The 144,179-nt window shown below is 36.9% G+C and overlaps 6 protein-coding genes and 1 pseudogene across 9 annotated transcripts; 1 reads left to right on the forward strand and 6 right to left on the reverse strand.

The window, feature by feature from the left end:
- Nucleotides 1-2,301: 2,301 nt before the first annotated feature.
- On the reverse strand, nt 2,302-4,950 carry LOC122035259 (wall-associated receptor kinase 2-like). The gene is made up of 3 exons (XM_042594674.1): nt 4,011-4,950; nt 3,708-3,902; nt 2,302-3,461 (listed from the first exon to the last, which is right to left on the reverse strand). The coding sequence occupies exons 1-3, from the start codon at nt 4,948-4,950 to the stop codon at nt 2,302-2,304; spliced, it is 2,295 nt and encodes a 764-aa protein (XP_042450608.1).
- An 8,266-nt stretch (nt 4,951-13,216) lies between these two features.
- LOC122035260 (putative wall-associated receptor kinase-like 16) lies at nt 13,217-16,724 on the reverse strand. The gene is made up of 3 exons (XM_042594675.1): nt 15,674-16,724; nt 15,405-15,575; nt 13,217-14,714 (listed from the first exon to the last, which is right to left on the reverse strand). The coding sequence occupies exons 1-3, from the start codon at nt 16,611-16,613 to the stop codon at nt 13,531-13,533; spliced, it is 2,295 nt and encodes a 764-aa protein (XP_042450609.1). The 5' UTR covers nt 16,614-16,724; the 3' UTR covers nt 13,217-13,530.
- A 5,376-nt stretch (nt 16,725-22,100) lies between these two features.
- On the reverse strand, nt 22,101-24,654 carry LOC122035261 (putative wall-associated receptor kinase-like 16). The gene is made up of 3 exons (XM_042594676.1): nt 23,697-24,654; nt 23,456-23,614; nt 22,101-23,326 (listed from the first exon to the last, which is right to left on the reverse strand). The coding sequence occupies exons 1-3, from the start codon at nt 24,631-24,633 to the stop codon at nt 22,101-22,103; spliced, it is 2,322 nt and encodes a 773-aa protein (XP_042450610.1). The 5' UTR covers nt 24,634-24,654.
- A 3,754-nt stretch (nt 24,655-28,408) lies between these two features.
- Nucleotides 28,409-56,966, reverse strand: LOC122035074 (stromal processing peptidase, chloroplastic-like). 2 transcript variants are annotated; one of them, XM_042594451.1, is made up of 25 exons: nt 56,701-56,966; nt 55,407-55,620; nt 52,400-52,635; nt 51,886-52,084; nt 50,066-50,113; nt 49,741-49,848; nt 49,467-49,655; nt 49,080-49,379; nt 47,941-48,042; nt 41,786-41,920; nt 41,024-41,248; nt 40,670-40,873; nt 39,363-39,533; nt 37,045-37,194; nt 36,350-36,487; nt 35,940-36,167; nt 35,623-35,772; nt 34,794-34,917; nt 33,794-33,929; nt 32,383-32,503; nt 32,207-32,287; nt 31,699-31,800; nt 29,543-29,696; nt 28,995-29,120; nt 28,409-28,510 (listed from the first exon to the last, which is right to left on the reverse strand). In XM_042594451.1, the coding sequence occupies exons 1-24, from the start codon at nt 56,913-56,915 to the stop codon at nt 29,032-29,034; spliced, it is 3,819 nt and encodes a 1,272-aa protein (XP_042450385.1). In that variant the 5' UTR covers nt 56,916-56,966; the 3' UTR covers nt 28,409-28,510; nt 28,995-29,031. The 2 variants fall into 2 exon arrangements, with proteins under 2 accessions (XP_042450385.1, XP_042450384.1); XM_042594450.1 differs by having other exon boundaries at nt 28,409-28,525.
- On the reverse strand, nt 38,756-38,934 carry LOC122035458 (annotated as a pseudogene).
- An 11,009-nt stretch (nt 56,967-67,975) lies between the features above and the next one.
- On the reverse strand, nt 67,976-73,277 carry LOC122035262 (stromal processing peptidase, chloroplastic-like). The gene is made up of 5 exons (XM_042594677.1): nt 72,996-73,277; nt 71,702-71,915; nt 68,695-68,930; nt 68,181-68,379; nt 67,976-68,032 (listed from the first exon to the last, which is right to left on the reverse strand). Exons 1-5 carry the CDS (start codon nt 73,208-73,210, stop codon nt 67,976-67,978), a joined length of 921 nt encoding a protein of 306 aa, XP_042450611.1. The 5' UTR covers nt 73,211-73,277.
- A 30,421-nt stretch (nt 73,278-103,698) lies between these two features.
- Nucleotides 103,699-107,419, forward strand: LOC122034671. 3 transcript variants are annotated; one of them, XM_042593992.1, is made up of 9 exons: nt 103,699-103,814; nt 104,451-104,504; nt 104,697-104,756; nt 104,826-105,169; nt 105,799-105,925; nt 106,367-106,468; nt 106,543-106,957; nt 107,058-107,090; nt 107,168-107,419. In XM_042593992.1, coding segments are annotated over exons 3-8 (993 nt in total). In that variant the 5' UTR covers nt 103,699-103,814; nt 104,451-104,504; nt 104,697-104,753; the 3' UTR covers nt 107,060-107,090; nt 107,168-107,419. The 3 variants fall into 3 exon arrangements, with proteins under 3 accessions (XP_042449926.1, XP_042449927.1, XP_042449925.1); XM_042593993.1 differs by having other exon boundaries at nt 107,058-107,084; XM_042593991.1 differs by having other exon boundaries at nt 107,058-107,419.
- The last annotated feature ends 36,760 nt before the right edge of the window (nt 107,420-144,179 follow it).

The following is a 144,179-nucleotide window of genomic DNA, read 5'->3' on the forward strand; positions in this document are numbered from 1 at the left end:
ACCAAAGTTCAATTAGCAAGCACCCAAGATGAGTTAGCATCAATGAAATCAAGACAAGATAAGTTTGAACAAACTCTTAACCGATTGGCACCTGGAGCATTAGATTCCTTGATCCATGATTCATCTTCTGTTCCACCTCCTCCTCCTCATTCTTAGACTTTGATGTTGTGGATTTTTGGATATGAACATGATGTTGCGAAGTTTATTTCTTGTAGATTATGATGTTGTGGATTTGTGGATAACTTAATGTTTTGAACTTGTTACTTGTTTTTACTTTATTTGATTGTTACTTGTGTACTTAATTTGTTGTGTTACTTGATGTTAGACATTGACGTTGAGTACTTGCATCTCTTGTTTGTGAATGTTACTAGATTTGTGAACTTATACTTTGATGAAGTATGAGTTGTTTGTGAGTTTATTTGTGAATTTGTTGTTAGAGTTAGTATTTGTATAAGTTTGTGAATATTGTTCTTAGAGTTATGATTATTATATTGTAAATATTGTTGTTAGAGTTGTGATGATTGTATGAGTTTGTAAATGTGTATAATTTTTTTTTAAATATTTTTTTTTAAAAAAAACGAAGGTTAGCGACGAATTTTTTGAAATTCGTCGCTAACAACTCGAACATATCGAACCTTATCGTAAACGTTTGCGATGAAATGAAATGGGTTTAGCGACGAAACATATTGTTAGCGACGAAGTTAAGAAAATTGTTGCTAATTTGTTAGTGACGAAAAGGTTCGACTTCGTCGCTAATAACTAAACATATTGATGTTTCCCGTAGCCGTTTGCGGCGAAATGAAATGTGTTAGCGACGCATTACGATGACATTAGCGACGAAATAAGGGAAATCATAGCTAACATGTTTGCGATGAAAAAATTGGACTCGTCGCAAACAAATTTCTTAGCGACGAGTAATATTCATTCATCGCCATAAGATTAGCGTCGATTAAAATTCTTTAGCGACTATTTAATGATGTCGTTAATATATTGGCGACGAAATATAAAAATATCGTCGCTAATAATTGTTTACGACAAGCTTATAACGACAATCCTAGCGACGAAAAGTTATCGTCGTAAACATCGGTTAGCCTGATGCTAGCATTGTTTTCCAACTGATCTATTAATTCAGCACCATTTCATGGCCATCAGTTCAATTACGGTGCAGTAGAAGGGTGACAAGTTGTTACTTAAGCATTCGCGGTTCGATTCCTAGTTATGACATATTTATCGAGATTTTTCCTCTAAATGAAACGTTCAATCACGGAATGCTGAATTTTTGAATCACCCGCGCACGACCCCTTTCCAATTTATCCTAGTAATCCATAGACGGGTGACAAGTTGTTACTTAAGCATTCGCGGTTTGATTCCTTATTATGACGTATTTATCGAGATTTTTCCTCTAAATGAAACGTTTAATCACGGAATGCTGAATTTTTGAATCGCCCGCGCATGAGCCCTTTCCAATTTATCCTAGTAATCCATAGAAGGGTGACAAGTTGTTACTTAAGCATTCGCAGTTTGATTCCTAGTTATGACGTATTTATCGAGATTTTTCCTCTAAATGAAACGTTCAACCACGGAATGTTGAATTTTTTAATCGCCCGCGCACGAGCCCTTTCCAATTTATACTAGTAATCCATAGAAAACTTTCGTGAAGCCAGACTGATTGCCTCAAATTCGATGTTACCTATATATCATTTTTTTTTTTTATTGAACTAGGGGCCACACTTGGGACAGACAAATTTGCTCACACCAAACCAATTTATTTTAAGATTTAAATGAGAAAGCAAGAAAAAAACGCATTATTTTTACAAAGATAACAGAAATAACCTTAAACACAATTTAACATTCAAGAGTGACTTAAAGTGAAGATAATTCTATACAATACTCATATGAAACTAAGGGGGCGTTTGGTTGATGGATTTGGAAATGAGGGAATGGAATGATAGTAAAAGATAATGTTTGGATTGTGGGTTTGGGAATGACAATTTAAGAATGATTTCTATATTTATGGGAATCAATCAAACCCATATAACTAGATGGATTTAATTCTCATTCCCATTCTCATTCCATCTTACTATCAAACTCATACCCATATTCATTCCTATCATTTAACCAAACGCCACCTAAATTACTTAGAAAACTAGACAATAAAATCATAACTACCGAGGATTAACAACTAGAAAACACACAAATAAGGGGATTAGAAAAGTAGGTAAAAAAACATACAAAGAAAGTAGCAACACCACTTGAGCCCATCTCTCCAACTTGATGTTGAAGTCAGCCTTGCATATTGCTTCATCCAGTGAATATGGTCTCTGTACTAAAATTAGAATAGGAACCAGCATTGTTAACATTTGATGACTCACTGAGCAAGTTTTCCATTTCCAAAACGTCTTGTTGTACCACGAATGGATGTTGCTTATGAGTTCTCAATCTGTAAAGCTCTTCGGCCACTTCCTTCATGGTTGGCCTATCCTCTCCATTTAACTTTACACATTGCTTAATAAGTTTGGTAAGCTCTTGAATAAATTCCATATTAGCTTCCAATTTCACTTGATTGTCTAAGATCTCTGAAACTCTTTTTTGATTCTCGAACATAGCAAAAGTCGACACCAAACTCCTTTGTTCTTCAGATTCTTCAAAATTAATGGCCTTCTTACCTGTAAATAGTTCCAAGAGAAGCACACCAAAACTATAGACATCACTTTTATAGGTCAAAGCATATGTCATCAGGCACTCTGGATCAATATAACCATGAGTGAATTGCAATAATGTAGCAAATTGTTTCTCCCCCTTGGGAATCATCTTTGAAGCTCCAAAGTCTGAAATTTTTACTGTGTTATCCATATCTAAAAGTATATTAGAGGGTTTCACGTCTCCATGAATGATTTGAGGTGACACTTTTGAGTGCAAGTAATCCAAAGCATCAGCAGACTGATAAGCAATTTGTAGTCGAGTATCCAAGGAAACTAGCGCTCGGTTCTCATTTTTATGAATTAAATCAGACAAGGTTCCATTTGGGACAAACTCATAGACCAACAATGGCATCTCCATCTCCAAACAACAACCCAAGAGCTTTACTATGTTGACATGGTTAACATCTGATAAAATAAGTGTCTCTATTCCGAATTGTTTCTTCAAATCCTCGTTGATAATCTTAGGTTTCTTAATGGCAACAACATCTTGGTTTTCCAAAACTCCTTTATACACAACTCCATTTCCTCCTCTCCCAATAATGTTTTTATCATCAAAATGATTTGTTGCTTTCTCTAATTCTTTGCTTCCAAATATCTTAAATTTGTTGTGGCCTTTTTCTAGCTTCATCTTTTCCTCTAATTCGTGACCTCCATGTTGTTTGAAATATTTTCTTTTCATCTCTTCGAGTTTTCTTCTTTGATAGACTATAGAAAGACACATACTGCAAAGTAACAAAATGACTACACCACTGCAACCACCTGCAAATTCATACATACATGTCATCTTTATGTTATGAATTTTTTTTTGGGTTAATTTTTGACAATTTAATTGCTATAAATGCAAGTGCACATGGGATGTCCGTGTTCGCCTAAGTATTCCTAATCATGCAAACCTTTTCATACGCCAATAATATGTTAATGAATCGAATAACATATTTAAAGATCTTCCGATCGAGGTAAATGCCATTATATTCTTGGTGGGTTCAAGAGAAGATTAATTGTTACCTACAGCCACCTTCACTGTTAAGGGAAGTTTATTATTGCCACCAATAAGTGTCTGATTTTGTGCTGCGGAGCATTTTCCATTGTAAGCGTCACCGTCTGTGCCTTCGGGGCAGTGACAACTGTAATTACCGGGCAGGTTCTGGCAGTGGGCGCCATGTGAGCATGGATTTGGTTGCAGATTGCATTCATTGATGTCTAAAATTCAAGTACAAAAGTAACAATATTAGACACCATTGCCGGCAGAAAGGCAAAACATAATTGAACGCCGCATAATAATTAAATTGATTGGCATAGACGACTGACCTTGGCATCCGTCTCCGTTGGAGAGGTAAGGATTGCCTTGGTATCCCTCGGAACAGTTGCAGAGATAACCAGGACCATTGGTGGAGTTGACGCACACGCTGTTATTGCTGATGCAGGCATAAGAGGTGGTTTGGTTGCGCTTAGCTACTACCTCACACGTCTCATTTCCAATGGCCCAGTCCATCACTACTGGCACCCTACCATTGCTATTCATTTGCATCAATTGGTCCGTGGTGATGTAAGATGTTTGGAAATGGAACCACTCGGCCTCCAATAAGGCGGCGTAGCTGCAGTTGTCAAATCTCCAAGTACCCGAGTTGTTGAAAGTCGTAGGAAAGGAGACGTAATAGTATTTGAGATTCTTGGGTATGGAAGTCTGGCAGCAACCGAGTCCGGAGCAGGAGCCATCGGTGCCGATGCTCTGTTCATCCCGGCACATGGACACACAGCCACTGGCGTAGCTATTGTTCCCATGGTAGTCTTGTATGTAGGCAAGGGTATCGCAGCCGATGGCAGTGAACTTGTTGCGGAGATTAGAGAACCTGTATGGGGTGTCTCTCATATCCAGCCACCAGTCTCTGTAAGTGACATTGTTGTAAGTTGAATTGTAGCAGGCCGAGGATATGTGGTTGAGCATGCGCACTTGGCCCATCACCAACGAAATATTGAGGACCTCAACATTGTAATAGAATGGCTTCTTGAGGCCACCGTCCATGGTGTTGCACGTTAGATTGAAACCTCCTCCCAAGGAACAGTTAGCACCGATGGCGGTTTCGGTACTGTTTAAGAAACAATCTTCCCCGGAACAGTTAGCGATGACGGCGCCGATGCCGAAGGGGTAAGGGATCTCCATGTCGCCGCATTTCTTTAAGCATCTGCCATCAGGCACAGCAGATGCAACTGCAAGTAGTAATAGCATTTGGGAGAGGAGCAGAGACATGGGGAGTGTAAGTGTTGCTGCACCTGAATGCATAGCTTAGCTTCTAATTAGCTGATCGATTATAAGAGTTGTAGATCGCTTTTTAATCAGGGGGCCAATCAATCGACTCGCTGATGTGATACGTAGATAAGTCCAAGTCAACGTAGCTTCCTGCACCGAATATATACAATTCATTTTAAAAAAATTTCAACTCATCCTTTTAATTATATTGTTTCAGAAACTACACAGAGATATTTTCTAGTTGATGATGGGAATGAATAATATTAATCCTAATTAATTTGTGATGATAATCGTCAGGGTTCGATAATTGAGCATTTGTGGAGATCCGATCCATTTAAATCTGGTTTGAACATTAAAAATTCAGAAATATTTATGAATATTTCAATAAATTCAAGAAGTGAAGTATAAATGTTACAAATGCTGATCCTCAAAATTAAATCTTTTATATATCCTTGCATATTTATTAATTTAAAATTTTAATATCCTTATGAATGTCCTTATGATTAGTCACTATACTAGTCGTTGTTGGCGTAGAATTTAGAATTGGTCTAACTAATCTTATTACATTGCTTGTGGCTCATATGACTGCAACCCCTCATCTATCTCTTCTTACTCTTTGTGTTTGCAACTACGTACTAACTAGATTGACCTAGTCACCTAGGATGAGTGCATCACCTTTTGCCACTAGATTGACCTTATCACATTTGCACCTTAATCATTGTCACACCAACGGTCTATCTCAGTTATCATCACTCTCTATCCCAGATCCATCAATCAATTAACTATCCTTACTCAGTACAACCTTGCCGCTCACCCAACTTAGCCACAGCACCACCTGACCGCACCGCACCACGGAGAGGCAAACAAGAGACTTCACCTGGTTCCAGATGGAAACAGTTATGGCATTCTTTTGGCTAAGCAAAATGAAATCTATTGCACACTAGTTTTGATTTCTTTCATAAAAATTTTTAACACAACAGATGTATTCTTTCACTTACAGAAAAATTGTATAGAATTTTCACTTAAAGTAAAATAGTATAAAATACTTTTGGAGAAACACTTTACGTAGGATATCTTTACCTTGCATATTCAATTATCAATGCAACCTCTCAAGCATTTGATGAGCATCTGATGGAACAGGATGCAAGATCTCCTCTCCACTTTGTGTGCAGTATCCATGGCTTCGGTTTGAACTTTATCAAGTTGTTTTAACTGGTCTGCCTGTTGTAGGCCTTTCTTCTCCCCTCACGCTCAAGCATTGCACTGCGAGATCTCCAATCCTTTAGATCAGCTCTGCTTCTTCTTCACTTGTCACTTGATTGTGCAAGGTTTCCTCAAGTCGATCCTCCCTCATGGCTAAAATGAAACCCTAGATGTAAGACTCATTTCTTTTTCATATTCTTCAATATAAATTGCATTTTTTTTTGACGTGCCCGTGATTCTAAGAGTACCATGAACATCAATTTACTATATTTTACGTGTCTTATCCCCATAAAAGATTGGAGGTGAAGCTAAAGAGTGTGAATATTCAACAGCATCAGTAGAATCAGCAGTAGCGTTTAAGTGCACATTCAAAAGAGCTTTATCTATGTTCTAGATTACAATTAGAATGTGTAATCTCATTTTTTTGAAAAGTATAGGAATAATGGTTATGTTGCAAGTTTGACTATTACTAAGGCTGCGTTTGGTAGGGTGTAATCTGCCTTGTAATGTAATCCAGATTACATTACAGGGCTGATTATTTTGTTTGGTTTCATTTTTAACTTGTAATGTAATGTAATCTGGATTACAAAATGTAATGAAGTTTTGTAATATGGATTACAAAGCAAACACATTGTAATCCGATTACATAACGAGGTCACCTTTTAACAAAAATTTGAATGTCAAATATACCCTTAGTCTGTCGCCGTCCATCTTCGCACGCCGCCACTGCCACCGCCCACCACCGCCCCCCGGCGACCGACGACCGCCGGCGACTGGCGGCGGCCGGCGACCGGCGACCGGCGGCGGCCAACGGCTGGCGGCCGACGGCTGGCGACAGCGGCCGACGGCCGGCGACAGCGGCCGACGGCCGGCGACAGCGGCCGACGGCCGACGACAGCGGCCGCCGTAAGCTCCGACAGAAATGTAGCGCCCGCCAGTTGAAGTCGTAGGATATTTTTGTAATTTTATAATAATACGAATTACATTCCTTTTAAAAATAATGGACACCAAACAAAAGAATGTAATCACCTTTGTAATCAAAGATTACATACATTTCATTACCAAACGTAGTAATGTAATCAAGATTACATTACATTACTTTACAAATTTGATTACATTACAAGCTCAATTACATTACGCCCAACCAAACGTAGCCTAAGAGTCTTGCATTAGATATAAATATAGAGTCAATATTTACAACAAAGCACTATATTTTTAGAAAAAGATAATTTAATAAAAAAGAATATGATGAAGTTTCACTATCATTAGAAGAGTCTTTTAGAATTGATTATTTTATTGTTGTTGTGGACATGACAATTGCTTCTTTAAATTATAAATTTGAACAAATGAAAACCTTTGAAAATATATTTGGTTTTTTATTTGATTAAAAACATTAAGAACTCTGGATGATGATGAATTAAGAAAATATTGTGTCAATTTAAAATCTACTTTAACTCATGATAACTCATGAGATGTTGAGTTAGATGATTTATTTACTAAATTAAAAATATTACAAACGACTTTCCAAATATGATAATGTCTGCAATTGATATTTTTGAATTTGTTCAAAGTGTAGATTATTATCCAAATGCTGCAATTGCTTATAGAATTTTGTTCATTATGCCTGTTATAGTAACATCAATTGAAAAGAGTTTTTTAAAATTAAAATTATTAAAAGCATATATGAGATCGCCAATGTCTCAAGAAAAATTAAATGGATTGTCAATTTTATATATTGAGAAAGACATCTTGAAAAATCTTGAAACTGATAATATTACAGAAGATTTTGTAAATAGAGATGTTAGAAGAAGTCATTGTAAATCAATTATATATTATTAGAAATTTATTTGGGATCTCATTTTATTATTTCGCCCAAGGCCTCCTGAGTCAAAGGACCGGGGCTATGTGATCCAAGATTCTAACACCTCCTGAGTCGAAGCATCCACCCATCACTTTTTTATTTCTTATTCATCACCAGGTTATTTAGAATACTTTGGGAAGCAGTTATCTACATATTTGCAGGAGCATCAATGAAACAACTAAGAAAAATAAATCAATAAAATCAAAGCCAAAAATAAACTAAAGAAATAACTAGAACATGGTTTTTCTTAAAATTGGAAGGTTGAGATGGCTATTCCAGAAGGAACAAAGAAACATAGTTAAAGTGTTAAAAGCGATCTTCCAGAAAGAATGAAACATTGAACAAGAGTGTACCTGGAATTTATAACCTCAGCTAGCAAACCCAAGGCAATGCTGAAGAATAGGGGATGACTTCGAAGACCTTGTTCAACATTCTCTTCAATGGCTTCCTCTTCCAGAAGAATTCTTCCAAGCTTAAAGATGAATCTCACCTAGATCTACATGCCTATTTTCATTTTCTTTAAAGATACTTTACTCTCACTCAATCAAATATTTCAAGTAAATAACTTGTTCCTAAATTTGATAATCTTCTGGACACAATCAATTTTTTTTTATTAGTACTGCTCATTAAATAATTTGTAAACATATTTGTTCACCTTACATTATTGTCATCAAGAAACCTTTTGAAAGAATGCAGACTTCAATGAGTACATTGGAGCTTGTTGAACTGACTGTCCCCAGATAATCAAAACTGCAGACTTCAATGTCTTCCTCAGTGAAATCTCCAACGATACTAACCTACAAGAACAACAGATGGTCAGAACAGTACTGTAATGCAAGTATCCAACAATATTTACTGGTTTATGCCTTATTAATAACCTAACAAAGATAAGATTAAAAGGATAAAAAGTTCAGTACAAAAAGAAATCAGTTATAAAGGACAAAATAATGAGAAAAAATTGTCCACCTCCATATTGTCTGCAACAAATTGATTCATTTTTAACTGATTGAAGTGTCAAATTTCCTAACGACTCTGGACTTGGCTCAACAAATATCTCTCATCAGCATTTAGCATTCCAAGCATAAGTTTGCAAGTAGTTGAACGTTCCAAGCTCTTCGGGATTGAACGATAATAGGATAAATACAACTGCTTTGCTCTATCAAATGCATCTTCTAGCCGAACACTGTGCTGAAAGACAGTCACAATAAGAAACATATAAGCTTTAACTTGATCTAGTATAAATTTAACTATGAATGTACAGCACAGGAAATTAATCTCTACAGCCTACAGGGATAAACTTGAAAATGGATTCGGAACAAAATAGTTACCTCGAGTACCATGTGAAGAAGTTGGAAAGCTGCACGCATTTCATCATCTCTCAAAGTAATACAGAATTCCATTGCAGTGAACTACTCGGTGGACTCTAGCGAGCAATTGATTAACACAGAAAAGTTCTACTTGGAGAAGAGAAGAAGAATCAACATTCCAAAGCAGCTCAAGAAAGTCTGGATTTACACTGAACCAACTTGACTCATATGTAAGTATGACCTATGTATGTCCAATACCGAACTAGTCGGGACAAAAATTTTCCAACTGGAACAACTAAAATTTTACCATATGAATAATTTTTTTACTTGATGTTAATATGTAATGGTTGAATTAATTGTTGATTTAAAACAGTCATTATTGATGACCAAGCGGCCGGAGGCAATGAATAATCATTACTTGGTCATTCAATGTAGCAAAAGCATATAAAAAAAATGATAAACCTAGTTCACCTTATTGACTGGCCCTGGGGTGACCGGTCTGGTCCCACGAAATTTTCCTACCGGCCACCAGCGTAAATCAGGAAGCGCACTCTGCAGGCATCCCAAGAGTCTGGCATTCTTTACTTGTGTCCCATTTGGAATACAAATTCATGTAAATACGACATACCTAGAGATCAAACCATGAGTGTCTGGATGACAACCTGGATGTCCTACTGCGGCACCAAAGCCCTGGGGACACAGTGAAAGGATATATGTGGTAAAAAAAAGATGATTCACTCCCCCTTGCGCCCCCCGCCAACCCGTCCTTAGGCCAATACGGAGGAGGTAAATCACGGGGGGTTCCTAGCCATTAGTGCAGGTGGCTAAGTTATAGGGAGGGAATGCTCGGACACACCGAGTTTCGACCCCGAGACCTCACCTTATACTTTAACCATCGCACCGTCCCAAGGGGGCACATAGAAAGCACATAGCTCTTATAAGAGGAGGTCATGACCTTGAGAACAGGGAGAATAATAGAAAAAAGAGAATCCTCCACCTTTGTTTCTCATCTTTCTTCTTTGTCGTGCACTCACTTGCCAACTCTATTGGTGATAGCGTTCGAGTATTCTCTCAGTTCACCAAGAACAATTAGTACTTGATTGTCAACATGGTTTTACCATTATATCCTGAGAAACAAATGTCCATCGTAACCTTGACGCACTGTCGGAGGATGACGAATCTATTTTAAGAAAACGGTGTCAAACTCAGGCCTCAGTATCAGCCTCGTGTTTCGGCATCATCTCAGCCTCATGTCTTAGCGTCATCTCGACCTCGTGTCTATGTATCTCAGTGTTGGTCTTGACAGGAATCTCTAGTCGCAGTAGATGTCTCAGGTCACGGTAGACGTCTCTAGTCTCGGCATATATCTCTGGTCACGACAGACATCTCTGGTCATAGTAGACATCTTTGGTCTCGGTAGTGTTGGGTTTTTCATGCCGCGAAAATCACTTTTTCGCGTCGCGGAAACCCCGAAACCCCGTCACCGGATCCGTTCGAAGTAAAATAAAATAAAATTTGAGTACGAGTTTACTAAAGCCGAGATCTACACTAGGAGAAGAGTCTTTACCCTTGATGCGCGCCCTTTGCGAATCCGGCTCGTCCAAGGTGCCGGATCTCAAGATTGTCAAAGTAGACAATCCTCTACACGTATCCACACGAAAAAATCAATGGAGGGAGAGCCTTAGAGTGTGCTAGCACTCCTAGAGGGTCTCGGCCAAGGAGGAGGAGAGGGAGAGCAAGAATATGCAAGGAGGAAGATGATAGAATCAATTGGCTTGAATGAAAAATCAATCTCATTCACTCACAAAAGTGGTCAGCCACATGTGTAACTCCTTCTCATTTAATGTGGCCGGCCACATTAAATTGAAAGGGGATTTGTAACCTCCATGAGGTGGCACACACATGTGCTAGCCTTGATGATGTGGCACATCATCATTGGTTCTCCTAATGTCAACTCACAAATGAGGTGGCAAATGGTCAAGTCAAACTTGACCTTTCATCTTCTTTCTCTCAAGTCAAGTCAAACTTGACCAAATCTCTCTCATGGTTGATCTAATCTAACCATTTGATTCAAACCAACTTAATATAATGAATCTAATTCATTTAATTCAATTGATTCAATGAGTCATAATATAAATTAGACTCATTGAACACATGAATTAACTTGAGTCCAACTCAATTAGCTCAATTAGGATTACTCTTAATCCAATTTGATTCATCACATGAATCTAATCCTCTTGGTTCATCATATGAACCTAATCTCCATCTAATTGTCCTTTGTGTGTGTCCCTATAGGTTCTTGTAACATTGACAATGCCCCTAAACCCATTTAGGAGCATAAGTAATGAGCGGTATCTAGCAACACATCATTACTACCCAAGTTACAAGAATGTTGAGATCCAACATCACCTTGTGACTACTAATTGTGACTCCTCACAATATATGACATTGTCCTTCTATCTTAGACATCTAGATTGATCAATGTGAGACATAGACCGTGTCATCCTCTAATCAATCTAAATCTTGAACTTCAAGTAGACTCACTAAATCAAATGAGCTCAATATCTCATATTGACTCATTTGAGAATGGTCATGCACTTCATGGTCTCACTCTATCAAGAATATCGATGTCTCTCCCGTCATATAGGAGGGATAGATCTCATCTACATCACTCACATCCCTCCGCATAATTTGTTACATACCCAATAATCGTCTTTATAGTCCACCCAGTTACGGGTGACGTTTGACGAAACCAAAGTATATAACTCCTTATGTAGGGAACCATGGTGACTTCAGGTCTAAGGACTAGTAGTCATACTAATAGCCACATGAGAAAGTATATGACACTCATATAACGATCCATGATATTTTCTTATGGCGGGTCATTCAGTATACATTCTCCAATGCATACTCATGTGTCAACTTGATATCTCTATATCTATGACTTGTGAGATCAAGTCATCGAGTTGACCTACATGCTAGTCTTATTGTATTAACATTGTCTCTGAATATTAATACTCGACTAGGAATGATTAAGAGTAGTGTTCCCTATATCATCTCACTATCGATTCAACCAATCGATTGATATAGGTAAGAATCTTCTACTCAAGGACGCTATTATACTTAGTTTATTTGGCAACAATACAAGTAAGTATAATAACCAAAAACAAATGCCTTTATTTATATAAGAATATGATACAACAAGTCCATAATACAATTATCAAATGATTGGCTCTAGGGCTCTAACTAACAGGTAGACATCTCTGTCCCAGGTCTCGGCCAAGTCTTCCCGACAGTCCAGCCTTCCAAATAGTTCATCTTTTCTTGCTTGACAACTTGAGATTATTAGGTCATCTCAATAGGTCTGATGGTGATTTTAGTTTGCAATTTTAATTTCAATGTATCCCCTATCTCAGGCATGCAATCTTCATCGTGAAAGATTGCCCAACATGCATTTCACTCCTCCCGTGATTGGTTGGATATCTAGATATGATATTGTTATGTTAATAAGTGGGTCATTTCTTTTTCATAGTATATTGTTCAGTTTATTGTTTATTACAGTAATAGAACTATCAATCCCCATTAATCTAGCAACTTTCTTTAAGCAACAATTAATTCTATACAAAGCGCATAAGCTGTCTTCATCAGCATCCATCTATTTGTCATCGAAATATATACATATATATCAAAGTAGCATGAATTTCCCAAAAAACAAACTCAATCAGGATCATCAAAAAATGCATCCCAAGACAGAGCCACTGCAAGTTCACACTAATAAAAAAATATAAAACCAGTTAGTTCTGATGACATACAAACAATTTGATGTTTAAATTAGAATTTAAGTCAAACAGAGACAACTACAAATTATCATTAATTCTGAAAATTGCCATGTCCATGCACAATAACTTTTTAAAGGGGAAAACAATCAATTCCAGTTTTACAACAAAGAAGAGGAGAGACATGGTATGCAAAGTTTACAACAAATTATCATCAATTCCACTCTTGAAGCTGAATGGGATGCAAAGTTTGCAGAGCTAAAATGTATTATGACAACCAAGGTTGCATACAAACTGATGAGGAAGGAGGATGAAACTCTGCGTGTGGTATCTCTTGTTTTCAAAAAAAAAAAAACACTTACGAAGGCTAGAACATTAAGCAAACAAAACACACATAATCAACATAGCAACACCATTTGAGACCAAGTCCCTATTACAGCCAGCCTTGTATATTGCTCCGTCTTGTTAGTCTTCTCTCTATATTGAAAATAGTATTGGAATTAGCACGATTATCATTTGGCAACCCACTGAGCAAGCTCTCCATTTCTTCAACATTGTGTTGTACTATGAACGGGTGTTTCTTAAGAGTTCTTAATCCATTTAGCTCCTCAGCCACTTCCTTCATAGTTGGTCTATCTTCTCCCTTCGACTTTAAACATTCCTTAATAAGTGCGGTAAGTTCTTGAATAAATTCGATATTACCTTCCAATTTCACTTGATTGTCTAAGATATCTGAAACCCTATTCTGCTTCTCCAACATAGTAAAAGTCGACACCAAACTCTTTTGTTCTTCAGATTCTTCAAAACTAATAACCTTCTTACCTGTAAATAGCTCCAAGAGAACCACACCAAAGCTATAAACATCACTTTTATAGGTCAATTCATATGTCATCAAGCACTCTGGATCAATATAACCATGAGTGAATTGCAATAATGTAGCAAATTGTTTCTCCCCCTTGGGAATCATCTTTGAAGCTCCAAAGTCTGAAATTTTTGCTGTGTAATCCATATCTAAAAGTATATTAGAGGGTTTCACATCTCCATGAATGATTTGCGGTGAAGCTTTTGAATGCAAGTAGTCCAGAGCATCAGCCGACTCATAAGCAATTCGCAGTCGAGTATCCAAGGAAGTTGGAGCTTGATTCTCATTTTCATGAATTAAATGAAACAATGTTCCATTCGAGACAAACTCATAGACCAATAATGGCATCTCAGTCTCCAAACAACAACCCAAGAGATTGACTATGTTGACATGGTTAACATATGATAAAATAAGTGTCTCTGTTCCAAACTGTTTTTTTAAATCCTCATTGATAATCTTAGGCTTCTTTATGGCAACAACAACTTGGTTTTCCAAAACCCCTTTATATACAACTCCATTTCCTCCTCTCCCAATAATATTTTTGTCGTCAAAATGATTTGTTGCCTTCTCTAATTCTTTGCTTTCAAATATCTTAAATTTGTTGAGGCCTCTTTGTAACTTCATCTTTTCCTCTAATTCATAGCCTCCGTGTTGTTTGAAATATTTTCTTTTCATCTCTTCAATTTGACTTCTTTGATAGACTACATAAAGACACATAATACATAGTAACAAAATGATTACACCACTGCCACCACCTGCAAGGTTCATACATACATGTCATCTTTATGTTCTGAGTTTATGTTTAATTTTGATGATTTAATTTAATTGCTATAATAAATTTAAGGCTAACTACATGGGGTGTCTGTGTTTAGGGGTGTCAATTCGGATGGGTCAGGTCGGGTTGAGTTTTTTTTTTTAACCCAACCCGAACCCGACCCGAACCCGAGTTCAACCCAAAACACCTCAACCCGAACCCGAACCCGACCAACCCAATCAACCCGAACCCGACCCATATAACCCGAAAATCCGATTCAAAACGACTTTTTTGGGCTATTTTCCCTATAATTCTTTACTTTTATCTCAATACTCCATCATTATCATACAAACATGATATTAATATACATAAAAATATCTAAATTTTTAAAATAAAATTTGATTTAACCCCAAAAAAACCCACAAAATCCTATATTTAAGCCAACCCGGGTCAACCCAGGTCAACCCGAACCCAACCCGACCCAACCCGAAAATTTTTTACTCTCTAACCCGAACCCGACCCGAACCCGAAAATGCTCAATCTGAATCTGATTTTTTTTTAGTCAACTCGGGTTGGGTCGTCGGATCGGGTTCATTTTTAACACCCCTACCTGTGTTCACCTAACTATGCCCTCTATATATAATCATGGAAACCTTTTAATATGTTGGTGGGTTTGAGAGAAGCTTCTTACCTATAGCTACCTTCACAGCTAAGGATAATTTCTGAGACTCTGCTGTGATGCATACTCCATTGTAAGCGTTTCCTTGCGTGCCTTCGGGGCACTCGCATCTATAATCACCTGGAAGGTTGTGGCAGATGCCATCGGAGCATGGATTTGATTGCTGATCGCACTCATTGATGTCTAAAATGTATTGAAGGGCAAAAACTACGGTGTTAGGAATCATCGCATTTACAAAGGCAAAACATATATAATTGAAAGCAGCTAGCTAGCTAGAATACCTTGGCATCCGTCGGAGACGTAAGGATTGCCTTGGTATCCCTCGGAACAATTGCAGAGATAACCAGGGCCATTGGAGGAGTCGACACAGTCGCTGTATTTGCTGATGCAGGCATAAGAGGTTGGGTTGCGCTTAGCTACTTCACAGGTCTCGTTTCGAATGGCCCAGTCCAAGACGACCGGCACCCTGCCATCACTAATTTGCATGAATTGGTTCGTGGTGATGTAAGATGTTTGGAAATGGAACCACTCGGCCTCCAACAAGGCGGCGTAGCTGCATCTGCTAAATCTCCAAGTATTCGAGTTGTTGAAACATGATTGTCCAAAGCTGACTTCATAGTATCTGAGATTCTTGGGTATGGTAGTCTGGCAGCAACCCATGCCGGAGCAGGAGTCATTGACGATGCTCTGTTCATACAGGCACATGGACACACAGCCTCTCTGCTGGAAGCCATTGCTCTCATCGAGGGCGAGAATGTAGGCAAGGGTGTTGCATCCGATGACAGTGAACTTGTTGTGCAGATCTGACAACCTATATGGGGTGTTTTCCAGATCCGACCACCAGCTGTAGGTGTAAGTGAAATTGTTGTAATTTGAATTGTAGCACGCCGAGGATATGTTGTTGAGCATGCGCACTTGGCCCGTCACCAACGAAATATTGAGGACCTCAACATTATTGCCATAGAATGGTTTCCTGAGGCCACTTTCGATGGTGTTGCAGGTTAGATTGAAACCTCCTCCCAAGGAACAGTTAGCGCCGATGCCAGTTTCCGTACTGTTGCAGATATAATCTATTTGGCCGTCCCTGGAACAGTTAGCGCCGATGCCGAAGGGGTAAGGGATCTCCACGACGCCGCATTTCGTTGGGCATCTGCCGTCAGGCACAGCAGATACGACTGCAGGTAGCAGCAGCAGTAGCATTCGGGAGAAGAGCAGAGACATGGGGATTAATTGCTACTGCAGCTAGCTGAATCCCTAGCTTCTAATTAACTGATCGTTAAGCCAACACTACCCTGACTCCTCACTATATCACAAGCTTAATAAACTAAACTGCACGCATAGACGTAAATACTATCATCCTGTACATGTAATAGCGTTGGCCAATCATATTTCCATCCGTAATTTACCTTCTTCGTGTTGACTTTGGGATAGATTGGTGGGGTATTGGGAGTGAGCGTATTCTTCTTTTGCCACAAAGTTGTACAATCATGTTTATCCCAACAAAGTTATCCAAGATGGTAAGTGATGATGACGTTTGCAGTTGAGAACGCGAGATCGAATCATGGGGATATTAGAACATAAATCTCCGGACTTTATGTCACGCCTCAGGTAGTCTCTACCAAAAGAAATTTCGACAGCATCTCTCCTGTACGGGTGACAATCTAACACTTTACTACAAAGCCCTCTGTGCCACATATACCTCGGCCAACACGGCCGAAATAATAATAATAAAATACAACAAGCAATCCACGCAGTTTATATATTTCAGCCTCTGGCTGATACAACCACGCAGTTTATATTGGAAAACCACCTACTCCACTACAACGACGGAAAACGTAAACTTATGATAGAAAATCCAACACAACGAAAAACAAAGGCAATAAGCCAAAACTTGCTAAAAGTCCACGAGTACAGTTATACATCACAAGTATATAAAAGGTAAAACACATAAACCCATTGTCTAAAATGAAAATTCGTCGCGATAAGTAGTGGGGGACTAGCGACTGGAACCTCCTGACGGCATCAATCTGAAATGATAATATCAACGGGGTGAGTCAACTCCTCAACGGATACCAAATTGGCATGCATAGTAAACTACAACTAATAGTAATAAATATGCGTACAGTCTCCTTAGATAATCTACAATGCAAAACTGAAAGAGAAAGGAGAAGATGTACTCACTAGGACCTCCTATCAGCATAGGTCGTCAGACCGAAAATAACATGTCCATGTATGCATGTTAATCATATGCATCCATCCAATATGCAGCAAATAAAGTGCGACAAACATAAGCAATAAATGTATCATGCATATAATGTCAATGACATGTCCTGGTCACCCCTGACGCAAGTCAGCCATCTCACACACGATGGTGAGATCAAGTGGGTAGGACTGTGACAACTGTGCACTCTACCGTCACTGCTCCTGATAAGTGACCGAGTAGACAAAATGCTGTTGGAGTACACCTATTCTCCTACCCCAAATTATAAATGGGGGAACTCAATGCTCTCATCTCTCTGAGCCAGTCCAAAGGAGGGATCCCTGATGTGCTATCACGCTGCAGTCACACTACCCATGAGCGGACCAGCGGAGCACTGACAGGGCAACCTGCTGCAACACACCCTGTCTGAATAAAAACCACTAACTCATGAGTGGTTGTGTGTGCAGATCCATGTAACTGGCGATGCGCTCAACAATAATGGAGCTGTCAATCGCTCAGCATGCAATCATGCGAGATGATGCATGACACTAAACATGAAAAATCCTGACCATATCTACCTCCAAAAATATATACCAAACTGTGTGGATCAAATAATCAGATCTAGGTACACAGGTCAGATATGGTAAATGATTAGTCCGGTATATCTAATGACATGGTATGTCACTACCTCTATAACATAAATAATAAACAGAAGCATGAATGTTAAACAGGTAACAAACAAAACATGCTCGAAAACAAATAGTGACATATCGATGCAGATATAAACATAATTATTACTACTTGTTAAAATCTACTAAGCATATCAACATGACATTATTCACTAGGAACCGTAATTATTCCAAATTCCCAACATACACATTTACTTCATGAATAATACTAACCATTCCACAATCCAATAGTTTAACTAAACATAGATCAATGTCAAACACTCACCCAAGATATAGGGATTCCTCAGTTGGTCGATGTTGGAGGTACACGTTGCGATACCACTGTCTAACATGGTTAAATGCCCAAAAATTAGCAATCCATCACTGCATCACCTATTTTAGAGGCTAGGGTTAACGCTTACCTCAGATTTGGCAGCTAAGAAGGTTTTCCCTTGCTGCCGGAACAAAGATCCGACGGTGGGATAGTGATGGTTCCAGGAAGGAGCTACAACTTCCCTCGGATCTGGTCGGAAGTGACGAGATCACTGCCCAACTCAGTTTGGTTGTCCAATTCAGCAACCCAACACCTACAACATCTAGGTCAAGCTGCTATAGTAGTTGGTGAAGAAGGGATCGAAGATGGGAACTCGACACTAACATCTGTAGAAGAGATAGCGTCGTGGATACCGACTATAATCGGAACCCAGTGCTGGAACCCTAGACGCAATCTCGGCAAAACTAGGCCTCCGATCTCCTTCTCTTGGCCAGAGATGACTGGTGCGGGGTGGTGATTCAGCGAGCTAGGGCACAGAGGGTAAAAACGACGGCTGTAGCGGTGTCGGCGTTGCTCCGTGCGGGGAGAGGGTGACACCTAGGGCACTTTCGCTCAGTCGTGGCTATCGGTGGCGATGGAGACTTGGCACCGGCACGATCGAGCGACAACGGCGTCAACTGAGGCGCAGCAGGAAGGAGGAAATCTGGTGAAGGGAAGAGAGATTGGGTAGAGGCGAAGGAGAGGTGTCCGACTTCCCTTTGGCCACGGCTTTTTGTTCACGGAGGGGAAGAGAAGGCGTCGCGGCGACGGTTTGGGGAAGCCGAAAGGGCCAGTGTCGCGACAGGGAGAGGGCGTCGGGAGAGATTAGGGCATGCGGTGGGGGAGAGGAAAGAAAACGGAAATAGAAAAAGAAAAAGAATAATAAGAAAAATCAAACATCTCCTCGCTTAAATGGAATAGCCTAAATAGTTTTTCCCGTGGCTCCATAATTGATCCCCTTGAATTCGTCATACGAGTTCCGAAAATTTTCTAAAATTTTTGAAAATTTTCTTATAATTATTCGTCCTTTTTCGATATTTTACACTCGATGTACTCATCCCATCTACTACTTATCTGGGGCGAGAGATTTTTTTTTGTTTTTTTTTTTTTTTTCAGTTTTACAAGCAAGTTTGAATAGTTGTAGCAGTATTAATGATGTTTGAAATGTGGATCGCTCATCGAGTTGTGACGGCTTTAATTAGGGGCCCAATAAATTAACTCATTGATGTGATATGTAGATAAGTCCAATCAACGTAGCTTCCTGCACCGAATAGGTGAATATTACACAAGAAACATGACATAGAATAGTTGATTATCGAAATAAATAATATTAATCTTAATTAATTTGGGATGATAATACTTAGCGCTCGATAATGGAGCATTTGTGGATATCCGATCTATTTAAATCTGGTTTGAATCTTCGCAAGTACACTAATTGACCCTTTGACATTGTCCCTTTGCACCTTATAAATCATTATCACATCATTGATCAACTAATTAACTATTCTTACATGATCAACCTTGCCGCTCACCCAACTTAGCCACGGTGCATCGTAGGGATGGCAATGGGTCGGGTTCCAATCGAATTCTATATCCTCCGTCCCCATACCCATCGGGTATAGGATCTCCGATGAGTATACTCATACTCATTAAATGATCGAATATCTTTTATAGTTATAATTTTTCTTCTTTTTATCCAACTATTATCATTCAACAAAAATATCTTAAAATTAATAACCTATTAAAAAAATATATATAATTAAAAAAATAGATTAAACATCTATATAGTCTCCTCTTAATACCAACAAAAATAGTAAGTTGATTTTAGAAAAAAAAAATCTTTAATATATGTATATATATTATTTAATCGAGTATTCAGGTCGGGTATCGGGTATTGATAGTTCCTTCATACCCTCCTCCATTTGGGTCGGATATCGAATCCTCCATCAGGTCCGAATGAAATTGTCATCCCTAGCGCCTCGCGAGCGACCGACCCTCGCTGCCTTACAGACCACACGGGTTTTTTCTTGCTGAGCAAGAAATAATAAAATTTAGGGTTGTGTTGCGCATAGGAGAATTTCCTTCGAATTGTTACAGAAGAGGGAAGCTAGACAAAAAAAAAAAAAAAGTTTAAGTTAAGGAAAATTAATAAATTAATTAAATAAGTTTAATAGAATTAATATATTTAATCAATTAATTAATTTGTTAATATAATTATATTTATTAAAAATATTATATGGTCTAATACAATTTTTTATTTTTAAAATTAAAATTTTTAAATAAGTATCATTATAAATATTTATAATTATATTTAAAAATAAATATTGATAAAAAAAACATAATATTATGTTAGGTGAAATTTGTCACCCTAGTGATCACGACTATTCCACACTATTATAAGAGATATTGGGAGAAAGTAAATAAAGAAATTGAAATTAATCAAAAGTAATTTTTTTAAATTTTATTGAGACTCAATCTTTTACTCAATTATATAAATTTATCATATGATAATCAATTCAGATCTAATTACTGAATGATATAGACATATAGTTTAGTAATACTGATCGATATATAGGCTAATAATCATCCTCATGATCATATTATAATGCATAGACAAAAACGTATTGATGTCAGGACAATCAAGTTTGACAAGTAGTCCATGAATTATTGGTGTCCAATTTCTATCCGGTAGAATTCTCGACGTGCCATCGGTGACTTTATTAATATAGTCAACTTCATATGCGTCATTGCTTATGCATACTCTCTTTTAATATTATTCAAATGCATGACTTGGCAACGAGACAAGAAATTATGTCAAAATAATTTCTTAAATCTTTAAAACTCAACTCTATAAATAATGGATATTTATTATTATTTCATAGATAATAATAAATATGAGATTATAGATTCTATATATAAAAAGTCTATATCCAACAACTAAATCCAATAAAATTAAGTTAGATCATTTTAAAATGTTCAGATTATATTCATGTACAACTTACAAATAAATCCATCTAATAGAGATAATTATATTCAACAATCTTTCACTTGAGTTATATGTTAGTTGTATATAAAATGCAAGTAAAATTTTAATTGATATCAAATTTTATAAGTACAAGATATCCCTGCAAACAATTTGTTTCATTAACTTCATTAGTATAAGACTAAAGAGGTCATAGCTACTGTATATGATCGTAACAAGCCCAATAATAATCACAATACCAATGTCATTAATGACATAGATCAAGATCTAAATTATGTAGAGCGAAAATTATATGAAATGTGATCAATATATATCAATTTTCAACTGGTCCTAAGATGACCTCCAAAGAAATCAGATCATATTTGTAAAATACTTTATATTAAACTGCAATAGCAAATCATGATCCAAAAAAATATATAGATACAAAATAAAATGTACATTACACAATATGCATAGATCAATGTCTATAAAATTACTTATGCAAAGTTCAAGATGATAATAAAAAGAGGCAAATTGCACATGCTTGCATATACATAAAAACAAATTAACGAGGGTAATTTTGTGACCACATAAGTTCCTTCTCAAAGCTATAATTCCTAGAATTTCCTTGACTTATTTCATCCACCAATTGTGAGGAAGAGTGAGATGACATACTGAGTAAACATTCAGCATCTTCATTCCCTTCTAGAATACAAACTCTTTTCTTTTTCATTCTAACCTTTCTCATGCTTTGCAATTTATATTCAACTTCTTTCATTGTAGGCCTTTTAGCACCTTTCAAATTTAGGCATATTTCTATCAGACTACTGATTTCAAGAAACTCTTGCTTTGTTCCTTCTTGCAAAACACGATCTTCTATAAGATCAAGCAACACATTCTCTCTTGTTGCTTGAAGGAAATTCATGGCTAGATTTTGTTGTAACCCATTTTTGGTTGAGAAGATGGGCTTCTTTCCGGTTAAAAGTTCAAGAAGGATAATTCCAAAACTATAAACATCACTTTTCTCTGTCAACTGACTAGTTTGATAATACTCTGGATCAATATACCCAAAGGTACCATGTATAGCAGTAACTATGTGGGTTTGATCAAGAGGAATAAATCTTGATGCTCCAAAGTCTGATATCTTCGCCTTAAAAGTATCATCTAAAAGAATATTTGATGACTTGACATCCCTATGGAAGATAGACATAGAAGCAGCTGAGTGTAGATAGGCAAGTGCTCCTGCAGATTCTAAAGCAATCCTGAGACGATCATCCCATGATAATTTAGATTCATCTTGTGAAACATGCAGATGATCAGAAAGGGTCCCGTTAGAGATAAATTCATAAATCAGTAAAGGAACTTCAGTTTCTAAACAACATCCAAGAAGCTTAACTATATTCCTATGATTCAATTGAGAAAGAATCGCAACCTCATTTATAAATTGGTCAATCTCACTCGTCTTAACTATTTTTGATTTTTTTATAGCAATAACTCGTTGATCTGATAGAATTCCTTTGTAAACTGTTCCATGTCCTCCCCTTCCAAGTACTCGAGCTTCATCAAAATTATTTGTTGCCTTTTCTATGTCTTCCAGAGAAAATATGTTTGTTCTCTCTTCAACATGATCACTCGTGGAGATTAATTGTTGAAGTAGCAAGCCATGATTTCTTAGAAAATTCCTTTTTTTGATTTTCTGTTGATTTCTTTGCTTCCATTTTTTGCCTACGATGACCAATGTTATGCAGGAGAGCAAGAGACTCGTTCCAATGCTGGCACCAAGGATGACACCTGCACAAAATTGATTTTGTTGCTTTTTATTTTAATTGATTTGCCGATATAATTTTACATAAATATCGATCATAAAATAATATTTCTTACATATATAAAATCTACTTAGAACTAGGGATAGGGATGTACCAAGAAAAAGAGAATTTCTTTTCTGAGATTCTGGGATGCATGTTCCATTGTAAGCGTCACCGTGCGTGCCTTCGGGGCAGTGACAACTGTAATTACCGGGCAGGTTCTGGCAGATTCCATCTGAGCATGGATTTGATTGTTGATTGCACTCATCGACGTCTAAAATTGAAGGGCAAAAGATACATTACCATTAAGCAAAGCAGAATAATTAAATTGATTGGTATAGACGTGTACGACGGACCTTGGCATCCGTTGGATACGTATGGATTGCCTCGGTATCCTGTCGAACAGTTGCAAAGATAGCCAGGCCCATTGGAGGAGTCGACACACACGCTGTTATTGCTGATGCAGGCATAAGAGGTAATTGGGTTGCGCTTAGTTACCTCACAGGTCTCGTTGCCAATGGCCCAGTCCATCACTACCGGCACCCTGCCATCGCCGTTAATTTGCATCAATTGGCTCGTGGTGATATAAGATGTCTGAAACTGGAACCAATCGGCCTCCAACAAGGCGGCGTAGTTGCATCTGCCAAATCTCCAAGTATTCGAGTTGTTGAAATTCCCATCGAAGCTGACACCATAGTATTGGAGATTCTTGGGTATGGAAGTCTGGCAGCAACCCATGCCGGAGCAAGAGTCATTGATGATGCTCTGTTCATCGTTGCACGCGGACACACAACCACTGAAGTAGCTATTGTTCCCATGGTGGTCTTGTATGTAGGCAAGCGTATCGCAGCCGATGGCAGTGAACTTGTTGCGGAGATTAGAGAACCTGTATGGGGTGTCTTCCATATCCAACCACCAGTTTGAATAAGTGACATTGTTGTAATTTGGATCGTAGCACGACGATGATATGCGGTTGAGCATGCGCACTTGGCCCATCACCAACGAAATATCGAGGACCTCAATTTCGTGATAGAATGGCTTCTTGAGGCCACTTTTCATGGTGTTGCAGGTTAGATTGAAACCTCCTCCCAAGGAACAGTTTGCACCGATGGCAGTTTCAGTACTGTTTAAGAAACAATCTTCCCCGGAACAGTCAGCGATTATAGCGCCGATGCCGAAGGGGTAAGGGATCTCCACGTCGCCGCATTTCGTTAGGCATCCGCCATCAGGCACAGCAGATGCAACTGCAAGTAGCAGCAGTAGTAGTAGCATTTGGGAGAGGAGCAGAGACATGGCGAGTGCTGCTGCAGTTGAATGCATATATAGCGTCTAATTAGCAGATCTATATATAAGCCAATACCATCCTCACTATATAACATGCTTACTAAACTGTACAATAGCGTTGTATATTTACTAATTAGTCACCGCTACCGTTAGACCCAATCAACTTTGTCAGACTGTTCGGCATTTTCTGTTATCTTTTGAATTGGTCTAACTAATCTATCACATTACTCGGCTCATATGATTGCAACCCCGGCCCTCATCTTGCTCTTCTCACTCTTTGTGCTTGCGACTGCTAACCAGATTGACTTTGTCGCATCGCACCTTAATCATTGTCACACCAACGGTCTAGTACTCCAATTATTATCCAATTGTATCCCTGACCGAGCATGCGAATTGATCGATCAAGTAACCATCCTCACTCAATCAGCCTTGCCGATCATCTAACTTAGCAGCAGCGCCACCTGATCAGGCTGCACTACACTCGGAGAGGCAAACAATTAATAGATTTCACCAGTATAATTAAACAGTTTGGCTTTCTTCTGGCTAAGAAGAGTAAAATCTATTGTATAGGCTAGTTTTTATTTCTTTCATAAAATTTTTCAACACGGCGTATTCTTTCAGTTATAGAATAATAGAAACAAAAAAAATTACCAGTATACACGCATAAATGTATCCTATCATACCTTCCTGTTCATGCAAAAACGTTGTACAATCATGTTTGACAAGTAGTAGTCTTATGAAAGGTGTCTCGTGGAATTTCCTACGTGCCATAAGTGTTGGGTTCGGAGCGCAGCGGAAGACATATATTGATATAGTTTTGCACAAAAATAATATAAAATATACCTCGAGTCCTCGATGGGTGTGAAAGATATCACAGATAGATAGACAGATAAGAGCCCCACGTGTGACTCCTCTAGCAGTATCCACGCGCACTAGATCACGAACTTGATACGATCCATTAGGTGCTAGTCACTTGGATCGACAAAGTCTTGGAAGCACTATCGATCTCTTTCGGTGGAAGACGACGAAGTTGACGTAGGAGAAATGGAGAGAATGAAATCCTTTTTTTGATTCTTTCCGAGGATGGCTATTTATAGCTTCCAAGGAATACGAAGAGTTAAGCTTTCAATTAATTCATTATTTATGATCTTCATTAATAAGGAAGATGAAGAGTTATAGGTTCCATAAATTTTTCATTTATAACCTTCATTATGATAACTCTTCAAATTCTTCATTAATTATCATTATGATGACTCTTCGAATTCTCCATTAATCATCATGATTATGGCTATTCGAATTCTCTCTTCTTTGTATCAAATAAATTCATATTTGATCTTGATCTCGACTAGCTTCTGATACTCTTGTTCATGTCTACGTGCTATGCGTGCGACCCTCTAGGTTTTATACACGAAGGCAGTGTAAATCCATACACAGACTAAGGTAACAGTTTTTAGTCACCCAACGCCATAAAATTAATATCAGTCATAAACTGTAAACCACTATGAACCGATTACTGTGTAATTCAATCTCTTCATCTAAATCCTACATCCCAATTAATTCGATACATTATGCATCATTACCAAATTAATTGCTTTACTTGATTTCCAAGATATAATAGACTCCTCTTGAATGATAAATCATTCCTCCCATGGCCATGGATTTTGAGTCACTAATATCTCTATCAAGCGGCCAGGATGTTAACTCCTAATCCAAGAGAGCGATGAATCCTCTATTGACTCAACACTATTCTCTCTATGTTTTGTCATACACTCAACTACCATATTAATCACAATCCGATTAAAGACTGCTTTTAACGGCGTCAAAGTACATAACTCCACGCATAGAATAAATGAAGGTCTCAAGTCAAAAGATTAGTTACACTCGTTCATAAGAGGAATAACCAATGATGCTTAATATGTGGTCTTCTCTTGAGCGGATCGTGTCCAGTGTACCTCTAAACTCAAGGCACCCCCAAGTACAACTTGGATATCCATCCCTCCGGTCTATCTCGACCTAGTCATACTCAGCGTTGATCTAGATATCCATGTCCCCTCTAGATATCTATCCGATCAAGGACTGTTTTCAGATTAATATACCCATTAATCTGTGGGACTTTATCATTAATCATATACGTACAGAAAAATAAATAATTAATGATAAATTCTTACCTTTATTAAATAATTATTATTTATCCACAAAATACATAAATAATATTTTGGTAGATAAGTACATACACTAACAATAAGTTACTGGACTGCGACAGGCTAAAGCCCCGGCCTCTTTGCCTCAGGCAAGAGTTGTAGATGAGTGTTGACGGCTTTAATTAGGAGCCCAATCAATCGGCTCACTGATGTGATACGTAGACAAGTCCAAGTCAACGTAGCTTCCTGCACCGAATATGTAAAATACATTTTTAAAAAATCTCAACTCATCCTTTTAATATATTGTTTCAGATGGGAATGAATAATATTAATCCTAATTAATTTGGGAAGATAATAGTTAGGGCTCGATAATTGAGCTAGCATTTGTGAATATCCGATCCATTTAAATCTGGTTTGAACATTAATGATTCACAAATACTTATGAGTATCTAAATAAATTCAAAAAGTATAAACATTTAATAAGTATAAATGTTACAAATGCTGATCCTTAAAATTAAATCTTTTATATATCCTTGCATATTTATTAATTTACAATTTTAATATCCTTATGAATCTCCTAATAATTGATCACTAGCTATTATTGTGGACCCAATCAATATTTTTCTCTGACTAGTCAGTCGTCTTTGTTGTCGTTGTCTTTAATTAGAATTGGTCTAACTAATCTTATTACATTGCTTGTGGCTCATATGACTGCAACCCCTCATCTTGCTCTTCTTACACCTAAATTTTTATCACCTTTTGCCACTAGATTGACCTGGTCACATTTGCACCTTAATCATTGTCACACCAACAGTCTATCTCAGTTATCATCAATCTCTATCCCAGATCCATCAATCAATTAACTATCCTTACTCAGTCAACCTTGCGCTCACCCAACTTAGCCACAGCACCACCTGACCTCACGGAGAGGCAAACAAGAGACTTCACCTGGTTCCAGATGGAAACAGTTTGACATTCTCTTGGCTAAGCAAAAAAGAAATCTATTGCACGCTAGTTTTGATTGCTTTCATAAAAATTTTCAACACAACAGATGCATCCTTTCACTTACAGTAACATAGTATAGAATTTTCTTGTTTCCATATCTCACATCATGGGCATTAAGCAATTGTACTTTTGGAGAAACACTTTCGGTACGATATCTTTACCTTAGCTTGCATATTCAATTATAATTGCATGCCTCCACGTTCACTGAAATACCTTCTCTTGGACCGGATAAGTTTTCTTCTCTGATAAATCATAATGGTTCATCCAAAAATAAGGCCTAGTGGCAGCATTTAGCTCTTTCAATGGTGGGAACCATGCTGCGCATTAGAAGTCTAACATGATAAACAAACATTATTTTATAATATGATTTTACTGGTTTATACGATTGATTTATTACATAATCTATTACCTGTATCTCTTTGAAAAGCAAGTCTAACATTTGTTCTTGATTATTTTGCTGTAATAATTTTGTTTTAAAAAATAATACAAATACTTGATACAAAAAACTATCAGTACACCCATGCTTCCTGTAGATATAATGAACTAGAAGCAGGCAGCAGTAATAGATGCAGATTGGATTTATTTTCTCATACAGATTTACAAAAGAATTATTGAAAAATGAAGCCCTTTTTAATTCAATGAGATTAATCTCCATGACCATGTCATTGTCAAACGATGATGTTTGTGGTCGCAACGCTATGGCCTGAAGGTCACAGGACTCTCATCGATCAATCTGTAATCTGTAGAATAGAAAGCTGAAAGAATAAACCAAGTCAATGTATATGACTAGTAAGTAGATATCTGAACAGGTTACAAACTACATTGATCTTATCTGACTACAATAATCTCATCTCACGTTGAGCTGTGGTCTGGAATATCTTAATCTCATACATGCTAAATGATAAAATATCAAAATGTGTACACAAGAAAATGGTTAAACTAAGATGCTTTGAGTTAAGCAAAAAATTTCACATCTCAAAATCAATAATCAAAGGCTAGAAACAAGGAAACTTAAACTACGAGTTTGTTACACTAAAGATAGGTCAGTAATATCTTGGCCATGCTAAATGGTAAAATTGAACTGCACGATCGAGAAGATGGTTGGAGTTTAAAACAACATTTTTTTTCTCAGTCGATTAATCAAATGATTAAAAAAAGGAAATCAAACTCAAAGTGTCAATTCTAAAGACCAATTTTCAAAATCTGCATATCTCAGCAGCTTACCTAACTAAGATTTCAGGTGAATACAATCCAACAAAGGCTAGGTTGTTGGTCGTGTCATTGTTGACAAACCACGCCCAGTAGGCATCATTCCATGATGGCCAGCATCTGACTCTTCTTCGCCAATGTCTGTTCATCGATAAATAGAATCAAAACAATCTGATAACAAGAAAAGCACTTGGAAATATGAAATATTGGTCCATAAGAATCGCACTAAATAGAATTACCAAGAAATAGAATTTATCCCTCTAGACAGATTATTAGCCATGAGTAAATAGTAGATCCGAGTGACATTCCATAAAACATAGGTATCAACATCTTTTGATTCTTTGTAATCAGCTACATGGATACAAACTACTATTCTTTCCACTTCTCAAATTTTGTTGATTAAATAAACTAACAGCATAGGCCACATTGAATTTTGTTAATCTATAGAAACCTTGCACCAAAACTGACTAGTTTTCCAAGCGATATGCTTAACCAATGGACAATTTGATTCTATGCACATTGATAAACACTTGCTTTAGAAATTTATGAGATACGGGTCATACCGAGCATATCATCACCACCTGCATTAGTTCCCGCAACTCCAACACAGCAAAATAAGGAAGTGTCATCAACTTTCAAATGCTCATACGCAACATATATGTCCTCGATAGTTGCATGCTCATACAATGAAGTTAAGTCTTTGATACATGATATATCCTGCTCCAATCAAATGACTAGAGAATTAAGACGAAAATGAAAGAGTAGATGAAAAACAAAGTGAACTAAATAACTCGAGAGAATTTCAAAAGACCTGAACTCACAAAGACTACCCATATTTCGTGGAGAAAAGCCTCAAGCAAAATTCATAGATCGAAAAACATGAAGTGTTCAGTAATACATGGTGATGATGAAAATCTCGATTAAATAACAATTTTCAATACTCCCCAACTAATCACATAAAAGCAGCTAATAAAATAAATGAACATGTTTAAAGTTTTTAACTATGAAGAGGTTTCAGTCCCGGATCGGAACGATATGATTTTGATATTTTTTAAATATAAAATATATTAACTAAAAAATTTATTTAAATATTTAAATAAAATAATTTACATAGACACACAATTTTGATATGTTACCCGACTCCCGTGCCCAACTGAGTGTGCGAGGCGCCCTGAAGTGATTCAAGCGCCCGAATGTATGTGAGAGTCGCATACGAGAGGCGGGAAGCATAATATTATTCTCTCTCTCTCTCTCTCTCTCTCTCTCTCTCTATATATATATATATATATATAGAGAGAGAGAGAGAGAGAGGAGTTGATTAAAATTATTAACCTAAGTTATTTAATTAAACCTAACTAAAAAAACCTTCAACCCTTGTTCTACGACGCCTCCAGGCCAGCACGACACGTCACCGGGCTTATGCAACACATCTGGACGCGTTGTCACCTTGTCAGACTCACGCGACGCATCCGCGAGGCCTCGAGGTGCACTGACACCAGAGGCGTACTTGTGCCTGTTGTGGGTCTACGGACGGAACAAAATGTTTCGCTTGTATCAGATGAAATGGCTCAAGATTTTAAACTATGATCTAATCTCTACCACCAATGAACTTGATGGATAGGGAATCAATTTTCATTATGTTTATTTGACCTTGTGAGACCGAACTAGATATAACATGCAAATGTAAGTACCATATAACTAGAGAATTTTGGACCAAAAGCTCCATGTTTAAACCAAATACACGAGTAATATTTGTGAAAAAAAAAAAGGTGAGAGAAATTGCCTCCTAATTTAGTCCCAAATGGAGTCAAAAGATGATGAATATGTTTTGTCTTGTTTTGCAAGCCATTAAAAAGACTTAATCAAGGTTATCATAATCAATATCTAACCTAGGATGATGACCTAGGATAATCAAGGTCGATAGGATGGGATCATGGGATTGAAGCCTAAGATTGTAAGGTCCTATATTTTTAATTAAAATATAGGAGAACTTTGAGAATTTGTCAATATAATATCATTAAGCATAAAAGAAAATTCTAGTGTGTGTGTGTATAACTAAAAAAAGTTCATATTTAAACAAGCACCATCTCATTCTACGAGATGATGAGATGATTATAGTTATAAAATGGAGGATGATGACAATAAAAAAATAATTTGATATAATTGAAAGTTTTTTCAGATGATATGAAATTTAAAAAAAAAAGAGTAAATATTAATATTCATAATGTCTAATTGCATGTGCAGTATACTCTATGTAGATGTGGATATTGGAATCTACAACATACGGTATGAACAGTATGCAAGGATAGGATTAAATAGTAGTTTCACAAGATTCTAGCTCAATTGAGATCGTAGTAAGGATTTGTGCTGTTTAGGCCAGTTTGTATGGTATGATTATAAGATCCTAAGGTTTTGAATGCAATCTTGACTGCAATAAACGAAATCCTAGGCAAAATTGATAGGTGTACCTCTGTGACAACAAAGACACCTTTAGCTTTAATGTTGAAGACTAGAGGTGATTTTGGGCTATGAAGTGAAGTATGAGCCTTAACAAACATATCAGTTCTTAAATGGTAGGAAACCAAAAAGAAGAAAGACAAATGGAAAAAAAAAAAAGTAAAACAAGGATGATCTTTCATATCATTCAACTTAAATCAATTCCTTAAAATGGCACACCTTCAACAAACTTGAGGGAAGTATATGCAGCATTTAACTTTACCTTCCTTGGAATAGATGGAGATTGAAGGTGGGCCATTAATCCCAACCAGTAAGCATTTGATTTAGTTTCAGCCTCATGTCTCATCAAAAGAGTCCTCTTCGCCTGCAATCAAAGTTAAGTTGAAGTTAATTATCACTACAACACCTATTCAGTCAGTCATACTACAAGAAGTACAACTGAAGTAAATTTAGCAGTCCACAGACAAACTCTTCCAATGATCAAAGTCACAAGCATATTTGTACAAGTTAAAAAAAAATAATTGAAATACAAAACCAAGCTGTGATAACAAAAAGAAAATCTGAGTTGGATGGTTATATTTGGATGGTAACAAGTGCAATTACCTGTCGGCCTTATTTCACTATTAATTTCATATGAACAACTAGACTCATATCCCATAGATAATATTTATATATATGATATTAGTTAAAATATTAATTTACAAATTCACTTTGCAGGTGACAAATGAAACTAACACCTAAAATAATAGGCTAGAAAAATGTTCACTGACCCGATCCAACTCCCTCTGGGATATCTTGTTACTGTGTAAACCTCTGAGAACAGTTTTGCAGGCATCCACAGCTTTATATACCTTAAAAAAGAAATCGCATAGCTTAATGCATCTAGCAATTTGAGTGAGCATAAAAGTTAACCAACGCTGAGGCAATTTGTGATAAAAATGCATACCTTGCTTGGAGTAGAGGTAACTGATATAACATACCATCCAAGATTCAGCCAATCGAAAAGGCTTAACTCAAATGATACATCATATGTCAGCCCAAGAGAATCCCTTACTGTTGTGAAAAGCCTGCAATCAGATAGATGTGCTAGCATATCATATTTATAATTTACAACCAAAAATCAAAAGGATAGGCTACCAGGTAAAAGGTTCCTAATCTTTTATAAGTTATAGAGGAATGACTATGAAAAGAAAAGGAATTGTGGGTTATATAATCAAGGTCTTAAACACTCATCTGATGCTGCCTACTGGGAATCACTAAATACTTGCTTCATTTCCACAACAATAGGTACAACTTCCTAAGGATCATAGTGATAATCCGCCAAAACAAACTTGATTGAACTACTTGGGCAACTCAATTATCTAAAGGCAAAAAGGAAAGGGTTGAAGCCATTAACTAAATGGACTGATCCATCATTTCCTGTATAAATAAGCCTTCAATAAAACAACCTGTGGACCAATACCCCCACCCTAGATCCAGAACCTTCAATGCACAAAGAAACAAACCAAGGCAACAGGTCCTGGGGTGGTAGGAATACCACAATAGGCTCATAGTGGAGAGGTGGAAGACTGTTTCAAATAGAGGGCAAGTGATAATCAACGTGACTTCCACAGTGATTTGAGATACTGTTCTGTGATTACATTTTCCAATAAAGCCAATTGCAGACTCATTCTAACAGCAAGTTAATTTCTATCAACTCGCATGCAAAGATAACATAGAGTAAATAGAAAATATAACAAGAAATGAAGTCAAATCTAAGCCTAGAAGATTATGATCCAAGAAGTTCTGGGGTGGTAGGAATACCACCATAGGCTCATAGTGGAGAGGTGGAAGACTGTTTCAAATAGAGGACAAGTGATAATCAACGTGTCTTCCAGAGCAATTTGAGATACTGTTATGTGATTCCATTTTCCAATGAAGCCAATTGCAGACTCATTCTAACAGCAAGTTAATTTCTATGAACCGGCATGCAAAGATAACATACAGTAAATAGAAAACATAACAAGAAATGAAGTCAAATCTAAGCCTAGAAGATTATGATCCAAGATTCTAGCACACCATGTATTCGGCAACATAAAGTTGAAGCATCCACCCATCACTTTTTTATTTCTTATTCATCACCAGGGTATTTAGAACATATTGGGAAGCATTTATCTATATACTTGCAAGAGCATCAATGAAACAACTGAGCAAAATAAATCAATAAAATCAAAGCCAAAAATAAACTAAAGAAATAACTAGAACATGGTTTTTCTTAAAATTTGAAGGTTGAGATGGCTATTCCAGGAGTAAAGAAACATAGTTAAAGTGTTAAAAGTGATTTTCCAGAAAGAATGAAACATTGAACAAGAGTGTACCTGGAATTTATAACCTCAGCTAGCAGGCCCAAGGCAATGCTGAAGAATAGGGGATGACTTCGAAGACCTTGTTCAACATTCTTTTCAATGGCTTCCTCTTCCAGGAGAATTGATTCATTTGTCTTGGGCATTTCTCCTGTATTTGAATGAGTCATCAGCTTGTGAGGTAGAAGAAATTCACATGCTATATGATTAGCAAATATCATCACTCGAGAAGCACATCAATAATTTCTAAGATATCTTTATTTCTCTTTTTCCAAGCATAAGTTCCTTACAGCAACACTGGTAAAGAATTATTATTTTTTGAGGAGAAAATGGGAGTTACTAAGTAGTCAATAGTTCAGGCCTCAGGGGAACTAGGAATTATCAAAACTAATTTTGACAAACATGCTTTTTTTAATTCTTTTCTCATTAATTTGTTTTATTAAATAAACAACTATAAAGCAAATAAAAAAATTTTGAAACATCTGTCTAACTCTTAATTTATTTTCAATAACCTTTCCCAAAGTTGCATGTTATGGCTCATTGACTAGATTGGATCAATGTGTACTGCCTTCACTCATAAATTTGCAACAATAATTTTCCTCTATTTTTAGGCAACTTAGTTGTTAAAGTTTTATTGAATAACTTAGTTGACCATATCATACCTGATTCCCTATATTCTTCCCAGCTCAAAATGAATCTCACCTAGATCTACATTTATACCTATTTTCATTTTCTTTAAATATCCTTTAATCTCACTCAATCAAATATTTCAAGCAATAACTTGTTCCTAAATTTGATAATTTTTTTAACACAATCAGATTTGTTTATGAGTGCTCATTAAATAATTTGTAAAAATATTTTTTCACCTTACGTTACTTGTATTGTCATCAAAGAAACCTTTTGAAAAACATTGGTTACTAGACATAAACCATCTCTACATTTAATGGTTCGACACAGCATTGTATGTGGGGGCATAATAATAGATAAACGTATCCAGCAATTTGACATAATTTACCATTCATATTTGATGGATTTATCAATTTGAAAAGGTCTTTTCCTTCAGCATTGAATCCCCAACGGCTTGGGGCTGGGCCTGCAATATATGCACATGCCCTCTCGTCAGTGTCTTTCAAGTGTACCTGTTAATGGGAAAAATACTTTTGAGCAACCATATTATACATCTAAACACTGAGTATTTCTCTATATCAAGAAACAATCAAATGGTTGTTATCCACAAAATTCTTAACATAAGCCAAGCAGTTCATAGGTGAAGCAAGATAGCACTGACATAAGAGAAAACAAAATAAATAGGCGATACCAAGACTCCCTACTACCAAATCCATTTTAGCCTAATCATTTTCTAGTTATTCTATATTTCTCAATCCAAAAGATGTAACCAACAAATCCAAAGTATCCTTATTCACACATAATTTGACACCATTCATGAACACAAGATCAAAATAGCTAACTCAATGACATCTAGGAAAGAGATACAGTGCAAGTAAACCAAATTTTTATTTAAACAAGGAGACCAGTATCTCCAAATCTCAAACTTGATAAATAGTTTTTCCCTATTTACTTTCCAAAATTAAAGGTACTGAATTCTCTTATTTCCAACATAAATAGTTAAGCCCTTGAGGGTTGTCGCCTACTGTAGTTGGATTTGGGTATATAGGTGCCCATTCATTTGGTGGAGATCTCTATGTAATCTCAAACTCCAGAAATTGATTGTCTTCAACTACTCTATTTTCGTTATCAAAATAAAGATGTTTGAGACTTGTCCAGACACCCTTAATATTGTTTGATAGCCAATCTCACTAAAGAGAAGGATTATGATTACATACTTGTTGGAAATGCAGGTCAGATGGGAAAGGACGGAAAGTAATTGGTTCAATATCCTGCTTAGTTTTGGAGCTTGTTGAACTGACTGTACCCAGATAATCAAGAATGCAGACTTCAATGTCTTCCTTGGTGAAATCTCCAACGATACTAACCTACAAGAACAACAGATGGTCAAAGACACTCTAATGAAAGTATCTAACAATATTTATTGGTTTATGCCTTATTAATAACCCAACAAAGATAAGATTAAAAGGATAAAAAGTTCAGTACAAAAAGAAATCAGTTATAAAGAACAAAATGATGAGAAAAAATTGTCCACCTCCATATTATCTGCAACAAACTGATTCATAACAGCATCTTTAACTGATTGAAGTGTCAAATTTTCTAACGACTCTGGACTTGGCTCAACAAATCTCTCATCGGCATTTAGCATTCCAAGCATAAGTTTGCAAGCAGTTGAACGTTCCAAGCTTTTGGGGATTGAACGATAATAGGATAAATACAACTGCTTTGCTCTATCAAATGCATCTTCTAACCAAACACTGTGCTGAAAGACAGTCACAATAAGAAACATATAAGCTTTAACTTGACCTAGTGTAAATTTAAAGTACCCTTGACTAAAATTTTCAGCAAAAATCATTGTACATAAATTTAACTATGAATGTACAGCACAGGAAATTAATCTCTACAGGGATAAACTTGAAAATGGATTTGGAACAAAATACTTACCTCAAGTACCATATGAAGAAGTTGGAAAGCTGCACGCATTCCATCATCTCTCAAAGTAAAACGGAATTCCATTGCAGTGAACTCCTCGGTGGACTCTAGCGAGCAATTGATTAAGTGATTAACACAGAAAAGTTCTACCTGGAGTAGAGAAGAAGAATCAACATGTTGCAAAGCAGCTCAAGAAACAATACATTTCACTCCCGTAATGGGTTGAATACTTAGATATTTACTCTGATATTGCTATGTTAATAAGTGGATCATTTCTTTTTCATAGTATACAGTTCAGTTTGTTGTTTATTACAGTAATAAAACTATCAATCCCCATTAATTTAGCAACTTTCTTTAAGCAACAATTAATTCTATACAAAGCACATAAGCTGTCTTTACCAGCAACCCATCTATTTGTCATCAAAGTATTGCCTGGCTTAAAAGAATATATAAGTAGCAATGAATTTCTAAAAATTTCTCAATCAGAATCATCAAAAAAATGCATCCAAGACAGAGCCACTGCAAATCCACACTAATAAAGATATAAAACCAATTAGTTATGATTGCATACAAACAATTTGAAGCTGAAACTAGATTTTAAGTCAAATAGAGACTGCAACAAATTCTCAAACCTGAAAATGCCATGTTTATGCACAATAACATTTTAAAGGGGAAAACAATCAATTCCAGTTTTACAAAGAACAAACCTGTTCCCTAGAAAAGTTACCAACACATCCACCTTCACTTAAAGTTCGAACACCTACGACAACAGCTCCTTTTGATTCAGATGTTTCAGCTGCTCTTCCACCACGCACGATGAGGCGCATGACACCACACCTAGCTTCATTTTTTGTAATCTATACAAAAAAAAAACACAGAAAAAGAAGAAAAACAAACACTAATTGATCAAAGATGAAGAAATTTCAATCAATCCAACAACCAGAAAAATTGAGCCAAATCACTTTTATCAACATCTTTTCAAAATGAATATTGGTTATGTCGTGGATCAACCATATCATTTGCATAGGATTTTTTAAATCTTGGTATAAACAAGTCAACAAAGTATAACAAGCACCCCAACTTATAACATACCTTACAAGACATTGAAATATTTTTAAATACTTGAATAAGTGTGTTGTATTAAATGAAAACATTGAAATATCCATGGTGAACATCATACTTTTCAATTGGTCAACTGATCGTTATGTGTTAGGTAAAAACCACAGTACCAGGAATCTGAACTTTAATTATGGGTTTCAAATGAGTTATCATGTGTTGATTGATCATTTAATATAATGCTTGTATACAATTACATATGCTATGTTGCTCAAACATGAATACTAGTATGAGACATGGATGTGACATCTAAAATGACTTTACACATCATGAATAGGACCAAGTGTTAGCTCAGAGTACCAGGTATCCAACATAGGTTATGAGTAGGTAGGCAAAATAAATATCAGAAGTTACACTTTATATTATACATATCTAAACCTTTAATTTGCATAACTTATATGTTCAATTGAGTAATCACTTGAAAATGAATCCAAGTTAATTTGGGTTTAAATGACTTAAACCAGTTTCATAGGGTTTTAATTTTCATTACTTAATCAACAGGTGATACATGGGGGTGGCACAGTCAACGCTGGAACCATGTAAATTTCACTTATGATAGCTAGTTTCGATTTTGGTAAATTGGTGTAATGATATTTATCATCCACGTTGACCAAGACAGAACAAAATTTTAAACTTTACCTCTATTATAGGTCATGGAGGAGCCAAAAATTGAGGAGGGGGGAAGGGGAGGGGGTTAATAATTGAAACATATTTAGGTATTAAAAGTAATAATTATATAGAGAAAATAGTTTTCCTTCAAAATCCATCAATTGTTTTGGTAAACTGGTATTTAATTTTTGTAGTTAAGCGCCACATGGGATATTATCCTAAAAGTTATTATGTTAATATAATACATAAATACGCGTAAATTAGTGCTCAGACTCATAAATTAGACTTGGTAAGGGTGCGCCTAGGGATGGCAATGGGTCGGGTTTAAACCCGGCCCCGTATTAAACCCTCCCCTTTCGGGGTGGGCTTAAACCTGGTCAAACGGGTTACAGGGCGGGTCTACACCCCCTGACCAGGTTTAGAAGCGAGTTCGAGGCAGGTTACAAGTTTCAATGAACCCGCTCCGTGTGTGTGTGTGTGTGTATAATAATGAGGAAGCCCTAACCGTATCTGTAGCTCATTTTCAATTTCCAATCTCCATTTGTGATTCTGCCCGCCGTCTCCCTTTTAGGAATGGGAATGGGTCAGGTTTAAACTCGGCCCCGTATTAAACCCACCCCGTTCGGGTTTAAAACCCGGTCAAACAGGTCCTTGGATTGGCCAAATTTAGCCCGAACCTGCCCCGTTGTCATCCCTAGGTGCATCAGGCCCATGCAATAATGCAACGCAAGGGTGACGCTCAAGAACCCCAGTAGCTTGCTGCTGTAACAAACTCTCACTCATAAAAAATTAATTTAACTTTTTATATCAGATATTAAACTGATAAGAACAAATACTACACTTGATCTTAGCCAAAAGGCCGAGAAAGATATGCTTTCTAATGTCGCCGACCCAAGGTATTTATAAAAGTTTTTCCACAAGCCTAAGGTAGGACTAAAGAGAACCATGTATTTTTAATATAAAAAAAAAACAACTCGAGAAAATTACTAATAAGTCTTAACATTATTTTCAGTGTGAAAAAAAAGGACATTAGCGTAATTTCATTTTAGGTTTCACCAAAATTAGCTCGTAAAGGGTTCAAATTCTTAATAAAATAATAAGATGAACTTAATTGGTTTCTCTTCAGTCTTCAATTGAATATAATTGCTCAATTGTTCTCAATATTGATGATCATGATATTTTTTTATTCCTAATAGACAATAGGTTCTTGTTGCTTGAAAATGGACTGCATAGTTTATGCACAGACAAGTAGATATAAAATCAAGATCACAATCACAAAACATTTCAATGGAAAAACTACCTTGTAGTTTACAGGAATCCCATTTGAAAGACGGCACTGAGTTATGCCAGTTTCATTGTCAAATATCTTAGTCAAATTCCCATCCTTTAAGATGGGAACAAAAGATGGGCTTTTTTGCACTCTCAACTCCTTCAGCAACGACTCACTTATTAGCTCTTTTGGTACATCAAGCTGCAGAGAGAAATCAACAATTAAGGAACCTATATGATTGCAGAACACATGTCGTGTATTCTGTATAAATTGAAACCATTTTTTCAAGTAGAAACTGATAATTGACCTGGATGAGAAAACCATACGTTTCAAAAAAATATACAAGGTCAACAGAAATAGCAGCTTTTGAATCATCACTTCGATTGGGCAAATTTTGCAATTTTATGTGCCATTTTCTTGTGCTCATAATTTTTGAAGGAATTAAGCATATAACCAGATCAGGACTGCTTAAATCCATCTTACATCTAAACATGTAGATGTTAGATTCACATTTACACTTTTAACATTCACACTGCTGGTGCTGCCCTTAATAATAAACACATCATTTTTAATGTTAATATACAAAATTCAAGATGTGAATTATAGTTACAGTAGCCAGAGAAGAAATTCAAAGTAAGGCTGTTAAGAATGATATAAATATGTACAAGAGATTAATGAGAAATTAAACAGCAGATATCCATTAGCATTGACCAAGGATCATATTTATCCAAAGATTACTGATCAGTTTGAGCAATTATTCATGTTCTCTTCCTTTTTGGAAGACTGCATGATCCATCATAGTTATCATAGATTCACAAATTTGAACAATGAACATAAAATTGGAAGTTTTAATAAAAAATGCAAGGAAATCGGCAATATATGCCTGGAACAATTTTAGATGCCACTTTACTTTCAAACAAAACAACGCACTATTACCAGTTTTGCGCCATTTCTACACATGCTTCTAAGAAAAGATGTACAATCTAGTCAAGAGGGAAAGACATGAAATCAAGAAATTTAACATGGGATAGTTAGACATATTCAAACATTGTGAAGATATTTCAAAAACTAGAAGTTCCCAATGAGCATAAGAAGCTTGGATTGTTGAAAGCAACATGTAACAAACTGTAATTGCTCTAACTTCAATATAATTATGATGAAAGCAACCTTATTTCAGATCACTTTCTTATAATTATCAATGAGTTTAAACTTGAGATCCTTTTCGTGGAAATAGAACTTCAAATTAGATTATGATAATAGCATTTATATTACTATGCGGAGTACAAACCATAAAAAAACTGATCAGAAACTAGATTCCATGATAGGAAAAGATATACCTCAGGTTCAGCATGTATGGGTTCCCTCAAACCTGCTATTATAGCATCATTGATTTCATGAGGATGGATTTTAAATTCTGATTCTCCCACCCCATCAATATGTACTTTGGTGGGAACACATGCAACAATAGCTGCAGGAAGTGGTGCAGTAGGTTTACCAAAGTCTGAAATGAACTGCAACACTTCTGCACCTATGGAGTTAACCTAAAAACAGAAGTGGGCTATTAGCATCTACATCAGCAACAACAATAATAACTAAGTCTTATCCCACTGATTGGGGTTGGCTACTGGCATCTAAAAAGATAAAATTTGTTTATAATGAATAACCCTTATTAACATAAACTATAATATTACTTCTTCAAGTGTAACTGTTTCAGCAACCGCAACCAAACTCTCATGTCCCAGTCTCTGGTCCATTATAGTATGACCAAGAGCATCACTCTCCATAATAAATTCCAAGTTGTCAACAGAAGGAACACTGTCAACCATTGCAGCCAATTGCTCACTATCTTTCAGCAATGCATCCATGTAACGAGTTAGTTCTCCTTTCGTGACACCAAACTCCTTCAGTCTTCGAACCTGATGGGAAAGCACAAATCATGGACCTCAATAATATCCAAAAGGTATAACACCAACTCCACTACACTTCACAATTTGTTTAACCTATGCAACCAAATGATAATAAATACTAAAGATGTTTATAACAAAGAAAAGTAAAATATACAATAAGCTCCAAGGGGTTAAGGATTGAATTATTGAGACATTTAAGACATGTCAAATGTGCAATTGCAGAAACAAAAAAAAGTTCATGCAGTGTTCGTGCAAAAAAGGGGAATTCTGATGTGAGAATAAATTGGGCCTACAAATTTTGCAGGTGGTTGGAGGAAAAGTCAGGCTAAAAGATCTATGATTCAACAGCATATAAAGCTTGAATTGGCATGGAAAAAAACAAAATACAGGATTATGATTCATCATCTAGAAACAGTTGTCAAAAAGTTATCTCAAGTTATCAAAAAGTAGTCTCAAATCAGTCATAAATTTAGAATTTCAGATACAATATTAAACCAACTAAAACTTTTTTTCAGTAGCTTTAAAAAATACATTATTCATACAAACCTCTTGAACAGCAACTTTTACAGCACTCTGCCAATTTTTAGGTTCTGCTGTCACAGTAAGAGTGGTAACAGTGCATCCCTCCCTTCCTGAATCACTATGATCCAACTCAATTGACGTAAATGGAGGATTTGAGCTCTGCAAATTTCGAGGAGCCATAAAATACTAGAAGCAATTTAAATCAAAAGTACTCACAAGTCCATTTTCAAGATTCCTACATAAAAATAACAAATATGAAATTAACATCATTCATGAAGCTCAAGTTACATCAGGAAATATCCATCAAATAGTACCGTATAGGTCAAAGTATTGTAACCCAAGCTACCCAATTGCTGAATATACTGTTAGTATTATTAATATGATATAGTTGGTATGGACACCTGGAGCTCAAGTCAAAGGGTAACTGTTTTTTTAAAGGAAAATAAAAAACTTGACTACAAAATATTTACTCAGGATAAGGAGTTTTACAACATCATGTAGGCATTACAACACTAGGGTCCCTAGATATAATTGAATGAGGTCATATTCCCTCTAACTTTAAGGCACTAGTTTCATCCAATTGCAAAAGAAGGAAGCATGTGCATGCTAAATAGTTAGAGTTCCTCAAAAATATAGTTACCCTGACACATTCCTAGAACTAACTGGAGTTATGATTCCATACCATTTTAGTGATTGTGGTTGGATTTTACCAAATAGCATGTTTAATCCGTGTAAAAAACTAGATGATGCATCACATACAACTAAACTTTTCTAGTAAATGTGTGGAGTACCTCGGATTTTGAGTTAAGGGCAAATTAAAATATTTTTCCAAGGGGGCAAATCAAGGTGTGATTAGCAATTTTAGAATGTGTTTTCAAACCGCAAGCAACCTACCTGTGCTGCGTGAGGGCATATAACTAAATATTAAATTTTGATAAAATGACTAGCATATTTTGACTAAAGTACACTAATTAATCCATCCAATTAACAACTCTACCTAGAAGAAGATATATGTCATCCACGCAATGTAAAAAATAATAATTAAACAATGTAGCACAAAAATTATTCAAAACTTATAATTTACGTTATAACAAATTTAATCCACTATTCCACAATCACAAAAATTAGAATTCTTTAGTTGAGTAAATCACTTTTTAGATATTTTTAGCTGAGAAAAATCATCATATAAGATCTTGAGTAGTAATAAACTAAACTATTTTTCTTTCTAGATGGGCTTCAAAGGCACCAACTAACCTACCTAGGAGATTGGACCCCCTAAAAACCCATATATCAAGCCTAGGTCGTTATTTAGAACATTGTGAGTAATTTTGAGAAAAAAAAAATCATCATCAATTTTTAACATTTTGAAAGATAACAAAAATTTAGGAAAGAATAGGACCAATCTACTTATTCGGATGCTCAAACTGAGATTGGAAAATCTAACTTAAACAACCTCATTAAGTGACTAATTATTGAAAAACTTGAGATTTGGAACGAGACTCAATTTTGCTTGTGCCCCAGCAAAGAAATAAAAATATCAAACATTATAATGACCCTGAAAGAAGGGGAGCCTTGACGCAACGGTAAAGTTGTTACCATATGACCAAAAGGTCACGGGTTCGAATCCTAGAAACAGCCTCTTGCAAAAGCAGGGTAAGGCTGCGTACAATGGATCCTTCCCCGGGATCCCGCATAGGTGCCTTTTTTTTTTATAATGAACCTGAAAGCACTGCCTCTGCCCCAAAGCGTAGCGCAGACAGTGGGCGCATGACATTGCTAGTGTAACAACCAAGGGTCGAATCTCGCAGGAACTCACGACCTAAAATTCACCCACCATACGTCTCCTGCCTCTGTACCTGAATTTACCTCCCTCCATACCCGTGGGGCCGGCTCTAGGGGTCCACTGAGGTGGCAGATCCACCCCTAAATGCATTGCCTCTGTAAAAGAGAAAGAGGTAGGATAATTCTATATCCTTTTTTTATTTATGTGTAAATATTTATATACATAAGATACCCTATAATTATGTCTATCAATTGCTAATTACAATCAATTACAATCCCGACACAATCCCTTCAATTAAGCTAATCAATTACAATCCCTACAATTAAGCTAATTACACGAAAGTCTACGGTCAAAGATGCTAAAGTATTCAACACTCCTCAAGCTGGAGCATATGTCAATCATATTCAGCTTATAACAAAGTTCTGAGAATTGTTTTCCTCCTAACACTTTAGTGAAGACATCAACAATTTGGTTGGATGATGATGTGAATCGAGTGGCAATTTTCTAACTCATTACGCACTCGTGAATAAAATGACAGTCAGCCTCAATATGCTTAGTCCTCTCATGAAAAACTGAGTTACCTGCAATGTGAATAGTCGCTTGGTGATCATAGGCAGTGGTTCATTGTAGGTGAATCCTAATTCTTTAAGAAAATTCTTCAACAATAACCATGGTTTAAAGTGTCGTTCCGAGACGATCGAAACGGGCGAAACATCTCGTTCCGCTTGGCGACCGGCACCGGCACTACCCCGGCACCAGACCCACGACAGTTGCGACGTGTTGCGCGACCCCATGCCCGACACCAGACCCATGATAGTTGCGACGTGTTGCGCAACCTCGTGGTCGCAGCGAAGGGGACGGTCGACCTCACAACAGCAGCAGAGGGGTTGCATAACCCTTTCCCTACCGTCACGGAAACGTTGTGCTACCCTGTGACTACTACAAAGGGGTCGCACGACTACCGTGGTCGGCCCAGAGGAGTCACGCGATCCCCGTGGCCATGGCTGAGGGGTCGCGCAACCCTGCAGCACCGCCGAAATAGCACGAGCTCACGAGTGGTGTTGGATTTCGAAATTTTTTAATTAAACTTAGATTAATTATTTTAATCAACTCCTAATTATGATGGAGATAATCTAAATAGGCTTTATTAAACTCTCATAAAAATTTTATTTATTTATTATCTATTTTCATATCTTTTCCTTTTTTAAAAGATTTTTTATATTGTTTATTTTTAAATATTTATGTTAAATATTTTTATTTTTTAATTAATATATTTTATATTTAAAAAATACCAAAACTATATCGGCACGACACGACACGATACGATACCGAAACTGTATCGTTCCGATCCAAAATCGAAACATCGACACGGGTCAAAATTTTAAACCTTGACAATAACACCTTTATAGTGTGAGTCATGGCTCTGACTCTGACTCGCTTGTAGTTGACCTAGCAACGATAGATTGTTTCTTATTTCGCCATGTTACTAGATTTCCCCCTACATAAGTGCAATATCCAGAAGTAGATCGTCTATCGATTTTTGATCCAGTCAGCATCATAATAGGCTTCAATGTGTCCATTTCTCTTAAGTGACGACCCTTTTCCTTGAGATTTCTTGATGTACCTAAGAATCTTGATCGCGGCATCCTAGTGAACTTGCTTCGGTTTTTCCATAAAACAATTGGCAATTCCAACTGCAAAGGAGATGTCTGGTCTCATTAATGTTAAGTAGATGAGTTCCCTAACAAGCTGTCTATATTTTACTTTATCCTTAAAGAATTCTCATCATCCCAAACACTTGGATTGATATCCATAGGAGCATCAACCAACTTCGTTCCTAGCAATCCAATTTCTTTGCGTAAATCTGTAGCATACTTCCGTTGACATAATGAAACTCCAGATTTATTGTGAGCAATTTCAATTCCCAAGAAAGACTTAAGACGACCCATTTCCTTAGTAACCAATATGAACAAAACAAAACCAAATATGCGAAGAGACACAGAGAAAATAGGTTTGTCAGGATGAAGACATGATAATGGGATATCCCCATGTAACACAGTAGACGACATCTTATTTATGAGGAAGCACGTTGTGAGAATAGCATCATCCCATAAATACATAGGGACATGAATATAACAGAGAAGTGTACGAGCTACATCTAAAATATGGCAGTGTTTGTGTTCAGCAGCCCCATTTTATTGGGAAGTGTATGCACAAAACGTTTGATGAATTATGTCGAGTATCACAAAATGTCGAAATAGTTTTCAAAGTGAACTCAAATGCATTATCAGTAAGAAGAGTGTACAAGTCAACAAAATATTGGATTTTTATTTCATTATAAAATGATTTTAGCACATCAGGAACCTCACTTCTATTTTTGAGTAGATATAACCACATCATATGGGAATAATCATCAACAAAAATTATAAAATACTGAAAGCACCTTTAGACGCAACTCTACAAGGTCCCCAAACATCACAATGAACAAGTTCAAAAGCAAAACATCTACGTTTATCAGTTCCAAAAGGAAAAGAAGTGCGATGGTGTTTGCCGAACTCACAGGACTCTAGAAATCGATGGACTAAACAAGAACTAAACTTTTCAGAGAGGAAGGAGATGGGTGACCTAGACGACAATGGCACTAATAAGAAGACACAGTTGCTAAGAGTGCATGGGAACATGCAGGTGTAACAGAATCTAGATAGTATAGGTTATCACGCTCATGTCCTCCACCAATCATCCTCTTCGATTGTAGGTCTGAAAAATACAATAGGATGATAAAACGATACACAACAGTTGTGAGTTTTTGTGAGACAACTTATGGAGAGTAAACTAACAGGAGATTTAGATGTGAAAAGAACATTGTGATATTTGTAGTAGGTCTGACAACACTCGTTCCGTAATCAGAGAATAAGTACCATTGGCTAAACGGACAGGAGGTAAAGTTGAGGAAACAAAAGTGGAAGAGAAAACAGACTTGTAATATGGACACAAGCACTAGAATCTAGCATCCAAGACTTATTATGAGATACAGCAAACGCACCTGTAGAGGATGAGGTGCAATGCTAGGAGAAGAGCGAAGCAAATTCTCATAATCAGTATGAGAAACAGAGGCCATATCATTGTCAAGTGATGGTGTCGACGGTTCATTAGATGCACTGTTAATCCAATCAAACTTACCAAACTTTGCCCAACACTTCGCTAAGACATGGTTGGAACGACCACATTGAACACACGAACGACCACCCCTAGTGGCATCAGTTCACCATTACGACCTTGAGAGGATTCCTGACCACATGCAGCCATAGCCGAAGTGTCGGAAGATGGGGAAGAAATGGTGTCAGGACTACCCATGGTTACACGAAGAACCTGAGATCGAGCATTTGATAACGTGAGAATGTTATCACTTGCCAACAGATTATCCCGAACCGGTCGTAGAGTGAAATCTAAACCGAATAGGAACTTTACGACCAAGAATTCTTTCCACTGATTTTTTCGAGTCTGAGCGTTACAAGAGAGAGTGCTATAGCAGAATTTCATCAACAACACCCTTAAGAGTAGCAAAGTAGTTAATAACAGACTCATCGTTTTGGCGAAGAGCGAAGAGTTTTTCATATAATTTGAAAACATGAGAAACATTCTTGTTATTCGAATACATGCCTCATAAGGCATCCCACATCTCTTTGGCAATTTTCCACAAGCATAACATTAGTGCTCATAAATTCCTCCATACTATTAAGGAGTCAAGCCATAATAGTCATTTGAAACTCAATTTGAATATTTCAAATCTTTAGGGTCGGGAGGGCCTAAAGAATATATTCCTTCTTCTTATAGGACCCGAGAATAGTTTAAACAAACGTAACCATAAGAGATAGTTGGTCCTATTCAATTTAATAATAGTAGCCAAATTATGTTTAACATCTGAAGATGTCATTATAAGAGAGTCAGAGGCAGAAACCTGAGTAGTAGTAGATTAGAGCAGTGGCAACAGTAGAGTTTCGGGTAGTGGCGGCACGAGGACCATCAGTAGCGGAAGCAAAAAAAAAAACGAGCAGATCAAAGAAGGATCAACTTGCTCTGATACCATGTAAATGAGAAACAACAACAACGACAACAACAACCAAGTCTTATCCCACTAGGTGGGGTCAGCTATATGTAAATGAGAAAGAGGTAGGATAATTCTATATCTTTTTTTATTTATGCGTATGTATTTATATACACACCTTCTAATTATGCCTATCTATTGCTAATTACAATCAATTACAATCTCAAAACAATCCCTTCAATTAAGCTAATCAATTACAATCCCTACAATTAAGCTAATTATACTAAAATCTACGATCAAAGGTGCCAAAATATTCAACAGCCTCAAGATAATATCCTTGGAAATAATTACCTTATATCGAGTGTTGACACGGAAGTGCAAAGCTGTCAAAAATATTCTTTTCATCAAGACAACTCGCAGGTCTCCATATTTGCAAACTTGGTTCACAGGAATCTAAAAGAAAAAATGTATATAAGAGACATTAGTCAATTCTGTGAGACATACCCTATTGAAATAGAACAGGTTTTCAGAAAGCTAACAAGTTAAGATGCGTATCTGAATGAAATATCATAGCATAATACACCACAACGTAACAAACATGCTTTCAATGTGGTTAAGTATAGGGATTTTATCCCATTCATGTTTGAGGTTGTTGACATAGTTTTATACTAATTGGTGAGTCCGATGTAACCCTCCTTGAGAATGATCTGATTATCCAGTTACATCTTTTATCAGTAGTGAAAGAAGCTTTCAGCTTCATTACCTTTCGCCACACACTCACAATGCATGTCCGGGAAATGGCCACATTGAAATTTCACTAATACAAACACACACATAGTACATAAAATGTTTAAAATTCAAAGGTTCCATCCAACAGAACATACCAAGATCAGCAAACATGAACAAGACAGCAACTGAAAAAGCCATATGTAAATCATGTCGATGAAATTATATGTTGGATAGCTTTCTAAGATGATTATTTTGTTGCCTCAATTAGCTTTGCTTCAAACATTGCAAAAAAAATTTACAGCCAACATAATCTGCTCAAGACATCGTATTGAATAGTAAAACATTCCCATAAGTCCATAGAATGCAATCAAAATTGGCCAACTTTCATATAAAAAAACAGCAAACAAGTTAACTGAAGATGGGTTAAAGCCAACAGCATTCTAGTTCACTATGGATGTTGTTAGATGTGGTTTTTAGAAGTTATCATACTAGAAAATGCAAAATACGCAAGAGAATGCTCTACAACAAAATAGAAGATAATAATCAACAGAACCAAGTAATGTGAACTATAGAAAGAAGTCAGACGACAGGCCTAACCTGATTTCTGATTTCCATCAAAATAACTAATTCACAGATGATCTAACTTTGAACAAGGTTTTACTCTCAAAATATTCTATAAGTTAAATAGAGAATGCATTCATGAAGCTGTTATTACATACAGAGTAACCTCATAGATCTTTTATCTAGCGGTAATGTGATACCTTGCAAAACATGTTTAATGAGAAATTCTGAACCAACTCATGCTGGAATATTTCTGGAGGCTTAGCATTGTGACCTAGTCCTGGAAGTGACCACTGATGTTCCACAGGAGGCCTGACGGACTGCTTCTCTCTTTTTGTCAACATTGGTTGATCAAACGAAATGGAAGATCTTTCATTAGAAAGACCTCCACCAAGGCCACCAGGCAGCTTCGGAACAAGAAAACTAGCCATGGCACCAAACTTACTGGGAGTATTAACATTTTCTGTTTCATTCTTTGCAAGAGTTCCTTCAAAGACAAACTATGTTACAATTCAATAGTTAGTACCAAATATATGAAGTTATAGCACATATACAACTAGGAAAGGAACTGTTTCAATTAAGCTCACCTCAATTTGAGTGACTATCTTCTGGATGTCATCAATATCACCTACTAAGTACAATGTAGCATTTGCAGGAAAATACCATCGCTCATGAAACTTTTGGATTTTCTCTGGGTCCCATTTCTTGATTTGCTCTTCCAAACCAATTGGGAATCTTTTGCTTAGTTTGTTTTCTGAATGCAAATGTTGAAGCAACTGCTAGGAGAACCCCACAGATATTAATAATTGTTGATTGTCAAACATGGAGCACATGAATGCCTACATATTGAATCCTACTCACCTGGCAATCAATACGATACTCTATTGTGTTCATCATTTGCAATTCTGAAAGAATAGCTCGCCTCTCCTTCTCAACACGGGATGGAAGAAACTTAGGGTGAAAAGCAATCTGAAGATCAAGATAAATTTGAAAATGTAATTCTTAACAGTAAGCTGTTTTCATGTAACTGACATGCCCAACATAGTGATATTATCAAAAGCACAAACATATCACAAATAATGAACAATCATCCATAATAAAGACAGATTCAAAATGATACCTTGAGTAAATACTGGTTTAAAAAAAAAGTTATTTGCTTAGGGAAAGACAACAGTTAAATTTTTACCTCATTAAGAGCATCGAGCACACTTGGAACTAAATCTGCATGAGAGTCCTGAGAGAACCAATTTATCAATTAGTAATCTCAACATCATGAAGAAAAGTGCCCACAATATTTATATTGATATATATAAGAACAAAATTAAATTTGATTTCATACTAAAGAAATATATTAATTTAAAACAATAACTATATTCTAAAATATTATATATTTGGATGTGAATAGAAAAATATGTGAAAATTTGTTAGATAACACAACATGTGAAAATATGATCATTGACAAAGATATCATGAGGTAACAGCGTCAGAGTTCTACTTCTAGATTTAGGTTTTATATCATAACCAAAATAAAACCAATGTAATTCTTGTACATCTTCGTACCACATAAGTTCCATTTAAAATTTTTCTTGCATTAGATGATATCTAAAAAAATAATATCAATTAATATGAACAGCAATTTGACACCTAAAGGCTAGAATAGAAAAAAAAAAATGGGAGTACACTAGGAGAGATGATGAAGTAAGAAAGCAAGAGTAAAGAGAAGGGGAATAGAAGGAGATGAATGGATATATAATAGTCATACCGCATTGTCTTATACCAAACAAGCATGGTTTCTCATATTTGGCAATACTGATAAAAAATCCTGAGTGGCATCAGTATCACAAAGGTCAATCCAATCTTCCCTCAAAATTGGCTCTCCTCAAAGATCAATAAAGAAGTTTAAAAAAAAAAAAAATTTAAAAACAGTAGAAATGAGTTAGAATCCACTAAAATAGATGAAAAAAGTTGCAATTAGTTGATTCTAGAGTGAAAGAAAAGAATCAATTGAATTTGACCAAATTAGGTTGATTTCAGAAAATAAAAAATAAAAAAATCTGGCATTCTAAGCTACAAGTATGAAAGAGGAGAATATTTGCCACATTCGAACTACAACTTGAATCACCTTCCCGCCAATGGAGATATGTTGAGAGTACAATGAATGATCATTCATCCTTGCTCAGTATCTCATTCATCCTTGTTGTACAATGTCAACTTAGAAAAGTTATCACTGATAAGTTTCTTTTTTGCAAAAACTCAGAAAAATTATCACTGATAAGAAAATACATGCCTCTCAAGTCTCAATCAACATTGACATCAAAATTCTCTTCTACAAACTCAATTGAATTAAAATTTGATTGATATCCTAAATAAATCCCATATAATTTTGGAAAACAAAATAAATTGTATCAGATAAAATAATCTACAATAATTTTAAAAGTGAATTTATTATTTATTATGATGATATTATTAACCTAAGAATATTAATAATCTGATATTGTTGATCTTAAGATAACGTATAAAATGTGTTGCTAATCCAATTCATTAATTCTAAATACAATGCTATTAATAATCTAATATTTAGACATTATTTGTTATCTCCTATGAAATTATTATATTTTTATTTTTAAAAATTATTTTCTTAGCAAATTCTGATTTCACTGATCAACAATTAAATACAATCAATACTTAGATTATTTAAGAATCTTATCCAATACCAATATTGATTTCCAATGTTTCACGGCTGTGCAAAGAAAGTGTCCTCTAGATGGTTTGCATATAGATATATTTAGTGAAACCAAAGTCTAAAAATTTGAACACTTAATATTGAATTCAATTTCCCCTTGAACTATCATGTTCACCTAGTTTTAGTAACAATATAGTAAGACAGAACAGACATATTAACAATTCCAGACACACAGTAAAGTTAAGCACCATGTCTGAAGGAAATGATCAAGTGAAAATCTCAGCCTTAAAATGGAATGTTAAAAATATGAACAAAAGAACTACCTTTGTAGTAGTCGGTGAATGAATGTGAAACACCGTGTGGTGGAAATCCGTATATGCATTAGATCTGGCTCCAGTTCCAAGAAGTTTTTCACGCTTTTTACTACCAAGAAATGCCACATGCTCAATCATATGTGCAATGCCTTGCTCGTCCTCTTCCTCGTCAATAGATCCAACATGAACTTCCATATGTGCCTCAAACCTGTAATATCAACATATTAGTAAGAAAAATGAACCTTAAGCCAAGTAAGTCTCAATTATTTGCTACATGGATATTGCCCTTTATTAAATTTAATATTGGAGCATATATTAGGTGGGCGTTGATGAATCACAAAGAAGGCAATGAACTAATTGTGTGTCCACTATCACATGATGTACTTAAGCAAATTCAATTGAAAACTTAGATCTACTTTTTCTTTTTTTTAATAAGATCCTCATTCAAATAATCAAGAGTACATGATGACTCAGACAAGTTGCATATACTACTCGAAATTAATTGAATTGGCTTAATAAGCACCTGTTTGCTGGAACTTTATTTGGAAGAATAATATATCGAAGACCATTTTTGAGTTGTCCTCGGTGAAGTCTTGGATGAGAAGGAAGTGGAGAATTTAGAAATCCTTCAAGTTCTGCTTTTTCAGATTCCAGATCCAAGAAACTTAAACCTGGCTTCTCAAGCACAGTATCTGACCATGTACTTGCAACATGTGGTTCCTCGGGGCCTAAAGCATGTGAAACATGTGCCAATTTCACCTGACAAGCACCAGGAAAAATAATTCACAATGTCAAACAAGTGCCAGTTCATGAAAAATTATATAACTATATAAAAAAATGAAACTTGAAGATACTATGACATTTGCTTTCTATAAAACATAGCATACGACCATTGAAAATACAGATATAATAAGTTTCTTTAAAATTAATTTATCTAATTAAAACAAATTGGATTACAATTTTATTTTATTATTCTATTTCAACTTGACTTTAGACAGAATTTTATTTTATTTCTAAAAAAACCTTTAAGGTACACCTAGTCTATATAATCTATGTTATACTGAAGAACCATGGTATTGTAAAGCCCATTAATGTCCTATTGTTCTAATCATCAGAAAAAGTACAAATTTTCCTACTTCCAGATGTTTTCTTCTCCAACAAGACTTCCAACAAGCCAGCAAACAATAAGATAAAAGTAAAAATGGACCTATCTGGAGCTTCCACAAGTTATATTGGAGATAATTTTATTTTAAGGAATTATTAGGTTGCATGTTACCTTCATTTATTATATCAGATAAAGATGTCAAATTTATTATTTATTCTAGGAAGTCCCTGAGGACAGTTCTCAATATAAATTCTTGCCCATTCAGCCACAACTCGATGGTTGAAGGTTGTCAATTATACCTTAAGAAGCTTGCTTAGTGTTCTAATTGATGAACAACTTGGCATACAAAGCACTATTTTGCTAACTATCAAATTTGATTACACCAATTTCATTAACTGATATATGTATAAATGATCATCTGAATTTGTTTATGGATATCTATCTCATCAACCTACTGATTTAATTTCTGTCACTCTTCTCAAGTATTTGACTTTCTTACAATTTTCCCTAAGCATTAGCGAGAGATAAATATTAATATCAAAATAAAAAACATTAACATGTTGATGCACATCATGGGATGGAGCATAACTTGGACTATTTGTAATACCTCAAGCAATATAAAGGAGTCTCCTTCGATGAATTTCGTGTAGCTCAACTTTATTTCATGTTATGAGAAAATGAAGTTCCAATACTTTTTTTTTTTAACTTATTGATCATGTCTGATTTTTAATATTCAGGATTTGCTACCTAACTAACAAAAACTTGAGCCTGTCTTTGTTTGTTGATTTCCTAGGGAGCACATTCCTTTAACCTTGAAACTGGTACTCCCTTCTATGGCCCAATTAATCTCACAAATGAGGACATAATCAACATGCAAACAGTGCTATCTCCGCATGAAAGCTAATAGTAGTAACCAATCCATGTTAATAATTTCCTAGATATATGTGACATTTAGACTTCATAAGATAAGATTTGCGTAATCAGCACATCATTTATCTAAAGTCCAACAACAAATGTGAAAATTAACATCGCAAAGGACTTTCCTCAATTTATTACTTCATACTTGTGTTTGTTGGTGGAAGACCTGATTGTGATTTCTAATTTATTCACTCATTGTGATCAAGTTCTTGTTTATGGAGAAAGATGCACAAAAAATAGACAACTTTAAACTAAACTGGTTAATGATTATATATGCATTTTTATTCTTTTCTACATGTTCAAACATAAAATATCTTTTTTTTATATACTTTTATTATTTTAATTACACCTAGACTAAGACAATGAGATAAGATTATTGTAAATCACTCAGCAATAACAAATTATATATTTCATATTTTTCCTTCTCTCTCACAATATAACGCCAAGATATGAAATTTGATGATAAAATTAATTGTGACACAGTTATATCTGGTGTTGCATAATACAGCATAAGAACGAATTGTAATATATACCAATTCTATGTTGATGACTTAAAATAATGAACGTCATATCATGCACAACGTTGTAGAGTATTTTCTTTTACCATAATACACAATGATTAGCCAATTAAAGTTGAATTTAATAATGATTCTATATGTGTTCTGTTTTATATATAGGGTGTATCATATGTCTTTCAGCTAGTAATTTCCCCAATTACTGATTGGAAGCAACAAAATAATTAAGTAGTGAAAGCTTAATCTCTCCATGAACAAGAGTTATTTATCAACTTATTATTTTGATGAAGAAACATTGTGCCAACTTCCCTTAAGCCATTTACTTAATCATCTTGAGTTATTGCCATCTTTTTTTTTTTCTTCTTGTAAATCCCTGCACATTGACTTCTTGATCTTAACTTAAAGAAAAAACACTGTTGTCTATTTTACCTGAATAAAATGATTATTAGGTCATTGCAACACCAATAGCAAAGAGATTTGCAAGTACAACAAGGATACACATGAAAAACATCCCAACTTGTTAATGGCATGGTCATCTTTGTTTCTTTGAATAATTTTTTTTTTTACTGTGAGTCATCCAACAATGGCTGATTTGAGATATTGTTCAATTTTCTCCAACATACCTGCTTCTCCTAAACATCTAATATAAATCCTTTTGGATACTTTACAAGGTGTAACTTAATCTGGCAATGCACCCTTAACGTAGTTTAAGATGAACTAGCAAACAAATGAGAAATTGACATGTAACATGTCCTTATACGTACGATACTACAATGTTAGTGAAGAACATCCCAAAGCTCAACCTATGCAGTAAAGCAAAGGGAAATGTTGATAGGAACCAGATGCCTATAGACACTCATCGAGTAAAATAAATAATCTTCTTCCAGCAGAAAGAATAAGCAATTTGTCTGATGAAAACATAATTCTAAAAACTATCTCACAATGCACCGAGGGAAAATATTAAAACAAATTATCATTAAAAACTAACTTACTGATCTACTCCCAAATAAATGTCTCTGAAACTGACAGGATGATGTGTCCACAAAGAAGCCTGGTGTGTATCTCTTCCAGAAATTCCCACATCTATTGTGTGCTCGGAAGCAAGATATAGGATACATGTGTCTAGGAGAAAGCTTTGTAACAGCTACTCCATGACTGCATTTTGTAGCAGCAAGTGACTTCTTCTTTTCACTAAAAAGTGAGCATCTGCATTCAAGAAACCAAATGAGTGGAAACAACCAAGCATAACCTACAGAGTTAAAGACTTGTAGGAGAATCTCAAAGTATAGAGTTAGAGACTAGGAAAGAAAGTTAAGACACAAACATGCAAGTCCACATTTAAGATATCCTACATAACAGGAAACCTATGGATTTTGCCATAGTTTTAAATTTAGCCATTGTATCTAAATGGTCAGAATTTCTGCTTGAATTGTAGCTTGGTTTGAACAAATATAGAATTTTATAACCAAGCAAACACATAAAAGCAAAAAATCACAGAATTCAAAAGGAAAGAAAACAATAAATCCTTTCAACTGAAGACTAGTCTATGAACATATACACTGTAGAAGGCAACATTTTATAAGAATACCAATAAACTATCCTTCATGTCGTTTATGAAGAAGCATGTCACTGCCAAATAAGTATCTTTCAAGTGAAGCTTATTCTGCTGCAAACAAGCATGCCAACAAACATGAACACAAAGATGAAAAGGATGCTGACAAAAAAGAGGCAATCCTCCAAGTATTTCAGCTTAAAGGCATAAGAAGGTAAATTGACGCAAAAAATTTCACATAGGCATGTCTAAACTAATTCAGATCCTTCACATGTCTTACTCCAAAATTCTGAGGAAGAAGCGTGAAGCAATATTATTCTTTCAAACACAATGACGACATGATAAGATGGGGAAATGGGCGTAAAAGGAAAATGAACTCCTCCAAATATTTATTTTTAAGAATACAGGAGGCTAAAGAACCCTAAATATTCACTCTCCTTGGCGTTTCTTATCCACTGTCCCACAGCTAGAATTGGAGACCAAAAATGGAACGCGAAACACAGAATCAAAAAAGGAAACCCCTCATAATTGTTCAAGCAACCGTTTTAAATATATAGGAGACCAAAAATCCCTAGTTTATTCACACAACCGTTTTAAATAGGCGTCTCCATAATCGTTCCTACTTAGGAATTTTAATCCCCCAATCCCACAGCTCCAATTGTCAATCGAGCTACGCAATAAAACAAAAGAAGAAGCAGCCGTTGACGCATGAGCTAAGCAAGGGAGGAAATTACGTCCGCTGGAGAGGAGAGGGGGGGAGGCGGCAAGAAGCGCGGAGACCGGATGACGAGCGTCGTCCCGCGATGGGGCGGGTTCGCAGGGTGGCCCTCGGGCAGCCACCGGAAGAGCCGACGCGGAGACGGAGGTGCGGAGCGGGGGAGAGATAAGGAGACGTCGTCGTCGCCGCCGCCGTGGTCGCCGCAGCGGATATGGGAGAGGAGGAAGCCATGGCTCTCGCTCGTGTGCCCTCCGGCCCCCGAGCGAAGGGGCGGGTCGACTTTATATCTCGCGGTCTGCCGATGGGGAAAAAATCGTGGGCCGAGTTGTGGAGTAGAATTCAAGTGGAAGAGGGCCGACGGTGTTGTGCATTCAACTAAAATAAACATAAAAAAACAAAGGGAAATAACACTTTGCCCCTCAAAAATTTTACTTTTTCAAAATAACCCAACTTTTGCTTTTATCTCACAACCTAACTAATTTAGAAAAATTCAAGAAGGCTCAACTTTTTTTTTTAAGGTTTTAATATTTTTTAAAAAATAAATAATTTTAAGAAAATATATTTTTTTAATAAAATATTATTAGAGATGTTTAATTTTATTAGTAAAATTTAAAAAGATAATTTATATATTATAAAAAATTATTTTTCACAATCTAAAATAGTGACCAACTAGGTCACATATCAATAATAGAGGTCCTAGACACAGGTCTTAGTGGTCTATGCCAGCTCAACTGTAGTTTATCATTGTGGGTATTACTTATATGGAAATTGAATCCTGATTATTTGAGAATATATTCTACCTTTTATTATCATATCAAGCCGGAGTGTGATATTATTATAGTCATCAAAAATGATTCTATAGTTCTAATGTTCCTAGGTATGCTCATTTAAGTGATATAGTGAATTGTTAAATTTTCTCTATAAATTAAACATATGTTAATAGTGACTACCTGTCTAATTCTATAATATTTTTTATTAATTCACCAGTCTAAATACATAATTAAATTCATAATATTCATTTTATTAACTATAATTCACATGTGAAATTAAATTGAGTGCCAAAAATTTTATTTATTGCATATTTAACTTAATTTAGAGTTATATTATAATTAGTAGTGTTTAATATTCTAATACAATGTCAGTAGCTTATTTCAAATAGGAGTTCAAAAGAATGTAATCTGCTCATGTGTTTTTTAGCAGACTAAAAAAAATTAATTTACATTTAAAATTATCAAATAGGAATTAAATTTGAATATGTTCAATATTTTAAGTCAAATTTAATTTGATAATATTTTATTATTTATGATCTATTTATGAACCGAACAACTCAAATTATTTGTTTCTACGTAATTTTAATTTGAATATGCTTAATTTAAGTCATTTCAAATTATAATTCGTTTATGTTCGAATCATACGTGAATTTCATTTTAAATCCACCTCGAATTTAAATTATTTTTATTTTCAAACTTTGAATTAATTTAAATATTATATATATATATATTAAATTTAAAGATCAATAACAACATTTTTATATTATTCCACTTGATTCAATTAATTTACACCCCTAATTTTAAACCATTATATAAATAATGAAGTATAATTAAAAATAAATTACCATCATGGGCACAGTTAACTAAGTGAATCCACAATTAACTTATTAATAATGTGTGATTACTCAAACTTCTATTGTAGATTATTTATATACATCAATGAAATATTTTTTATTTGTCACGTAGAATTTAATTATAAGTCATTCCTTTTATGTTGCTGGAAGTCACAAGTGGATGTTAACACCAATGTAAAAGTCACCACAACTACAATTAAAAACTCATTCGGTCCCTAATGGTAATTCATCGTATCCAAAATCTAAGAAGATAGACGAGTTGACTATGTGGCTCACGGCTCGGCTTAAAGAAGACTCCATGCGTGCCTTGAAGGCACAAAATTTATTAGTATCGAGCTGGGAAGGGGTTATTAGTATTGGCCTTCCGACGTTCAAATAATTTCTCCAGCGAAATAGAATAGTGGAAATACTGTAATTAAAGCGTGTGAATAACTGGGTTACACATACGTACCTCCATCGTGGAAGGGAACCCCCTTTTATAGAGTCATGGTAGCGCCTGTGCACACATCTCAAAGCACAAGCGTGTCTTCCCAGATGTCCTTTGAAAAGACAATTCAGAAAAGTGTCATTGACACCCTTCCTTAAACAGTCATACAACTCCCCGACGTGACAGTTTGGAAGCTTCTAAAGTATGGTTCACTTACTTTGTGTCAGCGGCACTAATTCCCAAAAGGATACGGTGAGCTAGGCAAGGTATCCCACTATTTGGCTGAGCGGAGTAGCCACTCGGCCAGAATTCACAGCACGACCGCTCAAGCCTGCTCCTTTTTCTGGTCGCCCTGCGTAGCATGCTGTCATTCGCCCCGACCGAACATTCTGTCCAGTCGGGCTGCTATTTATCTGTGCATGCTATTTGGGTGCATCTGCTCTCTTCTCTTTAATCGCCTTACTGATGGGATGTTGCCTCCCGCCCAGTCGGATAGGAGATCTGGTCGAACAATCCTTCGAGTGGCGCCTACCTCCTTTGACCTCCGGCTACTGAGTGGTGTTAATAGCCGGTCAGTCCATTATACCCGATCGGGGAAGAGCTAGGCCTCTTGTCTTGCTTGCCCGGTCGTGCATGACCCGCTCTGCGATACAATATCCACTCAGTCATATGTCATCCACTAGGCTATAGCCTTGGTCCGCTCGGCTGGATCCGCTTGGCCGTATCTTCCACGTCACCCTGTCTTTCTAACTTTGACTCTTCTTCGATGGGGTCCCTCGTCATCACCGGATCACAAGCCTCTCCCTCAAGTCTAATCGAAAGAGGCTACAAGTCCGACTAACTGGACCATTAGCGTGCTTTGTCTTCCAGGGCTTTGCTCTGCCGCTCGGCGATTGAAGGCCCGGTTTCTATGGGCATCGCTTAGCTCGCGCACATAAGTTTGGAACTGAAACCTGGTCATTCGGCACAGGAGTCTCTGACACTGGTCATGGCTAGCTAGGCACACTTATAACACAGTCATTCGGGCACGTGAGTCTTTGACACTTGACGTGAGGGCATGCCCACTTATAACACAGTCGCTCAACACATGAGTCTGGAACTCAAACCTGGTCATTCAGCACAGGAGTCTCGACATTGGGTTTGGCTAGCTAGGCACACTTATAACACACCCGCTCGGGCACGTGAGTCTTTGACACTTGGCGTGGGGGCATGCCCACTTATAACACGGTCGCTCGGCACGTGAGTCTGGAACTCAAACCTGGTCATTCGACACATGAGTCTCTGACACTAGCGAGGCTAGCTAGGCATACTTATAACATGACCGCTCTGGCACGTGAGTCTTTGACACTTGCGCGTGGGGGTATGCCCACTTATAACACGGTTGCTCGGCACATGAGTCTAGAACTAAAATTTGGCCGTTCGGCACAGGAGTCTCTGACATTGGGCATGGCTAGCTAGGCACACTTATAACACAACCGCTCGGGCACGTGAGTCTTTGACACTTGGTGTAGGGGCATACCCACTTATAACACGACTGCTCGGCACATGAATTTGGAACTCAAACCTGGTCGTTCGGCACATAAGTCTCTGGCACTGGGCGTGGCTAGCTAGGCACATTTATAACATGGTCGCTGAGGCATGTGAGTCTTTGATACTTGGTGTGGGGGCATGCCCACTTATAACATGGTCGCTCAGCACGTGAGTCTTTGACACTTGGTGCTTTCATTCAAATTTTCCTGCATTCACTGAACAAATATTCTTACAATTTACATGAACCTGGACTCTAATGCAGCTGGGATGAATCTGGACTCCCTCCTTTTTGTTATATATTAGGGACGGGGGAGCCTTGTGGCTAGCGTTGACCTCCAACTGCTAAGTCTTCCGAGCCTTGTTGGAGTTGCCCTTAGTTAGGCTCCTAACCGTTATCCTATCTCTCCCTGGACGACATTGCCTCTATTTTCTTCCTCCCATGTGAAAAGTTATGGCCGCTTGGAAGATGCATGGAAAGGCTTGTCCTCATGCCTTAACTATGATGAACGTCTAGTCGCTTCGGCCGATGTGCGGTCCTCCTTATGCTGCCTATCTACTCGGCGATGGTGGCAATGTTCGGGCGACAGAGACCGGCATCGAGTTCCCCGTTGAGTGGGTTTGTGTGGTGGAGAATTGAAACGGTAGTAGCCCCTCGTATTATAAGTCATCGTTTTGTGCAACGAGAAGAATATAGGAGTCCATTGCCGAGGCTCTTTGAACTTCTTCTGCTCGGCCTCTACATGCTGCACAACATTCGCTTGATGCTCCATATGTTGTTGCATTGTACCTGATCGGGGGTCCCTTCGGGGCGGATTGGTTTGTACCGCCCGACATTAGTTTGTAGCTGTAGACTTGGCGATCGGCTCCCTCCTCCACGCCGCTTGAGCTTCCTCCACATTGATGTATTTTGTTGCTCGTCCGAGTAGCTCATCAAAATTTTTTGGCGGCTCCATGATAAGCTAGCGGAAGAATTCTCCCTCTACGAGTCCTTGGGGAATGCGCTCTACAGAACTTCCTGGGTGGCCGATAGGACCTCCATAACAACTTGGTTGAACCTCTTGATGTAGGCCATGAGCGACTCCTTAAACCCTTGCTTGACCACGAATAGGTTCACCTCCGTCTTCTGATAGCGGCGACTACTAGCAAAATGATGCGTAAACGTCGCTTAGAAGTCCCTGAAGCCACGGATGGATTCGATCGGCAACCGCTGAAACCACCTCTATGCTGATCTTGAGAGTGTGGTGAGGAATACCCGACATTTCACTCAATCCGAGTATTGGTGGAGGGTGGATACAGTCTCGAATTTAAGTAAGTGGTCTTCGGGGTCAGTGGACCCGTTGTACTTCCCGATTGTCGACGGTTTGAAGTTCGATAGCTACTCGTCCTCATGAATTGCTTGACAGAATTGTTTGTTGGCCTGTTCGGGAGAGTCGTCGAGCTCGGGGGTCTTGCCCTTTTGATTGTCCCAAGCGGTCATGTCTGTTAGAGACACAACAATCTGTTGCCGGAGATTTTACGGTTTATTAGTATTGGTTGCTACTCGAAAAACCTAGAGGTTCCACTGTACAAAAATTTTGTACAAAGGTCTGAACCTTTTCCTAGCTACCATGTGTTCTTTTAAATTAAATTTTGGATCGCCTGCGAAACTTAACACGTTTGATCCAAAACTTAATCTATTTGTTCTTTTAGGTTTTGACTTGGATCTCCTGCGGAACTTAACACGTTTGATCCAAATCACCTAAGTTATTTAATTCCATTAAATATTAATTTCCAAAATTGGTTCCCAGTACTGACGTGGCGAGGCACATGGCCTTCTTGGATATGGGAGCAACCACCACCGACTAGACAAAACCTTTTAAGGAAAGCTAATATTTAATTTCCTAAAATAACTTTAGGTCAACCGAAAAGAACAATCAAATCACAAGGAAAAGAAAACAAAAGAATAGAAAACAAATTCGAAACTCTAGAATCGTATGCCTCTTGTATTTAGTATTATTTCCAAAAATAACTAGTATGATGCAGAAACAAAAATTACTAGTTATACCTTTTAGAAAAACCTCTTGATCTTCTACCGTATTCCTCTTCTAACCTCGGACGTTGTGTGAGCAACGATCTTCCGAGATGAGAACCACCAAGCACCTTCTTCTTCCTTGCAAGTTTCGGCCATCAAAACTTCTTCTAGGATGAAGAGGTTCGGCCACCACCACCATGCTCCAAGGGATACTAGAAACGAGGCTTGCTTTCTCTCCTTCTTCTCCTTCCTTGATCCGGCCACAAACAAAAGCTCCACCAAGAGATAAGTTTCGGCCAACAAGAGAAGAGGGGAGAAATAGGGCCGACCACCAAAACCAAAGAGGAGAGGAAAGAAAAGAATAGAGATTATTTTCTTGAAGGCTCCTCTACCTCCTCTTTTATAATCCTTGGTTTTGGCAAATAAGGAAACTTTAATAAAAAACTTCCTTAATTCCTTTGTCATGAAAAAGAAAATTTAATTAATTAAAATCAAATTCCTCTTCTTAATCAACATGGCCGGCCACACAACAAATCTCCAATCAAAGAAAATTTAATTCAATCAAGAATTAAAACCTTCCTAATTTATTTCTGGAAATTTATAAAAAAATTTCCAATAATTTAATCCCTTCATAATTGGTTTATAAAAAGAAAATTTAATAAATTAAAATCTTTCTTTTAAACATGTGGATAAAAAGAAAGTTATCTCTAAAAATTAAAATCTCTTTTAATCTACAAATGAGGAAAGATATCTTTTCTTAATCTCTTGTAGAAACTTATAAAAGAGAATATTTAATTTTTAAAACTTTCTTTTAAATCATGAACATGGTTAAAAAGGAAAGTTTTTCTTAAAATTTAAAATCCTCCTTTAATCAACAAATAAGGAAAGATTTCAAATTTTAAACTTTCTTTTAAACATGTAGATGATTTACAAATAAGGAAAGTTTTTACCAAAAATTAAAACCATCCTTTTAAACTACAAATAAGGAAAGAGATTAATCTCTTCTCTTAATCTTTTGTAGAAAACTATAAAAGGACATTTTTAATTTTTAAACTCTCTTTTAAAAACATGATATCCACATAAGAAATAATTTTAATAAAAACCTTTTTAATATTCTAGTGGCCGCCATAAGCTTGGGACCCATGCTTTGGCCGGCCCTTATGACTCATCCACTTGGTCTTGGCCGACCCTAGCTTGGGTTCCAAGCTGGCTTGGACCCATTGGATGGGTAAGAAGGTGGTATGTGGTGGATATAAATCTCTATATATAAGAGGCTACGATAGGGACGAGAGGAGAAATTGGTTTGGTCTCCGGTAAAATTAAGCATCCGTGTTGCCTAGACACACAACTTAATTTTATCAATAATAATTCATTCCACTAGAAAACTATTACCGCACCAATCCCAAATTACATTTTGGGCTCCTTCTTATTATGAGTGTGTTAGTCTCCTATGTTTAAGATGTCGAATGTCCACTAATTAAGTGAGTTAATGACAACTCATTTAATTAATATCTTAGTCCAAGAGTAGTACCACTCAACCTTATCGTCATGTCGGACTAAGTCCACCTGCCGGGTTTAACATGACAATCTTTATGAGCTCCTCTTGGGGACATTCTCAACCTAGATTACTAGGACACGGTTTCCTTCTATAATCAACAACACACTATAAGTGATATCATTTCCCAACTTATCGGGCTTATTGATTTATCGAACTAAATTTCACTCATTGATAAATTAAAGAAATAAATATCAAATATATGTGCTTGTTATTATATTAGGATTAAGAGCACACACTTCCATAATAACTGAGGTCTTTGTTCCTTTATAAAGTCATTATAAAAGAAACGACATCTAATGGTCCTACTCAATACACTCTAAGTGTACTAGTGTAATTATATAGTTAAGATAAACTAATACCTAATTACACTACGACCTTCCAATGGTTTGTTCCTTTCCATCTTGGTCGTGAGCTACTGTTTAAAATTTATAAGGTACTAATAACATGATTTTCTATGTGTGACACCACACACCATGTTATCTATAATATAAATTAATTGAACAACTACATTTATCATAAATGTAGACATTTGACCAATGTGATTCTTATTTCTAGATAAATGTTTATACCAAAAGCTAGGCTTTTAGTATACACTCAAACAATCTCCCACTTATACTAAAAGACTAAGTTGTCATATATTCTCATCCATTCCATGTCTTTCAAAAGCTCTTGCCTTAAGGACCTAGGTATCATCTATGCATCACCAGATAACTTCTCGTTATCTGATTTCTCGTATTGGGTAGTACTTGCGCTCATTGTGTTTACTTGCCTTATAGACTCATGGTTTCTTCGAGTTTGTTATCGCACCATTATTGTTACAATAAATTGTAATAATCTTTGGACAAACTAGAAATCATATCTAAATCTATCTTGAGGTTATTGAGTCATTCACCTTTTATGGCTACCTCAGAGGTTTGCCGTATACTAAACTTCATGGTGGAGTCCGAAAAACACCTATGCTTATTACTCTTCCATAGTTATGACTTACCTCCTAAAGTAAACACAAAACCCGAGGTTGACTTATTATTGTCCCTATCCGTTGGAAGTCAAAATCCATGCAACCCACAGGAACCAAATCAACTGCCTTGTAAGCTAGCATATAATCTCTAGTGCCTCTAGGTACTTGATATATGCTTCTGCGATCCAATGTCCTTGTCTGGGTTCACTGATGTCGCTAACTATGCCCTTGGCAAAATAGATTTCATCTCGTTCGCCAGTTGTCATTATCTACGTATAGTACAAAATACCACATTTCCATCACACCTTTTGTACACAAGACTTATCCGTTTACTCAATAAATCCATGGAGTCTAGATTACTTTGATAAATGGATGTTCAAGACATGAAGCTTTGCATCAGTCCATAGGCGATTGAGCTTACACAAGATGCTCTTAGCCCTTTGAAACCCTTAGTTTGCTTTATATGGATGCTCTCTTGAGACTTCTATTAAGGAATGTTGTCTTGACATCCACTTACAAATAGATAAAAGAATCAGGATAGACTTAAGCATGGCTACCGGTGAAAAGTTTCCTTTTTCATCTAGCCTTGCTTTGAAAGTTTCTACCTTCCTGTCTATCCTCTTAGACATTTTATACCCAAAGGTTTTTACCATTTGGTGGTTCTACAAGCTTCAGATTTTATTAGAATACATATATTCTAATTACATTATTCATTACTCTTTGCCAAGATATTGCATCTTTATCTTGGAATGCTTCGTCATATGTCGAGATCGTGTTCGTGTCCTCCAGGATCGAGTCAAAACTCTCCCAAAACATGAATCTTTTAGGTTGCCTAACAACCCTCCCACTACTACAAGACACTTTCAATTGTGTATCATTTGTGATCGTGTTGCAGTTCCTTGTGGTATCTCATCTTGTACAATTGGTACTAGATTAGACATGTCTTTTATTATTTCCTTAAAATAAATTTTCTTATGGGCACGTGGTTTATTATATAGTCCTTTTCTAAAAATCGATCATTGATGCTAACAATGACCTTCTGATTTTAAGACTATAAACCTACTTTCATTTCTCTAGGATAACCCACAAACAAGTGAATTCCTGTCCAACTTATCATTGTCTCTCTTTAGCATGTGATGGATCATCTGAATAAGCTTCGAAATAAACTTACGCCTATTCAAGAATTCTATATGAGTAGAGAGTTCGACTTTGGAAGGTACTATATTCACTTCCGTTTCGGTATATCCTAAAATGATTTTGGTAATATTCTAAATAACTCATCAATCTACTTATTTCCATAAGTCCTATACCTTCCTTTTCTACACCATTCCATTTGGGGTGTACCAAGTGTAGTTAGTTGGGATTGAATCCCTACTTCGATAAGTGACTCCTAAATTCTCCCAAGAGGGTACTTGCCACTACGTTCTTGCCATGATGACTTTTACTTTAACATTTCTCGCATCGACCTTGTCTTTGTTTGAACTAATCAAAGTACTTAGTCTTGCGGTACATTAAATAAATTTATTTGTATCTTGAATAGTTGTCTATAAATAGACGAAATATTCAATACTACCTCTTGTCTGGATAGTCATAGATCACATTAATCGAATGAACCAATTTCAACATATCTTCGACTATATTAGACTTAAAAAGCTTCTTGGTTATTTTTCCTTCCAAGTAAGACAAGCTGGAAAGATTTCCACTACTAATGAACATAAAAGTTCATCACTACCAATGAATCATACCTGTTAATATAACCTAGCCTTAGATGCCAAAGATATAATTGGTTCATTTCCGAAGGTTACTTTCTCTTAAAGTTAGAAGATGTGTTACTAATTTCCATTTGTTGCATCGTGAGAGTTATTGGATTTTTAAATTGCCAACCAACGTACCAGAACAGATAACTTCCCTTTTTTTCTTAATAACAACTTTGTTATTAAAAGAGGCAGAATATCAAGTTCTTTGAATAGTTTAGAAACTGAAAACTAGTTCTTTCTAAACTTGGTGTGTAAAGACAATTACACTAAACTCCATGTTTTATTCTTATCAAAAGATAAACATCTCCCACTGCAATAGCTACTATTTTTACAGTAGTGCCCATGTGGACGGTGTTTTAATTTTCATTTAGTTGCCGGGTTTCCTGAAACCCTGCAATGAATTGCGGACATGATTAATGGCATCTGTATCTACACTCCAGGTTCTGGTAGATAACACCACTAAACATGTTTCAACTAATAAATTAAATACACCTATATTGTTCTTAGTCTTAAGAAGACAGTCTACCTTAATGTCCAAGTCCTATTTCCAATCATTACAATTGGGACTACTAAGTCTTTTCTACAGTATGACTACTAGAGATTGACAAACATTTTAAATCCTAAGAATCACAAAAATATTTGGTCAAGATCAATTCCTTAAAATCCCCATGAATTTTGTATGCCACGATAGTGTGGACGTATACAAAATCAAAAGGAGATTTTTATCCATTAATTTTATTATCTCGTCAACTTTACTTTATGACGAATAAAATTAATAATTGATCTGTCTTTGATCAAATATTTGGTCAAAAACTTTTGAATTTTTAAAAATATTGATTCCTCAAACAATATTATTTAAATTCACCAACACCTCGAACACCGTGAATTTTGCATGCCACGTTAGTGCGGTATACAAATTCAACATTTGTAAAGGAAGGTTTAACCCATTAATTTTATTATCTTGTCAACTAACTTTTTGACAACAAAATTAATAATTGGTATCATTTGGTCACACAAATAATAGCGTGTACTGTATAAAATAATCTACAATAATTTTAAAAGTGAATTTATTATTTATTATGATGATATTATTAACCTAAGAATATTAATAATCTGATATTGTTGATCTTAAGATAACGTATAAAATGTGTTGCTAATCCAATTCATTAATTCTAAATACAATGCTATTAATAATCTAATATTTAGACATTATTTGTTATCTCCTATGAAATTATTATATTTTTATTTTTAAAAATTATTTTCTTAGCAAATTCTGATTTCACTGATCAACAATTAAATACAATCAATACTTAGATTATTTAAGAATCTTATCCAATACCAATATTGATTTCCAATGTTTCACGGCTGTGCAAAGAAAGTGTCCTCTAGATGGTTTGCATATAGATATATTTAGTGAAACCAAAGTCTAAAAATTTGAACACTTAATATTGAATTCAATTTCCCCTTGAACTATCATGTTCACCTAGTTTTAGTAACAATATAGTAAGACAGAACAGACATATTAACAATTCCAGACACACAGTAAAGTTAAGCACCATGTCTGAAGGAAATGATCAAGTGAAAATCTCAGCCTTAAAATGGAATGTTAAAAATATGAACAAAAGAACTACCTTTGTAGTAGTCGGTGAATGAATGTGAAACACCGTGTGGTGGAAATCCGTATATGCATTAGATCTGGCTCCAGTTCCAAGAAGTTTTTCACGCTTTTTACTACCAAGAAATGCCACATGCTCAATCATATGTGCAATGCCTTGCTCGTCCTCTTCCTCGTCAATAGATCCAACATGAACTTCCATATGTGCCTCAAACCTGTAATATCAACATATTAGTAAGAAAAATGAACCTTAAGCCAAGTAAGTCTCAATTATTTGCTACATGGATATTGCCCTTTATTAAATTTAATATTGGAGCATATATTAGGTGGGCGTTGATGAATCACAAAGAAGGCAATGAACTAATTGTGTGTCCACTATCACATGATGTACTTAAGCAAATTCAATTGAAAACTTAGATCTACTTTTTCTTTTTTTTAATAAGATCCTCATTCAAATAATCAAGAGTACATGATGACTCAGACAAGTTGCATATACTACTCGAAATTAATTGAATTGGCTTAATAAGCACCTGTTTGCTGGAACTTTATTTGGAAGAATAATATATCGAAGACCATTTTTGAGTTGTCCTCGGTGAAGTCTTGGATGAGAAGGAAGTGGAGAATTTAGAAATCCTTCAAGTTCTGCTTTTTCAGATTCCAGATCCAAGAAACTTAAACCTGGCTTCTCAAGCACAGTATCTGACCATGTACTTGCAACATGTGGTTCCTCGGGGCCTAAAGCATGTGAAACATGTGCCAATTTCACCTGACAAGCACCAGGAAAAATAATTCACAATGTCAAACAAGTGCCAGTTCATGAAAAATTATATAACTATATAAAAAAATGAAACTTGAAGATACTATGACATTTGCTTTCTATAAAACATAGCATACGACCATTGAAAATACAGATATAATAAGTTTCTTTAAAATTAATTTATCTAATTAAAACAAATTGGATTACAATTTTATTTTATTATTCTATTTCAACTTGACTTTAGACAGAATTTTATTTTATTTCTAAAAAAACCTTTAAGGTACACCTAGTCTATATAATCTATGTTATACTGAAGAACCATGGTATTGTAAAGCCCATTAATGTCCTATTGTTCTAATCATCAGAAAAAGTACAAATTTTCCTACTTCCAGATGTTTTCTTCTCCAACAAGACTTCCAACAAGCCAGCAAACAATAAGATAAAAGTAAAAATGGACCTATCTGGAGCTTCCACAAGTTATATTGGAGATAATTTTATTTTAAGGAATTATTAGGTTGCATGTTACCTTCATTTATTATATCAGATAAAGATGTCAAATTTATTATTTATTCTAGGAAGTCCCTGAGGACAGTTCTCAATATAAATTCTTGCCCATTCAGCCACAACTCGATGGTTGAAGGTTGTCAATTATACCTTAAGAAGCTTGCTTAGTGTTCTAATTGATGAACAACTTGGCATACAAAGCACTATTTTGCTAACTATCAAATTTGATTACACCAATTTCATTAACTGATATATGTATAAATGATCATCTGAATTTGTTTATGGATATCTATCTCATCAACCTACTGATTTAATTTCTGTCACTCTTCTCAAGTATTTGACTTTCTTACAATTTTCCCTAAGCATTAGCGAGAGATAAATATTAATATCAAAATAAAAAACATTAACATGTTGATGCACATCATGGGATGGAGCATAACTTGGACTATTTGTAATACCTCAAGCAATATAAAGGAGTCTCCTTCGATGAATTTCGTGTAGCTCAACTTTATTTCATGTTATGAGAAAATGAAGTTCCAATACTTTTTTTTTTTAACTTATTGATCATGTCTGATTTTTAATATTCAGGATTTGCTACCTAACTAACAAAAACTTGAGCCTGTCTTTGTTTGTTGATTTCCTAGGGAGCACATTCCTTTAACCTTGAAACTGGTACTCCCTTCTATGGCCCAATTAATCTCACAAATGAGGACATAATCAACATGCAAACAGTGCTATCTCCGCATGAAAGCTAATAGTAGTAACCAATCCATGTTAATAATTTCCTAGATATATGTGACATTTAGACTTCATAAGATAAGATTTGCGTAATCAGCACATCATTTATCTAAAGTCCAACAACAAATGTGAAAATTAACATCGCAAAGGACTTTCCTCAATTTATTACTTCATACTTGTGTTTGTTGGTGGAAGACCTGATTGTGATTTCTAATTTATTCACTCATTGTGATCAAGTTCTTGTTTATGGAGAAAGATGCACAAAAAATAGACAACTTTAAACTAAACTGGTTAATGATTATATATGCATTTTTATTCTTTTCTACATGTTCAAACATAAAATATCTTTTTTTTATATACTTTTATTATTTTAATTACACCTAGACTAAGACAATGAGATAAGATTATTGTAAATCACTCAGCAATAACAAATTATATATTTCATATTTTTCCTTCTCTCTCACAATATAACGCCAAGATATGAAATTTGATGATAAAATTAATTGTGACACAGTTATATCTGGTGTTGCATAATACAGCATAAGAACGAATTGTAATATATACCAATTCTATGTTGATGACTTAAAATAATGAACGTCATATCATGCACAACGTTGTAGAGTATTTTCTTTTACCATAATACACAATGATTAGCCAATTAAAGTTGAATTTAATAATGATTCTATATGTGTTCTGTTTTATATATAGGGTGTATCATATGTCTTTCAGCTAGTAATTTCCCCAATTACTGATTGGAAGCAACAAAATAATTAAGTAGTGAAAGCTTAATCTCTCCATGAACAAGAGTTATTTATCAACTTATTATTTTGATGAAGAAACATTGTGCCAACTTCCCTTAAGCCATTTACTTAATCATCTTGAGTTATTGCCATCTTTTTTTTTTTCTTCTTGTAAATCCCTGCACATTGACTTCTTGATCTTAACTTAAAGAAAAAACACTGTTGTCTATTTTACCTGAATAAAATGATTATTAGGTCATTGCAACACCAATAGCAAAGAGATTTGCAAGTACAACAAGGATACACATGAAAAACATCCCAACTTGTTAATGGCATGGTCATCTTTGTTTCTTTGAATAATTTTTTTTTTTACTGTGAGTCATCCAACAATGGCTGATTTGAGATATTGTTCAATTTTCTCCAACATACCTGCTTCTCCTAAACATCTAATATAAATCCTTTTGGATACTTTACAAGGTGTAACTTAATCTGGCAATGCACCCTTAACGTAGTTTAAGATGAACTAGCAAACAAATGAGAAATTGACATGTAACATGTCCTTATACGTACGATACTACAATGTTAGTGAAGAACATCCCAAAGCTCAACCTATGCAGTAAAGCAAAGGGAAATGTTGATAGGAACCAGATGCCTATAGACACTCATCGAGTAAAATAAATAATCTTCTTCCAGCAGAAAGAATAAGCAATTTGTCTGATGAAAACATAATTCTAAAAACTATCTCACAATGCACCGAGGGAAAATATTAAAACAAATTATCATTAAAAACTAACTTACTGATCTACTCCCAAATAAATGTCTCTGAAACTGACAGGATGATGTGTCCACAAAGAAGCCTGGTGTGTATCTCTTCCAGAAATTCCCACATCTATTGTGTGCTCGGAAGCAAGATATAGGATACATGTGTCTAGGAGAAAGCTTTGTAACAGCTACTCCATGACTGCATTTTGTAGCAGCAAGTGACTTCTTCTTTTCACTAAAAAGTGAGCATCTGCATTCAAGAAACCAAATGAGTGGAAACAACCAAGCATAACCTACAGAGTTAAAGACTTGTAGGAGAATCTCAAAGTATAGAGTTAGAGACTAGGAAAGAAAGTTAAGACACAAACATGCAAGTCCACATTTAAGATATCCTACATAACAGGAAACCTATGGATTTTGCCATAGTTTTAAATTTAGCCATTGTATCTAAATGGTCAGAATTTCTGCTTGAATTGTAGCTTGGTTTGAACAAATATAGAATTTTATAACCAAGCAAACACATAAAAGCAAAAAATCACAGAATTCAAAAGGAAAGAAAACAATAAATCCTTTCAACTGAAGACTAGTCTATGAACATATACACTGTAGAAGGCAACATTTTATAAGAATACCAATAAACTATCCTTCATGTCGTTTATGAAGAAGCATGTCACTGCCAAATAAGTATCTTTCAAGTGAAGCTTATTCTGCTGCAAACAAGCATGCCAACAAACATGAACACAAAGATGAAAAGGATGCTGACAAAAAAGAGGCAATCCTCCAAGTATTTCAGCTTAAAGGCATAAGAAGGTAAATTGACGCAAAAAATTTCACATAGGCATGTCTAAACTAATTCAGATCCTTCACATGTCTTACTCCAAAATTCTGAGGAAGAAGCGTGAAGCAATATTATTCTTTCAAACACAATGACGACATGATAAGATGGGGAAATGGGCGTAAAAGGAAAATGAACTCCTCCAAATATTTATTTTTAAGAATACAGGAGGCTAAAGAACCCTAAATATTCACTCTCCTTGGCGTTTCTTATCCACTGTCCCACAGCTAGAATTGGAGACCAAAAATGGAACGCGAAACACAGAATCAAAAAAGGAAACCCCTCATAATTGTTCAAGCAACCGTTTTAAATATATAGGAGACCAAAAATCCCTAGTTTATTCACACAACCGTTTTAAATAGGCGTCTCCATAATCGTTCCTACTTAGGAATTTTAATCCCCCAATCCCACAGCTCCAATTGTCAATCGAGCTACGCAATAAAACAAAAGAAGAAGCAGCCGTTGACGCATGAGCTAAGCAAGGGAGGAAATTACGTCCGCTGGAGAGGAGAGGGGGGGAGGCGGCAAGAAGCGCGGAGACCGGATGACGAGCGTCGTCCCGCGATGGGGCGGGTTCGCAGGGTGGCCCTCGGGCAGCCACCGGAAGAGCCGACGCGGAGACGGAGGTGCGGAGCGGGGGAGAGATAAGGAGACGTCGTCGTCGCCGCCGCCGTGGTCGCCGCAGCGGATATGGGAGAGGAGGAAGCCATGGCTCTCGCTCGTGTGCCCTCCGGCCCCCGAGCGAAGGGGCGGGTCGACTTTATATCTCGCGGTCTGCCGATGGGGAAAAAATCGTGGGCCGAGTTGTGGAGTAGAATTCAAGTGGAAGAGGGCCGACGGTGTTGTGCATTCAACTAAAATAAACATAAAAAAACAAAGGGAAATAACACTTTGCCCCTCAAAAATTTTACTTTTTCAAAATAACCCAACTTTTGCTTTTATCTCACAACCTAACTAATTTAGAAAAATTCAAGAAGGCTCAACTTTTTTTTTTAAGGTTTTAATATTTTTTAAAAAATAAATAATTTTAAGAAAATATATTTTTTTAATAAAATATTATTAGAGATGTTTAATTTTATTAGTAAAATTTAAAAAGATAATTTATATATTATAAAAAATTATTTTTCACAATCTAAAATAGTGACCAACTAGGTCACATATCAATAATAGAGGTCCTAGACACAGGTCTTAGTGGTCTATGCCAGCTCAACTGTAGTTTATCATTGTGGGTATTACTTATATGGAAATTGAATCCTGATTATTTGAGAATATATTCTACCTTTTATTATCATATCAAGCCGGAGTGTGATATTATTATAGTCATCAAAAATGATTCTATAGTTCTAATGTTCCTAGGTATGCTCATTTAAGTGATATAGTGAATTGTTAAATTTTCTCTATAAATTAAACATATGTTAATAGTGACTACCTGTCTAATTCTATAATATTTTTTATTAATTCACCAGTCTAAATACATAATTAAATTCATAATATTCATTTTATTAACTATAATTCACATGTGAAATTAAATTGAGTGCCAAAAATTTTATTTATTGCATATTTAACTTAATTTAGAGTTATATTATAATTAGTAGTGTTTAATATTCTAATACAATGTCAGTAGCTTATTTCAAATAGGAGTTCAAAAGAATGTAATCTGCTCATGTGTTTTTTAGCAGACTAAAAAAAATTAATTTACATTTAAAATTATCAAATAGGAATTAAATTTGAATATGTTCAATATTTTAAGTCAAATTTAATTTGATAATATTTTATTATTTATGATCTATTTATGAACCGAACAACTCAAATTATTTGTTTCTACGTAATTTTAATTTGAATATGCTTAATTTAAGTCATTTCAAATTATAATTCGTTTATGTTCGAATCATACGTGAATTTCATTTTAAATCCACCTCGAATTTAAATTATTTTTATTTTCAAACTTTGAATTAATTTAAATATTATATATATATATATTAAATTTAAAGATCAATAACAACATTTTTATATTATTCCACTTGATTCAATTAATTTACACCCCTAATTTTAAACCATTATATAAATAATGAAGTATAATTAAAAATAAATTACCATCATGGGCACAGTTAACTAAGTGAATCCACAATTAACTTATTAATAATGTGTGATTACTCAAACTTCTATTGTAGATTATTTATATACATCAATGAAATATTTTTTATTTGTCACGTAGAATTTAATTATAAGTCATTCCTTTTATGTTGCTGGAAGTCACAAGTGGATGTTAACACCAATGTAAAAGTCACCACAACTACAATTAAAAACTCATTCGGTCCCTAATGGTAATTCATCGTATCCAAAATCTAAGAAGATAGACGAGTTGACTATGTGGCTCACGGCTCGGCTTAAAGAAGACTCCATGCGTGCCTTGAAGGCACAAAATTTATTAGTATCGAGCTGGGAAGGGGTTATTAGTATTGGCCTTCCGACGTTCAAATAATTTCTCCAGCGAAATAGAATAGTGGAAATACTGTAATTAAAGCGTGTGAATAACTGGGTTACACATACGTACCTCCATCGTGGAAGGGAACCCCCTTTTATAGAGTCATGGTAGCGCCTGTGCACACATCTCAAAGCACAAGCGTGTCTTCCCAGATGTCCTTTGAAAAGACAATTCAGAAAAGTGTCATTGACACCCTTCCTTAAACAGTCATACAACTCCCCGACGTGACAGTTTGGAAGCTTCTAAAGTATGGTTCACTTACTTTGTGTCAGCGGCACTAATTCCCAAAAGGATACGGTGAGCTAGGCAAGGTATCCCACTATTTGGCTGAGCGGAGTAGCCACTCGGCCAGAATTCACAGCACGACCGCTCAAGCCTGCTCCTTTTTCTGGTCGCCCTGCGTAGCATGCTGTCATTCGCCCCGACCGAACATTCTGTCCAGTCGGGCTGCTATTTATCTGTGCATGCTATTTGGGTGCATCTGCTCTCTTCTCTTTAATCGCCTTACTGATGGGATGTTGCCTCCCGCCCAGTCGGATAGGAGATCTGGTCGAACAATCCTTCGAGTGGCGCCTACCTCCTTTGACCTCCGGCTACTGAGTGGTGTTAATAGCCGGTCAGTCCATTATACCCGATCGGGGAAGAGCTAGGCCTCTTGTCTTGCTTGCCCGGTCGTGCATGACCCGCTCTGCGATACAATATCCACTCAGTCATATGTCATCCACTAGGCTATAGCCTTGGTCCGCTCGGCTGGATCCGCTTGGCCGTATCTTCCACGTCACCCTGTCTTTCTAACTTTGACTCTTCTTCGATGGGGTCCCTCGTCATCACCGGATCACAAGCCTCTCCCTCAAGTCTAATCGAAAGAGGCTACAAGTCCGACTAACTGGACCATTAGCGTGCTTTGTCTTCCAGGGCTTTGCTCTGCCGCTCGGCGATTGAAGGCCCGGTTTCTATGGGCATCGCTTAGCTCGCGCACATAAGTTTGGAACTGAAACCTGGTCATTCGGCACAGGAGTCTCTGACACTGGTCATGGCTAGCTAGGCACACTTATAACACAGTCATTCGGGCACGTGAGTCTTTGACACTTGACGTGAGGGCATGCCCACTTATAACACAGTCGCTCAACACATGAGTCTGGAACTCAAACCTGGTCATTCAGCACAGGAGTCTCTGACACTGGGTTTGGCTAGCTAGGCACACTTATAACACAGCCGCTCGGGCACGTGAGTCTTTGACACTTGGCGTGGGGGCATGCCCACTTATAACACGGTCGCTCGGCACGTGAGTCTGGAACTCAAACCTGGTCATTCGACACATGAGTCTCTGACACTAGCGAGGCTAGCTAGGCATACTTATAACATGACCGCTCTGGCACGTGAGTCTTTGACACTTGCGCGTGGGGGTATGCCCACTTATAACACGGTTGCTCGGCACATGAGTCTAGAACTAAAATTTGGCCGTTCGGCACAGGAGTCTCTGACATTGGGCATGGCTAGCTAGGCACACTTATAACACAACCGCTCGGGCACGTGAGTCTTTGACACTTGGTGTAGGGGCATACCCACTTATAACACGACTGCTCGGCACATGAATTTGGAACTCAAACCTGGTCGTTCGGCACATAAGTCTCTGGCACTGGGCGTGGCTAGCTAGGCACATTTATAACATGGTCGCTGAGGCATGTGAGTCTTTGATACTTGGTGTGGGGGCATGCCCACTTATAACATGGTCGCTCAGCACGTGAGTCTTTGACACTTGGTGCTTTCATTCAAATTTTCCTGCATTCACTGAACAAATATTCTTACAATTTACATGAACCTGGACTCTAATGCAGCTGGGATGAATCTGGACTCCCTCCTTTTTGTTATATATTAGGGACGGGGGAGCCTTGTGGCTAGCGTTGACCTCCAACTGCTAAGTCTTCCGAGCCTTGTTGGAGTTGCCCTTAGTTAGGCTCCTAACCGTTATCCTATCTCTCCCTGGACGACATTGCCTCTATTTTCTTCCTCCCATGTGAAAAGTTATGGCCGCTTGGAAGATGCATGGAAAGGCTTGTCCTCATGCCTTAACTATGATGAACGTCTAGTCGCTTCGGCCGATGTGCGGTCCTCCTTATGCTGCCTATCTACTCGGCGATGGTGGCAATGTTCGGGCGACAGAGACCGGCATCGAGTTCCCCGTTGAGTGGGTTTGTGTGGTGGAGAATTGAAACGGTAGTAGCCCCTCGTATTATAAGTCATCGTTTTGTGCAACGAGAAGAATATAGGAGTCCATTGCCGAGGCTCTTTGAACTTCTTCTGCTCGGCCTCTACATGCTGCACAACATTCGCTTGATGCTCCATATGTTGTTGCATTGTACCTGATCGGGGGTCCCTTCGGGGCGGATTGGTTTGTACCGCCCGACATTAGTTTGTAGCTGTAGACTTGGCGATCGGCTCCCTCCTCCACGCCGCTTGAGCTTCCTCCACATTGATGTATTTTGTTGCTCGTCCGAGTAGCTCATCAAAATTTTTTGGCGGCTCCATGATAAGCTAGCGGAAGAATTCTCCCTCTACGAGTCCTTGGGGGAATGCGCTCCACAGAACTTCCTGGGTGGCCGATAGGACCTCCATAACAACTTGGTTGAACCTCTTGATGTAGGCCATGAGCGACTCCTTAAACCCTTGCTTGACCACGAATAGGTTCACCTCCGTCTTCTGATAGCGGCGACTACTAGCAAAATGATGCGTAAACGTCGCTTAGAAGTCCCTGAAGCCACGGATGGATTCGATCGGCAACCGCTGAAACCACCTCTATGCTGATCTTGAGAGTGTGGTGAGGAATACCCGACATTTCACTCAATCCGAGTATTGGTGGAGGGTGGATACAGTCTCGAATTTAAGTAAGTGGTCTTCGGGGTCAGTGGACCCGTTGTACTTCCCGATTGTCGACGGTTTGAAGTTCGATAGCTACTCGTCCTCATGAATTGCTTGACAGAATTGTTTGTTGGCCTGTTCGGGAGAGTCGTCGAGCTCGGGGGTCTTGCCCTTTTGATTGTCCCAAGCGGTCATGTCTGTTAGAGACACAACAATCTGTTGCCGGAGATTTTACGGTTTATTAGTATTGGTTGCTACTCGAAAAACCTAGAGGTTCCACTGTACAAAAATTTTGTACAAAGGTCTGAACCTTTTCCTAGCTACCATGTGTTCTTTTAAATTAAATTTTGGATCGCCTGCGAAACTTAACACGTTTGATCCAAAACTTAATCTATTTGTTCTTTTAGGTTTTGACTTGGATCTCCTGCGGAACTTAACACGTTTGATCCAAATCACCTAAGTTATTTAATTCCATTAAATATTAATTTCCAAAATTGGTTCCCAGTACTGACGTGGCGAGGCACATGGCCTTCTTGGATATGGGAGCAACCACCACCGACTAGACAAAACCTTTTAAGGAAAGCTAATATTTAATTTCCTAAAATAACTTTAGGTCAACCGAAAAGAACAATCAAATCACAAGGGAAAGAAAAACAAAAGAACACTATATCGAAAACAAATTCGAAACTCTAGAATCGTATGCCTCTTGTATTTAGTATTATTTCCAAAAATAACTAGTATGATGCAGAAACAAAAATTACTAGTTATACCTTTTAGAAAAACCTCTTGATCTTCTACCGTATTCCTCTTCTAACCTCGGACGTTGTGTGAGCAACGATCTTCCGAGATGAGAACCACCAAGCACCTTCTTCTTCCTTGCAAGTTTCGGCCATCAAAACTTCTTCTAGGATGAAGAGGTTCGGCCACCACCACCATGCTCCAAGGGATACTAGAAACGAGGCTTGCTTTCTCTCCTTCTTCTCCTTCCTTGATCCGGCCACAAACAAAAGCTCCACCAAGAGATAAGTTTCGGCCAACAAGAGAAGAGGGGAGAAATAGGGCCGACCACCAAAACCAAAGAGGAGAGGAAAGAAAAGAATAGAGATTATTTTCTTGAAGGCTCCTCTACCTCCTCTTTTATAATCCTTGGTTTTGGCAAATAAGGAAACTTTAATAAAAAACTTCCTTAATTCCTTTGTCATGAAAAAGAAAATTTAATTAATTAAAATCAAATTCCTCTTCTTAATCAACATGGCCGGCCACACAACAAATCTCCAATCAAAGAAAATTTAATTCAATCAAGAATTAAAACCTTCCTAATTTATTTCTGGAAATTTATAAAAAAATTTCCAATAATTTAATCCCTTCATAATTGGTTTATAAAAAGAAAATTTAATAAATTAAAATCTTTCTTTTAAACATGTGGATAAAAAGAAAGTTATCTCTAAAAATTAAAATCTCTTTTAATCTACAAATGAGGAAAGATATCTTTTCTTAATCTCTTGTAGAAACTTATAAAAGAGAATATTTAATTTTTAAAACTTTCTTTTAAATCATGAACATGGTTAAAAAGGAAAGTTTTTCTTAAAATTTAAAATCCTCCTTTAATCAACAAATAAGGAAAGATTTCAAATTTTAAACTTTCTTTTAAACATGTAGATGATTTACAAATAAGGAAAGTTTTTACCAAAAATTAAAACCATCCTTTTAAACTACAAATAAGGAAAGAGATTAATCTCTTCTCTTAATCTTTTGTAGAAAACTATAAAAGGACATTTTTAATTTTTAAACTCTCTTTTAAAATCATGATATCCACATAAGAAATAATTTTAATAAAAAACCTTTTTAATATTCTAGTGGCCGGCCACTTAAGCTTGGGACCCATGCTTTGGCCGGCCACCTACATGACTCATCCACTTGGTCTTGGCCGACCCTAGCTTGGGTTCCAAGCTAGCTTGGCCGGCCCCATTGGATGGGTAAGAAGGTGGGTATGTGGTGGATATAAATCTCTATATATAAGAGGCTACGATAGGGACCGAGAGGAGAAATTGGTTTTGGTCTCCCGATAAAATTAAGCATCCCGTGTTCGCCCCGAACACACAACTTAATTTTATCAATAAAAACTATTATTGAACTACCGCACCAATCCCAAATTACATTTTTGGGCTCCTTCTTATTATGAGTGTGTTAGTCTCCCTGTGTTTAAGATGTCGAATGTCCACTAATTAAGTGAGTTACTGACAACTCATTTAATTAATATCTTAGTCCAAGAGTAGTACCACTCAACCTTATCGTCATGTCGGACTAAGTCCACCTGCAGGGTTTAACATGACAATCTTTATGAGCTCCTCTTGGGGACATTCTCAACCTAGATTACTAGGACACAGTTTCCTTCTATAATCAACAACACACACTATAAGTGATATCATTTCCCAACTTATCGGGCTTATTGATTTATCGAACTAAATTTCACTCATTGATAAATTAAAGAAATAAATATCAAATATATGTGCTTGTTATTATATTAGGATTAAGAGCACACACTTCCATAATAACTGAGGTCTTTGTTCCTTTATAAAGTCAGTATAAAAGAAACGACATCTAATGGTCCTACTCAATACACTCTAAGTGTACTAGTGTAATTATATAGTTAAGATAAACTAATACCTAATTACACTACGACCTTCCAATGGTTTGTTCCTTTCCATCTTGGTCGTGAGCTACTGTTTAAAATTTATAAGGTACTAATAACATGATTTTCTATGTGTGACACCACACACCATGTTATCTATAATATAAATTAATTGAACAACTACATTTATCATAAATGTAGACATTTGACCAATGTGATTCTTATTTCTAGATAAATGTTTATACCAAAAGCTAGGCTTTTAGTATACACTCAAACAATCTCCCACTTATACTAAAAGACTAAGCTGTCATATCTGCTGCCATACATCTGATTCCCATGTCTTTCAAAAGCTCTTGCCTTAAGGACCTTAGGTTATCATCTGATGCAATCTAGGCGGCAACAACTTCTCCTCGTTATACAATTTCTCGTATTGGGTAGTACTTGCGCTCTATTGTGTTTACTTGCCTTATAGACTCATGGTTTCTTCGAGTTTGTTACTGCACCATTATTGTTACAATAAATTGTAATAATCTTTGGACAAACTAGAAATCATATCTAAATCTATCTTGAGGTTATTGAGTCATTCAGCTTTTATGGCTACCTCAGAGGTTTGCCATATACTAAACTTCTATGGTGGAGTCCAGAAAAACACCTATGCTTATTACTCTTCCATAGTTATGACTTTACCTCCTAAAGTAAACACAAAACCCCGAGGTTGACTTATTATTGTCCCTATCCGATTGGAAGTCAAAATCCATGCAACCCACAAGGACCAAATCAACTGCCTTGTAAGCTAGCATATAATCTCTAGTGCCTCTAAGGTACTTCAATATATGCTTTACTGCAGTCCAATGTCCTTGTCTAGGGTTACTTTGATATCTGCTAACTATGCCCTTGGCAAAATAGATTTCTGATCTCGTGCATAGCATACATTAGGTTGTCTAACTGCCGAAGCATAAAGAACTGCCTACATGTCCTCAATCTCCTTTGATGTCATCGGAGACATCTCTTTAGATAAAGACACTCCATGCTTAAAAAAAAACTTTCTAGGAGTTTTGCATGCTTAAAACGAGCAAGGATTTTTTCGATGTATCAAGCTTGGGATAAGTAAAATATTTTTTTTTCTTGCGATCCTTTGATCTCAAAAATATATACATTCTCCCAAGTCCTTTATATCGAATTATTTGGACTATCATACCCTTACTTCTGACAACATTTTGATATTGTTTCCAACTACAAAAAATGTTATCTACGTATAGTACAAGAAATACCACCACATTTCCATCACACCTTTTGTATACACAAGACTTATCCGTTTACTCAATAAATCCATAGGTCTAGATTACTTTGATAAACTGGATGTTCCAAGACCTTGAAGCTTTGCATCAGTCCATAGACTGATTGAGCTTGCACACAAGATGCTCTTAGCCCTTTGCAATGAACCCTTCTGGTTGCTTTATATGGATGCTCTCTTCAAGACTTCTATTAAGGAATGTTGTCTTGACATCCACTTACCAAATAGATAAAAGAATCCGGATAGACTTAAGCATGGCTACCAGTGAAAAAGTTTCCTTTTTCATCTAGCCTTGCTTTGAAAGTTTCTACCTTCCTATCTATCCCTCTTTTCCTATTATAGACATTTTTATACCCAAAGGCTGTTACACCATTTGGTGGTTCTACAAGCTTCCAGATTTTATTAGAATACATATATTCTAATTCTGTTATTCATTACTCTTTGCCAAGATATTGCATCTTTATCTTGGAATGCTTCGTCATATGTCCGGAGATCAGGTTCATGTCCTCCAGGGATCGAGTCCAAAAACTCTCCCAAAACATGAATCTTTTTAGGTTGCCTAACAACCCTCCCACTACTACAAGACACTTTCTGTAATTGTGTATCATTTGTGATACGTGTTGCAGTTTCCTTGTGGTATCTCATCTTGTACAATTGGTACTAGATTAGACATGTCTTTTATTATTTCCTTAAAATAAATTTTCTTATGGGCACGTGGTTTATTATATAGTCCTTTTCTAAAAATCGGTCATTGATGCTAACAATGACCTTCTGATTTTTAAGACTATAAACCTACTTTCATTTCTCTAGGATAACCCACAAACAAGTGAATTCCTGTCCAACTTATCATTGTCTCTCTTTAGCATATGTGATGGACTACCCGAATCCGAATATGCTTCGAAATAAACTTACGCCTATTCAGCAATTCTATATGAGTAGAGAGTTCTGACTTTGGAAGGTACTATATTCACTTCCGTTTCCAGAGTATATCCTAAAAATGATTTTGGTAATATTCTAAATAACTCATCAATCTACTTATTTCCATAAGAGTCCTATACCTTCCTTTTTCTACACCATTCTGTTGGGGTGTACCAAGTGTAGTTAGTTGGGATTGAATCCCTACTTCTGATAAGTGACTCCTAAATTCTCCCAAGAGGTACTTGCCACTATGTTCTTGCCATAGTGACTTTTACTTTAACATTTCTCCGCATCAGCCTTGTACTGTTTGAACTAATCAAAGTACTTAGTCTTGCGGTACATTAAGTAAATTTATTTGTATCTTGAATAGTTGTCTATAAAATAGACGAAATATTCAATACTACCTCTTGTCTGGATAGTCATAGGATCACACAAATCAGAATGAACCAATTTCAACATATCTTTGACTTCATACCCCTTAGACTTAAAAGCTTCTTGGTTATTTTTCCTTCCAAGTAAGACTCGCAGGTTGGAAAGATTTCCACTACTAATGAACATAAAAGTTCATCAGCTACCAATGAATCATACTCAAGTTAATATAACCTAGCCTTAGATGCCAAAGATATAATTGGTTCATTTCCGAAGGTTACTTTCTCTTAAAGTTAGAAGATGTGTTACTAATTTCCATTTGTTGCATCGTGAGAGTTATTGGATTTTTAAATTGCCAACCAACGTACCAGAACAGATAACTTCCCTTTTTTTCTTAATAACAACTTTGTTATTAAAAGAGGCAGAATATCAAGTTCTTTGAATAGTTTAGAAACTGAAAACTAGTTCTTTCTAAACTTGGTGTGTAAAGACAATTACACTAAACTCCATGTTTTATTCTTATCAAAAGATAAACATCTCCCACTGCAATAGCTACTATTTTTACAGTAGTGCCCATGTGGACGGTGTTTTAATTTTCATTTAGTTGTCGTAGAACCCTGCAATGAATTGCGGACATGATTAATGGCATCTGTATCTACACTCCAGGTTCTGGTAGATAACACCACTAAACATGTTTCAACTAATAAATTAAATACACCTATATTGTTCTTAGTCTTAAGAAGACAGTCTACCTTAATGTCCAAGTCCTATTTCCAATCATTACAATTGGGACTACTAAGTCTTTTCTACAGTATGACTACTAGAGATTGACAAACATTTTAAATCCTAAGAATCACAAAAATATTTGGTCAAGATCAATTCCTTAAAATCCCCATGAATTTTGTATGCCACGATAGTGTGGACGTATACAAAATCAAAAGGAGATTTTTATCCATTAATTTTATTATCTCGTCAACTTTACTTTATGACGAATAAAATTAATAATTGATCTGTCTTTGATCAAATATTTGGTCAAAAACTTTTGAATTTTTAAAAATATTGATTCCTCAAACAATATTATTTAAATTCACCAACACCTCGAACACCGTGAATTTTGCATGCCACGTTAGTGTGGACGTATACAAATTCAACATTTGTAAAAGGAAGGTTTTAACCCATTAATTTTATTATCTTGTCAACCTAACTTTTTGACAAATAAAATTAATAGTTGGTATCATTTGGTCACACAAATAATAGCAGTGACTCCGATGGGGAGGATACTATTAGATGTGTCTAAGTGTATACCATTACTTGACACTAAGTCCATTAATAAGATTATGCCCCTTCCGTTGGGGAAGATCACACGCTCTTAATTAACTTCCTATAGTCATCCAAAAATGGAAGTCTGTTCTAGTGATCCACAAACAAGCTCATCCGTTATGGAGGAAGGCACTCAGAGCCAACGCGCAAGCTTGTTTGCATTACTTACAAACCAGTAATGGAGACCATGGGATTTACTTAAAAAAAATCTCACTCCCACTTAGTTATTTATAAATGAGGAATTTTAACTATACTAGCCTACTAAATATGTAAACTAACATGCACACACAACATAATATAAAAGCAATAAATAGAAAATCTAATTTTCAACTATTATGGCTTTTATCTCTAGTTGTCCTCCGTGTGTTGTCATCCCAAGCTGCTGCCATATTTGGCCACGACCACCGGGTCTAGCTGTCGCATCCATCTTGCTTCTAGTTCCGCTGCGCCTCTGGTCCTCAGAAGGTTCCACACTTTGCAAGATTCGATTCGCGACATAAATAGAATTTTACATTTTTCGATCCTATATTCCTCGAAGGAATGTACATGTAAACTAGAAAGAACATAAAACAAAATTTACATTCATCGATCCTATATTCCATAAAAGGAATGTACATGTATTTGGATCAAAAAATAAAATCCTAATAAAACTAAATACAGCTCCTGCTGTATTTTATAATACAATCATGCACACACAATAAAATGCCCTTGACATGTCCAAGGGTCCAATCACACACATAATAACTATAAGCCATAATAGTTGGATCCTGCATCCACAAAGTTAGCACATCCTACTATTAACCTGCCTAAATTATGTATGACATGTGCATAATTTAAACTAATACCAAATACACAGAGGCAAAACCCTAGCTCTGATACTAATTGTTGGTTGCTACTCGAAAAACTTAGAGATTCCACTGTACAAAAATTTTGTACAAAGGTCTGAACCTTTTCCTAGCTACCATGTGTTCTTTTAAATTAAATTTTGGATCGCATGCGGAACTTAACACGTTTGATCCAAAACTTAATCTATTTGTTCTTTTAGATTTTGACTTGGATCTCCTGCGGAACTTAACACGTTTGATCCAAATCACCTAAGTTATTTAATTCCATTAAATATTAATTTCCAAAATTGGTTCCCAGTATTGACGTGGCGAGGCACATGACCTTCTTGGATATGGGAGCAACCACCACCGACTAGACAAAACCTTTTAAGGAAAGCTAATATTTAATTTCCTAAAATAACTTTAGGTCAACCGAAAAGAACAATCAAATCACAAGGGAAAGAAAAACAAAAGAACACTATATCGAAAACAAATTCGAAACTCTAGAATCGTATGCCTCTTGTATTTAGTATTATTTCCAAAAATAACTAGTATGATGCAGAAACAAAAATTACTAGTTATACCTTTTAGAAAAACCTCTTGATCTTCTACCGTATTCCTCTTCTAACCTCGGACGTTGTGTGGGCAACGATCTTCCGAGATGAGAACCACCAAGCACCTTCTTCTTCCTTGCAAGTTTCGGCCATCAAAACTTCTTCTAGGATGAAGAGGTTTGGCCACCACCACCATGCTCCAAGGGATACTAGAAACGAGGCTTGCTTTCTCTCCTTCTTCTCCTTCCTTGATCCGGCCACAAACAAAAGCTCCACCAAGAGATAAGTTTCGGCCAACAAGAGAAGAGGGGAGAAATAGGGCCGGCCACCAAAACCAAAGAGGAGAGGAAAGAAAAGAATAGAGATTATTTTCTTGAAGGGTCCTCTACCTCCTCTTTTATAATCCTTGGTTTTGGCAAATAAGGAAACTTTAATAAAAAACTTCCTTAATTCCTTTGTCATGAAAAAGAAAATTTAATTAATTAAAATCAAATTCCTCTTCTTAATCAACATGGCCGGCCACACAACAAATCTCCAATCAAAGGAAATTTAATTCAATCAAGAATTAAAACCTTCCTAATTTGTTTCCGGAAATTTATAAAAAAAATTCCAATAATTTAATCCCTTCATGATTGGTTTATAAAAAGGAAATTTAATAAATTAAAATCTTTCTTTTAAACATGTGGATAAAAAGAAAGTTATCTCTAAAAATTAAAATCTCTTTTAATCTACAAATAAGGAAAGATATCTTTTCTTAATCTCTTGTAGAAACTTATAAAAGAGAATATTTAATTTTTAAACTTTCTTTTAAATCATGAACATGGTTAAAAAGGAAAGTTTTTCTTAAAATTTAAAATCCTCCTTTAATCAACAAATAAGGAAAGATTTCAAATTTTAAACTTTCTTTTAAACATGTAGATGATTTACAAATAAGGAAAGTTTTTACCAAAAATTAAAACCATCCTTTTAAACTACAAATAAGGAAAGAGATTAATCTCTTCTCTTAATCTTTTGTAGAAAACTATAAAAGGACATTTTTAATTTTTAAACTCTCTTTTAAAATCATGATACCCACATAAGAAATAATTTTAATAAAAAACCTTTTTAATATTCTAGTGGCCGACCACCTAAGCTTGGGACCCATGCTTTGGCCGGCCACCTACATGACTCATCCACTTGGTCTTGGCCGGCCCTAGCTTGGGTTCCAAGCTAGCTTGGCCGGCCCCATTGGATGGGTAAGAAGGTGGGTATGTGGTGGGTATAAATCTTTATATACAAGAGACTACGATAGGGACCGAGAGGAGGAATTGGTTTTGGTCTCCCGATAAAATTAAGTATCACGTGTTCGCCCCGAACACACAACTTAATTTTATCAATAATAATTCATTCCACTAGAGAACTATTATTGAACTACCGCACCAATCCCAAATTACATTTTTGGGCTCCTTCTTATTATGAGTGTGTTAGTCTCCCTGTGTTTAAGATGTCGAATGTCCACTAATTAAGTGAGTTACTGACAACTCATTTAATTAATATCTTAGTCCAAGAGTAGTACCACTCAACCTTATCATCATGTCGGACTAAGTCCACCTGCAGGGTTTAACATGACAATCCTTATGAGCTCCTCTTGGGGACATTCTCAACCTAGATTACTAGGACACAGTTTCCTTCTATAATCAACAACACACACTATAAGTGATATCATTTCCTAACTTATCGGGCTTATTGATTTATCGAACTAAATCTCACCCATTGATAAATTAAAGAAATAAATATCAAATATATGTGCTTGTTATTATATTAGGATTAAGAGCACACACTTCCATAATAACTGAGGTCTTTGTTCCTTTATAAAGTCAGTATAAAAGAAACGACCTCTAATGGTTCTACTCAATACACTCTAAGTGTACTAGTGTAATTATATAGTTAAGATAAACTAATACCTAATTACACTATGGCCTTCCAATGGTTTGTTCTTTTCCATCTTGGTCGTGAGCTACTGTTTATAATTTATAAGGTACTGATAACATGATTTTCTGTGTGTGACACCACACACCATGTTATCTATAATATAAATTAATTGAACAATTATTTTATCATAAATGTAGACATTTGACCAATGTGATTCTTATTTCTAGATAAATGTTTATACCAAAAGCTAGGCTTTTAGTATACACTCTAACAATTAGCTGAATTTAAATTGCACTGAATTAAATTCATCTTATAGTAGAGATGACCTGAGCGGATAATCTCAGGCTGCCAGCAGGGGCTGGTTTCTGCTCCGAGCCTAGAAGATCGGCTGAGCCACTAGTCTGTGTTGTCGAGCAGGCAGATCAACCGAGCAGAGGGCAGATCGGCCAAGCAAATCGGTCGAGATGAGGTCGGCCGGGTCGACGGGTCGGTCAGTCAGCCGGGTCGGTCGGTCGGCCGGGTCGGCGGGTCGGCGAGTCGGTCGGTCGGGCGGCCGGGTTGGCGAGTCGGCCTGGTCGGTCGGCCGAGTCGGTCGGTCGGCCGAGTCGGTCGGTCGGCTAGGTCGGTTGGGTCGGCCGGGTCAGTCGAGCAGCAAAGCAGGTCTTGACAGAAAGGAAGACCAGGTCTGTTTAGAGCAGATCTGCTGAACACAGAAGACTAGGTCTGTAGAGCAGTCTCGACAGAGCACCAGGTCTTGATAGAGAAGTAAGGTCGGGTAAAATCCCGACCGGGCAAGCTGACCGAGGCCCGCAAGTAGCAATTTCCTTGAAACAGATTCGCCCCCACCTCCGGCTGTGCTTCGAGGCTTATTTGGGTGGTCTGTTTCCCAGGATACAACGGTTTGACCGTGAACTCCACCAAGCATCGGTGGTCACGGCGAACTGAGTGGTACCCGAATACTACCGCGGGCAATCTGCCGAGCAGGAGTTGCACGACAGAGAAGGGGAATGAGGAGAGCTTCTGTTTGCTTTCGCTGTGTTGTCTGCGTAACATTTTGCCTGTGGTCGCAACCTCCATATATAGGAGCCCAAGAAATGTTGGTTGTTCTGCTTGGGTAAATTTTACCCCGACCGATCCGGCATTCGTGTGCGCAGGTCACACTCGCGCACGAGTCAACTTGGTTCAGTGCAATCCGGGCCCTGGATTTGCACCCCCCCTGCGCACCCATGCGTGAGAGAGAGCCTCTCCCCATGCATTTGTTCACATCCCCAATGTATGTGAATCAATATAAACCAACAAAGATGCCAAGAAACTCCCAATATGGGACTAAAGTCCCATGCACAATAGAGCTTCTTCTCTTCCTCCTCTTCTCCATTCACACTTATTCAACAATCCCCCACATGAATGGAGATAGGGTATGTGATAGCATTCAGCAGTCGAGTCAAGTATATGATAGGTAGGTTTTACCCTTTGAACCTTCCCTTGTGAAGATCTGGTTGCTTACTGGCTGATAGTAGACACGATGTCCTTGAACTATACTGCTGTCTATGTAAGCAGTGACAAATCTCACCCAAGACTCTCCATGGTACAACTCAGTTCTCATAAGTGTGTTCGTTCTTGGCCATGAACACGCCTGGTTCTGTGAGAAGCTCTAAGAATTGTGCCTTCAATTCTCTTCGAAGCGGCTCCACTTCTTTCTCACATAGGTGATCCCTCAAGAGTTACCATCTACTCTTTTTGATCATTAAAAGTCCATCGGCTTATCCTGCTCTAGTCACTGTTTCATTGGGCTACCCCCCACAGTATATCTAGTCAGTGCAGATTAGTTGTCCCTTTGAACCTAGTTCTTGGGATCTCCAGTTAGCATAGGTTGGGTGTCTTCTGCACTGATCGCTGACATCGGCATCAAGCTCATTCCTCTTGATGAGCTTGCAACTAACTCTCTATTTAACCCCTTGGTTAGCGAATCCGCTAGGTTATCCTTTGACTTCACATAGTCAATAGTGATAACTCCCGTTGAGAGTAGTTGTCTAATGGTATTATGTTTACGACGTATATGTCTAGATTTACCATTATACAGATGACTTTGTGCCCGACCGATTGCTGATTGACTATCGCAATGTATGCAAATCGCCGGCACTGGTTTCGGCCATCGTGGAATAGCTTCTAAGAATTGTCATAGTCATTCAGCCTCTTCACCACATTTGTCAAGAGCTACAAACTCAGATTTCATTGTGGATCTAGTTATTACGGTTTGCTTAGAAGATTTTCAGGAAATGGCTGCACCTGCTAGAGTGAAGACATATCCACTCGTAGACTTAGAGTCTTTTATATCAGATATCCAACTCGCATCGCTGTATCCTTCGATCACAGCAGGATATCATGTATAGTGCAGTCCATATTCACGAGTATACCTCAAGTACCTCAGTACTCTTGTTATCCCTTTCTAGTGCTCAACACCGGGATTACTCGTGTATCTACTCAATTTGCTTACTGCGTAGGCTAAGTCTGGTCGTGTACAACTCATCAAGTACATCAGACTTCCAATTACTCGAGAGTGCTCTATCTGAGAGATACTTTCACCTCGATTTTTCGATAGATGTTGACTCGTATCTATCGGTGTTCGTGCCAACGCAGTATCACCCTTGGTGAATTTCTTAAGAATCTTGTCCACGTAATGGGACTGACTAAGAACAAGTCCTTCTGTCGTTCTAAGAATTTTGATTCCTAGAATCACATCAGCTAGGCTCATGTCTTTTATGTCAAATCTTGAGTTCAACATATCTTTAGTGGATTTGATTAGCTTATCATTGCTCTCAATGATAAGTATGTCATCTACATAGAGGCATAAGATGACATAGTCACTCGCTGTGGCTCTCATGTAGACACATTTATCATATTCATTGATCTTGAATCCACATTCCTTCATGGCATTATCGAATTTTTCATGTCACTGCTTTGGTGCTTATTTCAAGCCATATAATGACTTAACCAATCTACAGACCTTATTTTTCTGTTCTGGCACAGAAAACCCCTCAGGTTGGTCCATGTAGATTTCTTCTTCTAAATCCCCATTTAGAAAGGCTGTCATTACATCCATTTGATGTATTTCGAGATTCCATAGAGCGGTAATAGCCAACAATACTCTAATGGAAGTTATTCTCGATACCGGAGAGTATGTATCGAAGTAATGAAGGCCTTCTCGTTGTCGGTATCCTTTAATTACTAATCTGGCCTTGTATTTATCGATCGTGCCATCTGATTTCATTTTCTTCTTGAAGATCCACTTGCAACCTAGTGGTTTACTTCTCGGAGGAAGATCCACAAGTTCCCAAGTGTGATTTTGCAAGATAGATTCTATCTCAGATGTAATTGCCTCTTTCCAGTGAGGTCCATCAGAAGAGCCTACAGCTTCTGAGTAACTTCGGGGCTCACTCTCCAACATGAAAGTGATAAAATCCGATCCATAGGATTTTCCTACCAGAGCTCTTTTGCTCCGTCTAGGCTCAACCTCCATGGGTTCCTCGTCATCATCATCTTCTTCTTCGCCTTGTGTTTCGGTTGCCTGTTTTAAAGAGCTAGCATCCTCACGGGTCTTATACGGAAACACATGCTCGAAGAAAGAGGCATTTCTCGATTCGATTATCGAGTTCTTGTGTATCTCCGGTATATGTGACTCATACACACAAAATTGATAAGCACTGATGTTATGTGCATATCCAATAAATATGCAATCAACAGTCTTTGGTCCTATCTAAATCCTTTTCGGATCAGGCACCAACACTTTGGCAAGACACCCCCACATTCGTAAATATTTGTAGGACGGTTGTCTTCCATTCCACAACTCATAAGGGCTCTTATCTATTTTCTTCCGGGGCACCTTATTTAAAGATAATTAGCTGTTAACACAGCTTCCCCCATATGGACTCTCACAATCCAGAGCTTAATAGAAGAGCATTCATCATCTCCTTAAGAGTTCGATTCTTTCGCTCAGCAACTCCATTTTGCTGAGGAGTATAAGGAGCTGTTGTTTCGTGTCTGATCCCATGTTCAGCACACAACTCAGCAAACGGTGACACATATTCACCGTCTCGGTCACTTCGAACCACCTTAATCTTTCTATTAAGCTGGTTTTCAACCTCATTCTTATATAGAGCAAATTTCTCTATTGCTTCATCCTTACTTTTGAGAAGATACACATAACAGTATTTTGTGTTATCATCTACAAAAGTGATGAAGTATTTATTCCCACCACGTGTTGGCGTACCTTTTAGGTCGCACACATCAGTGTGGATTAGGTCAAGTGGTTCATTACTTCTTTCAATATGTTGAAATGATGACCTTGTCATTTTCGCTTCAACACAAATCTCACACTTGTGTTTTGGGTCAAGGTGGAATGTAGGTATGCTTGCATATTAATTAATCTACGCAATACATCGTAGTTAACATATATCCTAGTCTACCATGCCACAAATATGAAGACTCAAGCATATAAGTGGAAGAGCTTTCAGTTTTATTTATCTTAGGCCTAATCGCCATTATATTGAGCTTAAACAACCCATCAGATATATAGCCCCTTCCTACAAACACTCCATTCTTAGACAGTACAACTCTGTCCGACTCAAAGACAATGCGAAAGCCATGTTTGCTTAACAGTGATCCGGATACTAGATTCTTTCGAATCTCCGGAACATACAGCACATTATTCAGAGTGAGATCCTTGCCCGAGGTCATCTTCAACACTACCTTTCCTTGGCCCATGATGTCCGAGGTTGCTAAGTTCCCCATGAACAGCTTGTCTCCAGTGACTTCTTCAAAGTTGTGGAGCAGCTCCTTATTGCAGCAGACATGTCTGGTGGCTCCAGTATCGATCCACCATTGCCGCGGGTTTGAACCGACCAGATTCAGTTCTAAGACCACAGCGCAGAGGTCGTTCATTTCTAGTCCCTCGTTCAGGTTGGCCTCTTGTTTCTTCTTCGGCTTTCTGCACTCCAAAGATTTGTGACCCACTTTGTCACAGTTGAAGCACTTCCCAGAGAACTTCTTCTTGTTGATGCCTCTTCTGGGTCCCATCTTGGAAGACTTGGGGTTCTTCCGTTTCGAGCTTTGACCGTGCTCGACCACGTTGGCTTTCACAGTAGCCTGAGAGAACAGTTTCCTCTCTGAACTCTTGTTCTCTTCTTCAATGTGAAGTCGAACAATGAGTTCCTCCACGTTCATCTCCTTCCGCTTATGCTTTAGGTAGTTCTTGAAGTCCTTCCAGCCGGGAGGCAGCTTCTCAATGATAGCAGTCACCTGGAAGGTTTCACTCAGAACCATCCCTTCTGAGTGGATCTCGTGCAAGATCACCTGAAGCTCCTAGATTTGGCTAATCACCGTCTTGGAGTCAACCATCTTGTAGTCCAGGAATCAACCCACGATGAATTTCTTTATCCTTGCATCCTCCGTCTTGTATTTCTTGTCCAGGGACTCCCACAGCTCCTTAGCCGTTCTCTTCATGCTATACACAGCTTACAGCGAGTCGGCAAGGCAGTTGAGGATGTAGTTTCGGCAAAGGAACTCAGAATGAGTCCATGCCTCCACTGTACTGATGGTCTACGCATCAGCATCCTTAGCTCGCTTGGGAGGGTCCTCGGTCAAGAACCGAGCCAAGTTGAGCGTGGTCAGGTAGAAGAGCATCTTCTGCTGCCACCTCTTGAAGTTCAGTCCACTGAACTTCTCTGGCTTTTCCCCATGACTGATTGGCACAGTTCCAATCGGGGCAGAGGGGCCTACACTTGTTGAGTCTGTTGCATCTCAACATTCTGTTCTGCGGCCATCTCAACAGAAACGAATCTGTTTCAAGATTGTTAGAGACACAACAATCTGTTGCCGGAGATTTTACGGGTTATTAGCTGAATTTAAATTGCACTGAATTAAATTCAACTTACAGTAGAGATGACCTGAGCGGATAATCTCAGGCTGCCAGCAGGGGCTGGTTTATGCTCCGAGCCTAGAAGATCGGCTGAGCCACTAGTCTGTGTTGCCGAGCGGGCGGATCGACCGAGCAGAAGGCAGATCGGCCAAGCAGATTGGTCGAGATGAGGTCGGCCAGGTCGGTCGGTCGGTCGGTCGGTCGGCCGGGTCGGCGGGTCGGTCGGTCAGCCGGGTCGGTCGGTCGGCCGGGTCGACGGGTCGGTCGGTCGGTCGAGCAGCAAAGCAAGTCTTGACAGATAGGAAGACCAGGTCTATTTAGAGCAGATCTGCAGAACATAGAAGACCAGGTCTGTTTAGAGCAGATCTGCAGAACACAGAAGACCAGGTCTGTAGAGCAGTCTCGACAGAGCACCAGGTCTTGACAGAGCAATAAGGTCGAGCAAAATCCCGACCGGGCAAGCTGACCGAGGCCTGCAAGTAGCAGTTTCCTTGAAACAGATTCGCCCCCACCTCCGGCTGTGCTTCGAGGCTTATTTGGGTGGTCTGTTTCCCAGGATACAACGGTCTGACCGTGAACTCCACCAAGCATCGGTGGTCACGGCGAACTGAGTGGTACCCGAATACTACCGCGGGCAATCTATAGGAGCCCAAGACCAAAAGACAACATTAATGATCATTACTCAACGCCAACTTTTCACTTGGCCGTTTTGATTATGCATTAATCTTTCTCTAATGCATCTGTTACACAAGCAGCAAAAAGATATATGTGGCAAAATGTTAGTTGTTCTGCTTGGGCAAATTTTGCCCTGACCGGTCCGACATTCGTGTGCGCAGGTCGCGCTCGCGCACGAGTCAACTTGGTTCAGTGCAATCCGGACCCTGGATTTGCACCCCCCCTGCGCACCCACGCGTGAGAGAGAGCATCTCCCCATGCATTTGTTCACATCCCCAATGTATGTGTAACGACCCGGCCCTCTTGGCCCATTTGGCGGCCCATTTGGCGACCCTCATGTCGTCGACCGTCGGCCCTTATGTCGTCGGCCCATTTGGCGACCTCTCATGTCACTGGGTCATCTCACTTGGTTACCAGGATTCATAAACTCTAATACTTAAGCTTGGAGGTTTAGAGTTCGAATCCTGGGGGAGGCAAAAATCCACTGCCAAGGGGTGGAAAGTCCTAGTGAGTAACGGCACGACCAAGGGTCGTCGGTCGACGACATGAGAGGTCGCCAAATGGGCCGACGACATAAGGGCCGACGGTCGACGACCCGAGGCTCGCCAAATGAGCCAAGAGGGCCGGGTCGTTACAATAAAAAGGCACCTTTTTATTGTAACGACCCGGCCCTTTGGCCTCTTGGGCGGCCCTTGTGGCGGCCCAACTGGCGACCCTCGGGTCGTCTCACTTGGTTACCAGGATTCATAAACTCTAATACTTAAGCCTGGAGGTTTAGAGTTCGAATCCTGGGGGAGGCAAAAATCCACTGCCAGGGGTGGAAAGTCCTAGTGAGTAACGGCACGGCCAAGGGTCGTCGGTCGACGACATGAGAGGTCGCCAAATGGGCCGACGACATAAGGGCCGCCAGTTGGGCCGCCACAAGGGCCGCCCAAGAGGCCAAAGGGTCGGGTCGTTACAGTATGTGAATCAATATAAACCAACAAAGATGCCAAGAAACTCCCAATGTGGGACTAAAGTCCCATGCACAATAGAGTTTCTTCTCTTCCTCCTCTTCTCCATTCACACTTATTCAACAATGTCTTCGCTAGATGATCCTTGCATCCTTCCGTCTGGCCTTATCCTTCTATAGGAGTGTGAAACCGCACTCGATGGTAGGGGATCGGTGCGTTAGACGCATGCTGATTGGCACCTATCGGTCTGCTATATGGTCGTCGATTGAGCGAGTTGCCTGCTTGGGACCCATGGTCAGGTAGCTGACCTGGCTCTGATGCTGTTGGGTCCTTGGACACTCAGTCATCACACGCCGCTTCCTGTTGTTGCTGAAACATTCTCACCGCTCTGACCTATATCAAAGCTTCCAGATTCTCTTGTGTTAGTGTTACCATTGTCAGTCGTCCAACGTCCTCCATCTTTACGTTTTAGATGCAGGCTAGTTTTCACATATGACGTCAATATGATCCTATCCAAAATCTGAGAAGATGGTGAGCTGGCGACGTGGCTCACGACTCGGTTTGAAGAAGACTCCACGTATGTTCTGAAAGCACAAAATTCGTCAGTGTCAAGCCGGGAAGAGGTTCCCAGAGTTGGCTTTCTGACGCTCAAGTCAGTCTTCCGACGAAAACAGAATAGTGGAAAGACTATAATTAGAGCATGTGCAATAACTGGGTTGTGCATACCTCTGCAGTGGAAGGGAACCCCCCCTTTTATAGAGTTATGGTAGCGTATGTGCACCCATCTCAAAGTACAGACGCATCTTCCCATATGTCCTATGACAACTCAGAAAAGTGTCTCTGATACTCTTCCTTAAGTAGTCATACAACTCATCAACGTGAGAGTCTAAAAGCTTCTAAAGTATGGTTCGCCTGCTTTGTGTCAGCGGCACCAATTCCTAAAAGGATACGGTGAGCTGAGTAAGGGGTCCCACTATTTGGTCGAGTGGAGTAGCCACTCGGCCGGGATTCCCCACACGACTGCTCAAGGTTGTTCCTTTTTCTGGTCACCTTGCGCAGCATGTTGTCCCTCGCCCGACCGGACCTTCTGTCCGGTCGGATTGCTATTTATCTAGGCATGCATCCTATTTGTGCGCATCTGCTCTATTCCCTTTAATCGCCTTGCTGATGGGATGTTGCCTCCCACTCAGCTAGATAGGAGATCTGGTCAGACAATCCTTCAAGCGGCGCCTGCCTCCTTTGACCTCCAACTATTGAGTGATGCTAATAGTCGGTCGGTCCATTATACCTGATCGGGGAAGAGCTAGGCCTCTTGTTTTCCTTGCCCAGTCATGCATGGTCCGCTCTGCGATACAATATCCGCTCGGCCATATGTCATCCGCTCGACTGTACCCCTTGTCCGCTCGACTGGATCTGCTTGGTTAGATCAAGCCTCTCCTTGATTGTATCTTTTATATCATCATATCTTTCTGACTTCGACTCTCCTTCAGTGGAGCTCTCGCCATTACTGGATCAGTAATCAATAAAAATTAATGTTTTAGTTTAAATTTAACTAATAATTATATCAAGGTTTCTAATTTTATTCTTTTAGGAATTTTTTTCACTTTTCACTTATACCATACCTATCACTCTCAACTTGATAGTAATTTCTCCCTCCACTTAAATGTCGTGAATATATATACTTATTCAATGTCGAAGTAAATACCTCCAAAAATTAATAGTCATCTATGATTTACCTCCTCTATATTAGTTCTGGGATGAATTAACAGGGATACTGAGTGAGCATGTTCATCTTTTACTATCGTGAATATATATATTTATTATTTTATATTTTATGATGTTAGATGCAAAAGTACAAAATAAGATAAAAATAAAGTAAAAGGAGTTTACCTATAACTCTTGAGCTAAGTAAGGATTTTGTATAGTTAAACTAAGGAATATACTTCCACAGTTTCTCTCTATGTTGGTAGACTCTTTTTTAATATATTGATAAAATTTATCCACCTTTTCTAATTCAGTTCTAGTTTATGGAAAAAAAATTTTCACCGTCAATTCACACATCATTTTAACCCCTCAGCATATATTTATACATTTATTTTTTATAGTTAAGAACTGGATAATTATAGATATTACATCCTTTCTTTTACAATTATTTCTGGTACGTGCTATGATTTATTTAAAATAGTAAATAAAATAGTGAAAAAAATATCATAGATAAATAATTTGATTCTAGATTCTGAAATAACAACAATAAAAAAATAAAAAATAATAATAATAATTAATCAAATTGGATAACGTCAAGCCTGTGTGATCGGTCCGGCTCCACAAAAATTTTCTACAGGTCACCAGGATAAATTAGAAAGCACAAGCGGTGGGCGGTCCGGAAGCTCAGTATCCCTTAATTACAAGTCTCATCATAGATAAATAATTTGATTCTAGATTCTGAAATAGCAACAATAAAAAAAATATATAAATCCAGTTAACTTCATTGACTAGCCTTGGGTGACCGGTCCGATCCTATAAAATTTTTTTACCGACCACCAGGATAAATTAAGAAGTGCTTGAAGAGGGTGGTCAAGAAACCTAACATTCTTTAGTTACGCGCCCCATTTGAAGAAAAAATTTCTATAAATTTATCATAGTTGAAGATCAAATCGTGAATATTTAAATGATAATTTAAATATTTTATCATTTTATCATAATCAGGGCTAAAATAACAACAATAGAACTATATAGAAGTATAAAATATTTTTTGCAACATAGAATTTATCATATAGAATTTAGTTATAAGTCATTCATTTTATATTTTATATTCTATTTTAACACTCAATTGATGGTTTTTAGTATTCATCAATTGATATCAAGACGATGAAACAATTAATTATTTTAGTTTTTACTAAATTAATCGAATTTTTTATTTTTGGATTTATACGATTTTAGTAGGGAAGTTCCATCGGTTCGGAATATATATGGACAAAAAAAAAACCTCTTATAAATAACTTATAACGTCAAACATCAAATAAGCAAACTACAAACCCAGACAATAAAGCAATTAGGGACTAGCAACTAAAAACAAGGATAAGCTTCAAAAACAGATCCAATGGAATCCAATAAAAGCATGTAACAAGCGCACAAAATCCCTAAAAATAATTAACTTTTTTGGTTAATTTGATTAGATTTTAATTTTAAAATTTATTATTCGATTAAATTGAAATAAAAAAATTGAACCAGTTAATTTTCCAGAAATAATTCAGTTTCAATTAAATATCTGGTTATTCCAAAATTTTTTGATTAATTCAATTTTTGATCGAATTAATCGATATTTTATCGGTTTAATTTATTCAATTTCTATTAAAAAAATTTAGTTGGTTTGATCAGCTAGAAAAAGAAATTGATTAATTCAGTTTTGATTAATTTGATTCGATTCGATGTTAATCGAATATTCACCCTAATGAAATCTAAGTAGAAAGGTGATCTAAGTGTAATTAGGGTGTAAGGTTCTTGAGCGTAAAATAACATAAGCGTAGTGGAATAAATAACGTAACAAGATCCTTTATAGAAGATTCATACAAAGGAAGCCATATACTAGTTAAATTAAGAGTTCTACCTTTGTTGCATGAGCACGAACTCCCAATAGTAACTTTATTCTCGGTGAATATCAACATGATCAAGTGACCGCGCCTTTACGATATTCACACGAACACATTCCGTTTGTTTCACGAACTCACGATTTAAGAAAAATCACCTTCGGTTGTGCTAGCAACCAACTAAGGTGGTGTTCAGCCAAGGAGAAAAGAAGAAAGGAGAAGACAAGCAAAAACCAAGTTTCATTCCGAAAATGAATCAAAAAATCTCTTTTGTACTCATCTAAGAAATACCAAAGGTCTTTTGACTTTTGGTCTTTCTTTGATTAATGATCCATTAAACTCTTTAATGGAAGGAATACAAAAGGTCTTTTGTCTGTTGGTCTTTTCTTTCAATGCATAATTAATCCAGATTAATCATCACTTCTCTTCTTTAATTAGTGGATTCAATTGAGTCTAACTCGGATTAGATCATCCAACCCAATGAGTCAAACTCAGATTGAACTCATTAGCCTAATAAACCTAATCATCTTATACTTGGCTCTTAGGGCTAATACCAATAATATTCCATTAGCACTAGTGTCAATTACTACAAAGATGACACCAACACTTTGGATTAACTCATTATTCTTAAGATCCATAGTATTTTAGTCAAACAAAAATAAACTCATCTCTAAGTCAATATGTTCTTTATGTATGACCCAATAGGCTCTCGTAACATTGACAATGTTTCCAAATCAACATTTTAGATATATAAGCAATGAGTGACATCTAATAATGTATCATTGCTACCCAAGTGACGAGAATGTCGAGATCTGACCTAACATGTTCATGTTTATTATCTTATATAACTCGGTTCTTCTATCCTTGATATTTAGATTAATCAATGACACATAAATCATATCATCCTCTTATCAATCTGAGATAGCATTGATTCTTTCCTAGGAATCAGAATGAGAATGAGAATCATAGTATTGTGGAATGAGAATGGAAATGAGAATGAGTATGAACATGAATATTACTCTTAAAAATAATATTTGGTTAGTTGAATATTTTCTATCGGAATGAATCTAAATTTTCTTTTTTTACCCTTAGAGGAAAATAGGAGAAAAAAATTAGATGTGAGATAAAAATATGATGAGAAAGAAACTATGATGGGAGAAAATGAAGAGAGAGTGTGTGATGTGAGAGATTAAGAAGAAAGAAAGTATGATGAGATAGAATGATGAGAGAGAAAGGATTATAGGAAAAATGAAGAGAGGGAAAGTGTGATGAGAGAAAATGAAGAAAGAGAGTGTCATGGGAGAGAATGAAGAGAGGAAAAGTGTGATGAGATAATTAAAATGGGGAAAGAGAGTGTGATGGGAGAGAATGAAGAGAGGGAAAGTGTGATGAGAGAAAAAGCGTGATAAGAGATAATGATGAGAGAGAAAGTGTGATAAGAAAAAATGAGAAGAATGTGTGATGGGAGAGAAAGTGTGATGAAAGAGAAAGTGTGATAGAAGAAAATAAAGAGAGAAAATATGATGAGAGAAAATAAGGAGTGAGAGTGTGTGATGGGAGAGAAAATTATAGAGAAAGTGCAATGAGAATGAGAAGAGAGAAAGTATGATGAGGGAGAAAGTGTAATGAAAGAGTGAGGAGAAAGAAAGTATGATGAGAGAATGAGGAGATAAAAAGTATAATGAAAGAGAAAGTGTGATGAGAGAATGAGATTCGGGTATACTTCCCTTACCCTTGAATCTCCTCCTTGACTTGAGCTCTTCCTCTTTTCCCATTTCTTCAAATGCTCCAACTTCTTGAGCTCACCCTTCCTTGGGCATTTGGTGTGGTAGGGTTCCATTTTACCACATGTGAATCATCTAATATGCTTTGTTCTCCTTGGTTCCTTTCCTACAACCTATGTTAGTATTTAAAATAACTTGATTGGGTTTAGAAGTTACCTTCTTCTTACCCAATGGATATCTACTTTTGTAGTGTCCCTTCTCATTGCACCACCTAAAGCAAATGATATGGTCCTTTAACTTCACTTCGATGGAGATGCTTGCTAGGTTGACTTCCAAGACTTCCTCTTCATTTGTCTTGGATTCTTCTTCAACCCTTGCGGATGTTTCCTCATCCACACTTGTGGATGACATTTCTTCATCCTTCTCCTCCTCGGTTATTGAGCATATGTCAACTTCTGGTTGCTCCTCCTCTACTTCTTGGACCATTGAGTCATTCTCCTTGGGCTCTTCCTTTTCATGTATAGGGTTAAGTTCTTCTTTTAGACCCAACTTTATCTTGCTCCATAAATCATGAGCATTATTGTATTCACCTATATCACTTATCACATTAGATGACAATATCAATCAATATCGATATTACCTTATCGTTTGCCTCCAATTGTGATCGTTGCTCCTCGGTCCAATGGCGTGATCGGAGTCTTTTTGCTTTCTTGTCTCTTGGGACTTCATGTAGGATCGAAAAGATGCTCGAGGGGGGGGGGGGTTAATAGTGATTATCATAAATTGCGACTAAAAATAAATACGCAGTGGAAGAATAAGAAGCAATGCTAAAACGACCAAGTTTTACTTGGTTCGGAGCCTTCGACGACTCCTACTCCAAGTCTCACACTCGTCAAGTGCTTTCTTTGGACAATCCACTACAAAAAAATTGCAATTTAGCGACAAATATTTGCGACAAAATATATTCGTCGCAGATTTGCGACAACTTTTGCGACAAAAAAACACTTGTCGCATATTAGCAACAAAGTTTGCGACAAAAAATATTTTATTGCCAATTAGCAACAAAATAATATTTGTCGCCAAGTTTATTGAAAATTAGCGACGAACAAAATAATTTGTTGCAGAAATTGCGACAAAATTAGTGAATCGTTGCAATTTTTGCAACGAACTTAGGTTTCGTCGCAATATTTGCGACGAACTCAGGATTCGATGCAAAAAATCATTTAATTCCCAAGCAGCATCAAAAATTCAAAATTTATATATTTAAAAAAGCTGAAATCTGCGACGAATTTAAATATTCGTCGCAGAATCCGCAACGAATTTGAAATTCGTTGCTGCATCTGCGACGAATTACAAAATTTGTTGCTGAATCTGCGATGAATTTTAAAATTCGTCGCAGAATTGTATTTTTATTTTTATAGGTAAAATTAAACTTTGAGGTATATAGAGTTTTCAGAATGAGATGAAACCGGTTCCTATGGGTTTCTATAAATTCCCTGATTTTATAATTGTCCACAACCTCTAATTTTATGCTACCGGTGAATTTTTTTACATCAAAGAGGTCCGGAAAACGGTATTCACCTTCATAAGACCAAAAATATCAATTTAATATATCAAATTTATTTTTTGATGACATTTCCATGATCAAGGGATTTTTAGGAACCCATAGGATCTGATTTCATCACATTCCAAGTTCTCTAGGTACCTCAATCGGCCCCGGAAAGATTATTTTACATATAAAAAAAATTAAATTTTGCAACGAATTTTTAAATTCGTCGCAGAATCTGCAACGAATTCCAATATTCGTCGCAGAATTCGCAACGAATTTCAAAATTTGTCGCAGAATTGCATTTTTTTTTATATGCAATATTAAATTTTCCAGGGCCGATTGAGGTACCTAGAGAGCTTGGAATGAGATGAAATCAGATCCTATGGGTTCCTAAAAATCCCCTGATCATGGGAGTATCATCAAAAAATAAATTTACCCATTATACTTTAGTTAAATTTTTTATACGAATTTGTAGATTTACAAGTCACATGTATTTTGAAATATTCGAAGACGGTTGAAGAATATAGAGATGTCAGAATGAGATGAAACCGGTTCCTATGGGTTTCATAAATTCCCTGATTTTATAATTGTCCACAACCTCTAATTTTATGCTACCGGTGAATTTTTTTACATCAAAGAGGTCCGGAAAACGGTATTCACCTTCATAAGACCGAAAATATCAATTTAATATATCAAATTTATTTTTTGATGACATTTCCATGATCAAGGGATTTTTAGGAACCCATAGGATCTGATTTCATCTTATTCCGAGCTCTCTAGGTATCTCAATCGGCCATGGAAAATTTATTTTACATAAAAAAAAATGCAAATTTGCGAACGAATTCCAAAATTCGTCGCAGATTTAGCAACGAATTTCAAAATTCGTCGCAGAATTGTACTTTTTTTTATATGTAATATTAAATTTTCCGGGGCCGATTGAGGTACCTAGAAAGCTCGGAATGAGATGAAATCGGATCCTATGGGTTCCTTAAAATCCCTTGATCATGGGAGTATCATCAAAAAATAAATTTACCCATTATACTTATTCCTAATTTGCTTAATCAATTATGAGCATTTTTGAACTTAGTTAAATTTTTTATACGAATGTGTACATTTACAAGTCACACGTATTTTGAAATCTCCGAAGACGATTGATGTACATAGACATGCCAGAATGAGATGAAACCAGTTCCTATGGGTTTATATAAATTCCATAATTTTATAATTGTCCACAATCTCTAATTTTATGCTACCGATGATTTTTTTAAGTCGAAGATGTTCGAAAAATGGTATTCACCTTCATAAGACCAAAAATATCAATTTATTATGTCAAAATTTTTTTTTGATGGCATTTCCATGATCAAGGGATTTTTAGTAATCCATAGGATCAGATTTCATCTCATTCCGAGCTCTCTAAATATCTCAATCGGCCCCGGAAAATTTATTTTATATATAAAAAAAATGAAATTTTGCGACGAATTTCAAATTTCGTTGCAGGATCTGCAACGAATATTAAAATTCGTCGCAGAATCCGCAACGAATTTCAAAATTCGTCGCCGAATCAGCAACGAAATTTGCAACGAGTTATCCTTTTGTCGCAAAAGACCTAACTTTAACCACTCCTTGACAGCCCCTTTGCCCTAACTTTGGTGGCGGTTCAATCCCTCCTTTTGCCCTAGCTTTGGTGGCGACGCAGAAGCTGCGATCTGAGGACGGAGGACGTCGGTTAGGGCGATTTCAGTCCAGGTAAACTTGTCTCCCTCTCTTCCTACTCCGGTGGCAGTTCGCGCTGGGCGGTCGCAGGTGCTCGCGCCTGCCTCTGGTTGGCCGCGGGTGGTCACGGCTGCCGCTGGCTGGCCGCGGGTGGTCGCGGCTGCCGCTGGCTGGCCGCGGGTGCTGTCCCGCTGCTGGAAGGCCGCGCCTGGCGCTGGCCGGCCTCGGGAGTGAGTTGCTGGCCCTGGCCGGACGCGTGGGGCAGCTCCTTGCCCTGGCCGGACACTCGAGCTAGATCATGGCCATGGTCTGGCGGAAGAGGCCGAGGTTGGCCCTTGTCGGTCGCGCGAGTCAGCGGCTGGTCCTTGCCGGCCACGGGAGGTCGCAGTTGGCCATGCCTGGCTGCTGCAGAGCTTGGCTGGCCTTGGCCCTGGTCGACAGCAGCTGGCCCTGGCCCTGTCCGACAGTGGCTACCACTGTCCGGCAGCGGCTGGCCCGACCGCAGGTGGCCCTTGATGTCGTTGGCCAGCCCTTACCCGGCACTTGCTTCCCTTGCCATGGCCAAGACGGCCAAGACTTATTGGCTAAACCAACCATATAGTCTTGTTTATAGCGACCTTATTTGTGTTATTTGACCTATATAATTGACTGTGTACATTGTTTATGCAGGTGTATAGTAGATGTGTTTGAGAGACACTCAACGTCTTTGTTGACCTCTGTTTGGTATACCTACACCCTTGACTTTAATTAATAATGATAGCATTAGTATACAATTTTATGTTATTTATTTTCATTTGTATGTGCGCTTGAAACATATTAGTGATTAGTGTATTTCTTGCTATATATCTAATATCTCATTCTTAAACTTATATATATTATTTGTTAATGCTCTGTATTTCTTGCTATATGTTATAAGTGAGTAGAGGTGATATCTATCGTCAAAGGAATCTCACACAATCTCTTTTAATAAATATGGTAAGTTTTTTTTATGTTATTTATTATGCATCATTATTTTTTTAACTTTATCCTATTTTTGAATTTCAGAACATCTTTAGACGGGGGGGACGTAAACGAAGTTCACATGGCCATGCAGCACCTAGCAGTGCACCTACGCCTATCCCTGATCAGCCTGTACGACTATCAAATTCACCTTCGCCAGTACAGCCAGGACCATCACATCTCTCTACGCCAGTTCAAGCAGGACCATCACATTCCCCTTCGCGAGTACATGCAGGACCTTCACATTCGCCGTCGCCAATACATGCAGGACCATCACATTCTCCTTCGCCAGTACCTTCACCGCAAAATTTGGCAGATCCGGTTCCTACCAGATACTCATTTTCTGAGACCCAAGATGTTCGAATATTTATTGTCCCCTCCGGAGATTCGTAAGTATAAAATTAATATCTTAATTTTTTATTCTATATTTTTTAAGTATGATTATAAAGTAGGATTAAAACTTAGTTTCATCACTTCAATTATCGTTTCTTTAGCAAGTTTATTTAAATGTAATATTTAAGCTCTGATATGCATTACTTCATTCTATTCCTTGCTCTAATAGTATAATTGATTTACTTTATTTTCAATCATATCATGAGATTACTTAAATTCTATCTTTAATCATCCTCTCATTATTTGATAAACTCTAAAATTTTTTGATGTGCTATTTTATTTTCAATTACACATCCTTATTCTCAATAATGAAAAGTTCTAATAGTGGTTTGATGTGCAACCTTTTTTTTAATCAATTAGACCATTAGAATAGTGTATGATCATTGGTCATTCTTGCATTTTTGAACAACTCTGAACAATGTTTAATTAGCAATGATACTCTTCATATATTTAATATATTAAATAATTAGACTATTTAACCGTTGGACTAGAATGGATTATGGTAGTTACAAGACAGTCAATTAACATTACTAGTTTAGGGATCTTAAAAATATGATTACTCCTATCTTATATTTTTTAGACTTTTCTTATTACTATTATATTTAATATTCTTCATTAACTATAGGTTCGAAAATTCGGTACGTGTTGTTCACGAAATTAATCAAATCGTGAATAATCATTGGATGGGGGATTCTATGTCTTATTCAAGCACTCCATCATCAATGAAAGAGTTATGGTGGAGCGAGTTTAAGGTATAAATGATTCATTTTATATCTAAAAATTAAATCTATATACTCAATTATTTTATTTCCTATTCAGCGGATATATAATTGGGACCTTGCATATGAATTCGAAATTAAGAAGAACTTCAAGAAAAAATGTGGCGATCACATTCGTCATACTCTTAGTCATGCTAAACAAAGGGGTAAAAAGCCACTTTGTATCACAGAGGATAATTGGACTAAGATCAACAATTTTTGGTCAACCAACGAAAGCAAACAACGAAGTCAATAGAATAAATTAAATCAATCTTATAATTCTGGAGACTTCTCTGCTACATATGCGGGAGGTTCAATTAATATCGATGAGCATCGACGCAGAATGATAAATATTTAACTCTTCTACTAATTTTTAACTCTCTCAATTGTTTTTTAATCTGTCATTATTTTTTTATTTCTAATCCTTTTTTTTAGACCAAAGATATGGGGAAAGAACCTTCATTCATTGAAACTTTCACCAAAACTTTTACAAAAAAGGATAAGTCTTGGAGTGGGGCTAGAGCAAAAGCAATAAAGGTTTGGATTAATTAAAAATATGTGTTTCTAAATTATTGTTACAATAAATTTATTTTAATTTTATAATTATACAGGACAAATACGATGAGCTCGAGATAGCACATAGAAGTTCATGTGCTAGTGAGGAAACTGAGTCATCTGTTGGTAATAATTTGGATTTGTGGTTGGAGGCTAGTGGAGGACAGAAAGGGGGAAGGATATTGGGAATGAGTTCTTTAAGCAAAAATCATAGAGTTTCCCGTAAATCCTTTTCCACCCCAACAGCAGTCACGACTCAGATCAATTCGTTGACTGAAGAGGTTTCACATTTAAAGGGCATAATATTAGAAAGAGATGAAGAAAGAAGAGTTAGAGATGCAGAAATGAGAGCTCTCCGTCAACAACAAAATTTAATTATGAAACATCTTCAGTTAAGTTCCGCTCCTTCCGATTTTGGTGACGATGGCGACGATGGTGGCGATGGCGACGATGGTGGCGATGGATCTTCTTGTATGAATTTTATTTATCTCATAATTAGCATTTTGGAATGTTAGTTATTCTATTGTAGATGTCTATTTTTTTGTTAATAATACTAATTTTTTTGAAACAGGATTGGTCAGACACAATGAAAATCAATGTTGGAGTAACTAAAAAATTATTTTTTTGTTCATATATAGTAATTTCTTTATTGTAATTATTGATATTGTTTATATTATGCAGGAAGAAGATGAAGAAGATAGAGAAGATTTAGTCATATTTCGGATTTTGTTGAAATATGGATGGTTTAGAACTTATGATGTTTGGATTGTATGGATATTAGATCTTTTGTGATGTTTATATTTTGATGTATTATATGTTTGGCTTGCAAGGATATTAGATCATGTTTGTATTTTGATGTATCATATGTTTGGATTGTAAGTATATTAGATGATGTTTGCATTTTAATTTATGGAATGCTTGGATTTTTTGTGATATTTGGATTTGATGTGATTTGGTTAATGTATAATTTTATTGTTAGATATAATGTCTATTTATTAGATGCATATTTGTGTATTAATCAGGTTAAATATAGAAATAATAAAATTTAGGATGGCGGTTGTTTAGTTTTGCGACAACCTTTGCGACAAAAATATTTTTGTTGCAAGCCTATCGTAATATATCGAAAAAAAAACAGTACTAGATTCTGCAACAAATTTTCTGAATTGTTGCAGAATCTGCGACAAATTTTCAGATTCGTCGCAGATTCTGCGACGAATCTGAAAATTCGTCGCAGAATTCAAGATAGGTAGATGTTGCGAATTGTCACAGAATTCGTTGCAGAATTTGCGACGAATTCTGCGACAAAAAAACTTCACAACATGACTTAGATTCCGCGACGAATTTTCAGATTCGTCGTAGAATCTGCGATAAATTCCTATATTCGTCGCAAATATCTGCGACAAATCTGATAATTTGTCGCAAATTCTGCGACGATTTCTGTGACGAACGTGAAATCATTGCAAAATTCAAAATTCGTTGCAAATTGAATTGGTCTAAGGTTTATGATCTTCCAACTAACTTGCGACGAAAATATAATTCGTTACAAAATTTGCGACGAATTTTAGTTTTGTTGCAATTATCAGCAACGAAAATAATAATTCGTTGCAAAATCGACGACAAAATATATTTTCGTCGCAAATTATTTGCGACGAATAGTTTGACGAATTTTATTTTCATTGCAGATTTTGCAACAAATTTTTTCTTTTTGTCGCAAAATATTTTGCGACGAGATCTTTGCAACGAAATATATTCGTCGCTGATTTCGTCGCAAACAAAATTTGCGACGAATTTTTTTTTAAATTCGTCGCCAAATTTGTTGCAAAAGGCAGTTTTTTTTGTAGTGATACACTAATAGCTCGAATGATTACAAAAGGTAAGTACAAAAGTTAACAATCAATGTTACCGACAACAAAGAAAGTAAGAAAATCTTGATCGTCGGTTGTCAGAGGAGCTTCACAGCGTCGTAGGAGCTTTTTCGGAGCACAACGTGAGAGTAAATGTCGTAGCAATTGTTGTTCTGAAGCTCTTAGTCAAAGGCCTTTATATAGGCCTATTCCGAGTGCTTGGACCACGTGGCTCAACCAGTCAACGCGCTCCGTATCAACTTTTGGATGAATTTTGGACCGACTCCGAGCACCCGCGGCACCCATTCGGGTGCCCGCAGCACCCATCTGGGTGAGCTTGGTCTGGGAGCCTAGACCAGCTTTGAACGCCCGGATTCCTTCCGGGCGCCTAGACTCCTCCTTTTCTTTAGCAGCTTCTTCCCTGCAAAAAGGTTAGTCCAAGCAATAGAAAATATATTTTACCCTAGAAAACAGAGTTAGCTCAACACAATAAAATATAAGTAGTAATTAGATCCTATCTCCTCGAGACTAGGATCTAGTTAAGGTCTCATCTTAGGTTTCCCAAATGAACCTAAGTTGGACCAATGCCTACAGTTCCCTTAACAGGGAACGCGTCCTCACTGGATCTCTCCTCCAGTTACTTACCTCTACTTACTAACTGCAGTCGCTTAACTTGTCTTTTACCCACCAGATCTTCCCGCCAGTTGTCAGGTCCGCATACGCAACTGGACTTTGATAAGTTGTCAGGTCCCACGGACCCAACCAACTCCACTAGATATTGGACCCCGCATACCTATCTAGACTATCCACTAACTATCGGATCCCACGGACTTAGCTAGATTCAACCTGGTGTCAGGTCTTTCAGACCAATTAACTCTTGCATACTTGTTGGAAATGTTAGACCACAAAACATTCTAACTTTAATCTTCTTGTCATTCATCAAAACCTTAGTTAGATCATTAGTGCAAATTGCACCAACACTTCAAACGACTCCTTAACAATCATAATGATGTTCCAATCCGTTTCGAAGAAGACCTCCATTTATCATCCAATATGTGATGTGTCATAAGCTTTCTCCTTCATACTTTGGAGGTTCAATCAAGCCAGTCATCCTTGAAAGTTGCTCTTCTCGGCGGTTAGTCCTATGAAGTGTGACCTGGCTCTGATACAATTTGTTGAAAATCGTATAGCCTGCTAAAAGGGGGGTTTAATAGATGGTACCCCCAAGTCGTTTGCTTCCTACAATGTTAGCTTGCGCAACAGAATACAAGCAAATACAAATATAAAAGCTAATGACAATAAGGAAAACAAGCAAATACTAACACAATGATTTACGTGGTTCGGAGATAAAGCTCCTACTCCACAACTATCCGTAAGGTGGACGATCCCAATCCGTCGGTGGATGAGTCCCTAAAAACTCCGGCTAGCACAATCCTCCTTGTCGGTGGAGAAACCTCGCCACAACTCGACCAAGAACACTCAGATTATTAGTAGGCTTGGAGACTCTAATTAGACTTTAACCAAGTCTACTTTTGTCAACAAAAGTCAGTCACCCCAAGCTCCATTATATAGAGCTTGGGGAAAACATCCAACCTAATTTTACCATTACTAGTCGACTGGTGCTAATACCAGTTGACTAGTCCTTTGTGGAATTCGACCGTTACAACTTCAATGGCTCGATACCAGTCGACTGGTGCTAGTACCAGTTGACTAATCTACTTCGGTTGAGAGAACAAAAGCATTTTGTTCTATCTAGCTCAACTGCCAGTCAACTGGTACATACACCAGTCGATTGGTACAACCCTAGACCTAGGGTTCCTCTTCTCGAGTACATTTTTTTGATGCAGGGAGCACCACATGATTGAACCTAAGTTTTGATTATGGCAAAGGGTCTAAAATAAAGTTGTCTTGTTATCTAACATGTGTAACTGAGCTTGCAGGAGAGCCCTAAGGGTTCTTAGGCAAAATGTTCTAGTGGATTCTAGGCAAATGGAAAATCCTAGGGGGAGGTAACCCTAGGTCCAAGGGGTGGTAACTCTAGGCTATGGAAAGCCCTAGCTGTGGTTAGGTAACGAAGTCTTGGCAGGTTGAGCACTTTGAATGAAATCCAAGAGTCAGGAACTCTAGGTGAAAATCCTGGTGGTCGCAGGCCAGGTGGAAGACTGAACGATAGGTCGTGGAGCGGACGTTCAGCATAAAGACCTGAAGTCTCAGACGTTAAGAAAAAGTCCAGACGGTCTGGATGACCGGTCTATCAAAAAATAATTTCTCCTGAGAGGAGTAGGTCAGGACGTGTTCCCCGGAGAGGGAACAGTAGGCATCGGTCCGTCCTAGAATTCCATTGAAACTCAAAGTCAGGACCGGACAGTTGGAGACTATCAATGTAACAACCCAAATTTCCCCATTGCAAGTCCTAATAGTACTTAAAAATATTTAGAAATGGTTTAGAAATATTCTAGAGATTTTTTGAAATTTTAGAGTATTTTTATGAAAATTTTTGACATTGGGGACGAGCTGAAGACTGAACGATAGGTCGTGGAGCGGACGTTCAGCATAAAGACCTAAAGTCTCAGACGTTAAGAAAAAGTCCAGACGGTCTGGATGACCGGTCTATCAAAAAATAATTTCTCCTGAGAGGAGTAGGTCAGGACGTGTTCCCTGAAGAGGGAACAGTAGGCATCGGTCCGTCCTAGAGTTCCATTGAAACTCAAAGTCAGGACCGGACAGTCGGAGACTGTCAATGTAACAACCCAAATTTCCCCATTGCAAGTCCTAATAGTACTTAAAAATATTTAGAAATGCTTTAGAAATATTCTAGATATTTTTTGAAATTTTGGAGTATTTTTATGAAATTTTTTGACATTGGGGACGAGCTGCGGGCTTGAATGTATCCGAGGGACGAGAGTCAAAGGGAGTAGGCTTGAAGGCAAGAAGTCAAAGCTACAAAGAAAAGTCAAGTGAGTCGTGAGAGTCTGAGTGAGAGAGAAATGTACCCGGGATGGGAAACCCTAAGTTTAGCGTTGTACCAGTCGACTGGTACTGGGACCAGTCGACTAAGGGTGAGCACAGAGAGGTTCTGTGCTCGAACGGCCAAGCACCAGTCGACTGGTAACGGTAAAACAGCATGGTTGTTTTCCTCCCAGCTCTATAAGAAGGAGCTTGGGATGGCTGACCAAGGTGACGAAATTAGACTTGGTTAAAGCCTAATTAGTAGTCACTAAGTGCTCAAGGTTTCCCTTATGTCCAAGTGTTTTTGGTGAGTGTTGTGGTGAGGTTTCTCCACCCACAAGAAGGTTTGAGCTAGCCGGAGTTTCCGGGGACTAATCCACCGACGGATTGAGGGATCGTCCACCTTACGGACAGCCATGGAGTAGGAGCAAGTTATTTCCGAACCACGTTACATCGACGTGTATTGGTTTGCATTCTTTTCTTTGTCTTTAGCTTTCTTTCTATTCGTATTTGTATTGTATTATTCCACTTGCGCACTAACGAATACGTAGGAAGCAAGTAATTGGGGGCGTCGTCCATTCAACCCCCCTTCTAGCCGGCCGCAAGATCCCCTAACAAGTGGTATCAGAGAGAGGCCGCTCTCCGTCAGACTAACCGCAGAGGAAGCTAAGAAGATGGTCAGCTTGATGGATCCGCCAAAATTTGAAGGAGGAAACTTATGGAACATCACCTTTTGGTTGGTGAAAATGAAGAATTTCCTCGAGACGGATTGGGATACCATGATGGTCATTGAGGAACCATTCAAAGTTCCAAGAGACAAGAAAGGGAAGAATCTTCGACCACGACATTGGACGGAGGAGCAAACCACACGATCGGAGGCAAATTCAAAGATAATATCAATGTTGATTGAAATTTTGCCTTCTAATGTGATAAGTCGTGTAGGTGAATAAAAGAATGCCTATGAGTTGTGGAACAAGGTAAAGATGGTTCTAGGAGAAGAACTCATGACTACACAAGAAGAAGAAGAGCCCAAGGAAATGAGTTCAATTGCTCAAGGAGAGGAGATGGAGCAACCGGAAGTTGAGTCATGCTCAACATCCGAGGAGGAGAAGGAGGATGAGGAAACACCATCAACATCCTCAAGGGTTGAAGATGTTGGTTGCTACTCGGAAAACCTAGAGGTTCCACTGTACAAAAATTTTGTACAAAGGTCTGAACCTTTTCCTAGCTACCATGTGTTCATTTAAATTAAATTTTGGATCGCCTGCGGAACTTAACACGTTTGATCCAAAACTTAATCTATTTGTTCTTTTAGGTTTTGACTTGGATCTCCTGCGGAACTTAACACGTTTGACCCAAGTCACCTTAAGTTATTAATTCCATTAAATATTAATTTCCATAATTTGTTCCCAGTACTGACGTGGCGAGGCACATGGCCTTCTTGGATATGGGAGCAACCACCACCGACTAGACAAAACCTTTTATGGAAAGCTAATATTTAATTTCCTAAAATAACTTTAGGTTAACCGAAAAGAACAATCAAATCACAAGGAAAAGAAAAACAAAAGAACACTACATCGAAAACAAATTCGAAACTCTAGAATTGTATGCCTCTTGTATTTAGTATTATTTCCAAAAATAACTAGCATGATGCGGAAAGGAAAAATTACTAGTTATACCTTCTAGAAAGACCTCTTAATCTTCTACCGTATTTCTCTTTTAACCTCGGACGTTGTGTGGGCAACGTTCTTCCGAGATGAGAAACCACCAATCACCTTCTTCTTCCTTGCAAGTTTCGGCCATCAAAACTTCTCCTAGGATGAAGAGGTTCGACCACCACCACCATGCTCCAAGGGATACTAGAAAAGAGGCTTCTTTTCTCTCCTTCTTCTCCTTCTTAGATCCGGCCACCAAAGCTATCTCCACCATGAGAAGGTTTCGGCCACACAAAGGAGAGGAGAGGAAAGAAAGGGCCGGCCACACCCAAGGAGAAAAGAGAGGAAAAATAGAATAGAGTTCTTAGCCTTGAAGCCTCCTCTACCCCCTCTTTTATAATCCTTGGTTTTGGCAAATAAGGAAAATTTAATAAAACCTTCCTTAATTCTTTTGCCATTGAAAAGAAAAATTTATTTAATTAAAAATAATTTTTCTTTTCAATTTTGCAATGGCCGGCCACACCAAGAAATCTCCAAGCAAATAAAATTTTAAACACCAATTAAAACTTCCTTATTTGCTTCCGGAAATTTATAAAAATTTCTCCAATAATTTAATCCCTTCATGATTGGTTTATAAAAAGGAAATTTAATAAATTAAAATCTTTCTTTTAAACATGTGGATAAAAAGAAAGTTATCTCTAAAAATTAAAATCTCTTTTAATCTACAAATAAGGAAAGATATCAAATCTTTTCTCAATCTTTTGTAGAAACTAATAAAAGAGAATTATTAATTTTTAAACTTTCTTTTAAATCATTAACATGGTTAAAAAGGAAAGTTTTCTTAAAATTTAAAATCCTCCTTTAATCAACAAATAAGGAAAGATTTCAAATTTTAAACTCTCTTTTAAACATGTAGATGATTTACAAATAAGGAAAGTTTTTACCAAAAATTAAAATCATCCTTTTAAACTACAAATAAGGAAAGAGATTAATCTCTTCTCTTAATCTTTTGTAGAAAACTATAAAAGGAAATTTTTAATTTTTAAACTCTCTTTTAAAATCATGATATCCACATAAGAAATAATTTTAATAAAAATCCTTTTTAATATTCTAGTGGCCGGCCACCTAAGCTTGGGACCCAAGCTTTGGCCGGCCACCTACATGGCTCATCCACTTGGTCTTGGCCGGCCCTAGCTTGGGTTCCAAGCTAGCTTGGCCGGCCCCATTGGATGGGTAAGAAGGTGGGTATGCGGTGGGTATAAATCTCTATATACTAGAGGCTACGATAGGGACCGAGAGAAGGAATTAGTTTTGGTCTCCCAATGAAATTAAGCATCCCGTGTTCGCCCCGAACACACAACTTAATTTCATCAATAATAATTCATTCCACTAAAGAACTATTATTGAACTACCGCACCAATCCCAAATTAATTTTGGGCTCCTTCTTATTATGAGTGTGTTAGTCTCCCTGTGTTTAAGATAACAAATGCCCACTAATTAAGTAAGTTACTAACAACTCGCTTAATTAATATCTAGCTCCAAGAGTAGTACCACTCAACTTCATCGTCATGTCGGACTAAGTCCACCTGCAGGGTTTAACATGATAATCCTTATGAGCTCCTCTTGGGGACATTCTCAACCTAGATCACTAGGACACAGTTTCCTTCTATAATCAACAACACACACTATAAGTGATATCATTTCCCAACTTATCGGGCTTATTGATTTATCGAACTAAATCTCACCCATTGATAAATTAAAGAAATAAATATCAAATATATGTGCTTGTTATTATATTAGGATTAAGAGCACACACTTCCATAATAACTGAGGTCTTTGTTCCTTTATAAAGTCAGTATAAAAGGAACGACCTCAAATGGTCCTACTCAATACACTCTAAGTGTACTAGTGTAATTATATAGTTAAGATAAACTAATACCTAATTACACTACGACTTTCCAATGGTTTGTTCCTTTCCATCTTGGTCGTGAGCTACTGTTTATAATTTATAAGGAACCGATAACATGATCTTCTGTATGTGACACCACACACCATGTTATCTATAATATAAATTAATTGAGCAACTACATTTATCATAAATATAGACATTTGACCAATGTGATTCTTATAAATGTTTATACCAAAAGCTAGGCTTTTAGTATACACTCTAACAGAAGAAGAATCCAAGATAAGTGAAAAGGAAGTCTTGGAAGTTAACCTAGTGAGCACCTCCACCGAAGCAAAGTCAAAAGACCATATCATTTGCTTCGGGTGCAATGAGAAGGGACACTACAAGAGTAGATGTCCATTGGGTAAGAAAGAGATATCTCCTAAACTCAATTCAATTCCTTTAGAATCTAATTTGAGTTGTAGGAAGAAAAAAGAGAAGAAGCACATTAGATGCTTCACATGTGGTGGAATGAGTCACTATCACACAAAATGCCCTAAGAAGAGGGAGTTCAAGAAGCTAGCACAATTGAAGAAATGGGAGAAAGAGAAGAAGAGGAGCTCAAGTCAAGGGGGAGCTTCAAGGGTAAGGGAGGTATACCCTAATTTGAAATGTAATTCAAATTCTTATGTTCCCATGCATGCTAGGAAAAGTAATGATTATCATTATGTAGCAATGAAAATTTTTGGATTTAGATATCATGATAGGAATAGGGTAAATGTTAGAGATAACCCTAGGAGACCTATGCATGATAAATCTAGAAACGGTAGACCTAAGAAAAACCAAGGCATTAATCACAAGAAGGGGAGACACATGCCTAGAATGGGTAGGTTTAGTAATGTCCAAGGTGGACAAGTCAATTCTAGGATTAGGAACCTAGAAAGGGAAAATCAAGCCTTGAAGGAAAACACTACAAAAATAATCAGGTTTACCAACGGAATATACCGACGGAATATTATTCCGTCGGTAATCTCCGACGGAAGCTAATTTCCATCGGTAATCTCCGATGGAATCTAATTTCCGTCGGTAATCTTAAATATTACCGACGGAATTAATTTTCCGTCGGTAAAATTAGAATATTATCGATGGAATTAAAATTCCGTCGGTAATATTTTTTGACGGAATTAAATTTCCGTCGATACAATGATGGGAACTATTTATTAACGGGGGGAAATCAGGATTACCGACGGAATATAATTTCTGTCGGTAATTACCGATGGAATCTAATTTCCGTCGGTAATCCTGAAATAAAAACAAAAATATCAGGATTAGCGGCGGAATCTAAATTCCGTCGGTAATCCCGAAAATAAAATTAGGGCACCGACCCTTCTCTCGTGCGCTCGATTTCCTCCTCTCCTGTGATTCCGGCGCAATCTCTCCTCTTCGGCGATTCCAGCGCGATCTCTCCTTTTCGGCGATTCCGGCGCGATCTCTCCTCTCCGACGATCTTCAGGTAAGTTCTCTCCTCTCCTCTCCATTTTTCTCCTCTCCGCCAGTCGCTACCACACGGCCGGCGGCTTTGCCGGGCGCTAGCCGCACGCTGGTGGTTGTGCCAGCCGCTAGCAAGCGGTCTGTTGCTTGCCGGCGGCTGCTGGCAAACAACCGACAACTGTGTCGGTCAGCTGCTAGCAAGCGGTCGTCCAGCTGCTAGCAAGTGGTCAAGGACTGTGCCGAGCGCTTGCAAGTGAACGACAGCTGTGTCGAGCGCTTGCAAGCGGCCGACGGTTGTGTCGGCCGATGGCTGTGTTGGCTGCCATCAAGTGGCTTATACTACAATTTTTTTCTCTATTGTGTAGGGACACAAAATAAATGGGGAATATTATATGAATATATGGAGTAACTGATGGAGGAGACAAGAGATGACTTGGTATTTTATATAACTTGCTAGCTAGCCAAACAATACAGAATGACTCAAGCTAGCTAGTTAAATTGATCCAATTGTTAGTATTGATCCAATCTTTTAAACTAATTAAATGGGGTTTCAAAAAATTCAAAATTTTAGTTTGTGTACCTTTGTTAATAACGATTATAAGGTTTTCCCTCATGACTAGAGATTTTAGCTAGGATGGACAGGGTCTTCATATATATGAAAATTGTCTGAAGATGTCTTCAACACATTGGCTAGGAATGTACCATCTACATGATTGATATAAAATGATAATCTTGTCAGTGTTAAACCAAATTCTGATAAGATTTAATCCAACTTATGTACTTTTGGAAAATATAGTATGCATTAGGTATTCATGGGTGGTTTTTAATTTCTTAGTGTCGCCTCTTTAACCCAAAAATTATTAATTAATTAATTAATCAGTTTAATTTCCTTATAGAAAATGAAAATTGTGGTTCAAGTTAAGTTGGGTTAATTTGTGCAAACATTATATATATATGCGATCGAAGAGATGATCGACCACATAAATTATTAGTACTAATAGTTTGTTTTTGTGTTTTTTTACTTGTGAATGACATAGTTCACTCAAATTCTTTTAGTGCAGCATGATCCACAAAATTCGCACTTCACACTTCATTAATTAAGATGTGTGAACCAACACATCTTCCCCTATACGGGGACTTACATGGTAGTTAGATGAGGCTATGCAGTTGGTTGTGAATTCTAATTTTTGTTACACTTTATTCAATTGACATGATGTTGTATTGACTCATGAACTAAGTATCAATCAGCTATTGAACCTCAACTTCAAAATCCTTTATGGTCACGGTTATTTGATTTTATTTAATTCATTACCACATCTTCTGATGCAGCCAAAATCCAAACTAGGTACTATACCAATATAACATCCAATATAGTTAGCTATAAGCTGACACTATCCTCTAAAACAATTTTAGATTCAAAAGCTACATGATTGTTCCGTTGGGAGAAGGATAAGATGAAGATATTCTTACAAAGAGATGAAGGTGGAACGAAACGAAAGAGGTACAACATTGAATATGCAACAAATTTTGCATATGTGATAGCAAAGCGCTCACATCTGCAAAATTTGTTGTGTATCCAATGTTGTACCTCTTTTGCTTCGTTCCACCTTCATCTCTTTGTAAGAATATCTTCATCTTATCCTTCTCCCAACGGAACAATCTAGTAGCTTTTGAATCTAAAATTGTTCCAGAGGATAGTGTCAGTTTATAACTAACTATAATAGGTTCATCAATTTCCAAGACTTCTAAATCATCTGAAGATCCAAGAGCCAAGGCTCGTCCTAGTTCTTCTTCTACAAGACACTCAAGACCCACAGGACTCTGATTAGGTTTGTATAACTATAACTTACCTTTTTTTATTTATCACTTATAAAACATGCAAAATATATTTATTCTATTTTGATATTAATTATAATCTGCTCACCTATAAAATATGATATTAATTGTATTACATTTTCTCAGGAACAATTCATCACCATCAGTAGATATCCAAAATATGATCTAAGTATCTTTTTTCGTTGACATGTAAAATTAGTTAAACATTATACTTTTTTAGTGCATTGCTCTCATTTCTTTTCTTGCATATTTAACGAGTGTCATTGTAATGATTTCTAGAGGAAGTCTTTACAGAGTTTTGGAGGGATCATCCTTTTGTAAGTAGTTTTTCCTACTTAGTTTTAATTATTAACCTTTTGTTTGTTTGTGTATTTTTGAAAGATCTAATCATGAATAGTTGAGGCATGCATCATTCTTTTTTAGGTTTCAACATTTCATTATAGTATTACAAAATTATATTTATTATGCTTTGATATTTTAATCTGCACATTTCTAAATATTATATTATTGTATGTTTCAGGAGTTCCTACTGACATATTGATCATCGTCGTCGTCATCGTCATCATCATCATCATATGTTCATTTATATCCAGGTATCAAAATTAGCTATATATAAATCACTACAAAAATTTTATCTTATTCATAAATAATCATATTCTATTGTATTTTACTTTCTGCAGGATTTTCTATTGTATGCGGATGTATAATTTGGAGTATTTTCTATCATGATATGTATTTAAATATCTGATTCTATAAATTTGGATTTATATATGGAAATTTGTATAGTTTAGTTTGTTTCTATTATTGTGATTTGTTTAGATTTTATTTGTTTTAGATGATTGTGATTGTTTTTATTTATATTACTTTGTTTGTATGGATGTTATAGTTTATTTATGTTTGTATGAATTGTATGAATTATTAGGATATATGAAATGTGTTTGTAGGTGTGAAAGTAATTGTTTGTATGTATTTGTATGAATGTGATTGTTTGTATGTGTTTGTATATATGAAATGTCATCGTCTATGATGATTTAGTGTATATATGGATTGCAAACAAGGTACAAAAAGAAATATAATTTTTTTCTTGTAATTTTTTTTATTTTACCGACGGAATACCGACGGAATAAGTATTCTGTTGGCAATTATCGTAATAGTTTACCGACGGAAACGCTATTTCCGTCGGTATTTACAAAATTATTTACCGACGGAAATATAAATTCCGTCGGTAACCACAACTATCGGAAGCACTGTTTCCGGCATGATTTACCGACGGAAATATAAATTCCGTCGGTAAATTTTACTACGGAAATTCTATTTCCATCGGTATATCTATTTCCGACAAATTATCTTCCGACAACTGATTTTCCGTCATAATTTCGTCACTAAGCAACTATACCGACGGAAAATTCCGTCAGTAAGCCCGATTTTTTTTGTAGTGAAAGCTTGATAAGTTGGAGAAAACCCTAGAAAGATTCAATGTTGGATCTAAGGGTTTAGGTATGGTGTTGGGTAGTCAAACACCCAACAATGATAGATCAGGTCTAGGATACCGATCTAGTGTCTCCAATGCTAAGGGAAAGTCTTATGCTAGGGTTGCATATAACTATAGCAAGGAGAAGCCATTTAATGGTAAGAAGAAATTAACCAAGGACAAGGTGTCCATGGTTAAGAAGGTTAAGTTTGTAGGTCAAGTGTCACCGGAGGTACACCGATGTGGCCTAGCAATTGTAGATGAGTCACCTAGGGAGGTGGCTAAGGCTAAGAGCTCTAGGGGAGCTCAAAGAGTCAATTTGGGACCCATGGCAAATGGATCTCAAGTGCATTTTACTTAGGAGTCTAGAGGAGCCATGGAGTGTGCCAAATAGTTTGAAGACGGATTAGAGTCTCAAACCTAGGGAGTTGGCACACAATTGGGTTGTGTTTCATGCTTAGAAATATGACATTGGGGTCATATAGAATGATAATTGGTTTTGGATGTATAGATGTCATATAAACCAATGCTAGGGATGCATTGTGGGTTGGTATGTGCAAATACATCAAGACGAAGCCAAAACTAGAACTTTAGGTCAAGGTTCAATTGAACCTTTTAACTAGTTTTGGATTTTGTGTCAATCTTAGGATTGCTAATAGATACATTTTGTAATATATTTTTTCCAAGTAGACAAGGGTATAATAGATCTCTCCACAAAATTTGAAAATTTTTGGAGGTCTATGGAATTTCTGGTGCATTTCTGAATTTAGCCTGGAAAGATTGATTTTTACAGAAATATGGTACCAGTCGACTGGTGCAGATACCAGTCGACTGGTAACAGTATTTTTCGACCACAGAATGCTTCTGTAAGGTTGTGTCGAAGGGGTCAGTCGATTGATACTCGGGGGCAGTCGACTGATACTAGCCTGAAAGTGTTTTTCAGCACTATTCTTGACCGTGTCAACTCGTTTAGATGTATAAGATCCATGAGGGATAAATACATCAGTTTAGGATCAATTTGGATGATAAGTTTTCAACAATTGGGATATTGTTGGAGAACTTTTTGGATGTTAGGAAAAGGGAGAGAAGTAAGGTCTGTTTGGGAAAACCTCTAGTGCCTTTGCATAGGGGGAGCCTTGTGATAGGTTCTTAAATATCCCTGTGGAAAATTCCTAGCTCAATGGGGAGCTTAGGTGTAGGGGGAGCATTTTGTTTCGGCGGTGAAAGTTCAAGTGTGTAGCTTTGGTAACGTAAGTCCATTTGTTATTAGCATGTTTATTTGCTATATGTTTTCCCTAACTTAAATGTATTGCCAAACACCAAAAAGAGAGAGATTGTTGGAAGCAATCCCAATGGTCCGTGGGACCATGTGTTTTGATGTTTCGGCAAAGAGTTTAAGTAGGATTACCCTCATTATTTGATATGTGTATGTGAGTGTGCAGGTTTGCAGGATACATATATGATTCAGCTTGATGGCTTCGGGTCCGGTGAAAGATGGAGCATCCGAGGGATCATGGACAAGGCAACAAGGACAAGGACCGAGGGAAGTGACTTCGAGGCATACGCGAAGGATGACATTGGGGACGAGCCGCGGGCTTGAATGCATCCGAGGGACGAGAGCTAAAGGGAGTAGGCTTGAAGGCAAGAGGTCAAAGCTGCAAAGAAGAGTCAAGTGAGTCATGAGGGTCCGAGTGCGAGAGAAATGTACTCGGGATGGGAAACCCTAAGTTTAGGGTTGTACCAGTCGACTGGTATTGGGACCAGTCGACTGAGGGTGAGCACAGAGAGGTTCTGTGCCCGAACGGCCATGCACCAGTCGACTGGTGCAAGGACCAGTCGACTGGTAACGGTAAAACAGCATGACTGTTTTCCTCCCAGCTCTATAAGAAGGAGCTTAGGATAGCCGGCCAAGGCGACGAAATTAGACTTGGTTAAAGCCTAATTAATAGTCACTAAGTGCTCAAGGTTTCCCTTGTGTCCAAGTGCTTTTGGTGAGTGTTGTGGTGAGGTTTCTCCACCCACAAGGAGGTTTGAGCTAGTCGGAGTTTCCGGGGACTAATCCACCAACGGATTGAAGGATCGTCTACCTTACGGATAACCGTGGAGTAGGAGCAAGTTATCTCCGAACCACGTTACATCAACGTGTATTGGCTTGCATTCTTTTATTTGTCTTTAGCTTTCTTTTTATTCGTATTTGTATTGTATTATTCTGCTTGCGCACTAATGAATACGTAGGAAGCGAGTAATTGGGGGCGCCGCCCATTCAACCCCCCTTCTAGCCGACCGCAAGATCCCCCAACAGGAAGTGCCTAGGGAAATAAGGTATTGAATGACTTACAAAATTATTTAACATAATATTGAAAACGAAAAAATGTCTGATCAATGGAGGATAAGTGCTCTAGTTCCCTTATATAAGAACAAGGGAGACATATAAAATTGTGCAAACTATAGAGGTATTAAACTAATGAGTCATACCATAAAACTTTAGGAAAAAGTAATAAAAAAAAGATTAAGGAAGGTGACCACGGTGACCGAAAAATCAATTTGGATTCATGCCTGGAAGGTCGACAATAGAAACTATACATCTTCTTAGACGATTAATTGAAAAATATCGGAATAAAAAATGAGATCTACATATGGTATTCATTGACTTAGAAAAAACTTATAATAGAGTTCTAAGAGAAATTATATGGAGAATTCTAGAGAAGAGAAATGTTAGCGTAACATATATTGAACTAATTAAGGAGATGTACGAGAATGTAAAGACTAGAGTAAAGACTTTAGGCGGAGTAACTGAAGTACTTTCAATACAGATAGGATTACATCAAGGATCAGCTCTAAGTCTATGTTTTTTTATACTAATTATGGATGAACTCACTGCACATATTCAAGACACAGTACCGTAGTGCATGCTGTTTGCAGATGATATTGTTTTGGTAGATGAAACATGTGAATGAGTAAATGTTAAACTAGAATCTTGGTGGGAAACATTAGAAGGAAAATGTTTTAGACTTAGTAGACTAAAGACATAATATATGGAATTTAAATTTAGCAATATTAGATATAATGAGATAATTGTTAAGATAAGAGACGACGAGTTACCCGGAAATGAGAGGTTTAGATATTTAGGATCATTTTTGTAAAATGATGGAGGGATTGAGAGAAATGTCTTACATAGAATACAAGTAGGATGGTTGAAATAGAGGAGAGCGTCGGGTGTTTTATGTGACGGTAAAATACCTCTAAAACTTAAAGAAAAATTCTATAAAATCGCAGTTAGACTTGTTATGTTATATGGAGTTGAACGTTGGGGTTGTTGGGATGTATACTAAAAGCCTAGCTTTTGGTATAAACATTTATCTAGAAATAAGAATCACATTGGTCAAATGTCTACATTTATGATAAATGTAGTTGCTCAATTAATTTATATTGAAGATAACATGGTGTGTGGTGTCATACACAGAAGATCATATTATCGGTTCCTTATAAATTATAAACAGTAGCTCACGACCAAGATGGAAAGGAACAAACCATTGGAAGGTCGTAGTGTAATTAGGTATTAGTTTATCTTAACTATATAATTACACTAGTACACTTAGAGTGTATTGAGTAGGACCATTTGAGTTCATTCCTTTTATACTGACTTTATAAAGGAACAAAGACCTCAGTTATTATGGAAGTGTGTGCTCTTAATCCTAATATAATAACAAGCACATATATTTGATATTTATTTCTTTAATTTATCAATGGGTGAGATTTAGTTCGATGAATCAATAAGCCCGATAAGTTGGGAAATGATATCACTTATAGTGTGTGTTGTTGATTATAGAAGGAAACTATATCCTAGAGATACTAGGTTGAGAATGTCCCCAAGAGAAGCTCAAAAGGATTGTCATGTTAAACCCTGCAGGTGGACTTAGTCCGACATGACAATGAAGTTGAGTGGTACTACTTTTGGAGCTAGATATTAATTAAGTGAGTTGTCAGTAACTTACTTAATTAGTGGACATTTGTTATCTTAAACACAGGAAGACTAACACACTCATAATAAGAAGGAGCCCAAAAATGTAATTTGGGATTGGTGCGGTAGTTCAATAATAATTCTCTAGTGGAATGAATTATTATTGATAAAATTAAGTTGTGTGTTCGGGGCGAACACGGGATGCTTAATTTTATCGGGAGACCAAAACCAATTCCACCTCTCGGTCCCTATCGTAGCCTCTTAATTATAGAGTACTATACCCACCTATACCCACCTTCTTACCCATCCTATAGGGGGTCGGCCAAGCTAGCTTGGAGACCAAGCTAGGGCCGACCATGTTTTGGTTCATGGGTGAATTCATGTGGCCAGCCCTAGCTTGAACTCAAGCTTAGGTGGCCAGCCCTATTAAAATAAAAAGGAATTTTATTTTTTTAAAATTTTCTTATGTGGATAACATGATTTAAAAGAGAGTTTAAAAATTTAAATCTTTCCTTTTATAAGATTCTACAAAAGATTAAGAGAAGAGTTAAATCTCTTTCCTTATTTGTAGATTAAAAGGTTGATTTTAATTTTGGTAAAAACTTTCCTTTTAATCATGTTCATGATTTAAAAGAGAGTTTAAAAATTAAATATCTCTTTTATAAAGCTTCTACAAAGATTAAGAAAAGATTAGATATCTTTCCTTATTTGTAGATTGGAAGAGATTTTAATTTTTAAAGATAACTTTCTTTTTATCCACATGTTTAAAAGAAATATTTTAATTTATAAAATTTCCTTTTTATTGACCATCATGAAGGGAAAATTATTAGAGAAATTTTTATAAAATTTCCGGAAACAAATTAGGAAAGTTTTAATTCTTGATTGAATTAAATTTCCTTTGCCTGGTTTAAAGTGGCCGGCCACATTGTTGATGAGAAAAAATTATTTTTAATTAAATAAATTTTCCTTATCAATGGCAAAAGAATTAAGGAAATTTTTATTTAAATTTCCTTATTTGCCAAGGCCAAGGATTATAAAAGAGAGGGTAGAGGTGCCTTCATGGAAAATAACTCTATTATTTTTCCTCTCTCTTTTTCTTCCTTGGTGTGGCCGGCCATCCTCTCCTCCTTTCTTCTCTTTGATGGCCGAACCTCATCCTTCTTGTGGAGACTCATATGGTGGTCGGATCAAGTTTAGAGAAGAAGAAGAAGAAGGAGAGAAAGAAAGCTTTGTTTCTAGCATCCCTTGGAGCATGGTGGTGGTGGCCGAACCTCTTCATCCTAGAAGAAGTTTTGATGGCCGAAACTTGCAAGGAAGAAGAAGGTGCTTGGTGGTTCTCATCTCGGAAGATCGTTGCCCATACAACGTCCGAGGTTAGAAGAGGAATACGATAGAAGATCAAGAGGTCTTTCTAAAAGGTATAACTAGTATTTTTCCTTTCCGCATCATACTAGTTATTTTTGGAAATAATACCAAATACAAGAGGCATACGATTTTAGTGTTTCAAATTTGTTTTCGATATAGTGTTCTTTTATTTTTCTTTTCCTTGTGATTTGATTGTTCTTTTTGGTTGACCTAAAGTTATTTTAGGAAATTAAATATTAACTTTCCATAAAAGGTTTTGTCTAGTCGGTGGTGGTTGCTCCCATATCCAAGAAGGCCATGTGCCTCGCCACGTCAGTACTGGGAACCAATTATGAAAATTAATATTTAATGGAATTAATAACTTAAGGTGATTTGGATCGAACGTGTTAAGTTCCGCAGGAGATCCAAGTCAAAACCTAAAAGAACAAATAGATTAAGTTTTGGATCAAACGTGTTAAGTTCCGCAGGCGATCCAAAATTTAATTTAAAAGAACACATGGTAGCTAGGAAAAGGTTCAGACCTTTGTACAAAATTTTTGTACGGTGGAACCTCTAGGCTTTCCGAGTAGCAACCAACAGGGGTTTGACTCGAGCACATGAGCATAAGATAAGAGTTGCAGAGATGAGGATGTTAAGGTGGATGCGTAGATATACGAGAATGGAAAGAATAAGAAATGAAAGTATTAAAGAGAAAGTCGGAGTTGCATCTATTGAGGAAAAACTCCGAGAGACAACTTTAAGATGGTACGTGTATGTACTTAGACGACCAATAAATGTTCCAGTTAGGTAATGTGAAACTATGATAAACACGCATATCAAACGAGGAAGATAAAGATCAAAAAAGACTTTGTTAGCCACGATAAACTAAGATAAACTTTATTTAAATATTGATGATGGTATCGTTAGAAATAGAGCTCAATGACGTAAAAGGATCTATATAGTCAACCTCATATAGTACGATAAAGCTCGCACTAAAGCTTTGTTGTTGTTGTTGTATAGAAATTTAGACAAATAAAATATGTATAATTTTGAAAATACAGTAAAAAGAGTCATTTTGTTATTAATTAAATTTTAATAACATTTTTTAAAGAAAAAAAAACAATTGCTGGGATCATTTTTAAAACCACTTTAATTATAATATTATTAGCTTTTTAAATATGTTAGATATTATTATGGAAAGATTGATCTGTTGAAATATGTTAGTGTTATTTTAGGAAGATACTATTTTCTTTATTTCTCGTGTATTATATCTTTTTTCCTAATCTTTCTTCTATATACGTAGAGATCAATCGCGCATAATATTCAATGAAGAATATTTTCCAAAATTCTTTTATCTTCCTATTTCTTTACGTTCTATACATAACAAAAAATATTGCTCTTTACAATTATTCTATTTATTGAAGATAAACTATTTTTTTAGAAAAAATTTGATTGCATATATATATATATATATATATGGCAATAAAATTTTCAAATGAAATAATGAATCAGTACACGATTTTATTTTCAAGTCCGATTTTTAATAATAAATGCAATTAATTATATATAGACCATCCCAAACAATCAATTTGTAGAGCCTGATTTAGTGATGTCGTGGGCCAATCTTTACTTGATCGTCGTCCCCTTCACCCTCATCGTCATCTCCGAGCTCGAAATCGTTACCCTCCCCTTTACCATTGAGCAAATATTGCTTTTTTTTTTTACGTGATCCTGCTCCTCGGCTCCGCACTCAAAATCGTTATCTGCCACCTCCTCGGACGACCTGATCCCTGCAACTGCGTCGAGTCCATGTCGACAGGTACGATTGTCTTCTCGGCGAGGAAGACTCAGCTAAAGTTGCCGGTGACGGAGTGCTCCCTCTGCTGGGAAGAGTTCATAGACGGCGACGTTGTGCGGGTGTTGTCGGCGTGCAACCACGGCTTCCACAAGCAATGCATTGACAAGTGGCTGATCCGAAACGATAGGTGCCCCTACGGCTGCTGCACGAGATACCAGAAGAGTTCTTGGCAAAAAGAAATTGAATTATATGCTTTGAATGGTTAACTAACTGAATTATGTGTTTTGAAGGGCCATCAAAATATTAATCTATGTATTTTAGTGAAGATATATAAATTTTAGAACAGTCTAAATCTAACTTTGTTGTAGGGGAAGTTAGTCATGGCCCAGGGCGGAGCCCGGCACAGTCCTATCCGGGCTATAGGTCGAGTGCCCAGCCGAGGTGAGTAGAGAAAAAAAAGTTAAATTTGCTGTAGAAAAAAGGGAAAAATAAAAGAGAAAAAGGAGGCTAGCCCGTGTAACATTGGTGCTCGTGGCCCACAATCCGAGTAGATCATCCGGACTAGCTCTACCATTGTTAGTTTGAAGGCGGCATGGTCGCAGACAGCTGCAGCTTCCTTCATGTTGAAGGTCCTGAGCCAAAGTTGTTTCACCATAGAAGCGGCGCGGATCTCCCCCGCCCAAACTCTTCCTCTGCCTTGGGGAAGCCGTGGCCCCCTCAGTCCTAGGATTAGAGGTGTAATCGAGCCGAGTCGAGCCGAACTCTTGGATGTTTGAGTTTGGCTCGTTTATAATCGAGTCGAGCTCGAGCTTTATTTAACGAATATATTCATGACTCACGAGCTTATTCGAACTTTTATCGAGCTTAAACGAACTTAATAAATATAAATTATAAATTTAAATATTCATTAAAAATTAAATTATATATTTTAAAAAAATTATAATATTCTTATTAAAATTTATAATTTTATTCTAATAAATAAATTTAATATATTTGTCTATATTTTTCACAAGTAAAGTGTAAAATCTATAAATTCAATATCAAAATTATTATTTTTTATTTAAAAATTGATTTATGAGCTTAACGAACATGTTCACGAGTTAATGAGCCGAATATTGTGAAACTTGAGTTTGATTTGTTTATCTTAACGAGTCTCATTAAACGAGTTCAAACGAACTTTTATCGAATCGAGTTTCGAATAGCTCACGAATGACTTAACTTGACTCATTTATACCCCTACCTAGGATATATCTACCCCTGTTTACAAGATATCTTTTCAGCATGCAAACATTTTTCCACGTGTATATATCAGCGTGCAAATATTAGACATATTTCATTGTACAGATGGATTGATTAAGGGGAAAGACAAGGTTATTGATTTGCGATCGAAAGATTGATTAGTAGCTAAATTATTTTCAAGAGAAAAAAACAAAGGTTAAAATATAGCCTTTCCTTCACTCACCAAGTTACCAAAAAGAAGAAATTAGAAGACAAACAGAGAAGTATGTATAATCTTGTAGGTGGTTGCAGTGGTGTAATCATTTACTACAAAGCATTTTGAGTCTATATAGTCTATCAACAATTAAAACTTGAAGAGATGAGAAGGAAATATTTCAAACAGTATGAAGGTCATGAATTAGAGTGGATTTTTTTTTAAAAAAAAAATAGAGCAAATTTGTCTGTCCTAAGTGTGACCCCTACTTCAATGCTAATCCTAGCAGTGACATCCAAAACGAAGACAGTCCTCTACTTGCACTCAACTGACTGTTTGCTCATCAAACAACTCCTAGGAAACAAGAGATACCATTTTTGAGAAAAATTGATGGCCATGGAAAAGTGCTAAATTAACAGATGAGTTGGAAAAAAGTTTAAATGACTTGAGTCATAGTGCTCTTAGAATTACTAACAAAGAATGTAATTTATTTTGAAGAATATGAAGAAACAATGAGTCGTGCATTGACATAATCAATGCGATAATGTCTAAGTTTTGTACATAGCGAATTGCCCAAAAAGAGATCAAATAGAGTAGGAGAATCAACACCAATCAAGTAGAAGATTAACAATAATTTCTTTCTTTTACTAGTTCCATATCTCACTCATCTAATCCACGTTTAAATTTAATAGATATGGAAGGGAAGATAATGGTGTGTGCTGAATCAATGTATGTTCTCAAAGGTCTGCATGTATTGGTAGGAGGGATATGGGTTCATGCACCAACAAATTAGGAAAATAAGCCGGCTCAACCCCAAATGATATCAAGCTTCGACCCAAAGTTTGATTTCACTCTAATATATCAACAAACATTGTTTTTTCACTATTTGTGCTAAATCACCACCTTATTAAAAAAATACTTTCTATTATAAGTATTACAATAAATTAGAAAAAAACAAAAGGAATATCTCAAGCCTCTTTAAATTTTGAGGAAAAAATGACACAAGTAAACATAGATCACATTAACAAGCACCTGCTTGCATACTGTTGGTTAACTTTTAAAATTTAGTGTTATAAGAATGGTTAAAGAAAAAAAAAAAAGAAAAACTCACCCATCAGAATTGCATGTCTAATTCTACATGCCATTTTAGTAGTCGACCCCCAAAACTCTACTCATTTTAATAGGGAGATGGAGTCAAAAATGTTAGTAATTGTGAGTTCGTTTCAACTAAGTACAATGAAGGTTTCTACATAGATTTCTCAAAATAAGCTACATTTAAAAGCAATACCTCCCTTTGCCCAGGTGAGGTCTACATATATTGGCAGTCTAGAGTGATATGGTTAGATTTATGCACCAACAAATTAAAAACGAAAGCCAACTCAACCCATTGAAAAAAACTTTTGCTTACAAGAAAACATAACTAGGATATAGCTAGTGATGGAATCCCTGAAAACCTTTGCTACTTAAAAGATAGAATCATACTTTGATATCTCTGGTCCCGAAGTCAGCACATGCTTCCAAGGTGACGAACTATAGGCCAATCTCCAGTTGCACAGTTTTCTAAGATCTTAGCGAGCTGAATGTCCGGTGTTATGGATCATCTCCTTCACCAATCTCAAGCCGCATTTGTGGAAGGTCGCCTCATCACAAACAATATTCACTTGGCTCAAGACCTTTTTCAAAGATACAATAGGAAGAGGATTTCTCCAAGGTGCATCATGAAGATTGATCTCCATAAGCCTTTTGATTCGGTGCATTGGGATTTCCTACGGGAGGCCCTTATCAGTTTGCACTTCTTGGATAGATTGGTTGCATGGATTATGGAGTGTGTGACTACCACATCCTTTTCAGTAGCTATCAATATGAGGAGTAAGACAAGTGGACCCTCTATCTCCATATCTTTTTGATATTTGTGTGGAAATATTCGGGAGATAGATATAGTAGAATATCGACTATTCTGATTTTCACTTCTACCCTCAGTGTGCCCGTCTCATACTATCTCACTTGGCTTACATAGATGATTTACTTCTTTTCAACAAAGGTGATGTAGACTCAGTGGGAGTATTGACTGTTGGATCGAAAGAGAGAGGGGGGGGGGGGGGGGGGGGAATATCGCTCCTTAAAAACTCTTTCTTTTCTCGTATCGATTCGTAAAGCGAATATCAAAGTGGCAACGGAAAACAATACAAAAGACTCAAGTGGTTACTTGGTTCGGAGCAAAGGTCGACTCCTACTCCAAGACCCGCGATGCTTTATAGCACCGTTGGATAATTCATTATAATCCTTCTTTCCGAAACCTTCGGCCTACTATCTTATTGAAACTAAGTACAATCCAAGCCATATAAAAATATACCGAACAAGTATGTAGATGAAGGTCGTCGGCGTCTTTTCGGAGTAGTAGCTTGCTTGAAGATGTGTTGCAGAACAGTAGCATGAACAGAACTTTTGCACTGATGTGAACAGAAAACTTAAATTACAGCCTCGGACCTCGAGCTCCACTTTTATAAGAATCGTCAACGTTCGGTCGACCGAACCTGTTCCCTTCCTTCTTCGCAGAGATCCGATCGTCTAGCATTAGTGATCTTTAATGGTTCGGTCAATCGATCACCTTGTTCAGTCAACCGAATGGTGAACTTTCCCTTCTCGCCAAGATTTGCACTTAATGCTCCATTAATGCTTTTATTGTTCAGTCGACCGAACCTCATTTTCGGTCGACCGATCATGCTGTGATACCATGTTTACAAGCCTGATTTGTTTCTCCATTTTTGCCTGTTCGGTCGACCTAACATTCGTTTGGTCGACTAATAAAATGATTTGATCGGTCAACTGAACTTCCTGTTCAATCGACCAAACCCTTAGTCAAATGAAGATTTTTGAGTGCTGGACGCGTGGCCGCTGACAGAGCCTAATTATGAATTCTGAGTCAAAAGTTATGACTCTTTGAAGTTCAAGGGGTCATATAATTCTGCAACACAAAGTTCGATATAACTAGGGCTGTAAATGAACCAAGCGTTCGTGAATAAGCTTGGTGTTCAGTTTAGTAAGAGCTTGTTTATAGTCGTTCAATATACACAAGATTAATTAAACAAACAATTTTGAACAGCTCGTTAAGCTAAACAAACAAGCTTGAACATATATGTGTTCAACTCGTTTACGTTCGTGAACAATGTTCGTGAACAACGTTCGTGAACAATGTTCATGAACTATATTCATTAATAAAATTCTTTTCAATATACTAAATAAATAAATTTAAATTATCAAGCTTAATAACCAATCAAATAACTAAAAGTTTCAAACAATCAAACAAGCAGAATTGAGAACTCGATCACATCTAAACAAACTAAGCTCGAGCCAAGCTCAAGCCAAACTCGAATCAAGCTCAAGCCAAGCTTGAATTGAGAGCTCGATAACATCTAAATGAACCAAGCTCAAGCCAAGCTTCAAACAAACTCAAGCTCATCAAAAATAAACCAAGCTAAGCTTGAACACTCATTTCAAAAGCTTGGTTCATTGTAAGCTCGGCTCGTCTCGGCTCATTTACAGCTCTAGATATAACAATAATATTCTTGCAAAACAAAGTTAGCACAACTATATATGAATAGTAAGATGCATGAGTAGTATAAGACAGTAGAACTGTCTTGATCACAACTTGGAAACCTTCCTGGTTTCTTCAGTTGGATCAGCGACCTTAGATTGTTCCTAACAGGAACACGACCTCACTGTCGCTCCTCCAGTTGCTTACCTCAACCTACCTGCCAAACATGGTCCTCCAGACATGTTTGGACTTTGCCTGCTCAGTGTTTGAATGCCTGATCCACTAAGACTTTTCCTGTAATGCTACATTAGCTAACAACAATAATAGTAATACAGAAAATAATGATAAACCTAAACTTAGATTTACCGAGATCTGCTGGCCCAATCAACTACACACGGTCGACCAGAAACCATCCGATCAACCTTGGTTAGAGTTCACTCCTCCAAGACTTCTCGTTACCTAAGATTATCACCCCCTAGGATTTTCTCCATCTGGCTTCACTCACCAGAACCTAAGGTTACCACCCCCTAGGGTTTTCTCCATCTGGCTTCACTCACCAAGACTCAGTATTCGGCTACCCAGGGATCAAGTCCTCCAGACCTATTGTAACGCCCCGCCTCCTACTGACTAAGCTGTGAGGTCGGGGGTTACTTACATTACGCTAAACTATTCATGGGGTATCACTAAATGTCAAAATGCGGAAGAACTGTACTAATTAAAACTCTCTGCTATTTACTATAAAATCTGGAATCATACTCAGAATACACTTCTGAAGTTGTACATGTGCTAAAGAAGGAAACTTAACTTTCTATTTGGTCAAAGACATAAACTTAGACACTTCTAGCTGAAATCAGACATTCCAATCGATCAGCTGATCGATTGGAGTTGTCTGATCGATCCACTGATCGATTCAACATGCTACTGTGCACGGGGTCAATTCTGGATCGATCGACTGATCGATCTAGCCTGACCAATCGATCCGAGAATCGATTCAGAGGTTCTCTGTTCATGGAAATTAAATTCCCGATCGATCGGCTGATCGATCCATGGCCGATCGATCAGCTGATCGACTCATCATCTCTCTATACGCGGAAGCCGCGTTTCAATCGATTGGCTGATCGATCGAGGGCTCCTCAATCGATAAGCTGATCAACTCAATGGCGTTCTGTACGCGGGGGCTTCTTCCAATCGATTGGCTGATCGATTGAGGACTCCTCAATCGATCGGCTGATCGATTGGGTCTCTGATTTCTGCAGAAATCACACCCAACCTCGTACAGAACCTTCAGAAATCAACAAAAATGCAACACTACTACTAGGCATGTTATTCCTCATGGTTAGCTATCTAATATCCAAACAATGAGTGATCTAATCATAACTTTCATAATTCAAGACACTTAAACATCTAAAGGTGTGGAAAAGTAACACTATAAGAAACAATAAGTCTTTAGACTTGCTAGTCTCCAAGGGTCTTTATTCCAAGTTCCTGCTCACACACATCTTGACGCATTAACCTCCAGCCTCCGCTAATCCATCTTTCCTTTGTCTTTATCTGCAGTATAAGAAAAATGAAACTATAAGCTTGGGAGCTTAGTAAGAAACCATCTACCTCACAAAACATGCATTCGATGAAAACCATGCTTTCAAAAGATGCTATTCGAAGTACATGTGATGATCATGCTGTAAGTGCTAAAACATGGCAGATCGACAAATAAGTCATGCTAATCACATACTGAACAAAACTACTCATTGTATCAACAAGCAACTAAATCGATACATAAGATAAGCTATTTGTTATAACATTAAGCAAACTAAACTGGAGCTAAGCTGTATTCACATATCTGGTTTGTGAAGTTTGAAAACTATTTTCATACATAGATAAAAATAATAATCATACTGCTGTTGGGCCCGACAATTGTACTTGCTATGCGCGCATCCCTAACTAGACCCGAGGTTGCAATTCCCGATTCTAGTAGGGTTTACTAGGTTATCTAAACCTAGGGAAAACTATGGGAGCCCAACCCAAGGACATCTGAGAGTCCAGTACAGTGCCACTGATAAAAATAAAATATTATTTATAAACTGATTTATCTTACCTTGCTTTTACTAGGTTATCTGAATCTAGAGGCGACTATGGGAGCCCACCCATGAGACCGTAGTCCCATATAATTGAAGCAAGGCTATGTATACTATTTAAAATGCACCTATGACATTTAACTAAGCTATTAAAATGCCTACTGTAGCATATAACTGTATTAGGCATTTTATCGAGCACCTGATGTGCCCTAACTCTGCCTATGGTTGTACTAAGAACATAAGAGCGAACTAAGGACATAAAAGCATGCAAATAGCTACTTATACTGTAGGTGAGGGGTTACTCACCTCCTACGCTAGTTTTCTTACGAATCTGATCGCTAGGTTTTCGGAGAAGGTCTTTTCGACAATCCTATTACGTCTACGCTTTCTTCTCGCGAAGGGGAGCATCCTTGTGCAGGAGTCGTCGCCGGAAGGTGCTCCTATGACCCTAGGGATGGAACCCTAGGTCTCTTGGACTTGGCGTGAAGAGAGGGTGCGGAAGAGAGAGATGGCATTGTTAGAATGTATACTAAAAGCCTAGCTTTTGGTATAAACATTTATCTAGAAATAAGAATCACATTGGTCAAATGTCTACATTTTTTATAAATGTAGTTGTTCAATTAATTTATATTGTAGATAACATGGTGTGTGGTGTCACACACAGAAGATCATGTTATCAGTACCTTATAAATTATAAACTGTAACACACGACCAAGATGGAAAGGAACAAACCATTGGAAGGTCGTAGTGTAATTAGGTATTAGTTTATCTTAACTATATAATTACACTAGTACACTTAGAGTGTATTGAGTAGGACCATTAGAGGTCGTTTCTTTTATACTGACTTTATAAAGGAACAAAGACCTCAGTTATTATGGAAGTGTGTGCTCTTAATCCTAATATAATAACAAGCACATATATTTGATATTTATTTCTTTAATTTATCAATGGGTGAGATTTAGTTCGTTGAATCAATAAATCCGATAAGTTGGGAAATGGTATCACTTATAGTGTGTGTTGTTGATTATAGAAGAAAACTGTGTCCTAGAGATACTAGGTTGATAATGTCCCCAAGAGGAGCTCATAAGGATTGTCATGTTAAACCCAGCAGGTGGACTTAGTCCGACATGACGATAAGGTTGAGTGGCACTACTCTTGGACTTAGACATTAATTAAATGAGTTGTCAGTAACTCACTTAATTAGTGGACATTCGATATCTTAAACACAGGGAGACTAACACACTCATAATAAGAAGGAGCCCAAAAATGTAATTTTGGATTGGTGCGGTAGTTCAATAATAGTTCTCTAGTGGAATGAATTATTGTTGATAAAATTAAGTTGTGTGTTCGGGGCGAACACGGGATGCTTAATTTTATCGGGAGACCAAAACCAATTCCTCCTCTCGGTCCCTATCATAGTCTCTTAATTATAGAGTACTATACCCACCTATACCCACCTTCTTACCCATCCCATAGGGGCCGGCCAAGCTAGCTTGGAGACCAAGCTAGGGCCGGCCAAAGTTTGGTTCATGGGTGCTTCAAGGTGGCCGGCCCTAGCTTGGGTTCAAGCTTGGTGTGGCCGGCCCAAATTAAAATAAAAGGATTTTTATTTTTTAAAATTTTTCTTATGTGGATAACATGATTTAAAAGAGAGTTTAAAAATTTAAATCTGTCCTTTTATAAGATTCTACAAAAGATTAAGAGAAGAGCTAAATCTCTTTCCTTATTTGTAGATTAAAAGGTTGATTTTAATTTTGGTAAAACTTTCCTTTAATTATGTTCATGATTTAAAGAAAGTTTAAAAATTAAAAATTCTCTTTTATTAGTTTCTACAAAAGATTAAGAAAAGATTTAATATCTTTCCTTATTTGTAGATTGAAAGGAGATTTTAATTTTTAGAGATAACTTTCCTTTTTGGAAATTATCCACATGTTTAAAATAAAGATTTTAATTTATAAAATTTCTTTTTATTAACCAATCATGAAGGGATTAAAATTATTGGAGAAATTTTTATAAATTTCTAGAAACAAATTAGGAAGTTTTAATTTTTGTTTTAATTAAAACTCTCCTTGTTTTGGGGAAAGAGGTGGCCGACCAAATAAATTGGAGAAGAGAAAATTATTTTTAATTAAATAAATTTTCCTTTTCATGGCAAAAGAATTAAGGAAGTTTTTATTTAAATGTCCTTATTTGCCAAGACCAAGTATTATAAAAGAGGGGGTAGAGGAGGCTTCATGGAAAACGACTCTATTCTTTTTCTTCCTCTCTTTTCTTCTTGGTGTGGCCGGCCCCTAGAGGTTCCCCTTCTCCTTCTCTCTTCTCCTTCTTGTGGCCGAGACTTCATCATCTATTGGAGGCATAGAAGTGGCCGGATCTAGCTTCGAGGAAAGGAGAGAAAGGAGTCTTGTTTCATGCATCCCTTGGAGCTTGGTTGGTGGAAAAAGATCTTCATCTTTTGGAAGCATTGTGCTTGGCCGAAACTTGAAGAAAGGAGAAGAAGATGCTTTGGTGGTTTCTCATCTCGGAAGATCGTTGCCCACACAACATCCGAGGTTAGAAGAGGAATACGGTAGAAGATCAAGAGGTCTTTCTAAAAGGTATAACTAGTATTTTTCCTTTCTGCATCATACTAGTTATTTTTGGAAATAATACCAAATACAAGAGGCATGCGATTCTAGTATTTCGAATTTATTTTCGATGTTGTGTTCTTTGTTTTTTTTTCTTTTCCTTGTGATTTGATTGTTCCTTTCGGTTAACCTAAAGTTATTTAAGGAAATTAAATATTAACTTTCCTTAAAAGGCTTTGTCTAGTCGGTGGTGGTTGTTCCCATATCCAAGAAGGTCATGTGCCTCGCCACGTCAGTACTGGGAGCCAATTTTGGAAACTAATATTTAATGAAATTAATAACCTAGGTGATTTGGATCGAACGTGTTAAGTTCCGCAGGAGATCCGAGTGTAAATCTAAAAGAACAAATAAATTAAACTTAGGATCAAACGTGTTAAGTTCCGCAGGCGATCCGAGTTTAATTTAAAAGAGCACATGGTAGCTAGGAAAAGGTTCAGACCTTTGTACAAAATTTTTGTACAGTGGAACCATTATGTTTTCCGAGTAGCAACCAACAATTGGTATCAGAGCTAGGGTTTTGCCTCTGTGTATTTGGTATTAGTTTAATTATGCACATGTCATACATAATTTAGGCAGGTTAATAGTAGGATGTGTTAACTTTGTGGATGCAGGATCCAACTATTATGGCTTATAGTTATTATGTGTGTGATTGGACCCTTGGACATGTCAAGGGCATTTTATTGTGTGTGCATGATTGTATTATAAAATACAGCAGGAGCTGTATTTAGTTTTATTAGGATTTTATTTTTTGATCTAGTTACATGTATATTCCTTTATGGAATATAGGATCGATGGATGTAAATTTTATTTTATGTTCGATCTAGTTTACATGTACATTCCTTCGAGCAATATAGGATCGAAAAATGTAAAATTCTATTTATGTCGCGGATCGAATCTTGCAAGGCGTGGAACCTTTTGAGGATCAGAGGCGCAGCGGAACAAGGAGCAAGATGGATGCGACAACTAGACCCGGTGGCGGTGGGCGAAGATGGCAGCAGCTAGGGTTGGCGACACACAGAGGACAGCAATAGATAAAAGCCATAATAGTAGAAAAATTAATTTTTCTATTTATTGCTTTTTATGTTGTGTTGTGTGTGCTTGTTAGTATGCATGCTAAGTAGGCTAGCATAGTCAAAATTCTTCACTTTAAATAACTAAGTGGGAGAGGGATTTATTTTTAAATAAATTCCACGGTCTCCATTACTGGTTTATAAGTGATGCAACAAGCTTGCGCGTTGGCTCTGAGTGCCTTCCTCCATATCGGATGAGCTTGTTTGCGGATCACTAGATTAAACTTCCATTTTGGATGACTATAGGAAGTTAATTAAGAGCGTGTGATCTTCCCCATCAGAAGGGGTACAATCTTATTAATCGACTTAGTGTCAAGTAATGGTATACGCTTAGGCACGTCTAATAGTATCCTCCCCATCAGAGTCACTGCCATTATTTGTGTGACTGAAGAAAACCAACTATTAATTTGTCAAATAAATAAGTTGACAAGATAATAAAATTAAAAACTCCTCTTACAAATGTTTGATTTTGTATACGTCCATACTATCGTGGCATACAAAATTCAACGGTGTTTGAGGTAATTTTATTTTGTCATAAAGATTTATTGACAAGATAATTAATGGGTAAAACCCTCCTCTTACAAATGTTTAAATTTTGTATACGTCCACACTATCGTGGCATGCAAAATTCACGATGTTTGAGGAATCAATGTTATTTTAAATTCAAAAAGTTTTGACCAAATATTTGATCAAAGACAGATCAACTATTAATTTTATTCGCCATAAAGTAAAGTTGACGAGATAATAAAATTAATGGATAAAACCTCCTCTTTGATTTTGTATACGTCCACACTATCGTGGCATACAAAATTCATGGGGATTTTAAAGAATTGATCTTGACCAAATATTTTTGTGATTCTTAGGATTTAAAACGTTTGTCAATCCCCTAGTTGTTATACTATAGAAAAGACTTAGTAGTCCCAATTGTAATGATTGGAAATAGGACTTGGACATTAAGGTTGACTGTCTTCTTAGAACTAAGAACAATATAGGTGTATTTAATTCATTAGTTGAAACATATTTAGTGGTGTTATCTACCAGATCCTGGAGTGTAGATACAGATGCCATTAATCATGTCCGCAATTCATTGCAGGGTTCCAGGAAACCCGACAACTAAATGAAAATAAAAACATCGTCCACATGGGCATTGCTGTAAAAGTGGCAGCTGTTGCAGTGGGAGATATTTATCCTTTAAATAGAAATAAAATATGGATTATTAGAAATTGTCTTTACGTACTAAGTTTAGAAAGAACCTGATTTCAGTTTCTAAAACTATTATAGAATAGATATTGTGTCTATTTTGATAACAAAGTTGTTATCAAGAAAAATATAGAAGTTATCTATTCTGGTATGTTGGTTGACAATTTATAATCCAATAACTCCCACGATGCAATAAATGGAAATTATAACACATCTTCTAACTTTAAGAGAAAGCAACCTTCGGAAATGAACCAATTATATCTTTGGCATCTAAGGCTAGGTTATACTAACTTGAGTAGGATTCATTGGTAGCTGATGAACTTTTGGGTTCATTGATAGTGGAAATCTTTCCAACCTGCGAGTCTTACTTGGAAGGAAAAATAACCAAAAAGCTTTTAAGTTTAAGGGGTATGGAGCCAAAGATATGTTGGAATTGGTTCATTCTGATTTGTGTGATCCTATGACTATCCAGACAAGAGGTAGTATCGAATATTTCGTCTATTTTATAGACAACTATTCAAGATACAAATACATTTACTTGATGTGTCGCAAGACTAAGTGTTTTTGATTAGTTCAAAAAGTACAAGACTGATGCGGAGAAAAGTCAAAGTAAAAGTATCAAGACACTATGGTGAGATCATAATGGCAAGTACCTCTTTGGGAGAATTTAGGAGTCACTTATCAGAAGTATGGATTCAATCCCAACTAACTGCACTTGGTACAACCCAACAGAATGGTGTAGAAAAATGAAGGTATAGGACTCTTATAGAAATAAGTAGATTAATGATGAGTTATTTGGAAAATTACCAAATTCATTTTAAGGATATACTCTGGAAACGGAAGTAAACATAGTACCTTCCAAAGTCAGAACTCTCTACTCATATAGAATTGCTGAATAAGCATAAGCCTATTTTGAAGCATTCGGGTAGTCCAGCACATATGCTGAAGAGAGATAATGATAAGTTGGACAGGAATTCACTTGTTTGTGGGTTATCCTAGAGAAATGAAAGTAGGATTATAGTCTTAAAAATCAGAAGGTCATTGTTAGTATCAATGACCGATTTTTAGAAAAGGACTATGTAATAAATCACGTGCCCATAAGTAAATTTGTTCTTAAGAAAATAATAAAGGACATGTCTAACCTAGTACCAACTGTACAAGATAAAATATCACAAGAAACTGCAACACGTATCACAAATGATACACAATTGCAGAAAGTGCCTCGTCGTAGTGGGAGTGTTGTTAGGCAACCTAAAAAGATTCATGTTTTGGGAGAGTTTTTGGACTCGATCCCTGGAGGACATGAACCTGATCTCCGGACATATGACGAAGCACTCCAAGATAAAGATGCAGCATCTTGGCAAAGAGTAATGAATAACAGAATTAGAGTATATGTATTCTAATAAAATCTGGAAGCTAGTAGAACCACCAAATGGTGTAAAAGCCTTTGGGTATAAAAAGGTCTATAATAGGAAAAGAGGGATAGACAGGAAGGTAGAAACTTTCAAAGCAAGGCTTGATGAAAAAGGAAACTTTTTCATTGGCAGCCATGCTTAAATCTATCTGGATTCTTTTATCTATTTGGCAAGTGGATGTCAAGACAACTTTCCTTAATGGAAGTCTTGAAGAAAGCATCCATATAAAGCAACCAGAAGGATTCATTGCAAAGGGCTAAGAGCATCTTGTGTGCAAGCTCAATCAGTCTAAGGACTGAGACAAAGCTTCAAAGGTCTTGGAACATCCGGTTTATCAAAGTTATCCAGACCTATGGATTTATTTAGTAACCGGATAAGTCTTGTGTATACAAAAGGTGTGATGGAAACGTGGTGGTATTTCTTGTACTATACGTAGATTACATTTTTGATAGTTGGAAACAATATCAAGGTGTTATCGGAAGTAAGGGTATGGTGGTCCAAGCAATTCGTTATAAAGGACTTAGGAAAATAAGCACATATTCTTGGGAACAAGGTTCGCAAGAAAAGAATGTTGTGCTTATCTCAAGCTTTATATAACAAGCTCGTTTTAGCATGCAAAACTCCAAGAAAGGTTTTCTACCTTTTAAGCATGGAGTGTCTTTATCTAAAGAGATGTCTCCGATGACATCAAAGGAGATTGAGGACATGTAGGCAGTTCTTTATGCTTCGAAAGTTAGACAGCCTAATGTATGCTATACACGAGATCAGAAATCTATTTTGCAAAGGGCATAGTTAACAGATATCAAAGTAACTCTAGACAAGGACATTGGACTATAGTAAAACATATATTAAAGTACCTTAGAGGCACTAGAGATTATATGCTAGCTTACAAGGCAGTTAATTTGGTCCCTGTGGGTTGCACGAATTTTGACTTCCAATCAGATAGGGACAATAATAAGTCAACCTCGGGGTTTTGTGTTTACTTTAGGAGGAAAAGTCATAACTATGGAAGAGTGATAAGCATAGGTGTTTTTCTGAACTCCACCATAGAAGCTGAGTATATAGCAAGCCTCTGAGGTAGCCATAAAAGTTAAATGACTCAATAACTTCAAGATGGACTTAGATATGATTTTTGGTTTGTCCAAAGATTATTACAATTCATTGTAATAATGGTGGTGCAGTAGCAAACTCGAAGAAACCATAAGTCTATAAGGCAAGTAAACGCAATAGAGCGCAAGTACCACCCAATACAAAAAATCGTATAAACGAGAAGAAGTTGTTGCTGCCTAGATTGCATCAAGTGATAACCTAGAAGATCCTTTCACTAAAGCCCTTAAGGTAAGAGCTTTTGATGGGCATGTTGAAGGTTTGGGAATTAGATGTATGGTAGCAGTTATGGCAGCTTAGTCTTTTAGTATAAGTGGGAGATTGTTAGAATGTATACTAAAAGTCTAGCTTTTGGTATAAACATTTATCTAGAAATAAGAATCACATTGGTCAAATGTCTACATTTTTGATAAATGTAGTTGTTCAATTAATTTATATTATAGATAACATGGTGTGTGGTGTCACACACAGAAGATCATGTTATCAGTACCTTATAAATTATAAACAGTAACACACGACCAAGATGGAAAGGAACAAACCATTGGAAGGTCGTAGTGTAATTAGGTATTAGTTTATCTTAACTATATAATTACACTAGTACACTTAGAGTGTATTGAGTAGGACCATTAGAGGTCGTTTCTTTTATACTGACTTTATAAAGGAACAAAGACCTCAGTTATTATGGAAGTGTGTGCTCTTAATCCCAATATAATAACAAGCACATATATTTGATATTTATTTCTTTAATTTATCAATGGGTGAGATTTAGTTCGATAAATCAATAAGCCCGATAAGTTGGGAAATGATATCACTTATAGTGTGTGTTGTTGATTATAGAAGGAAACTGTGTCCTAGTGATCTACGTTGAGAATGTCCCCAAGAGGAGCTCATAAGAATTGTCATGTTAAACCCTGCAGGTGGACTTAGTCCGACATGACGATGAAGTTGAGTGGTACTACTCTTGTAGCTAGATATTAATTAAGTGAGTTGTCAGTAACTTACTTAATTAGTGGACATTTGTTATCTTAAACACAGGGAGACTAACACACTCATAATAAGAAGGAGCCCAAAATGTAATTTGGGATTGGTGCGGTAGTTCAATAATAGTTCTCTAGTGGAATGAATTATTATTGATAAAATTAAGTTGTGTGTTCGGGGCGAACACGGGATGCTTAATTTTATCGGGAGACCAAAACCAATTCCTCCTCTCGGTTCCTATCATAGCCTCTTAATTATAGAGTACTATACCCACCTATACCCACCTTCTTACCCATCCCATAGGGGCCGGCCAAGCTAGCTTGGAGACCAAGCTAGGGCCGGCCAAAGTTTGGTTCATGGGTGCTTCAAGGTGGCCGGCCCTAGCTTGGGTTCAAGCTTGGTGTGGCCGGCCCAAATTAAAATAAAAGGATTTTTATTTTTTAAAATTTTTCTTATGTGGATAACATGATTTAAAAGAGAGTTTAAAAATTTAAATCTGTCCTTTTATAAGATTCTACAAAAGATTAAGAGAAGAGCTAAATCTCTTTCCTTATTTGTATATTAAAAGGTTGATTTTAATTTTGGTAAAAACTTTCCTTTTAATTATGTTCATGATTTAAAAGAAAGTTTAAAAATTAAAAATTCTCTTTTATTAGTTTCTACAAAAGATTAAGAAAAGATTTAATATATTTCCTTATTTGTAGATTGAAAGGAGATTTTAATTTTTAGAGATAACTTTCCTTTTTGGAAATTATCTACATGTTTAAAAGAAAGATTTTAATTTATAAAATTTATTTTTATTAACCAATCATGAAGGGATTAAAATTATTGGAGAAATTTTTATAAATTTCTAGAAACAAATTAGGAAGTTTTAATTTTTGTTTTAATTAAAACTGTCCTTGTTTTGGGGAAAGAGGTGGCCGGCCAAATAAATTGGAGAAGAGAAAATTATTTTTAATTAAATAAATTTTCCTTTTCATGGTAAAAGAATTAAGGAAGTTTTTATTTAAATTTCCTTATTTGCCAAGACCAAGGATTATAAAAGAGGGGGTAGAGGAGGCTTCATGGAAAACGACTCTATTCTTTTTCTTCCTCTCTTTTCTTCCTTGGTGTGGCTGGCCCCTAGAGGTTCCCCTTCTCCTTCTCTCTTCTCCTTCTTGTGGCCGAGACTTCATCATCTATTGGAGGCATAGAAGTGGCCGGATCTAGCTTGGAGAAAAGGAGAGAAAGGAGTCTTGTTTCATGCATCCCTTGGAGCTTGGTTGGTGGAAAAAGATCTTCATGTTTTGGAAGCATTGTGCTTGGCCGAAACTTGAAGAAAGGAGAAGAAGGTGCTTTGGTGGTTTCTCATCTCGGAAGATCGTTGCCCACACAACGTCCGAGGTTGGAAGAGGAATACGGTAGAAGATCAAGAGGTCTTTCTAAAAGGTATAACTAGTATTTTTCCTTTCCGCATCATACTAGTTATTTTTGGAAATAATACCAAATACAAGAGGCATGCGATTCTAGTATTTCGAATTTATTTTCGATGTTGTGTTCTTTGTTTTTTTTTCTTTTCCTTGTGATTTGATTGTTCCTTTCGGTTAACCAAAAGTTATTTAAGGAAATTAAATATTAACTTTCCTTAAAAGGCTTTGTCTAGTCGGTGGTGGTTGTTCCCATATCTAAGAAGGTCATGTGCCTCGCCACGTCAGTACTGGGAGGCAATTTTGGAAACTAATATTTAATGAAATTAATAACCTAGGTGATTTGGATCGAACGTGTTAAGTTCCGCAGGAGATCCGAGTGTAAACCTAAAAGAACAAATAAATTAAACTTAGGATCAAACGTGTTAAGTTCCGCAGGCGATCCGAGTTTAATTTAAAAGAGCACATGGTAGCTAGGAAAAGGTTCAGACCTTTGTACAAAATTTTTGTACAGTGGAACCATTAGGTTTTCCGAGTAGCAACCAACAGGCGTCGGGTGAGGGTGAGGGAAAAGAGAAGTTGTCGTTTAGAAAATAATAACTCCTCTCTTA

This window comes from Zingiber officinale, chromosome 11B (genome assembly GCF_018446385.1).
Source record: "Zingiber officinale cultivar Zhangliang chromosome 11B, Zo_v1.1, whole genome shotgun sequence".
Classification (NCBI taxonomy): Eukaryota; Viridiplantae; Streptophyta; class Magnoliopsida; order Zingiberales; family Zingiberaceae; genus Zingiber; species Zingiber officinale.

Excerpts from the sequence above, each read along its gene's own strand:
- LOC122035259 (XM_042594674.1), bottom strand. The coding sequence starts at position 4,950 with ATGTCTCTGCTCCTCTCCCAAATGCTATTACTACTTGCAGTTGCATCT. Across the intron at positions 3,903-4,010 it reads CAACGGAGACGGATGCCAAG|ACATCAATGAATGCAATCTG; the intron begins GTCAGTCGTCTA and ends CTTGAATTTTAG. Across the intron at positions 3,462-3,707 it reads AACAGTGAAGGTGGCTGTAG|GTGGTTGCAGTGGTGTAGTC; the intron begins GTAACAATTAAT and ends ATGAATTTGCAG.
- LOC122035260 (XM_042594675.1), bottom strand. The coding sequence starts at position 16,613 with ATGTCTCTGCTCTTCTCCCGAATGCTACTGCTGCTGCTACCTGCAGTC. Across the intron at positions 15,576-15,673 it reads CGTCTCCGACGGATGCCAAG|ACATCAATGAGTGCGATCAG; the intron begins GTATTCTAGCTA and ends AATACATTTTAG. Across the intron at positions 14,715-15,404 it reads AGCTGTGAAGGTAGCTATAG|GTGGTGGCAGTGGTGTAATC; the intron begins GTAAGAAGCTTC and ends TGAACCTTGCAG.
- LOC122035261 (XM_042594676.1), bottom strand. The coding sequence starts at position 24,633 with ATGTCTCTGCTCCTCTCCCAAATGCTACTACTACTGCTGCTACTTGCA. Across the intron at positions 23,615-23,696 it reads CGTATCCAACGGATGCCAAG|ACGTCGATGAGTGCAATCAA; the intron begins GTCCGTCGTACA and ends CTTCAATTTTAG. Across the intron at positions 23,327-23,455 it reads AAGAAATTCTCTTTTTCTTG|GTGTCATCCTTGGTGCCAGC; the intron begins GTACATCCCTAT and ends AATTTTGTGCAG.
- LOC122035074 (XM_042594451.1), bottom strand. The coding sequence starts at position 56,915 with ATGGCTTCCTCCTCTCCCATATCCGCTGCGGCGACCACGGCGGCGGCG. Across the intron at positions 32,288-32,382 it reads TTACCTCTACTCCAAGCAAG|GTATATAAAGCTGTGGATGC; the intron begins GTATGCATTTTT and ends TTCTTTTTTAAG. Across the intron at positions 29,697-31,698 it reads CTCCATCTATTCCAAGGAAG|GATATATCATGTATCAAAGA; the intron begins GTAAAGTTAAAT and ends TGATTGGAGCAG.
- LOC122035262 (XM_042594677.1), bottom strand. The coding sequence starts at position 73,210 with ATGGCTTCCTCCTCTCCCATATCCGCTGCGGCGACCACGGCGGCGGCG. Across the intron at positions 71,916-72,995 it reads CCCTCTCCTCTCCAGCGGAC|ATGCTCACTTTTTAGTGAAA; the intron begins GTAATTTCCTCC and ends TCTTGAATGCAG. Across the intron at positions 68,931-71,701 it reads ATTTATTTGGGAGTAGATCA|GTGAAATTGGCACATGTTTC; the intron begins GTAAGTTAGTTT and ends GGTGCTTGTCAG.
- LOC122034671 (XM_042593991.1), top strand. Across the intron at positions 105,170-105,798 it reads ATTGTCCCCTCCGGAGATTC|GTTCGAAAATTCGGTACGTG; the intron begins GTAAGTATAAAA and ends CATTAACTATAG. Across the intron at positions 105,926-106,366 it reads TATGGTGGAGCGAGTTTAAG|ACCAAAGATATGGGGAAAGA; the intron begins GTATAAATGATT and ends CCTTTTTTTTAG.